Consider the following 144,179-nt stretch of genomic DNA (forward strand, 5'->3'; position numbering starts at 1 on the left):
ATATTTTTTAGAAATTTGGTCTCCAAATTTACTTCTGGGTCTCTAAAAATAGAGACCCTAATATCATTTTGGAGACTAAATCTCTAAAAAATATCACGAGTCCCTTCAAGATTCTCTCATAAAGTGTAAAAAAAAGAATAAATTACAAAATATTTCTTTAATATGTCACATCTATTCTTTATTTTTATGTTTTAGAGCTTAGTTGGAGATGCTTTAAGGAAGTATGCAGAGCAGTGGCATATTGGTTAGAAAGACAAAACACAAACTCCTGATCTATTTGCATTTGGAATCTTTTGTTGAAATATCTTTGGCCTATAGATTCCAATTAGGACTTGTCTGGGGTACTGTACTTTGATTCTTTTCAACTGTTTCTTCAGGGAGATTAGTGGGTCAGATCTTTTTTGTCCCGAAAATCTTTGCGCCTCTGTGTTTGAGAGTTTTTTCAGCCATTGGTATGTTTGGTGTTTTTTTTTTTAATGTTGTAAAACCAACGACTGGAAAATTCCTTGGCAGTCGGCACAGGAATTTTGAGCACAGAGCATCCTGCCTCGAGATTAGTAGTTCAAAACTTCAAAATTAATGGAGTAACATGTTTCTTGATTGGACTATACAATCTCTATATCCTCCTGATGGTTCCCATCAAAATTCGTAATCAAAATCTTTTTTTGACTTGTTTTATTTTTCTTCAACATGAAATTGAGTTATTCCAATTATTTTTTTTATAATTTGTCCCATTTTCAGCATTGGGTTCAAAACTTAATTTATCCTGGGCTAACCTGAGTATTTTTCATATGGTAATTTGAACTTCAAACCACACATTATACGGAGTTGTAGTGCACTACAGTGGAATTTGTCGACGTTTCTTCAACATTATCGAAACCATTCATTTCATAAAGTTCCCATAGCACTTTACATGTTCTAAGTATTAAGATAATCAGACACTTATAGTCACCTGATTTTGAGACAATTTTGTTGAGTAGTTCATTCTCACAATCGCACCGACCGTTCATTTGGTTATTTTCAAAAATATTGACTGATCATATATATGACCACTAATCCCCTATCAAATCTATTTTTTCGTGCAAATAAAGTAGTCGGTGAATTTTTTTAAAACAAAGTTTCATAGCATAATCTAAACTTGAAAGGGTCGTTAGATGTTAGTAGTAGTTTCGGAAGTAACAAAAATACAATCTCAATGTTACGAATATCTTGAAATTTTAGCATTTGAATCTTCCATTAGAAATGCTCTAATTTTAACTATTTTTAAAAAATAATTAGCACATATGTTTAGTACAAATACAGTGATAGCTATCAATAAGCAAAGTAAAAGACACACACACAAAAAAAAAAAAAACGCACACTTACACTTTGTCCAATACACTGTTTACATTTTTGAACATTAACAACAACCCAATGTGCTGTTTGTTGCATTTTTCTAGGGTTATTACTTCATCTATTTTAAATTATTGGTCTTTTATGGAAATTCCAAATAAAGCGACATGCAATAAATGCATTCACACTTATAAAGATATACTTTCTCAGTCCGGATTTAATAGTTTTCTTTTTTGGAGTTCGTGCCATTTTTCAATCGATTCTATCTTCCAATTTATAATGTTTTACGTGATTTCGAAAACATTGAATTATATAACTAATTGAGATCTATCAAACAAGATCCATATTCGATATGAAATTCATTATGGATTTAAAGATATAACCCATTTTTTAGCCGGCTAGAACAGAAATTGAGACAATTAAATCCGGAAGGAAGGAGTATTAATTTCCAACAATGCCGTTATATTGCACCCTTCGAATTAAATCAAAAAGAGTGATTCCTTCAATAAGTTATTGATGTTCGATTGACTTGATTTTTGCAAGGCCATAGTACGCGACGAAATCTTTCAAGTGAACGTTTCGGATAAAATTTTTGGACTTGGAAAGACGTCGTTTTGCCTCAGCAAAGCATGATGCTATCCCTTCCCCGGCCCCAACTCCTTTGCAGGAACAATATCCCCTATTCCCCCGAATAAAGGGGTGTTTCCGATAGTAAAAAAAATTGTAAATTTTTATTTATGGTTGAGAAGTTGTTAAGTGTTTTCAGTTGTGAATAAAAAGTTGATAGGTTTGTAAGTAGAGTTGATGTAGCAAAAAAGATTTCGGTCTTGCTATTGTCAGCTCAATGAGCTGACGATAAGTACACTATAAGACAAGAAAAATATATATTTCTATGTACTTTTTATACCCTTTAATACATATTCATACACTTATTATTGTTAACCCATTAAACTGATTTTTGAATTTTTCTTCAAAAAAATCGAAGAGCTATTAAGGGTTAGATTTGTCCCTATAAATTTTATTTTTTTCCCTGCACGGTATCTGAAGATTTGATGGATCCATTTTTTGTTTGAACGGTTTTTTTTTTTTTTTTTTTTTTGATTTGATTGATCCTGATAAATCAAAATCAATATCAAATCAGCTCCATCGGAGGTAGAAAATCCAACAGAATTACAACACGTGGTCTACTTAACACACCGCGGGAGTAGATTACATTTTTACCCCCGTTCCAACATCACCCGAGACATCCGGGCCCCACATGCCCTAATTCCTCGAGACAATTTTCTTCACATAAATAACCCCAGGTCCCCAACCCCCCCCCCCCCCCACCCTCTTCTTTTCCTTCAACCATCTCTCTCTCTCTCTCTCTCTCTCTCTCTACATATACAATGCTATATACGCATGAGTGCGCATGATATGGTAACGTAAGACCTGGAGCCAAGTATCCAAAATCTTTTCAGTTCTGGGCCCTGCGCTGCCGGAGACTCGCCGGGGTTTTATCCTGTGGAGATTCTGAAGATTGTTCTGCCGTTGTTCTCTCTGCCACTGATTATACACGTTCTCTATAAAGTTGAGCTCAAGGGTGGATATCCTAGCTTCTCATTTCTGCGAAGCTCAATTCAAGGGTTTTCTTTTGGGGGGATTTGACTGATTTTTCTGAAAGATCTAGGGCTTCTTTTTTGGTACTATGTTTGAAGATTGGAAGGATTGACAGAGGCGTGGAAAAGCTAATTTACTGGTTTTTGAAGTTGTTTCGGAGGCAATATACAGGTTGCTCGTAAGGTATGACATCAACTCTCTCTCTCTCTGACACTCTCCCTGTATGTATCTACATAGATACTTTTACAGGGCACATAGCTAGTACTGCATTTGCTGGTCTCTGTTTTTTCGTTTTGGTTTCCTATTGCTCGTTTGGAACATGTTGATTTCAATGCATTTTGCGATTCTATGAATAATCTGTCGTTAAATCGACCAATTTTTCTGCGAGCGTCTAGATTAGTGTAGGTTGGAGTGTCATTTATTTTGTGTTACGTGAATAATCTGTCGTTAGAGTTTTGTTTTGGAGTGTAGGAATCGAAATTTCTTGCTACTAAGATTTTGTCTCGGTGTGTATGTAGAGAGAGAGAGAGAGAGAGAGAGGAGGAATCGAAATTCGAAACAGAGTAGTGATGAGTGGGTTTGGTAACAGTAACAACAGGGACCACCAGTCAGTTTTTATTTCTCGGGACTTTTGTCTCCTTGTCGATTCACCATCCGCTTTCAGCACTCGACAGACACAAGCATTTTCTCGTTTTTCAGAAACATCTTCGATCTCTCTCTCTCTCTCTCTCTCTCTCTCTCTCTCTCTCCACTGGGAGGGGAATACATTTAGCAGAGCTGAGCTTAAATCCCATGGTTCTTTCCCCTGGGTTAAATCCCATGCATCTCTTTCTTCATCAGTTTGTAAAATGCGAGCTTTACTTTCGATCTAAATTCATTTTTAGACCCCCTTCATTTTTTACAACACCTTCACAATATTTCTCCTCCTTTTTTTCCTTCCCCCAAAAAATAAAAAAAATGTTTGTCTCTCATTCAGAGACATGTGGTGCCCTAGGCTTCTCATATCCAAACAATCAAGTGGTGCGCATTAATTAGTCTTGGATAGTATGAGGCACTAATATTTACTGGGTTTATAATTCTTGACCTTCAGTTTGTAAAATTCGGCGTTAGGTTGGGCCTAAATCAATTATCCAAATTTTTTATTTTACAAATATTTCCATGTTTGATAAAGTTGATTTTTTGTGAAGATATACTACTTTGTGAGCCCTACAAGATGAACGGTTCAGATTACTATAAAATATGCACGGTGGGGCCCCCAATTGATAGTTGTGGAAAACCCAAAAACTTGGGTTTTCCACCACAGGTGGATGGAATTTACACTCTTTTCAAAATGATGTATTAGTGCTCATTTGTTGAAACCAATAATGAGTTTTGATCGGGCAGTAGTTACTAATAATAAGTCGAGTTGTGTGTAAATCGGTCCGAACATCTAATTATTAAAAAAAAAAGAAAAAAGAAGAAAGAGTCATCCATATTTTTCACAAATAGTAATTATCATTACAATTGTTTTACTAAAGGAAAATGATTTTGCCATTCCCTTTTTTTTGTTAATGTCACCTTCCTGAAAGTATATTTTTGCATCAAAAATACATTTGTAGGTGAGTAACGTTAAAAAAAAGAAAGTGACAAAATTATTAACCTTGCTAAATAATGGGGGTGTTTGGCAACCTATTTTTTGGCTTTTGATTTTCAGCTTTTTGGCTTTTTGGCTTTTTAGATTATGGGCAGAATGTATTTTGGGTATGATAGGAGTGTTTGGGAGATTTGTATAGAATGTATTTTGAAACTGTAGTAGTGTTTGGTGATGATTGTTGAGAATGAATTATGGGTTGCATTTTTACCATATTGCCCTTTGTCTTCTTATAACAGTCACTTCCGTTTTTTTGTTTAATTTTTTTTAAACTTTATTGTTGAATAGTTTTTATGGGCCGTTTATTGAAGTCTATTATTATTCTAAAGTAATGTTTTGTTTTTGTCTTTTTTTTTGTTTTTTTTTTTTTCAAATCTGCTGTTTGCTTTTGGCCGTTATATTATTGTGTTAACATAATTATTTTTGATACGTAATTTTTTTCATTTTTTTTAATTTAAGAAAGACATTTGGTATTTTTAATTGGTATTTTGGATTTAAAATAATAAGACCAATGTTACAAGTAACACTTTAATTTAATGACAAACACATAACATAAATATAAAACAAATTAAAAAGTACAATCTGAAGCCAAAAAAAAACACACACACACACACAAACCACGCCTACAAGCATAATGGAAAAAAAAACACACGGCGAAAAAAACAAACACACATGTTTAACAACATCACACAACCTCGAAAGTGTCGAGGTGACCTAGCGTATATTGTTTTCCACAATGAAATCCCGCATAGATGCCCTTACAGCGTTCATGTTACGATCATCACGTTGGACCCTTCTTCCATGGTTGCTGTTAGGAAAGTGGATAAGGAAGGAGAGGCAATTTTAGTAAAATGACGGGAGTATTAGGGGTATTTTCGTAATAAAAATTCAGAATCCGAGAATGAGAATCCCAAAAGCTCCTCCAACCCAGATTTTGATTTTTGGCTCCTAAATCCATAATCCGAAAATCCATTCTCCCAAAATCCATTTTCAAAATCTGTCGACAAACACCCATAATCCGAAAATGGGAATCCAAAAATCCAATAATCTACTTGCCAAACACCCTCAAAATGGGGTATTCGGATAACTAATTTGGTCCCACATATTCTACTTTTTAAAATTTTATTTTTAGTCATAAACGATTGTCGTACAGTATTATTTCTGAGTAAAGCGATGGATCATCCGTGATTGGTTCCATTTACACCAGCCCTGAAAAGGACATGCGCATACTCTGCTTCCTTCTCTCTCTATCTCTCTTTATTACTTTCTCTCTCTTTACACGGATACATTTATGGTGAATCGATAATTGAAATATTTCTCGAAGAATGAGGATGGATATGATTCGAACAACAGGAGAGTCGATTATCAACATTCGAGTGTCAGAAAACTTGGGCCAACACGAATCCCATCTTCTCAATTCAATTCAATCAATAATGGGAAGGAAAAGTTCACTCTATTATGGAAGAAGTGGTCTCGAATGAGGCGTCAAGTGTTTGCTTTAACGCCGCAGAGGGGCGGAATCAATAAAGAACGAATTGATGATTCCTTCCCCCCATTAATGCCGTTTCTGCCCTCTGATTCATATCCCCTTTCCCTTTTCCTTTTTGTTTTCTCTCAAAATCCCGGAAAAAAACATGAGAGCATGGATTTTTGTTTGGTCTCCGTCCAGTGTCCACTACGCTCTGTTTTCCCGGGTACCAAACAGGAAGCCTGAATTTTTTATTCGGAACATTTCTCCCGCTGAAGAATGTTGGTGTTGGCTGTCTTCCGTCTCATTGTTGGATTTAATTTAGGAGTATTTGTACTTATACCCCCTATACTATCATCAATCTTGAAGATACAACCCATGTACTTTAAATTTAAGCACTTACATCTCTTATACGTAAAAATATAGGGGGCGTAAGTGCGAATTTCCCTACTTTCACTTCAAAGTACAGGGGTACAAATGCTTAAATTTGAAGTACAAGGGATGCATCTTCAAATCAGTGATAGTACAAGGGGTATAAGTGCAAATTAACCTTTAATTGAATTATCGGTTCTATTTATGTTTGGAATCTCGTCAAAACGCATAGTTGTTGTTTTCAATAGTTGTTAATTGGATACCAACTAATATGTGTGATTGATACACAAAAACAACTCCAGAATTGGTTTTTTTGGCAACTTCAGTTCAACACAATTTGTAACGAAACCAACGAAAATTCAATTCTTGGATGTTTTTGTGATTAGATTACTTATTAATACTTGTTATCCAATTTACATGATATGAAATTATAGTCAAGTATTATGACGTGGTTTACAATATAGAATGGAATTGATTACCGAATTAGGTCTGACAAACAACGGAAAAAAACTTAAGTGTACAGCGTGTAGTTTTCGGCAAAAGCCGCAAAACGACCGACGAACTAATTCCTTCTAATATCTACTGTTGGTTCCATTTGTCAAAACAAAGAGTTTCATGGGAATTCGGATAATCTTTAAAGAAGAAATGTTGTAGAGAGAATGTATTCATAATCATTTTAGTAACGTGTATGAATCTAATGTACACCATAATGATTCCAAATATATTGTTTCAACGTTGTTTATAGATAGTGATTTTCATACTCTTTTTACCTTCCGAGCTCCTATTTTTGTTTTCATTCACATAAAATTATCATTTTACTCTTTCATTAGTTCACTTTTTTACATATCAAAGGATAACGTAGTAAAAATTCACATGAATTAAAACGAAAAGAGGGGTGTTAATAGTAAAAAGAAAAGTGTGCAAAAATCAATTCCTTTGTTTTTTTATTTTTAAAGAAGAAATCATGGTCGGATGCGGGTATTTTAATTGTTCAATTTTGTCTCTTTGCGCAGATTTAAAAAAAAGAAAGGAAAAAAAATAAAAATAAAGGAGGAAATGCTGACGTGTATAACGTGTTCGAAACAAAGGGTGGAGGAGGAGAATGAAGGGGCGCGTGGGACGCCAAGTACAAAAGAAGCCGCCAAAAGCCTGACGGCGCAGGTTCCAATCCTATATTACTTTTATCAGTATTATTGAAGAAAATTGATTTTAACACTCTAAAAATTGATGGAAGAGCTTTAAAATGTTGTCATTTTGTGTATTAATACAATTCAGTTTTGGAGCTTTTTCATTAATTTTTGAAGTGCCAAAATTACAATCCTTATTCAACCATAAACACTTACACATACTCACATTTTTTAGTGGGAAATGATATTGGCACTCCAAAAATTGATGCAGGCACTCCAAAAAACAAAGGAAAGTAACTTTGGAGTTACACTGATTTTGGAGTGTCTGCATCAATTTTTGGAGTGCCAATATCATTTCCCTTTTTAGTGGGTCCACACACATTAGAGGTATAATATGTATGGACCCCAATACGAATGTGAATGAGTTTGTTTAAGTGTTCGTAGTTATAGAATGATTGATACTTTTATACTCCTTAACTACTTAGGCCCCGTTCCAGAAACCTTTTTAAAAAATAAGCAACTTATTTCACATTTTTAAATTCAAAAATAATGTAAATAAAAAATAATTTTTTAATTTTTTTTTGCACCGTATTAAAGATCTTGATGAGATCTATTAAACAAGATCTATATTAGTAGAAAAATTATTTGCGTATACACATTATTTTTGAGCTTGAAATTGTCTTCTTAAAAAATAAGTACTTATTTTACGTTCCGGAACGGGGCCGTAATTTTTTCCCCTGCTATGGGTACACCATTTGGTGTACACCGCTTTTTATTGCACCAACTTAGGGTCCACACAAAATACTGGATGTGCTCAACTTTTTAAAACATTTTTGTAAAAAATTAAGTCCGACGGATATCAGTAAATTCTTGATCGATTCTACGCCCAATTTCCTATTAGCAAATCGAGTGTATAATCGATCAAGCATTTATTGATATTCGATAGAGCTAATTTTTTACAAAAATACTTAAAATAACATTTTAAAAATTGAGCAACTCTGATTGTTTGTTTTGTGCGGTGTATCCATAGTTTTATTGTTCCTTGTTAGTGTAAAGAAACAAAAATACTTGCTCAAAAGGGCTTGTCACGAGCCCCCACGTCAATAAAGAAAGGAGAGTCCTACTGGGCTTTTACACGGTGGGGACCTTGGGGGCCCAAATTTTCCACTCGGCTTTTATATTGTGGGGATTTAGGGGCCCACTTCTCTGGGTAACCAATCTTCGTTAATCCACTAAACTCTATCGAATAACCGGGACAGTCGGTCCAACAGTAATTGTGTAGCTGCACTTAGTTGCAGTGACTAGTGAGATTATGGTTTCAGAAATAGGAAGCGATACTTTTGTTGATGGGTTGGAAAAGGATTTTTCATTTTTTATTTGCAAACATCACACTTTATTTATATCTGTCTTCAAAAGTTACAAGCCTAGGAGCTTTGAGAGAACCCATCCTAGACAGATATTGCCAAACCTCCTCATGACCTACAGGTTTCAATAAGTGTTGGAAAGGGATTTGAGTAGTAGCATAACATTACTCTTTATGTATGAGGAAAAGTAAAGAAAACTGAACTCTACTGAATGCTGCTTTTGTGTGAGACCCGCTTCGATAATCCGAATCGGTAATTGAAACCCTTTGGACCCGCATGATAATCTTAATCGGTTATGCTATATATTGAGTTGTCAATAAGGCAAGAAGAATACAAAAAAAAAAAAAAAAAAATTCCGATGCACTTTTTATAATTTTTCAAGATACGGTACGTTATCAATGGCTTGAATCATCGATGTGACTTCGATTATAGTATCTGTCATGGGTTTCCTAATTAATTTGGCCTAGGTACTAGTACAACACTTTTGAATCAACATCTTGCTCCGTTATAGAAACGTCCAAGGAGTAAAAAAAGGATTAGGGATAGAGACACACAAATGATGCCAACAAAAATCCAAGAGAACGTTTTCAACGTTATGATCAGCGAATACGATAGATGTTTTAAATTTTAATTCGAAAATACGGGGCAACAGATTAGTATGTATATCTGTAGACTGTGCAGACAAGTATTCTGTGCAATAATTCATTTTATCATAATAGGTGATGAGGGTCATGAAACTTACGTTACTGTCAATTAAGGTCTGTTTGAAAGCAAGTTGGGTAATGACAAAACTTGGCAGTTTTGTCTACCCAACTGATAGTGTTTTTGTTTTTCATGCGACCATTTCCATAAATAATGGGTAAATGCTGCACCAACTTCCCCACCACCCTCTTCAGTTATCAATATGAAATACTCCCAAGTTAGGCAAATAGTATCTGAATCTCATCTTTTCTCAAGACATAATCATTCTTTTAACCATCTTAAGTCAAGCTTTTTGCTAATTGGTGGAAAGGAAGTGAGAAAGGTGATGTGACAAGGTTCTTCCTATGATATCAACTCCAACTAACTAGTGGCTATCATATATATAAATAGTGTTTGGGTTGTAATAGTGGGAGTTCTGGGAAAAGAGAAGACAAGATATTGAGGAATGACACACCCTGTCCTTGCTTGTGACCCACCATGGAATATTTATCTACCAATTTTATATGTGAGTGACAGACGGAACAAAATTGTCCAAAAAAGGAGAAGAAAGTTTCAGCATAACATGCCCAGGGGAGTGAATTCATGACAAGACAATCGAGGGTATGAAGGATGTTTACATCATTGAATTTGTGCCAAAGTTTCATGTACCAAGTCAACCATTTCTAGGTAGTTATTAAACAGAAAGTTGCTCGGTAAGGAGGTAACAACCGTTCTCACAATTTTCAGATCCGATGGAGGTTTTCTGTGGAGAAATCTACTTCAATGTTTTCTGAAAGATTGAAAGCAAATAGCAAAAGAGAAGGTTCCAAATGACAGGTAGAAAAGTTGGAGCCTGGGGAGGAGGGGATATTTCGTATAATGGATATGTATCCCTTTCTCTCGCAACACAGGAGAGGGGATGTCCCCACAGCATTGTGAGAGGCGGGGAATATACACCAGTTACATAAAAAGACATGTAGCCAATCGTGGAAAATGATTACACATAAAACCTTCTCTACATAAATGATAACTCCAGTCATTAAGCCACTTGTTTACGTAGTCAGGCCTAGTTCAACCCTTAGACAGGTGAAATGCTTGCTTTACAGGTTGTTTGGCGCCAAATGGCTAATTTTTTTTTGTCCTTATTCAAATTTTTTTCGCATTTGTTGGTTTTCCGTGATTTTTTTGTGGTATTGCTTCGTCATGAGAGGAATCTAAAAAGTAAAAAATTACAATCGCAACCCAATTTTTTTTTAATAAAGACCAAAAAATTGGCTTATTGACTTATTTTTGTCTTTATTAAAAAAAAAATTTGGGGTTCGATCGTAATTTTTAACTTTTTAGATTCCTTTCGTTATTAAGAAGCAATAATCCTCAAAAAAATTCAAAAAATTAACAAATACGAAAAAAATTTGAATAAGGAAAAAAAAGAAAAATAAAAGCCATTTGGTTTATTAGTCCAAACATTAGTAGTATCTTTTTCCCCCAACTATACAGGAACAAACAATTTCTCCAACTGTCTACTCTAATCAAAGCTTTGCTCACCAACCAATTACGTTACAGCAATGAACAACGATGACTAACAAGAATGGTTTTTTTTTTTTTTGTAAACAGGATTGACAAAAATGGTTAATAACTGCTTGTTGAGCATTTGGCAAACTATTAACATTTGGGAAACTCATTTATATTGGCATTAGTAAGTTGAAATTTGCAAATCCTACTATCTATCTTTAGTAAACGTTTGAGCTTACTCCTAGCTCTTCTGATGCATCCTGGTTAGCGCAAATAACATTTTTGATTGACAAATAACAGTACACATAGGGAGGTTTGCTGTTCCAATTGCTAATATAAACTTCTTGAACCCGGTGCAAGCATACTAAATCCTGACTCCCTTATCCTGTTTAATTTCTTTTTCTTCAGATTCTTTCTTTCTTCTTATTACCCTCTATCAATGCACTAGCAATTTACACAAATGTATCTTTTTTTATAGTATGCCAAGTTAATGAAACTAGCCAGATTAACTGTTGAAAGTTTACAGAAGGCTTTTGTTGTTCTAGTCTATACTTGAAATAATTTTTTATATATCCCTTTGTTTTAATACAACCCGTTGTGATGGTCAACTAATGGTAGACCCCATAATACTCTGATGTTAAGTTAGAATTTGCCTCAACCAATTTGCAGATCAAGGACATGGCATTGAAAATGTCAGTTGCCTATAGACAATGCAAGCCATGTACAGGTTCCAGTACCTACAAGAGAGGACAGCGACCTTTCCCAGACTTTGATACCATTTCGGAAGGGCTTCCATACCCGTTCATGCAACCAGGAAGCTCGAGTTCAACACCCGCATGGGATTTTACTGCCAAAGGTCATCCAAATGGTGGATCAGCTTCAAGATTCAGGGCATTTGGTGGGGACCGGACCCCTGGAGCATTAGGATATATCTCTGCCCAATCTGGTGAAGTGGTGCTTGAGGATGAGGACGAGCCCAAGGAATGGATGGCACAGGTGGAGCCTGGTGTTCAAATTACCTTTGTGTCTCTTCCACATGGTGGGAATGATCTAAGGAGAATCCGCTTCAGGTATATTACTCCCCTATTCTGATAGACATTAGGCAAGTTTCCTATAGTAGTTAAAGCACCATAACTGGCTCTGAATATCTTCTTTGCACTTCTTAGAATTAGAAGCCTCACAAATAGACCTTGACTAACATGACTTAAGATTTTGAAGGCGCTATATCTTCAGTGGCCTTAAGTTGTCTTACAGTGAATAAATAGAAAATCAATATGTTGGTTGGCATCATCGTCCTGGAATTACTTTTGGGAGGCCTCAGATTGGTCTTAACTTTCATAAACTGAGTTCTTCTGTATTTGATGGAGGGGTTACAAGTTTGAAGGATTCAAGTTGAAGAGTTGCCAAGCCTGATAGTTGTAGCTTATACTGGTTGGTTAATTTGGCTGGAAATCTGTCAACGCCTAGATCTGCCCACAGACACAGATGAATAAAAGATATCCTCGTCGAAAGATGCCTGGATAGAGATACTAAACGAACTATTGAACTTTTGGACACCAAGTTGCTGACAGTTATCTTTAAGTCTTAGTTTGCCTTTGTTTTAAGATTCAACACTGACGTTGCTTGAATTTGTACGTTTTGAAGCCGGGAGATGTTTAATAAATGGCAAGCTCAACGGTGGTGGGGTGAAAACTACGATCGAATCATGGAGCTTTATAATGTTCAGAGATTCAATCAGCAAGCTCTTCATACTCCCCCAAGATCTGAGGATGAGGTAAACCACCTCAAACTTTATTTTCATGGCATGTTTATTAGGTATTGATTTATTTCACTGGTTTCTGCTTTTGCTACAAAAAAATGTACAATTTGTCCCGAATGACAACTTAGTCCACTATATGATTATTTTACTGAAATCAGAAACATAGCAGGTTGTGGGAAACTAAAGGTATTTATCTACTATTTTAGGAGGCTATATAGTCTTTAGTTTATGACATACAGAAATAGCTTAGCACTAGGCCACTTAGCTCAATATTGTCTAAACCCCATCAAAAAATTCATTCTTACCAAAGGCCCCAGTTATCCAGCGACCTAATAAAATAGGTGTCATTTTAGTTTTCAGACCGAGCCCTCAAAATATCTTTGGCATCTAATGATGACATCTCTCTGTATATCTATATCACCCAACCAATTCAGCTGAAAGAGGTACTACAAAAAAAAAGTTAAAAAATCATTTGACCATATGGTACATCTCAATCCTCAACTGTAAAAACCGGCACAATCTTAGTGAGTACTATCTATCTCCATCTTCAAATGAACTGATGCAGAACTCCAATAGCTTACAAAGAATATACTCTCTGCAGCAGAGAGATTCTTCTTACTCAAGACAAGAATACCCCACGACTCCATCACTAAACAAAGAATGGACGCCAAGAAACTACAATAAACCTTCTGGCAGTAACGGGTATTTCCCACCTGAGCCTTCAGATCAAGGTGGGGGCCACCACTACAATCCTGGATCAATCGATGCGTCACGGACAACAACATCTTCCAGAGACGAGGCTTCAGTTTCCATTAGCAATGCTAGTGACATTGAGTCAGAGTGGGTTGAGCAAGATGAGCCCGGAGTTTACATTACCATCAGACAACTAGCTGATGGAACTAGGGAGTTGCGGCGTGTCAGATTCAGGTAAGGAACAGATCTCTTAGTTTCTAATGTTTTCTTCAGTTTTTTTCTATACAGTGGCCAGTTTATAGTTCTAGAAAAAATTTCCAAACTTGATTAGTACATTTTTTCCTTAAAGATTTCAGATTGTGCTGATTTGACAAGCCGAGAAAATTGAATATTGAAAATTTGAAATAAGTTATTTTGCTTTCTAACTCATCAACCTTTTCAAATACGAGTTTTTTGCATGTATTTCAGCAATAATGATTTCAAACTCTCGATGCGGTTTGGTCACACCTACATTTTCTAGTCCCTCTTCATTTTCTCATTAGTTTGTTGAGGTAGTGACTGAGTTCCCTGAGGTTTTTGTGCTTCGGAATCAATTTAAAGCAAGATGGAGCATCTCCTTTTTTTGTGTGTGGGTACCACAACTAACCCTTAGACCGACCTCTCCTTCTAGCACCATACACCTTGACCACTGCCACACCAGCTTTATCAACAGAGTTTTTGCATCCATTACATGTCTGATCTATTCTTAGGGTTGCAACAAATCAAAATGGCTAATCGCTTGGACAAAACAACTTGACGCACTAGGCTGAAGTTCCAATACTGCTAATGTTGCGAAGATACGGATAACAATTTTCTGTTGTTTCTTCTTTGATAAGCCTAGTGACGATTGATCTGATTTTCAAGCATATCCTGAGTGTTCCTTGTTCATTAGATACGATCCCTAACACAAGGAGTGTAAGCAATTGTATTGCAACCTTAATGCTTCCTATCCGCAAGTGATAATGGTCGTCTTTCTTTTTCTTTTTCTTTTTTCCTTCTCTTTGCAGCCGCGAAAGGTTTGGAGAGATGAATGCAAAAACATGGTGGGAAGAAAATAGGGAGAGAATACAAGCACAATATCTTTAGGAATTTGCAAGTCTTGTTTTATGCAGTTAGAGCTACCCTTTCTCTGATAATGGAAATATTTTGCATTTTGCTGCTCACTGTTCAGCATATGATGTGGAATCTAGCCACTAAATCCGAGTCACCAGTTGGGGATGGAAATATGCTCTAATTTTATCTAGAGATCATCTACAGCATTTGTGATGAATGAATACGACGGACGGACAAATACGACGGACGGACAAACCGATGGTATAGTTTCTAGAGGTGTTTTTTTGTTCTTTGGTTTTAGGAAAAGAAAGTATCTAATCTGTACTTTTTGGCCTTTGTGGTTTCTCACATATCATACCTAAATCTTGTAATATTCTTCCTTGTCTTTGCTTCTCTTGTGAAGAATTTGTGTTTCGGATGCGGAGCTTCTTTGGATTATTTCTCGTAATTTACATGTCCAGAGACTCTCTCTCTCTCTCTCACACACACACACACACACACACACACACAGAGGCACATTCTCTTTTTTGGTATTGGCAGAAAATGGACCATTGTACCATGGTATTCTGGTTAAAACACTCGAATAGATCCTTTTCACTCTCTCTCTCTCTCTCTCAGGCGCACACATGCGCATTCATTTTTCCGTTGCTGGCAGAAAATGGTCTAGTGTATTTTGGATTTCTAGTTGCAACACTTCAACAGATGTCCCAGGAAGCTGTGTATGTACAATGGCTGCATCTGCAAAAGCTATTCCCGTCAATTGATTAAGACAAAAGCCAATATCACAAGTCATAACCGCATAAGCGGCACAACTAGTTTAAATAAATTGCACGACAAATGTTCCCCAATCATTGGACTTTCTATTTCCATTTGACCCTTCATCTTAAAGACTGAATCAATCAGTCCAACAAAATGAACAGTTATGTATACCATCGGGTTAGCCCCAATTAGCCCACACCACGGTGCTGCCCCGGTCCCAACCGAAAGAGTCTGTAAGCAGTTAACGTTCTTCCGTGGAAGCAAAGCCATCCTTAGGACATGGGATAAGGTATAGTTTGTCATCCATCTAAAAGCACCAGAAGCAGTCCAAATATTATAAGCATCAAAATCAAAGGCGCAATTTTTAGACAAAAGAGGATTCAATCGAAACACTCTAAGAAATTCCCATAGCAATGACAATAAAAGCATCTCATAAGAGGTCTTGCCTTCAACTTATTTTCTGGAAGGTAAAACGGAACTTCAAAACAGTAGTCCCACGCATAAAGTGGACTTATTTGTAACTGGCATTGAAACAAAGTTCATGTTCACCAGGCCACCACACAAGAAATATCTATAAGCAGAGGACCTATTTATTGAACAGTTTGACCACATCTACTTTAAGGCAGAGCAGAGACAGTCTTCATCCCACAACTTTCCTGGTGAATGTTCTTCTGGCATGAAACTCTTCAGAGGCAGCCATGCTAGGTTGGCCGGCGTGCCATCCCCCCGCCTTCATTGGTGCTGGAAATGACTGCCTTGCAGGCACTCCACCAGAAGCAAGATTCATATTTGCCAGCTTCTCAGCTGTCACCGAAACTCCAAATGCAGTCTTGCCATTGCAAATGGAAGCTGCCAAGAATGTAATTTATAACCAAAGTGTAAGATATGAAATTATGACTATAGTTAATAAACAAAATGCTAAAAAGGTTTCGGATTCACAAATTCAACCCAATGGGCATGTGTCAATTGTAATCTTGATTTTTTTCCCTTTGGGTCGAGCGCTATACAATAATACCAAAGCAAAGCCGAAAGGCATCAAAGAGGGCAGGGCTAGAGACCCAAATCAATTTCTGTGCACATTACCATCCTTCCTTTGATTACAAAAACTACTACACACGAGAGCAAAAAATTATAGGATATTCTACATGCAAAAGGGCTCCTCCTTACGCTAGATTTGAGAATTGTTAGGGAACTGAACATATATAAGGCAGGCAGTACTGTACTTTTTACGGAGACGTAACTATAGAAACTATCAAACTGGGGTATATGGATAAGCATCAACATCTAGGGGGGCACGGACCTCCCAGTCCCTTCATCTTCCCCCGGGCTCAACTCTTATGTGCCTCACATCTGTTACAAAATACAATCCCCATCCATGGAGAGAGTACAAAAATACCATGCAAGAAGTACTTGTTACTCCCTCTGTCCCTTTTTAAGTGTCTTGCTTCGTAACTCCAATTTATTAAAAAGGCATCATACCTTTCACATCAACTTTTTCCTCCACTTTCCCTACTTACCCATCATCATTATACTTTTATTCACTAACTTTTTAAAATGAAATTTACTTTTAGGGACAAAATAGACAATGCACCAACTTTTACCCACTAACTTTACAAAATAGACACTAAGGGATAGCCCAAAACGGAATATTGGACTCTAAATAAGGGACGGAGGGAGTACTTTTTTGTCTCTCTTCTCTCCTTTCTTCCTCGAACTACTTCTTCCACCCTTTTTCTCCTTCTTCTTCCTTTCTTTTACTTAGTGTCCCTTTGACGGTAGGGATACTACTAGTTTGGGATAAGGTCAAACAATAACATCCAAATATGCACCACACAATACATAAATGAAAATTTGCGTTGTTCGATGACCAAAACCAACAACTACTCCAGCATCAAGAAAGCAAAACATATGAGCATCTTATGACAAACTTGTGAGACAAAAAAGGACAGACTAAGGAAGATGGGATTACAGTTATTGGAAACTGCATCAAACAAATAAAATCTTAAGAGGTTAGTTAACAAACACTTACATGGACTGTTTCTTGCAGGTGGTCGGTATCTTGGTTGTTGATTGGCAGCAATCTTAGAAAATCTATGGTTCTTTATTTCATCCTAAGCACCACGGAGAAAGGGGGAAAATAAAAAGAAAGAGAAACAATAGATAAAAAATCAATGAAGTGCAAGCATCCTTAGTTTACATGAAGAATTTATGCCCCTTACCTGGTTATTCATCTCCAATTTGCGTTGCACCCCTGTAACAACCATTAAAAATAATTATGATCCCAAGAATAACCAAGTTCGCGAATTTATGAGTGTATAATCCAAAACAGTGGTGCTATGGAGACTGAAAAATCTACTTCATGCTCGATACAGAAGTAGGTCCCACTGTTGCGAGTATGGAGTAGATTTTTGGTAATCAGTATATACTTATTTGGCAAACGTAACTTTTCTCAATCCAATAACATCTGCCAATAGGGCACAGCTTAAATTGTTTTCTGAACTGAAACAAAAGAAATGAGAGAAAGAAGAAGACATGGGAATCCATGATGAAAGCAGCACTTGCCCATTAGTTCTCAATTACTCACTAGTATTCTGATTCTAAATTACAACTCTTGAACTCCTTTTTCCAGACAACAGATTGAAGTTCTTACTTTCTCCAGTCCCTTAGCAGTACACCAATCATTCTAGTCCTAGGTATCAATCATATGCAGAATACAGATCACATGATAAGAAGGAAGATAGCAACTACACATGGTCCACATGAACAAGAAGAGGCACTTTATTTTTTTCCTTTTTAAAGATTTTCATAAGTATCTCCGAGTCGCAATCGATAACGTTCATGATTACAGCCTAATATCACAAGCAGGCTAGCAGCAACAACGATTCAGATTCACCGGCCCAGTGCAAAGGCAAGAACTAAGAAAATTTGAAATGGATCCTCTCAGTAGAGAATGCATCTATCATTACAAAATGAAACAAAAATTTCATAGAACCTGAAGTTACTTGCATCTGAAAAAAAAGTTACTTATGAGATAGCACAACTATATTCTGACTATCTGAATTATCACTGGTATATCACCTGTTGTAAGATACTCGTGAGATTTGGCAGGTGAAAATTCGCTTGCTCGCTTTGAAATAGACAGGGTCCCAGAATATCCCTTGACAGACTTCTGCTCTAACATGCTCCTTGTTCCTGCTGCACGATATGAAAGAAATTAGGGTCCACCAATCGTTCGTCCATCATTTAAGGAACACAAATTAGAATGAGCAAATCTAACCGGATGGAGGAGTTCTAGATACAGCTGTTTTCAAGCGAAGTGAAGGCGGAACATACAAGCAACCCTGCCAAATCGAAGAATGCAAATATTTACAATTTCACCAAAGGAACAACAAAATAAGTGAAGTAGCAAAACTACTCGCTTCCATTCAGCACAATTGATATAGTAAATATAATGTAAAAGAAGGAAAAAGATATGCCACCTGGAAGAACGAATGCTGAAGTGCCTTTGTGGCTGTTAGCCTTTTGCAAGGATCCCATGAACAAAGTGTCTAGACAGTGACAAAGAAACAGGGAAATACCCATTAGTATTACATGATAAGATGATGGTTAACAAAAAAAAATCTTCATAAACCAACTAAAGTTCTTTAAAGAGCCAATGGTTTTTCCACTTCAGAAAAGCATATTTTCCATGAAAATATGGGAGGAGGAATGACAAGTAGAAAGTTAGAAAATTACTAAACACTTACTGTAATAAGATCGATCGCGTCCTTGCTGGCAGATGGTATCAATACAGAAAGATGGACACCAGTTACCTGTCAAATAAAACATCATCTTTTAACCCCTCGGCCATATTTTGCTTAAATTATGAAACTAAAAAAAACAATTATATGCAAAATCTTCTATTGGGATGACATTGAAAGTGAACAAATATAGAAGGATCTACTCAAGCAGCAAAATAATAAACTGTTACACAAGTACAACCACGTAAGAATCCTCACTTCTATAGATTGGCCCACAGAAGGAACATATGCAAAGATACAAGCAATCACAAAAATGACTCACAAAAATGACTAACATTTTCTTTTCATGGCTCTCAAATAACACATTTCCCAAGAAAAGCAGCAAAGAAATCTGAAAACCATGATCTAAACCCATACCAACGAAATGAACGTAAACCACATATTCTTGGCATTGATACAAAGGCTCAAGTATTTCACCACACTCTCTCTTTACAAACTATGACGTACACTGAAAGAAATCTAACATTCATATAAACTAGTGCTTCAAAACACGCGCATGGATAGAAGAGAGTTTAAGATGGATGATAACCAAGACCGACTGACCTGTGGAAACTGGTAGTTAATAGCACTAGCAAGTTTAATTCCTTCCGCCCACTCTGTCTCAGTTGGGGTGCCTATTATGCTGCATATTTTGTAGATCTCATCTGCTTCACTGCAACAAGTGTTAGAACAAGAAGCTTAATCGAAAACACAAGCAGGAAGAAGGAGACAGGGAGGAGGACGAACGGAAAGGAGTTGTGTGTGGGGGGGTGGCCGATGGGGACTCTAGACAGGAGATTCAGTTTATATTGAATGCATATAAACAAACGTCATAAAGTTCTATTGGAAGCATCAGTTAAGTCTTTAGTCATCCATATTAATAACAAATCACGCCTAGATTCACCGCCAAAGAGAGATGTAAAGGGATCCCATAACTCCACTAACTGTGGTATTAAAACTCAAGTATCAATCAATTGCAAGTGATTAAAGAAAACATTAAATACGCACTTTGAGCCAGGAAAAAGGGGACGGAGTGTAAACAGTTCAGCCATGATTGCACCCATCGCCCACATATCTGGTTGAAGGAAGGAATAAAACCAACATCAAAGTTAGGTCACAGTCATTTAGATGTTTCTAAGCAAGCTTTCTTTTCATCTGACTCACCAATTGCAGAATTATACATTGGAGACTGAAGCAGGACTTCAGGGGCACGATACCTGTGAAGTCCATAGTTTAGCTTCAAATAGCCACACATAACAGGAGTACGTATCCAAGACCTAGCATATCGAAATGGGAGACAAAAAGTGGGTAAACAACCACATACCAGCGTGTTGAGACATATTCTGTATATGGCGGTTGAGAACTTATCTCGCGAGCAAGACCAAAATCAGCAACTTTTATTACATCTTTTGAAACCAGCAAGTTCTCTGCATGATGAGCAGGTGTTTTTTCTTTTAAATAAGAAAAACAAAAGAAACTTCGAACATAAACCACAGATACACATGAATATTGAATAGGAAGAAATTCGCAAGGAGCGTTGTGAGCCAGCTTATAGGGTGGGGGTGTATGAAGCACAAGGAGCATCTGAACATATATTACCAAACCAAAACCCCAAAACAAAAATGTATTATCTAGTACGAGCGCACTACACAAACATGAACTCACTTAGAAGTTAGAAGCAAAACCATACATCTAAAGATGACCTTCATCGTAGCAACAAGCATGTGTTCATCAATTCCATCGGAGAAGTGTATAGATTTAGAGCGAGAAAAAAGAAGGGGGGTGGTCACCCTCAAAAGAGTGCGCGCAATAGCTCAAAAACCAAATAACAAGCTTCTAATACAAAACGAGCAGTTGATATCTTTATTCTGGAATATGACCAGAGTTATCCTTCTTCATGATTGGTTACGCAACAATTACCAGGGGCAAAGAAGGATGACATTTTCTTTGTCTTGCTTGGGCAGAAAACAATTCTAGAGAGAAGGAATGTAAAGCAGCTGAGGAGGTAGTGCTTGAAAAAGAATAAGGTACAAGCATCAGTAGCAAGAGTGTGTCCAAGCGCCAGATCATTTTACAGATAAATCTCAGGATATTGAGATGAGTGTCAACACGCCTTCAATAATTATTGGTATCGTATTTGATGTAGTATTCATAGAATGTCTTGGAAATCAATTACAAATGTACATGTAATCAAATGACGTGAAGGAAAAATATGGAATATCAGATTGTCATCCACGCAAAATGTGAGAAATATTCTTCTAGCCAATGTGAGCTTTTTCTTCAGCTATCATAAAATTAGATCATCTACGTGAATGAACTGGGTAAAAGTTAAGTGTCAGGTGTGCGTACTTGTATACATTTAAGGACTCATCTTAAAAAATATTTCCAATAACCACTTCACTTCCCTTCATTCGCACACAATTTTGGAGGGATGGTAAAAAAAATGGGGGCCCCATCTTCGCTCATAATCCTTCTATAAACTCCAAAGCATGACAGATATTTACCTATTTTCTTGATATCCTTCACCCCCACCCCAAAAATAAAACAACCAAAACCAAAAAGAAAGAAAAAATCAATTGAAATGGTGTTAGAAAGAAATGATAGTATAGGATGTACAGACTGACTGAAAATCTACGCGAGGGAATAATCAATCACGTTCCAGAATTTATATCTACTAGTTCAACGTTTCTAGTTCTTGCCCATCAACTAGCACTGTAGTCCAAGAAAATGAACCAGATACAACATTACAACGTCGTCACAGATACCTGGCTTTAGGTCACGATGGAAATATCCTTGCTGATGCATGTATGCAAGCCCCTGAAACACTTGGAAACACCAATTTCTGATTTCAGCTTCCGAGAAAAGCTTTCCCCTATCTTTGATAAGATGATATAGGTTGCATTCCTGGAACAGGAAAGTATGAGAATTTCACAAGATCAGTTCTGAGTAATCAAATATCGAGGAGATTGACGGGATAAGAGGAAGGCCTCGTACCATGTATTCAAACACAAAATACAAGATATCATGTTCCCTAATGACTTCCTTCAGCTTCACAATATTAGGATGGTTCATTTTTCGCAATGACTGCCAAGAAAACAATCACAATCACAAGGAATCACAGAAACAGAGAATAAAGCCAAATGACAGGGGTTAAAACCATAATTACACTACCTTAACTTCTCTCAAATTTATGCATTCCTCCCACGAATAATATTTTCTCTTCATTTTCTTTATTGCAACCTGTTAAAAAAAATGATTAATTTGAGGATTGTAATCAAGACCTTACTAACTTCATCTTTTAGGTCAATAAGAAACCAACTTACAATTTCACCAGTCTGCTTATTTATGGCTCGCCAGACACTTCCGAACGTCCCATCACCAACTTCTTTGATTATATTATACCTGTACCACCGAGAACTGTTGTAGTGATTCCACTTAATATATATATTACCAAACAAGATTTGCATAAACAACGCACCTCTCCATTCTCTTTATTTCAACACCCCAGGATGCTTTATTCATTCAACAAAATACCGGCACATAGTGGAAATCTATGATTTCAATCTTCAGTGGATCACTTGTGACAAAAACAACAAAATATAAACTAACTGCCAGGCCGATCTAGCCAAGTCCACTATCAATATTCTGTTGCACCATCTGCGAGCAAAGAACCAAAATATTTGTGATGGGTAGGCTTCACCATTTTATTAATATAATGTACCAGAAAAAGGGCTCCGAGACAACAGTATGGCATGTATAGAAGGGAAGATCGGGTGGTGAGAAACATCTTGTCACCAATCCAAGAGCTGACCAAGCCAGAATATTGCTTTAGTAAATAGATCGGATCCTTCCCTCAGTACTGCATTACCCGTATCCCAACTTGATAACAGCTAACTCATCAATACTACGTAAGAGCTCTTTCAGATCTTAAGTTACGGATGCTGTCATCAATCTACTTTGTAGCCATCAGGAGGAAGTACAGAAATGTAGCTACTAACTCAAAACTCTGCACAAATTTGGTGCAACAGGCTTCTATTGAAAACTACATAACCAAACATCATCTTTTGTTTGCAGACTCCTAACCTGTGATCCATAAAAAGGAAAAAAGAAACAAAGACAAAGGTTAGGGCCATCTCGCAAAAATCATAGACAAACAAATCAACTGCATACGGAGGAAACGACACATAACTAAACCAAAATCGTCATGAACGGTTTTCCTAAGGATCGGGACAAGAAGGCTAATTTAAGCAAGAAATTATGAGAAAATGCCAACATATTCTATCTTTATTGCGAATACGTGAATATGGAGCTTACTTGTAGATGCGCACTAAAGATCCAACGCCTATCTCAGAAAAATTTTGCAGTAGGACTCCTGAAGTGTTCATTCAAGACAAGCTGCCCAAAGGAAACAATAATGGAATCTCCAAGAACAAAACACCTCCAGTCTTGCACTTGCTGGAATGTGCAAACCCGAAACTTGTAGCAATCTGCCCAAAGGCACACTTTCTCCATGATTTAATACAGAAAATAAAGACCTTGAAATCGAAGTCCAATGCAACCTGACAGCAGAGATAAAGAATACAAGTTCACCCATCAAAAACACTATTCTAGAAGGTTAAGCTGTTCCAATCATGATAAGCAGTACAACTTAACGGAGCTCTTTAGTTAAAACATCAAATTCTTCTAATGCTGAATACCCGAACAATATAATCCCAGATTCCCAGTTTCACTCTCAACAATAGTAAACGCAACTTCTAAAAGCTAAAGCGAAGACAATCTCTTCTGCAGATATTATAGCAAAAACAAAATAGTATAAACAATCTTATTCCAATACTGAGACCAATATGATATGATACAAAGACAATTTAATTTGTAGAAATCTATCAGCATTATGAACAATTTTGCACAGCCATCCTCTCAACAAAGTCTATAACATTTTTGTAGACATGAATCACTCCCTTTCTTCTCTCATCACATGCACACAAAGTTCATTCAGAATTATTAGCTTCCGTTTTTTTTTTCCGGGTGGATCAAAGAAAAAAAAATATAAACCTACAAACGCAGGCAAAATTTCTTTTTTTTTTTTTTTGAGTCACAGACTCACAGTGGAAATTTCAAGTGAGGAAAGTGATTATTTTCAGGTCTCATGGTGATCGAGATGTCACTAAGCTTTACTCTGGAATACATAATATGCAGTTATGCACGCACAAATTTAAAATCTTGTAGGCTTTAATGCTTTTGTTTTTCAGTTCAAAGACTAAAGATGACATATAAGTTCCATTATTTTCGTGACTGACTGATGATGCTGTTAGATCAAATCCGTAGGGCATAAGATTTTTGGGAACCGGAAAAAATCAAGGCTTCAGACTTGGGGAACAAGAAGCTGTTGTTTTCCTCTAGCTTCTCAGTGCTATGCATCACCAAAACAAAACTCCATCAGATCTGACCAACACTGAATTACTGCTAGCTAACATCACGAATTTGCTTCAATAAAACGGGTAACGAACTCTGTTCGACAAAATAGGTTAACCAATTATTAAGTGATGTATTCTAACGGTTAAAAAAACCTAGTAGACTAGCAACAACAGAGATTACTACTATCCCCCGTGCACTTCGAGACACTCAAATAGATCTTTCAAGCCCATCAAGCACATAAGGCATAGCCTTTCAAATCCATCATGATAATGCTCCCAAGCTTAATCTCAAAATTCATATGCAAGCCATCAAATCTCAATTTGAGCTATTTTAGCAGATAATGATATCCAATCCGCTATTCTGAATCAATGTGAATCCAACTGGAGTCTTCGGTGATGTTTATTGCATTTTCTTCTTTATTTACTTTGCAATGTTGTGTTGCAGTACTTTTGTAATCACAAAATAATATGTTGAGGCTCTTATGCTTTGAAGGTTGTTGGAGATGGGTTTGAGGCCTGAGATTTGTACACATGTTCGAGCTTCGTGAGGGTGTGCATTGTTGGGGGATTTGAGTATTGGAGGTTCGATTCATAGATACTTAATAGATGCTGATACGGGAATAAATATTTTTGAAGCTTAAGTGGATATGTACGTTTACACCAAGGTTGCATAGATGGATAGAGCTTGCAATGTCCTTGACGAAATGCTGGAGAAGGATATAGTTTCTTGGAGCGACACAATTCAAGGCAAGGGCAGCTGTAGCAGGGTTTTAGGTGGATCGTTATTCAAGAAATGCACTAAAAGTATACAATTTTTTTTTTAAATACAATTTGATTGCTCAAACACTGTCTGCACTAGATCATTCATACAAAGCCAATGTGAATGAAAACTCACTTAAATTTGTTAGTAATTAGATCATTTAACTCAACAAAACAAAACAAACTAGGCCCAATAAGTTTTCAATCATAACAAATACTTATCTTTATTTCACGGAGTGTTTTGTATACAAAAAAAGAGAGTACATTTTTGTCACCGTTAAGCTAAAATCCTGCAACCGCCCCAGATTCAAGGTTATATATCAAATGAGCTCCCGATAAGAAGCCCTCAGAATCACCTCCACGCCAATATGATGCATGTCAAATAATAGTGAGCTGTCAAGATAGCAGTGACGAATTGTACAACGGTGGTCATTCTTGGGAAAGGGGTAGTATGGCATAACCCCCTTGTTCCCATCTTATAGGATAGTTTTAATTCCATCTTTGTAAAGCTAACTCTGGTTATTTTTTATTTGGCTACACTCGCATTGGCCCCCAAAAGTACGATCCATTGATTCGTCCCTCGGACATGTTACCAAAAAATATGAAGATTGAGATATTGTTCTACCAAACTTCCAGCTAATGGATTCAACAGTTGTTTGAACTGGTAGTAAAACATATATAAGAGCCGCATCCCGAATATTGGAATACAAATTACGAATCACTTCGACACAGCTTGAAATTTAAGGAACACCAAATATCAATAGATTACAACAAAACTTAAAAATGAACCAAACCCTAGATTCCTATTTAACATGAAATCCACACAGAAGATCACGGAATCCCAAACATCAAGCAGCCTAAAATAACACCAAAATCCAAGATTTCGAATTCACCGGGCAAACCCCCTAACCCAAGATCTCATCAAATTAATTCAAAATCAAACATAACTCTGAAACACTATTAATTCGCTTATTGGATCCGATTCGTATCCAAAACAAGCCAATAATAAACACCTTCGCACCAATAAATACGCACATACATCTAAATCCATCCGCATGCGCACACATGCATATATATATATATATAACAGATGGGGGGAGATCAAGCGTACCTGTGGTTTTACCGGCAAAGGTCGACTCCAGAGCGCCTCTCTCTCTTGTCTCTCTCTCTCTCTCTCTCTCTCTCTCTACAAATCTCCACAGAAACCAAATATCTTGACGGGAAACATAATCATATGCGCGCGCTCTCTCTCTCTCTCTCTCTCTCTCTCTCTCTCTGATATGAATGAATGATGGGAGATGGGGGATGTGACAGAATGAGCAACGAGCAAATGATATTCGGGCTGGGCTGCGATACGGTGCGTCGGTGTTATATCTATGAATAGGGCTGGTATCGGGTACACTCGGAGCTGTTATTTGAAGAAGTTACGACGCTTTACGTCAGGCAGTTGATGGGCCGGTTATTCCCTCAACGGTCCAAAATCAATCAAGTATGGCGAGCGGCAGATAATCTCGGGCGACACCCTACCAATTTCTTGTAAATTTCTTCTAAAATGCTGCTGCTGCTGCTACTACTACTAGTTTTTTTATTATCTAAAAAAAAATACCGAAATTAAATATGTGTCGCCTAACATTATTTTGAATAATTCAACGCTCAATCAATCAAGAGTTTTGGAAAAGTTAATGTCATTTTTATTAATAATTTGATCGAATATATATATTATACTAGCTCCATTAGTTTTTGTAGCATATTTTTACAACTTACGTTGGCAAAAGTAAATGATTTTTTTTCAATATTAGTTCACCCAACCTCGAAATCCTGCATTTGTCCATCGCTTTAAATATTGTATTGTGTGCAGAAATTCTAAATTCTAAAATATGAAATTTTTAAAAGAAAATGAGTTTAAATAATATTTTTATTTCTCGAGGGAGTAGTTTTCATGTCTTTTTCAAAAATACACTCTATAAAATTAAATTGTCCGTATGTGAAAGAGAAAAGTTTATTATGGTCTAATGAATGAAGGGACATGTTTTTATTTTCAAACAATGACAAAAAGGTTCTCCATTTAAAACAAAATTTGCATGCAAAGTTTGGAAATCGAGTTATTGAACCCACAAATGCCTATATGAATTGTACTGTAGTTAATTAGCTTTCCTAATGTGTCCCTTTGGAGACGGAGGCTATGATAATTATAGAGGGATACTCAGTCGGTTCCCAATGATTCGTCTCATTGGATCTTCATGTTTATATTCGGACAAAAAAAAACATATTCTCGTGAATATGTTTTTAATTTTTTTACGATGTAAAATTATTTTGAATGTTCTTCATGAATGCGCATTATTTTATATGAATGTCGACATGAGTATCTAAGAAAACCAATAATTGGTGACATAGAGATTAATTCATAAAATAAAAAATCACACTGTATTTTTAATGCGCATTCACGTGATAGTCATACTATTTCAACCCAAAATGCACATCAAGTCTTGGCCTATAACGCCAAAATTACTATTTTCGAATATAACGCTTGTTAATTTTGTATACGAAAGTGTAAAAAAAAATAGATTTTTTAAATATTGGTGAAAGGGTCCAAAAATTTTTTAATTTTTTTTAGTAACTAGGGTCCAAAAAGTTGTTTCTACGAAATTTGTTAAAGTATTGGACATGCTCTGCTTTGCCTCTACACCAAGTTAAAAACATAACTTTCAAAATGTGCAATTTTAAGAGATTACATCACATGTCATTTGGATGAGAAAATTATGTGGGCAATCATTATACAGCTTGCTTATGAATCAAGCTATTATTCTTAATACACTATACAGCATCAAAGTGGGGACCTTATCCCTCATGGTATGCAATGGGAAAACATTATTACTTGCTCTTGCATGTAGCACCACCACATCGTGCTTCAAGGGCCTTTAATATCGCACATTTACGTGAGACTCAGGATTAGGGCTGTAAATGAATCGAGTAGTTCGTGAGCTCGGCTCGGCTCGGCTCGTTTAGTAAACGAGCCGAGCTCAAGCTCGAGTTTTCTGCTCGTTTAACAAAAACTTGGCTCGTTAAGGGAGACTCGGCTCGATTAAAGAGGCTCGTTTTGGTAAATGACTAAACTAAGCTCGTTAAGGGCTCGGCTTGATAAGGCGCTCAAGTTTTTGGCTCGTTTAATAAACGAGCCGAGCTCAAGCTCGACAAAGTTCAGCTCGGCTCGTTTACAGCCCTACTCAGAATTAAGTGTATGAATATGAACTTTACGTGAATGTGTGTTAGCAGAGACCAATAGAAAACCATGCGGCGGAGAAGCACTGAATAATCACTTGCATTGAGGACAAATAAAATGGTATGGGGGTGCGATTTAGTTGGGTCATAAAAGGTGGGTGGCTTGATATTCTATCTTATCCTTTTACTATATGTTAGGATAGATGTTGTTTTCTATGTTTTCTCATTAGGTTTTTATTAGGCTTTTGGTACGAAACAAAACAAAAGTGTAAGGTTTTCGTGGGTGCTGAAGTATGCAGATTTGGTACAACAATGCCAATTAGTGTAAATATGTCACTAAAGGAGATTGGACCATCTTGTTAATCATTTTGTGCATTCCTTTTTGGCCTACTTCAATATTGGGAATCGTGTGTTCAGTGTCGGCCCCGATATTTGAATTTTCCAAGTCCGGCTCTAAGCTTGGTTGCCCACTCACTATTAAGTTTTTAAAAACAATGAGACATACAAGTCAAAATTTTCTTCTTGGGTACACAATTCTTTTTTTTTTTTTTGGATGCCCAGGCCTGAGGTCCTGTGAGGCTTACCTCAAGGCCGGCTCTAATCAAGTTTTTAAGAGTGTATCAAGAATATTAGTTATGTCAAAAATTATGTTAATCAAATACTGTACATACTAATATATTTTCGGAATGCGTCCATATTGATAAATGAGTTCTGATTCTCGTGTTGAAATCTTCGACTCTCTTTATAGATGAGTTCTGAAAATAAATAAAACAACATTCAATTATCATAAAATTTTGCGTGACTAATAGTTTCGATGAACTCTTTGAAAGTAAACTGTTTCGATTATTAATACGGGCCTTGGAAAATGCCCATAAAAGGTTGAACTGGACCCACACTCTTAATGGACCAAACCAATCGCTAACTTTTGTCCAGTCTCAGTGGACAATCCAGTTGGACCTCAAATTTGAATTTGAATCCATTTCTAGATCCAATTCCAAAGAGTCATCTTGATCATAGTTCTGAATACCGTTTCGGACAGGGTACCGGTTTTTCTACTGGTACGGTACGTATCGGTACCGGTCAAGTACCGGGTACCGTTTCGGATTTACCGCAATTACAATATATATAATAATTATAATTCAAAAAATTCCCCCATACCATGCAATTCATCATAAAACACATATGTATTTGCCTTTTGTCCCACATTGCCTTGTTACAAAACTCTTTTCCATCTTAAATGACTTTGCACACTAGTGAAATTGTGAATGAAGATCCAAGAAAAGGTCTCGCGCGCTCAGGAAAATGGGCCGTGGCCAAAGGCAATTTGGAAAAACTGATTACCGGGTGCGCGTCATGGGTTATTCGCGCGCAGGGGGGTGCAAATCCGGAATTTGAGCCTTGTGCACGTACTATGGTTAAGCCCACGTTTTGCTAAAATTAATTCTGAAACCGGCAACTTTTTTTTATTATACGTTCCAGAAAAAACAATATTATAAAATATAAGCGTTCCAAAAAAAAAAAAACAAAATTTTTTTTTAAAGCGTTCCAGAAAACAGAAAAAAAAAAAAAATATCCGGACGGAATTTCCGGTATCTGTTTTCCGGCCGGTATTTCCCGAAACGGCCGGTACCGACCGGTATTTGGTCCGGAACGGTATTGGGGTGTTAGGGTACCGGTTTTCTTCAAATCCGGTACGTACCGGCCGGTACGGAACGGGATTGACAACTATGATCTTGATCGAATGGATTCCACCCCCCCCTTACCAAAAATTCTTATCTCAGTTATGGTACAAACACCCCCTCACCCCCTCCCTTTTTTTGTTGTTGTACGCATGAGTGTCGAACGGTTAGGCAACCCCGAGAAATTTTTGAGTGCCGAGTGGGTATCACGTGGTGCCCGCTCGGCACATCTGAGTCGTCCATTTCGGTTATAGACGGCTCGGATTTGGAGAGAGAGTGGTGGGGTGAGAGGAAAGAGATGATTTTAATCAAAGCTGTCTAACACACTTTTGGACGGTCCGAATGGGCTGCTCGGGAACCACATGGGCACGGCTACGTGGTATCTACCTGGCACCCAAAAATTTCTTGGCAACCCCCCCAAATAGACCATCTCTAGTCCCAATTAGTAGCTAAAGATAAGTCTAACCTCTGTGTCTAGGCTTATTAACCTTTTTGGTACCCAAAGTATCATTTTGGTCCTCAATAAACGAATTAGAGATATTTATTAGTCCCCCACATTTCAAAATGTGTACCAATGTAGTCCCCCATCACTCACACCGTTAGCCCTAACGTTAAAACAAGGGGCACTCTTGTCTTTTCCCACTCCCAACCCTTATATCCCGCCAAAACCATACACCAACCCCACCCCCACCCCCAACCCCTTTATCCCGCCAAAACCACACACTTATTATATATACATAACTTGTGAAAAACAGCATAGTACACCAACCCCTCTCTCTCTCTCTCTCTCTTCCATGGCTTCTTCTTCCTCTGCAACTACCCAATATGAGTACCCCACTTACATGTGTGGGAATCCAGCCCCCCTTCGAAGTTCGAAGACCATTGCTAATCCAGGAAGACGATTCTTAGGGTGCACCAATTACGAGGTATGAAATAAACCCACAATGTAACGACCTAAATTTTTGACCCTATTTTTATTTATTTAATAATAGTGTTAATATTATTAATAACATTGATAATATTATTATTAGAATTACTTTCTTAATACTTTTTTTTTTCTAAAATACATATATGCATGCATTTATACCACATGCATTTTTTTTCCTCCTACGCACATGCATGTACGCATGCATGTCTCGTACCTCCCTCCCTCCCTCCCTCCTACAGCCTCTCTTCCTCCCACAGCTATCTCTCTCTCTCTAGCCATAACTCCCCATTTTCCTTCCTCTCCAAGAAAAACCAAATTCATTCCCACCTTGTCCAAACTGAAAAATTTCTTCACCACTAAGAAAAATCCGTGTTTAATTCCTTCCTATTCTCTTCATACTCTCTTCTTGACCTTAAACTCAATCCAAATTCGTCCATTCCAAATCCAAAGAACCCAACTTCCATTAATGTAATCTTATCCTTTCTATCCAAAATTTGCCTATAAAAACCCCTCTCCATTGACCACGAACATACCACCATTCCACCCACACTCCTCCAAGTCAGAAATGAGAGAAAACCGTGGGCAAATTGGAGCTCCTATCAATGGAGTTCTAGAGAGAGAAAAGTGGGTTTGTGTTCAAAAACCAACCGAAACCCAAATTGACCGTCCCAATCACTTCCCCCCAACCCCAAACATCAACCAATTCGGTCCCAAGGTTCCCCGATCAAAGAAACCGAGGTCTTCTTCCCCAAAATTCAAGTTTCGTTTTTGAATCAATTCGATCCAATTCAAGGTACTATAATCCTATCCAACTCCTCTCAAGTATACATAAGCATTTTTAGGCCTAACCTGTAACACCCATCCCGGGATATTTAGAGTTTCAATTTAATTTTGAGGTTTGGGGTTTAATTTGTATTTGTTGGATTCTATGAGGGGCCTTGGTGTGATTTACATGGAGAATTGTTATTGGTTTGGAGTATAAGTTGAGAGGAGAGGTGACCACATAGGATTTCTTCCTAAGTGACTAAATAGCCATCAGATTCTTCCCAATTCTGCCGACATAGCGAGAGAGAGAGGGGGAGAGAAAGGGAGGAGGAGGTCACGGCTAAGGGGAGGGAGGAAGGAGAGGTCCGGTTTCGACGATCCAACTCGGTGACAAGTAAGTTCTTGTACTCTAGAAGTGTAATCCATGTTTAATTTCATGTTTGTGTGGCTAGATTCTCCATGGATTGAGTTTTGAAAGGAAATCGACAAAGTTCATGTTTTGGGTCAAATTCGTGGGTTTTGGTAATCTGTCTTTTGGGGGCCCTTCTGCTAGGAATCAATTTTTGGTGTCTTCATAACTGTCAAAGTACGTTTCAATACGAAGATTTCGGTACCAAGATCATGCAAAACCGATAATCACACAATTAGTTATGAATCTTTGAATACTGGCTGTTTGCTGGATGTGCGATTCTGTGCTTGGCTGTCTTCTTTTAACTTTCTGGGCATTGATGAACATTTTGGGTGGCTTTGGGTCTTTTATAGGAGCTGCATATTTAAGTTAAGAAGAGATTGGCGTTGGAATCAAGTAATTTGGTTTAGTATACAATTTTTGGTGAATTTCTAAAGCAGGGTTGGTTGACTGGGGCGAAAATGGTTGCAAATCGGTTTTTCTTTTGATTGTTGGGTTAACCTCCTCTCGTTTCTGAACCTGGGATTTTAACTGAGTGCAGGGCTTGTAGTGGTGCAACTTTTGGTGTTGGTTTCAATATTTTTGGGTTTAAGATGAAAGAGTTATGATTTTTCAATCAATTTTACTTATTCCCGCGTAGAATCTGACAGCACCGACGGACTTTGGTATAATGGCCATAACTCCTAGCTCGGGACTCGAAATGACACACCGTTTGTTTTGTTAGAAACTAGACACATAGAGCTTTCCAACGATACGTCCCATGCGTCATGGGTATGTCCGAGCGATAACAGATTTGCATTTAAAGTTGACCTAAATTCTGCCTTTGCACCAGTTTTTACTGTTATGTTGAAGCTATAATCGTAAGGCCGTAGTTAGGTTACCCGAACTCTGTTTTTGATGTATGACCTATGGATTCAAAGAAGAAGAAGTCTACTTTTCAATGGTTTAAGTGTCGCCCTGGAATTCATGTTGTTTAATTAGATATGGCCAAAATAAGACAGGCTGGTTGTGGTTGTCGTTCCTGTTTTGGGAGTTTTGTTGCGTTGGTCTGTTTGGTTGAGATTGTACACTTGTGGGTCTTTATATTTGATATTTTTGGGTGTGTTGGAGTACCTTGGAGTATGGAAAAGATGTGTGAGGTCTCCCGGGTACGTGGGTACTCCCGGACACCTCTAGAGATTTTGGTGACTTTGTGTAATGTTTGCCCCATTAGCTAGTGTAGAAGGCATGTTATGATTTGTTAGTCTAGCTTTTGGTTTAACATTCCTAGATGTTCATATGCTAATATGGGTTAACTTGTGGCTAGGTAACGAGCCGGTCTTTTAGGAGGTGCCGAAACCGTAAGTTTGGCATACTCCAGTCGAATGAAAGGTGAGTGTGTCTGATATGGTTCTTCTCAATAAGATATTGCTATGGTGGTATGTATATATCTTGCTAATGGTATTTTAGCTTTCAATATGATTATCGATATGTAAATAATGCGGTGGAGGTGATTATATATCAATGATATCATGCTAATCGAGGTTTAGCTATTGATATGGATATATGTGGTCGAAATTGTATATCATGCTATATATTGTTTAGCTAATGGTATGCATGCTTGTTGTATGTTGATTGTACCCGCGAAAGGATTGTGGAGTGAGTCACACCATATCGTGGGCCATGCCGTCTAATTAACGGTGAATGGGAGTGTGGTGTGCGGGACACAATTCCTTGGGTACATGGGATGTGGCAGACGTGCCACTGTATGTTGGTGTTTATACATGTGGTTATACGATTGAGTACTTATGTTGAGTTTCGTGTGATTTACATTCATGCCGTTATTGTTATGTGGTTGTTTATTGAATAATATTGCTATGTTTGGAGAATGTGGTGGTTATGATTATTGATATTCTTTTGGGTATTGTGACATTTTATTGAGCATTTCTATATCTCACACACTCTGGTTTTCCTTTTTGGACTGCCAGGTAGCAGGTGGCTTAGAGTGGGTCCACTACTGGTCAACGCTTTGGAGAGTGCTAGACTAGCGTCGGGTGATGTCTTTGGTTAGATTGTTGCGTAGCTGATTCGTCTAGAAGCTAACCTAAATGTTATGTAATTAATTGGAGAGAGAGATATTTATTATAACTTGAGAGTTGAGGTTTTGGGCGTTGACTTGGTTGTATTTTAAGTGAGAAGTCTTTCGCTAATTTGTATTCTGATTGGTTGTAGAGTGTGGTGTGGTCTATTGTGTGGAATGCCACGTGGCCGCGCTGACTCGGGCCCACTCTGGGTGCCGTTTGCGGGGCGGGGCGTGACATAACCCATAACTCCATGGGGTCCCATGCATCAAAACATGGAAGAAAACAAAAAAAATTCGAAAACTGTGTTCAACCTCACGGCCGGAAGGTTCGGGCTGCAAGGTCTAGAGGAAAGCAGTGGTGGAGGCTTCCACCGCAAGGTTGATCGGGTCAGACATTGTGGCCAGGACCCCAACCGCAAACTCCATTCGGTTTTGATGAAAAAAACATTCGAAACCATTTTGCGACCTTCCAAACCTCATTTTTGACACCCAAACTATTTATCCTAGACTTCTCACACCTCAAGGATCATACCTTGTTAATATCATATTTTTTTAATCTATTTATTAATTATTTAATTATTTTCATTCAAAAGTTTACATACGAAAAATCTTTATGACCTTATAAATCATGTTATTAATATCTGAATAATTTTTTTAGACTCTTTACACTCCTAGGATAAAACCTTGTTAACCTCAATGTATTTTAATTATTATCTAATTATTCTACTTTCGGTAATTCTCGATAGTACCTTTATTTAATATTAATCTCGCGACCATCCGAACTCAATTTTCGACACTCGATCATGTTGCGTAGGACCGTAGGACTCTTATTAAGGTCATGATAATTATTCTAATTTTTTTTATTGTTCGTAATTAGTTGTTAATCTAATTTCTTAAAATACTTATGCAAGCCTATATGTGTTTGTGTGTGTGCGCGCGTGTGTATATAATTTTTTTTTTTATCAAAACTTTTGTTGATAAAAGTTTATTGCTTTATTAATAACATCTTGGCCATACAGGACTAATGGCAACGGCCCATTTATAAAAAGTTATGTGATTGCGTTGCTCGTTATTGTTTTAATTATTATTTTGATTAATTATATATTGTTTCAATACTTGATTTGAATGCTAGATTGAACCCTAAAGACATGGAGTGGTATACGAATAGATTTCATCTAGACGATACTAAGTTAATGGGAAAAATAGTAAAGTGTTGAAGTTGTGAGATTGTGGATTATGATTTGGCCCTGGCTAAGGGTGACCTGCGGGGTCCGCTGATGTTATTGTGGTGACCCTAACGTATGGTACGCCATGGGAAGTTCCAAATGGTAATCGTGCCCTTGCAAGGCCAGCAAGGGGGATTGTCCCATGACACGATCATAGTTAGTGGCTTAGGAATGGTAGCGACCCTAACGTATGGTACGTCATGGGAAGTTCCAAAGGGTAATCGTGCCCCCTGCTATGGTCTTAAATGAATTCATGCTAAGTACATAATTTAGGTGTATTCATTTAGGACCCCGTGTGCAGGACAAGCAAGGGGGGGATTTTCCATGACACGGTCATAGTTAGTGGATATGGGAGGAAAGATCTCGCGGTTGAGATCTTAGATCACACATTAGGCTAATGGATAGTATTAAATCGGTTATGTGTGAAATTTCTGTTCAATTCTTCTGCATCAATATTATTTTGTTTGCTTCCTAGCTGTAAAATAAGAGGGGTAGTTGGGTTGGATTATTCTACTAGGTGATTTATCACTCACGGATACGTCTGTATCTTGGTAAATCAGTTGCTTTGGCGATCAATTTGCCAGAGGGTGCAGGATTCAATGGAGGAGCAGTCGGACATAAGAGAAATACCAGGGATAGAGATCGAGTTCGCTTGGTATATGTATCAAGACTAGAGTCGCTCTGGAGTTGCTTCAATAAAATTTTATTATTTTTATTGCCTCCAAAATTCCTTAGAAAATCGGGGCGTTACAAAATGGTATCAAAGCATAGGTTCAACACTCAGACTTGGGTAGATTGGGTAGACCACATTCTGATAGCGTAGATTCGAGTAGCTAAACGTTTACCGTATGTATTACTTTTCTAAACCACGAGATATCCTACCTAAGTATATCATATAATATTTATTTACCTGTTGCAACGCAGACTCCGAGGAGTTATGAAATCAACGTTGACTTCGATTAGAAGGAAGCGATAAAAGAGCCGTTTCTTTTATAATTGGCTAGCTGATCAAACGAGACAAAGAATCCCAGTACGAAGAAGACAAAGAGACAAATCTCGACAATATAGGAAGAGTACTGTTGAAAGGCTACTCAATAGAGTACCTGTCAAAGAAGAATTTCCTTTCTCTAGGCGGATAATGATCGAAAATAGGATAGGATCAGTGTGAGAATGTTGTTGCATGCACTTCCTTTTGAGAACCAGATATTTAGAAACCCTCAAGACCCTAAACCTAACCTCGTGGAGCAGTCGTTACAAGATTGGCACAAAAGGTCGACGACATCATCCTCTACGGTCATTTTGTCGACCCCACCAGCAAGGACAATACGCATAGTCCTGATTCCAACAACAACGTTGCCTACTTCAACGACAATGCTCACGTGAATCCCAAGTTCAATGCCAACTCAAACCTCAACGCAATATGGAGTATCAACAAGGATGTGCAACTCATACGAGCGACTACCGCTACGACTACACCTACATTCCAACCTCAAGTTCCGTATGCCTCTCGATGGATAGATTATAGTAGAAGGAGTCTTAGGCCTACGTTTGGCTTGTGATTCTAAGGTCACAAAAAGAATTGACTTTGACGTCAATGGTCGGCTAATAGCCACAGTGCTATTGTCAATTGTCATAAGAGAAGAGAAAAATCGTGTTCAGCAAGGGAGGCCTTACTCATTTAAGGGGGGTAGGCAAGACCTTTCTGTACCCAACGCGTACAAAGCAAGGTGGCGTGATAAGCTCTCTGGATGGTTAGTGAGCCTCAAGTTGAAAGAAACGAATCGTATGAAGTTAGGCCTTCCTCGTATCATCTACGAATATAAGGACATGTTCCCTGAGAAATTGCCGAGATTACTGCCACTAAGAGAAATCGATTTCACCATCGAGCTACAACCCGGTACGACCCCAATTTCCATGGCCCCATATCGGATGACTCTAACAGAGCTACGCAAGTTGAAAACGCAACTGCAGGAATTTTTAGGAAATGGTTTTATCCGACCCAGTACCTCACTATGGGGAGCCCCTGCCCTATTTGTCAAGAAGAAAGAAGAGACGCTCCGACTTTGTATCGACTACCGCCAACTCAACAAAAACCACAATAAAAAATCGATACCCTCTACCAAGAATAGACGACTTGTTCGACCAATTGAGACGGTCGACTTGTTTCTCGAAGATTGATCTAAGGTCTGGATATCACTAATTGCGAATTTGAGATTGTAATATACCTAAGACGACGTTCTGCACACGTTACGGACACTACGAGTTCGTAGTCATGCCGTTCGTTCTAACCAATGCTCCTGCAGTTTTCATGTGTCTGATGAACCAGATTTTCGCGCCGTACTTGGACAAATTTGTGGTAGTGTTCATCGATGACATCCTCGTATACTCTCCAACGAAGAAAGAACACAAAGACCACTTGAGAATTGTCCTACAAGTACTTCGAGACAATCATTTGTATGCAAAGGCCAACAATAGCGAATTTTGGATGAAGGAAGTCAAATTCCTAGGGCACGTGGTGTCAGAGAATGGAATCTCAATCGACAAAGACAAGGTAAAAGCAGTCATGGACTGGAAAAGACCTTCAACAGTGTTCGAGATAAGAAGTTTCTTGGGATTAGCCGGTTACTACAGAAGATTCATTCAAGATTTCTCTATCTTGGGAAAACCAATAAATCGACTAACCCAAAAAGGGCGTTAGGTTCGAATGGAATGAAGCAAAATAGAAAGATTGTCGCTTACGGATCTTGCCAATTGAGGCCGCAAAAAAGGAACTATCCAACTCGCAATTTGGAACTGACTGCAGTAATGTTTGCCCTAAAGTCTTGACAGCATTAATTGGGAACATCACCTTCGAGGAACAACCAATGGAGATCAAGGATCATAGCAAGAAGTGTGCCCAAGGACAAAACCATCCAACTTGTCTGAATTCTTTAGCGACATTGAGAAATCGAGAAATCAACTTAGGAACGGGCAGGGCACACCAACTAACCGTGTCTGTTTCCACCAGAAGGTACACCCAATTTCAAGGACGAAATTATTTTTAAGGGGGTAAGGTTGTAACAACCCCGATTTTCAACCCTATTTTTTTTAATAATAGAGTTAATATTATTAATAGCATTGATAATATTATTATTAGAATTACTTTCTTAATAATATTTTTTTCTAAAATACATATATGCATGCATTTATACCACATGCATTTTTTATCCTCCTACGCACATGCATGTACGCATGCATGTCCCGTACCTCCCTCCCTCCCTCCCTCCTATAGCCTCTCTTCCTCCCACAACTCTCTCTTTCTCTCTAGCCATAACTCCCCATTTTCCTTCCTCTCCAAGAAAAACCAAATTCATTCCCCCTTGTCCAAACCGAAAAATTTCTTCACCGCCAAGAAAAATCCGTGTTTAATTCCTTCCTATCCTCTTCATATTCTCTCCCTGACCTTAAACTCAATCCAAATTCGTCCATTCCAAATCCAAAGAACCCAACTTCCATTAATGTGATCTTATCCTTTCTATCCAAAATTTGCCTATAAAAACCCCTCCCCATTGACCACGAACATACCACCATTCCACCCACGCTCCTCCGAGTCAGAAATGAGAGAAAACCATGGGCAAATTGGAGCTCTAATCAATGGAGTTAGAGAGAGAGAAAGTGAAGAGAAAAAAGTGGGTTTGTGTTTAAAAACCAACCGAAACCCAAATTGACCGTCCCAATCACTTCCCCCAACCCCAAGCATCCCCAAACATCATCCAATTCCATCCCAAGGTTCCCCGATCAAAGAAAACCGAGGTCTTCTTCTCCAAAATTCAAGTTTCGTTTTTGAACCAATTCGATCCAATTCGAGGTACTATAATCCTATCCAACTCCTCTCTAAGTATACTTAAGCATTCTTGTTACATCTACCTTTAATTCTTTCATCACTCTGTCTTTGAATGTAGGAATGGTAGTCTTGGATTGGCCCTCAAATCATCCTGGCACTTCCTTGCAATCATGGTTGAAGTTACATTCATATTTGAATATGTTTTAATGCAATTATGCTTGCTAGTATATGTCATCACCTGGTATGTACTCTTTGCCAATACCTTTGTTGCATACACCTCCCACTTACACTCCTCACCTTGACACCTAGCCCTCACCCTTCTTTTGTCATTTTTAACAAGCTTTAAAGGCCTTTGGTTTTTGATTGCATGCTGCTTCACAGCTGCCTTAAAGTCTTATGCTGTGCTAAATAGCTGGCCAACCTTGAATCGAGGATCTTCCATGTCTGTTTCAGGCCTAAAATTCTTGAAGTCATACTTTCTAGTGTGCCCATTTTCCTCATCAGATGAGTTGGAAAAACTGTTGTTTGAATCATACTTGGAATCCCCATCACTTAAGATCCCATCTTGACACACCTTTGGCCCTTTGGAGATCTCATTAGGTACACCAACAAATTCTTCCTTATCAATGGAGGCCTCATACAATTCATCATCATTAGTTTCTATGTATGAGTGGTCACTATAGTACATAACATTAGATGAGTCATTGTCTGATGAAATAACCCTATCTTCCTCAAATTCCAATATATCTGTGGCATGAAACCCTAAATCCCAAAATGCAACATGTTCTGGCCCATTGCCAATGTCCTCATTTAAGTTAACATAATCTGATTCAATCCCAAAGTCAATGTCAACCCCAACACTAGGGTCCATAAGCAGAAGCTCCTAAAACCCAAGCTCAGTCTCTACATCAATAGGCCCACACCCAGTCTCTACATTAATAGGCCCAACATTATGCTCTATTTCTAAGGTTAGGTCACATACTTCAACTTCAGACAGCTTTTTCAGATTTGGGTCACTCTGATGGGCTGCAATTACATTGGAACTACCCACCTAACTCTCAAGTAAAGTCTCTCCTCCTTCACGGTCCAAGTAAACTTTAGCAACCATATACTTATGCAAAAAATTCGTCATTTCCAATACCTATTTATCAGTACTAAAAGGCACAAGCCCTTTGTCTAAACTAAAACCAGATTTCTTATAGTAAAAGGCCACATGGCCAGAATACCCAAGCTCCTGGGCCAAGGCCTCCATTTCCAACATTGATATGTAATTTGGGTTTAGTTTATGAAATCTGTCAATCTTACCCCCGGTGTAAAGTTTCATGGGTCTAACACTAAACCTACCCCCATAATGCACTTCCAGTGAATATAGAGAAGGGTCTGAATTACCCTGTGCAAAAAAGTCAAGGGATATATGCATAGTCAAAAGACACAGCTTTTAGGACCACATCCAGTGAAAAAAGTAAAGAAAAATGGCCACAATGCAATAAAAAAAAACCCTTCTTTTACTCTACACTACATAGATTCTCTGAAAGCAAAAAATTCGAAAACTCACATGGTTATCCAAACACATTTTAATACTTGTATGATATCTATTATACACACACACACACACACACACGAAATCAACACAAATGGAGCCAAAACCCATGCAAACGAACCAAACCTTTCAAAATAAGAGAGAAAAGACCAATTTTTGTACCTTTGCCAACTCCATTGTCCATGATCAATCTCGGATTGTTCATCTCTTAGTCGATTTTGGGTTGAGACCTATTTTCGATGCTTTTCTAAAATGGGGGAGTTGAATAGGATTTTGATTTGATAAAGTGCCTCCTCCGTTTGGTTCACAAAAAGGATTAAGGGTTGGGTGATTAAAAAAGAAAAAAGGGTTGGGAGTGGGAAAAGACAAGAGTGCCCCCTGTTTTAATGTTAGGGCTAATGGTGTGAGTGGTAGGGGACTACATTGGTACACATTTTGAAACGTGGGGGACTAAATGTCTCTAATTCGTTTATTGGAGACCAAAATGAGATGAAATTGATACTTTGAGGACCAAAAAGGTTAATAAGCATCTGTGTCTAAATAAAGGTTACGTGTTGTACACAAATTTCTTCCCAATATTACAAGAGTATGTTAGTGTTCAATAAAAGCATATGTTAGTGCTTGATTCATAATGTAATTGTTAGGACTATGGGCCACGGTCTCTCTGTGTTGACAAATCCCAAGACAAAAATACATATTTAATTGTATCCCTATTAATTGAGTTGTAATTTCTTTTTCATTTTAATTCTAGAGTATCTATTTAGGAAGTGGAAGGAAATCAAATCTTTTGTATTTGATAGGTTGAGTCTTTAGGTAATGAGAGTGGAAGACTATCGAGAAGACCAAGGCAAGAGGATTTCAGCAATGATAAGCACCCAAGATTGTATAATCTTGGTGCTTAAAGTCCTCTAATTTGTAGCGTTTCAATCCTTAAGTTATCGTTTTTAGTCCATTTTGCACGTAAGGTTATTTTTTTTAGTTTCAGGTTAAACGTTGAATTAAGGCAATTTTTTATCGTCAAAGATCGCTTTCGGAAACATCCGAGCACTGAAGGCTGTGTGGCGTCTTCCCACCAAGTCCTGTCGGGTGATTAATTGAGTGGCGAGAGGGCGTCGGGTCATTGTCGGGTTGTTCAGACCAAGGCAAGGCCAAAAGCAAAGTTCTGCCAACCTTGAACCGGTACTGGGAGTTGGCCAATACTGGTTCAACCTGCAGAAAAATTCACGTTTTTGCTACTTTTTCAACCTTCCACTTTTGGGATATTTTCTACTTTTGGCTACTTTTAGGATATTTTTGAGATACTTTGTGGGAGAGAAGAGGCCACCTTGTATAAATAGGGTCACCCTCTCTTTTCTTTATCTCTATCATTCAATACAACTTTAAGTTTTTTAAGTTTTTAGAACTCCATTAAAAGCTACCAAGCTTTTGTGTTAATTCCGTCAAGAACTCCTTAAGGAATTTGTTGTTTGTTAATTTCTCATTTATTAAAGTTGCTTGTACGAATTAGATCCTTACTAATATCAAATTTATTTTCATTTTCATCGGTTAAATATGTTCATCATTTCTAGCATGAATTCTAGTCTTTTCAATATGTGTGAGTAGTTGTTTGGCTAAGTCTCGGGGTAATCTTTCCCGAGGATTTAGGTGGTTATTTGGTTCTCAAAACTTTGGGCTTAAAAGCATGGTTTTTGGAATAGGGCTTAACTTGCATTTTTGGTCTAAACTAGGGGTGCTAACTCCTTGGTAAGGAGCTCAGTCAAGCGGTCTTGGCAAGCAGCTTACCAAGGGCTCGTGGCCTCCTATGTGTTCAATTAATTTGTTAAACAAGTTGGTTCACCTCTGTTTAATCACATCTTTCAATAACCGTAGTCATTAAAGTTAAATCCTCCAGGCGTGAGCACGCGGTCGTGGCTCTCGTTTGAGTTATATTTGAGAACCGGTAACGGCCTTTGTCAAGGGATAAACGATCCCTAGACTTGCCTCTTTTAGTTCATAAAGCGCAATTCTAGTCTTTTTATTAGCATTTCTACTGTTTAAAGCAAAACCTAGTTGGCCGTCTTAAACGCCGAATTCACCATATAAAACCTACAATCCGATTAAGCTATCTCTGAATCCCTGTGGTATGATCCCGGTCTTACCGGTTTATTATGCTACCGACGATCTAGCCCTACGCTTGGGGTTTTCCAACCTTATTTGAAGGCGAGGTTTACGGAGCGAAGCATGCATATAGGAGCCATATTTGGAAAGGCAATTACAAGGATAAAGTCGGTCCATATAAATACATGTTTTCATTTATTATTTCTTTGACCTATATACGTGAGAGCAGTTGAAATACATGTTTCTGTGAGGAGAAACATTTTCATTATTGAATCTTGGAGTTTCAAATCAATTGTTCAAGCTACCATAAAACTCCAAGAGGTGTTCTCAATTTTATCTCAACAAACTTATAGTTGTTTTTCGGTAGATTTCGAGAGGCAAACGGAAGACTTGTGAATTCAAGGCAGCGGCAGTCAAGCACTGGGTGTGGTGAACGTGGATTCGACATGTAGGTCTTAGGCTCGATTGTGAGGATTTAAATCGTATGGTAAGATTACTTGTAACTACACAATGTTTATAGCGTTTGATTCCTTCCCGTGGTTTTTTCTCGTTTAGGGCTTTCCATGTATATCTGGTGTTATTCTGTTTATTTCTTTCATTTGTGTGATTTGTTTAGTTATTGATTGGTGAATCATTGATCGAGATTTAAAAATAGCAAATCTATAAACCTAGGCGAGCTAGAATTTTTCAATTAGTATCAGAACGGGTCGCTCGTAATATTAGGGTTTATTCCTAGAGTGGATCCTTAATTTTATTTTTTAAAAAAATTTGCTATTATGGATTCACCAAGAGAAGGCAATTTTAAAATCAAACCTCCGATTTCTGATAGCTCTTAATATGTAGCATGTGCTTCTTCTATATTTTTCTATGCGAATAGCGTTAAATCTGGTAGTGAGAGTACAAGTAATATTTTTTTGTGAGGTTGAGACTAACCAAACTAGTGATGGAGAGGACAAATACGATATGGAAGCTATGACTTTATTTACAAAAAAATTTAAACGTTCTTTTAAAAAAATACTAATATAAGTTTAGCCACAGAGCTAAAACAATGTGAGAAAGAAAAAATTGATGTGTTCAATGAATTTGATGTGCTTAACATATAAACCGTGAAAATGATATGCATAACCTTTTTGAGACTAACAAGCTTCTTGAATCAAAGGTAGCAAAATTGCAAGTTGAACTTGACAAGGCCAATACTACTTTTAAGAAATTGAATACAAGTTCACAAAATTTAGATGAAGTTTTGTCATCTCAAAAAGTGGCATCGGATAGAGGTGGACTTGGATATGAAGTAGAAGGATCTTTAAAGTCAAAGGCGGGAGGAAAAATGATATTTGTCAAGTCGAATAGCAGTGCACTGGCTTCTCTTGTGGCCAATAAAACCAAGTCGCCTGTCAAAGAGAACAAAGTGAAATATGCTCGCATAAAGCCAAATTCTCCAAAAGTAAACACGAAAAGTGCAGCTGTTGAACATACCATCACCAAGCGTGGTGAGGTAAATTTATCTTAAGTTTATGCCAACTTGCCATTCTTGTGGTGTTAAAGGTCACATTAGACCTCATTGTAGGAAGTTACAGGCGCCAAGCACTTCACATGTGCACTTAGTGTATTATCATGATCATAACAAGTTTATTCCTGCATGTTATTTTTGTGGGGTAAAGGGTCACATTCGACCTAATTGCTTTGAACTCTATGGGTACCCCGATGCTCTACCTCAATATCAAGATGTTAGTAAAAATGGGGGTAAGTATCATCGTTTTGGTTATGGTTTTGATAGAATGCAAAGGCTTAGATATATGACGACTTCACATGAAAAGAATACGAATGTAAGCCCTATTCATTTGTTTAAAATTGTTGAAAGAGTTAAAAAGGTCAAGACTATACCTATATGGGTGAGGAAGTCAGACTTGAGACATCGAGAGAATTTATCTACCAACACTCTAGATGACACTGAATCATCCAGAGGAATTAACCTTGCATTGTAAAGGTTTGTTTTTGCATCCATAGTATATGTTGGTTTTCTTGTCTATCCAATACCTAGAGCTATGGTTTGTATTTATTAGTATGTGTTGCTTAGTTTCCTATGTACCGCAGTTGATTTATATTGTTTTTTCTTTTTGTTTCTTAATCTGTCATTATTTAGTTAGAACTCAAAAAGATTTTGTTTTTGGCATATGACAAAAAATCCAAAAACATTCATATATTAAAAAATAAAAATAAAAATTCTTTTGGGTGTTGCATATTTTTTCAAGTATGAGTAGTCAACCATGGGTCACATAAATGCACATTTAAAAAAAAAATGCATGCACATTTCTTGTCAATTTCACTCATGAGATACATTCTGACATTAGTTGCACCATGCCTTAAGACTCTATGATCGCCACCTTTAAATGTCAAATTTAGAGAGATTACTTAAAGAGGCAAGTTGACTCTCATGTACTTGGATATGTCTCATATTTTTTCCTTGGCGATTGACCATTTTTTTGGCATCATCTTGTGAATACGGTGTTCCTTGGGTACAGTTGAAGAAAAAGTTATATGTGTTATTCGCATCATGAGACTTTAATGCTTATCCAGGCGTCCATTGAGTATCGGGCAATTGGGGTGAGGTACTCTCCCTCTGAGCATTCGTGTCACAAAATGGATAAACCTTGTGAAGGCTTCCGTGTTTGGACCACTTGCTAGTAACCGGAAATTGGGTATGAGGTACTCTTACTCTCAACATCCGCGTCAAACAGCAGTGGGGTAAAAGAGAATACATTTTTGGGGTCGTTAAAAAAAAGTATTGAAAAAAAAAATGAGAAGGAGGAGTGTTCCTTAGTTGAGGGGGAGTTGTGCTTAATTCTTAGCACATAATTCGTGTCGATGAGTGCTTGGTTTGACTTCGTGAGGGGTAGAGTGTTTGACAGTCCAATCGTACATGAGAGTTCTCAAATCCTTGATTGGTGATCTTGATATCTTATGACGTGTCACACACTCACTTTGTCATGGTCTCATATCGCATGTTGCACTTAATTCCAGATTCATTAATATTTGGGATACATACAAGTTTACTCATGCATCTGTTTAAAAAATGTAGTGACAGTTATTGAACCTCGTCGTTGAGCACTCACATCTTGAATTAATGTGTTCGTCTCCTATGGAAACGCAATTTATTTTGTGTGGATAGTTGCCTGGTGTGGTAGTTGGTTTTGATTTTTGCAGTTGTTTTCGGGCTCGATGGAGCGTAGCTAGTATTTTGCTCTACTTTGGTGCTTGGCTTATGCTACTATATGGTACTGCTTGGTGCTTGGCTTATGCTACTATGGTACTGCTTTCTAAACTTCCATTTGGTATATGGTTATCATGGAATGTGGTCATACTAGCTAGTTAGCTTTTAGTTTGTTTATCGATGTTATGATCTGTTGGACCTCTAATCTCCTTTTAATCCTTATTGATCTAGGTGCTTATTCATGTGTGCTCTACCTTTGTCTTTCTGTGACAAAAAGGGGAGTAATTTGTTGACTAACAGATTGTGCATCTTTAGTGTTTTTGCAACTTTACAGGCCGTGACCACAATCTATTAAGGGATAGTTTTTTTTTTTTGTCGAGTGTGTTTTGTCATGGAAGTGCCAAAGGAGGAGATTGTTAGGACTACGGGCCACAGTCTCTTTGTGTTGGCAAATTTCAAGACAAAAACACATTTAATTGTATCCCTATTTATCGAGTTGTAATTTATTTTTCATTTTAATTCTAGAGTGTTTGTTTAGGGAGTGGAAGAAAATTAAATCTTTTGTATTTAATAGGTTGAGTCTTTAGGTAATGAGAGTGGAAGACTATCGAGAAGATCAAGGCAAAAGGATTTCGGCATATAGGAGCCATATTTGGAAAGGCAATTACAAGGATAAAGTCGGTCCATCCACTGGGTAAAAATTAAGCTGGGGTTATAAATACATGCTTTCATTTATTATTTCTTTGACCTATATACGTGAGGGCAGCTGAAATACATGTTTCTGTGAGGTGAAACATTCAAGGGGTTTCATTATTGAATCTTGGAGTTCCTAATCAATTGTTCAAGCTACCATGAAACTCCAGAAGGTGTTCTAAATTTTATCTCAACAAATTTAGATCGAGTTGTTTTTCGGTGGATTCCGAGAGACAAACGGAAAGCTTGTGGATTCAAGGCAGCGGCGGTCAAGTACTGGGTGTGGTGAACGTGGATTCGGCAAGTAGGTCTTAGGCTCGATTGTGAGGATTCAAATCATAGGGTAAGATTACTTGTACGTAACTACACAATGTTTATAGTGTTTGATTCATTCCTGTGGTTTTTTCCCGTTTAGGGTTTTCCACGTATATCTGGTATTATTCTGTTTATTGCTTTCGTTTGTGTGAATTGTTTAGTTATTGATTGGTGAATCGTTGATTGAGATTTAAAAATAGCAAATCTATAAACTTAGGCAAGCTAGGATTTTTCAGTAATTAACTGCAATGATGAATTGATGAAAATAATATGAGCTAGCAAAATGAAACTTAAAGCGGAGGAACATAAATAAATATCTCCTTTAGTACAGTAATGTACGAATCAATAATGCTCGCTGGTCACCGCGCGCTTGCAACCAAAACTGTAAATTACAAAAAGTTTTTAGGTGTTGGGTGGGTACCATGTACACACGTGGTATTACCACGTTCCCAGCCGTCCAAACCCGCATATGATAAAAGTACTAAAGTACACACAACCACAATAAACACAAAGTTCATTATAGCTAGTTCAAGGAGATATCTTTGACAAGTACTACTTCTGTTATGGCAGCTGCTGCCTCCAATTGCCAGCACTGACTTGGGTAAGAAGAATTTCCTGAGGAAGAAGGTTATACTTGATGCCAACTTCTCCGAGTATCTTCTTCAGCTCGAGTATAAGATCTGTCATCCGGACACTCCGTTCGCCGAAGTTTTGATGGTTAATGGTGTGCTGCACGCACAGGCACATCTTCAACTTGTTCATGTCCTCGATCGCCGTCACTATCACGTCGTGATTCGGGTTCCAGTGCTTCGGCTTGCTCTCTAGGTATCTGCAGCAACCCGAAATGCGCAACGCAAAAAGATCATGAAAAGGAAGATAAAACCATAAAACAATGCCAGGTGTCTTGGCCAACTTATTCGTGCATTGACTAATTTTGGCAGAGTATTATTTGAAATGGATTATTGTGAAAATCATCTAACCAGCAAGTGATATAGGAACCATAGAACTATATGTTATAGAGATGGATACAGGAGCTTACATTTGAATGGCCTTTTTGAGGGCGTTTATGGATTCCATGGAGGTGTTGAAATCGATCGTGAAATCAATTCCATCACCCATCTCTGGACTCCTATAAAAATTGCTAATCGGCTTTGTGATCAGGACTGAATTCGGGTAGTAAATCTTCTCATTATCGTACCGAAGAAACACCGTGGTCAATATATTCATCTCTTCCACAACCACCTGCGTATGAAAAAACCCGACAACAACGACGAAAATTCTAGTGGTATTAGCACTACTAGAAATCCAGAATCTCTGAAAAGACTGTCCAGAGGGGATCATATGTACCTGAACGCCGTCGATTACGCAACGATCGCCAATGTCGAAAGGATGCATGACGAAGACAAAGATGATGGACTCGAAAATAGTCTTGCAGGTGTTGTGGAACATGACTCCCACGAGAACCACCTGTGTCACGACGAAGAATATGAGTTTGGTCGTCGCCAACCCCATCACCAAAAGGGATATCACGATTACGATCACGCTAACGACCGCGCTCGCCAGCTTGTGGAGTTGCTGCACCGCCGATTTCGTGTCGTTCAATGAGTGCGCTAGGCCTTTTCGTTCGAAGTAAGCGCGGACCTGCATGTGGCGAATACGTAGTGTTGTTTGATACAATTGAAAACTGGAATATATTGTGAGGAGAAGATAAGGAGGAGTTGGAAATATAGTACTTACCACCCAATTCTTGAAGGCAGACTTAGCAATTGTTCCAGTCTCAAGGGCTCCTTCAAAGAGAGGGAAAATGGTATGAATTTCAACTCTGTTTAGGAATCTCATTAGATCTTCCTCTTCAATGTACCTTCATCCATAGATACACAACATAAATATAATGAGCTTGTTAAAACCTTCGTTTTTTTTTTTTTTTTTATATTTTAAACTCTAGTGGTAATGCGCGATTGGTAGGACATTTATTTATTTATTTTATCAGCGGTAGGAAACCTTTTGAAATTTGAACCATTAATTATAGAAATTCACGACTCAAATCGCGCACTACACCCATGTAGTGCATTACTATAGTGCCCCCAACCCCCAACTCAAGACAACATTAACTGTATTCAATGTTTTTTTTTGATAAGTAACTGTATTCAATGTTTCTCAAGAATTACTCTGCCAAAATTCTTCACCATATATTTAGGGATGTCGAGTTTAGGAAATATTATTCAGTGTTCTTGAGGCACCACGTGCTTTTCCACCACATGTTTTTGTGGGGCCAGTACGAAGTGTATAAAACCCACAAAAATGTAGTATTAGGGATGCCATGTGGCGATGCTCCAAGACTAAATACTCGGAGTTTTTTGGGCCGGGGGGAGGGGGGGCCACCGCCTCCTCCTTTCCCCTCCTCCCCCTCCCAGCTCTCCCCCCCCATTCCCTCCTATCCGTCTCCTCCCCTCTCCCCTCCTTTCTGTTTTTTTGTTTCGAACCCTCTCCGTTTTTGGGTTGTGCCTCGTATTATGCTTCGACAGATGAGTCTCTGGCCGGCGGCCGTGTACCCAGTCTATTCTGGCTCCTCCTTGGTTCCTTGATTTGGTAGTAGTGGCCGGGGGGCTGAAGGTTTAGCGGGCGGCGGTATGGGACGATAATAAAGGTGTGATGGGTTTGGTTTTTTTTTTTTTTTTTTTTTCTGTTTTCCTTTTCTGTTTTTCTGGCGTATCCGGTTCTTCTCCGATTGGTTTCCCTAGTTCGGTTGTGTTCCAGTTTGGGTTTTCCCCGGATCTGGAGGGTAGGGGAGATGGGCGAATAACATCGCCGGGGTTCGGTGTCCTCAAAGCACTGTTGGTCTAAGGCTCCCTCAGATCCGCCGATGTGCAGCGGTGGGAATAAGTTCGTGGTGTGTTCAACTTCAGCGGCTCGATCCAACAGAGGAGCGTGTAGATCTTTAGGCGCCATGGGTGAATAAACCTGTTGGTTTTGCTTCGGCAGGAGAGCTGTACTTCACCTTTTTGTTGTTTCTTAGTTGTTGTTGCATTTTCAGATTTCAGTTGTGCTTTATGTTTACTGCGGGTTTGAGCTGGGGGTCGTAAAGACTCTCTACTATCTGGACCTAGATTGGTTCCTAATCTAGGCGTTTCGTCGGTCCTGCTTGCAGGGGGTGCCTGTGTCGAAGTCTTGGTTCTTTCTTGTATCATTTGATGGAATCTGTATTGCCTTCAGACTTTGGATTGAAATTTACAGTTTCAAAAAAAACTACTCGGAGTTTAGGCACTTTGGGGTTCTCGGTCCAACCAGTGGGCGCAATTTGATGACGATTGTCCTGAAATCAAAATTCTTTTTAAACTCACTTAGGTTTTTTTTTTTTTTTTTTAAGCATGCTTGTGTAACAATGTCGTCAGTCGTGACGAACAAATTTGGTGGTCCAACCTCCACTAATTTATGGGGTAGCTATAGTCACTAGAAGTAGTCAAAAATGCATAAAATTACCATTTTTGAAAGAGAATAGGTTAACAATTCAGCTTTAAAACATTGGGGGCATGCTTCTCTCTCTCTCTCATAGCAAGCTCCAAATAGTTTTGCCCCTCGAGCGCCGAATATGTTACATGGACTTAGACTAAGAGCAAAGAATGTAAGTGTATGGGTGTTTGTGTCGAAGACTAATCTGAACTTTTTAAGGTGTGTTAGTATATGAACTGTTAGAATAATAAAAATATTCTGATTGATTATAGTTGATAGAATCAATTGTAATTGATTAGGATCAAGGATTTGATTATCTTTCCATAGTATATGATTTGATTTTGTTTTCATATTTTAGGATTCCCCTCTTGCAAAAATACAAGAGCCTATGTACATGTTATTAATCGAATTCAATATTTCTTCTCTCATATTTAAATGATATCAGAGCTAGGTCTTGGGTGGCCTCACCTCTCGTGGGAAAGTCTTTGTCATTTCTGTCGCCCGAGTCAGTCAGTCAGTTCCTGGTCTGTTCCCTCCACGTGCATCTGGGCTGCACGTAAGGGGGACTGTTATACTTGTCTCACATCGCTCATCTAAGCCACCAAAACTTGCTTAATAAATTCTAGAGGCTACTCCACCTATTGCCAATTGGTTTTAGGTTGGAACCCTTCAAAAAATCTAACATGATATTAGAGCTATAAGATCTAGGCCCTGTGGATATTCGCTCCTGGCTGGCAGCCTAAGCCTCGCTGCCGTCCATCGGGCACTTAGTTACTTTATCAATCTTCTCCACGCTTTTCGGTTGCCTACACCCACCAACGCTTATGGCTTTTCAATTACTGGCTTCTTCTTTTTTCGATTTTTCTAGGTTTCTCCTGGTTTTCTTCCTAGTTGTTCTCCTGGCTCCTGGCTCCTGGCTCCCCTGATCGTTTCCCTCTCCTGGCTTCTCTTGGCTTGACTTGGCTTGGCTGTTCTTGGTTTCTCTAGTTTTATTCAAACTCAAGTTGGTTGACCTACTTGAGTTTGAGGGGGATGTTAGAATAATAAAAATATTCTGATTGATTATAGTTGATAGAATCGATTGTAATTGATTAGAATCAATGATTTGATTATCTTTCCATAGAATAGGATTTGATTTTGTTTCCATATTTTAGGATTCCACTCTTGTATAAATACAAGAGCCTATGTACATGTTAAATTGAATTCAATAAAATAATTATTCTATCATATTTAACATGGTATCAGAGCTATAAGATCTAGGCCCTGTGGATATTCGCTCTTGGAGGGCGGTCTAAGCCTCGTTGTCATTCGCCAAGCACTTAGTTACTTTGTCAATCTCCTTCACGCTTTCCAGTTGCCTGCACCCACCATGCCTCTTCACTACTGGCGCTCGTGGCTTCTTCATTTTCTGGCTTTTGTTGGTTTCTCTTGGTTTTCTTCCTGGCAGTTCTCCTGGCTCCTAGCTCTCGGCTTTTGGCTATCCTGACCGTTTATTTCTCTGGCTTCTCTTGGCTTGGTTTGGCTTGGCTGTTGGCTTCTCTTGGTTGTTTTTCAAACTCAAGTTGGTATACCTACTTGAGTTTGAGGGGGGATGTTAGAAATTCATAGAATCAATTGTAATTGATTAGGATCAAGGATTTGATAATCTTTCCATAGTATATGATTTGATTTTGTTTCCATATTTTAGGATTCCACTCTTGTATAAATAGAAGAGCCTATGTACATGTTATTAATCGAATTCAATAAAATTTCTCTTCATATTCTACATGGTATCAGAGCTATAAGATCTAGGTCCTGTGGATATTCGCCCTTGGCGGGCAGCCTAAGCCTCGTTGCCGTCCGCCAAGCACTTAGATACTTTGTCAATCTCCTTCACGCTTTCCAGTTGCCTGCACCCACTATGCCTCTTCACCACCGGCGCTTGTGGCTTTTTCGTTTTTTGGCTTTTGTTGGTTTCTCTTGGTTTTCTTCCTGGCAGTTCTCTTGGCTCCTGGCTCTCAACTTTTAGCTCTCCTAGCCATTTCTTTCTCCTGGCTTCTCTTGGCTTGGCTGCTAGCTTCTCTTGGTTGTTTTTCAAACTCAAGTTGGTATACCTACTTGAGTTTGAGGGGGTATGTTAGAATAATGAAAATATTCTGATTGATTATAGTTGATGGAATCAATTGTAATTGATTAGGATCAAGGATTTGATTATCTTTCCATAGTATATGATTTGATTTTGTTTCCATATTTTAGGATTCCACTCTTGTATAAATACAAGAGCCTATGTGCATGTTATTAATCGAATTCAATATTTCTTCTCTCATATTTAACATGGTATCAAAGTTAGGTCTTGGGTGGTCTCATCTCTCGTGGGGAAGTCTCTGTCGCCCGAGTCAGTCAGTCAGCTCCTGGTCTGTCACCTCCACGTGCATCCGGGCTACACGTGAGGGGGAGTGTTAGACTTATCCTACATCGCTCATCTAAGCCACCTAAACTTGGTTAATAAATTCTAGAGGTTACTCCACCTATTGTCAATTGATTTTAGGTTGAAATCCTCCAAAAAATCTAACATGAACAATGCCCGTATTTTAGGCTTGAGACAATGCCCGTATTTTGGACACCTCAGGGTGGCACAGCAGGCGCCCCCTTTCCCACATAGTGGTGCTAGAGAATATTTCGACAATAGTTGTCATCATCAAGTATGAGACAACCAAATCCTTCCATTTGTGAATGTACGTGAGAGAGAGAGAGAGAGAGAGAGAGAGAGCGAGACTTACGAGGACCATTTAATTTGGTTATGTATGGCAAACATTATCAGAAGGGATGAGTGGTGGTCTCAAGTCCGAACTCATTTTCAGAGCATTGGTGAATGCCACTCGGCTTCCGCAGTGTTCGACAGGACAATATAAGATAAATTTTTCAGTGCCGAGCGGGTAACACGTTGTACTCCCTCGGCACATCCAGGCCGTCCGTTTTAATTTTGGACGGCTCGAATTTGGAGAGAGAAAAATGAGAGAGAAAGAGGAGAGAGTGGTGGGGTGAGAGGAGAAAGAGTATTGTAATCTAAACTGTCTAACACACTTTTAGACGGCTCGAATGTGAGTGCTCAGCATCACGTCAGCTAGGTGACGTGGTACCCATCCGACACCCAAAAATTTCTCAATAACTAGGGCCCAAGGCCTTAATTGCTCACAAAAGGCCAATTTGCAGCTCACTTTATATCTATCCAAGTCTTATAAAGGGAAAAAATAACCCTCGATTATTGAACTGTTGAGGTTGTGATGATGGTAAGGCCCCCACTGAAGTTGGACCTGGGAACTCTGTGGTGACTTTTGCTCACTACAGGATATAGAGAGCAATTTTAGCCATCGATCTAAGCAATTAACGGTTCGAATTTAAGAAAAAAACCCTCTTCCTTGAATATTCTTCTGTGGAATTTTTTTTTAATTGAATCGTTGAAAACAATTTTGCACGGCGGAAATTATTCTATATATAGTGCCTTTGCTCACTACGGAATCCTGAATCCCACCAAAATCAACCCCACAGTACCATGAGAGGATGAGGTTTTCTTCACCACTTGCTCAATTAACCGACACAAGCGCTTTTACTTCAATGATAAGAGTATCACACTACTATTTTTTTTTCACCTACGATACAAAATGGATACGCAGATACGAGTAGTTTATTCGACAAATTCTCTAACAAAATACTACTACGTACCCTCGATACCATATAATCATCTGCAAAGCATCCAAAGCACCTATATATATCTGATTCGAAAAACGAAATCTCACGGCATTCTACATGTGCTAGAGAGTTCTGTCTAGCCCCACTTTAATACCCATAGAGGATTAATTGGACCCAAACATAGAGCAAGAAATCGTTATTTTTCTTTTTCGTAAAGAAGTTTGAAATTAAAAGAGGATAACTGAATGCACACGTTTACAGGCATACCCGTGGCAAAAAGAAAAGAAAAGTCGGTATTACTTACTCATTAAATCAACCACACATATTATATATATCATTTCTTCGTTATGTACATAAGTGATCATTTTCTAGGAGTGACGTTTGAGTTTTTTTTTTTTTTTTTCCTTTTTTTTTTTTAAATCTTTTCTTTTGAGTTTGACATTTGGGAAAATCTTTATTTATAGAGGTCCGTAAATAAATTTTACGGAGACCAATCTCGACCGTTCAAAAGTGTTTTGAATATTCCGGATTAAAGATAAACTATTAACAGTAAGAAATGTTTATTAGCGGTCAGAAATTAAAAATATATCTCAACCGTTGCTTGCCGAAAGGGACGGCTGAGATCATGGGTTTTTCGTGAAGGGCTTGTTCACGGAACCTCCGTGAATAAGACAACCTCTTGAGATTTACTATTGTGCTCCGCTTCTGATATCTATTCAAATACAAAGAGTCTGTCCACATAGATATTTCATGCACAGATTGTGTACAGATTTTTTTGTGGGCCCACTACGGGTCTCACACAAATGATTCGAACCGTTCATTAATGTAAAACACTTTCGCAAGGGTTCATGGGAAAAATTATCTCAATCCGATACTTATAGGTGCTTGATTCAATCATTTAACTTTTTATTATCCTGAAATCTTAATGAAAAGTTAGATGATTGGATTAAGAACTTATATCGGTGTCGGATTGAGTTGATTTTTTATGCGAACTCTTGAAAAAAGTGTTTTGCATTTAATGAACGACTCGGATTGTATGTGTGGAACCCGTAGTGGGCCCAACAATTTTTTTTTGTACAATTTATGCACTTTTATCTGTGTGGATAGCAACTTTCATTCAAATAATCGTGTTTGGCTCATGAACGGCTTCAACGTAATTGTGGGTCGTAGAAATATATGTTTAACACGTGGCAACAGTTAGTGTGCCACAAAGCCCACTACAACTTTGTTAATAATTAATATATCACTATGATTAAGGTTAATCAACAAGCATGATTAAAGTAAAGGAAAAAGTTAAATTGGGATTAGACCCATAATTTCATTTGATACATTTCACGTGTTAATATTTGGGGTGGACCAATCATGGTCCGTCACTACGTGCCACATCTCACACGTCCACGCGGGCGATTACGGTACCACACAGGTTGTAGATGCACATAGAATTTTAGAGGTAGGATCCTATGTGTCGAAAGTCTCTATGCTGTTGTATTGAGAGATTTTTCGGCTTTTAAATTTAAAACATAAAAAAAATTACACAATTCAACGGTCAAAAATCTCTCGGCATAGAGAGGAGATAGAACACTGAATTTTAACATAGTTGAATTAATAATTGGAATTAATTGATTTCGAGTAGGCTTAATTTCTTTAGACATTATATATATACGTAGAAAGAATCCAGAATGAGAAAAAGTTCTTTTCGGATCAACTAGACAAGGGGCTGTCCGGACAGCTCTGTGTGGGCTCCCTTCACGCATTTTTTTTGAAAAATCTGAACCGTGCATTTTGTAGTGCCCGCAAAATAATGTATCTACACAAAAAAATCAGCTTGTTCGGACAATAATAGATATGCCAAAAGTTGAGTTTATACATAGAAAAATGGACGACCGTGATCTGTCAACTATTTTTAAAATTAAACTGTTTACAGTCGTCCATTGTTCTGTGTAAAAACTCAACTTTTGATATAAGTTAATTTTTTCATAAATACATTATTTTGCGGGCCCTACAAAATGTACGATTCAAATTTTTCAAAAAAATCCGCAAGGGGCCCGACACGGAGCTGTACGGACAGCCTATTGTCGGGTTGATCCGAACAGAACTTATTCTCATCGAGCATTAACCCGGAGAGAGAGAGAAGCTTACCTGGCACCGGGTTTGGCGACATTTTTAAAGATCCTTTTGGCAGTGGTTCTGGCCTCCCACTCACTAGTAATCTCCGACTCAGCCCTCCCGAACTCATCCACCGTCGTCGATATAGTCGACAACCCAAACGACCTAACGTAACTCACGAGCCGCTTCACGTTCCAAGCCGAAGCCGACCTTTGCAGGCTCAGCTTCCTCAGCTTCTCCATATCAAGCCGCCTCGACCCGAACCTCTTCGATTTTGAATTTATCAGAACGTTACTCTTTTTCATCTTCATGAGCTTAGCCGGGAGCGACTTGGAAGCCGTTAGTAAGTGGTGGTTCTGGCGCTGAGCCATCATGTCGTCGTCCACGGGCGGGCCGGAAAGCGTGTCGAGAATGTAGTGGTGGAACACGCTTTCTTTCATCCGGTCGAAGTATGTTGCCACGTGGAAGGAGGACGCTAGGACTTTCACCAGGATGATTTTGATTAGCCAAATGGTTGCGCCAACTAGGACTGCCACTAGGGCTTGGAATACCTGGTTAATTGGAGTTGAGAAATTTGGAAAGATGAGAAATATGATTTTTATTTTTTGAAAAAAAAACAGAAAAGGGAAATAATTAATTTACGGGCTAAATCATTACTATCTGAAAAATAATTAATTTTTTGAAATGCATATCATTTTTTTATTATTTATATTCTAATTAACTAATACTCACTCCGTCCCCGTTCGGCTAAATAAGTATTTTTTGTCCTTATTCAAATTTTTTTCGCATTTGTTAGTTTTTTGTAATTTTTTTGGGATTTATTGCATCCATGACAAGAAGAATCTAAAAAGTAAAAAATTACGATAGAAACCTAATTTTTTTGAATAAAGACAAAAATAAGCCAATAAGCCAATTTTTTCGTCTTTATTCAAAAAAAATTGATTTCGATCATAATTTTTTACTTTTTAAATTTCACTCGTCATGACGATGCAATAATTTCCAAAAAATTGACAAAAAAGTAACAAATATGAAAAAAAATTGAATAAGGACAAAAAAATAAGCCAGTTAACTTATTTAGCCGAACGGAGCCTAAAAATTAGATGACAATTTTTGACATTTGTGCATTTTTAATTCCTTATATCTTTCAATAAGAATCTCAAAAAATATACAATATAAATTTTGTTTGATAGTTCTCGATTAGTTTTTTTATATAAAGTTTTTAAACTCGTGAAAAATATTATAAATTAAAAAATATAAGTCATTAAAAATGACATAAATTTCAAAAATTATCATTATTTTTGGGACAAATAAAGTAATATTTTTCATGAATTTGAAAATCAATCATTCTACAATCAGAAACACTTACACAATCTCACTCACATTCACATTTGGGCACATACACACTACATCTCTAGTGTGTGTGATGTTAGAATATAATATTGGTATTAGTTTCACATTGGTTAATGTAGTCTTATGTTATGATTTTTCATTATATAAATAAGAGTTGATTGTGTTTAGGGTTAGTTAATACAATACCTTATACACTTTTCCTTATTTTTCTCACAACATGTGGGACCCACCAAAAATGATGGGTGTGTGTATAAAATGTTTGTGTAAGTGTGTGAGGTTATGAATACAGGGGTGCTGTAGCGCACCCCCTTGTAGTGCATGTATAGGACGGCACACAACTGTCGATTTCATTAATCAACGGTTCAGATCAAAAATCAATTATGACTGGTAATTATCGGTCATAATTAAAAATCATATCTCAACCATTTATTGTTAAGATCGATGGCCTATGTGCGCTTTACAGGGTGCCTTCCACTACAGGATTTCCCAATCCATGAGGTTATATAATAATTGTTTGAAAATTTTGTACAATAGAATTAATTGAAAACTATTAAACAAAATCTATACAGTATTACATATTTTTTTAAAGATTCGTATTAAAAGATATAAAAAATTAAAATTAGCACGAATGTGAGCATCAAATTTAGGACGGAGGGTGTAATTCAGAATCTTTTGATTTTTCGTTTGCTTGCCGAGCAAAAAAAAATCAAAAGATTGTGCGGTATAACAGAGCTCTGGGGCATCACGTAATGGTGTTCTAGGTGGACTGAACAAAAGATAGAAACAAGAAATACGTGAAATACTAAGGCTTTATAATAGAAAATTAACAGATACACACATAGAGATGCGATAAGGGATCTTTGACGATGAGTTCACCTTTTTGAGCATTTTGTTCTTCTTGTGAATCTTGGAGTTGAACATGATAGTCCAAGCCAGCAGAACAAGGCCCAGCCAAACACAGCTCTGGAAGCTCTTCCTCAGCCCATACACGAAATACAGCACTCTCTCTCTCAGCATGAAGTTCCGCTCGATGACGAACACCAGAAAGCCGATGACCCAGCCCGATATGAGCCGGCCGCTGAAGGTGACCATCACCATCAAGCACCATTTCCATGTCTCCAGCCCCCAGGTGACGTGGTTTAGTTTGAGAGAGCAGATTAAGCATGCTAATATTACGATAAATAAAGCCCACTCGATTATGGCGAGACAGTTGATTTTCTTCCTCTTCTTCTTCCGGTACTGTTTCTCTTTTCCGGTTCCTCCTATTGGAATTTACGCATCAAATTAGTAATCCACAAAATGAACATGAGTTTGTGGCATGAAAATAGATGAATTATTAGAACAGCCAAGAGGCCTTTGGCCCTATGTCATCAAAGGTGCATTAAGGTGTCAGAAGAAAGAAGGTCAGTGGTTCAACTCGGTAATAATCTAACTATTCTAACAATTCGCGAACAAAAGAGAAAAGAATTAGAGCAAGAAATGTATATCAGTAATAACCATGAAAATTAAATAGTAGGATAGTTGAAGATGACAAGTAATTAGATATCGTAACGTTCTATTCGTCTCTCTATTCTTTATGGATTTTTCGAAGCTATCTTTAATAATTCAAAGTATCCAAACCAACTTATTCACATTTTAACCTAATTTTTTGGGACCAATCCTGGCCTTCATCCACTAGCAGAACTAAAAGTCCTATACGAATTGACCCCACAAAAATTGATACAGCTTACAATGTTTCATATATATAATTCTAGATATGCAACAAAAATAAAAGGAAAAATAAAGATTCGGCACCAAAATAAAGAATGTAAAAATAGAGAAAAAGTTAGAGAGAGAGAGAGAGAGAGAGAGAGAGAGCGCAATACTTTGCAATAGGAGAAATTAAATTAAAACAAAAAAAAGGATAAAAATGAAAAAAAAATTTCTCAGCAAACGAAACAATTTATATTACTCGAAAGGTTACATCGAAGGAGAACAACCTAGCTCATAAAGCATAGGAGCACCACAAAAATATAACGCATCCAACCAATAGTTGAATAACACATCTCAAAAAAAAAAAAAAAAAATTATAGGAGAGTGTATATTTGCAAATGGGAAGTTCTTTGTTTTCTAAAATCTATAACAAAAGTTACAACCTTGGGTGATAAAAAGACATTTTGAGTTTATAAGAATCTCAAGAAAAATGATTAAGCATTGAAATATTTTGGAGCCTAATTAATTAAGTTGCTCTTCTCCTTACAGGAAGTACTACTGCATTGTAAGAGGAGAAAAATGAAACATTGTGTACACCTTCATCCACATCGAGATCTTCGTCGTCGTCTTCGTCATCGTCGCTGCTGCTGTCGTCGTCGTCACTTGTTGTGTAGCTCGGGTTAAGAGGTTGGAGCTCCTCGGATTCATGTATGCGTAGGCGCGTGGCGGACGGGAGACTGAACTCGACGTTGCGAGACTTGGGTTTGGAGAAGCTGAGACGGCGGAGAGTTTGTTTCCTTGTTAGTGCGTGTAGTAACTGGGGAGTGGAAGTTGGGTCCTTGGGTTGTGATCGATCCGGGGATTGGTTTTTGGTGGTTTCTTGGTCTATGGTCACAACTACTTGATCGGGATTTTCCATCTCTCTCTCTCTCTCTCTCTCTCTCTCTGACTAATGCTGCTAAGCTTGTGTGGGTTTGCGTCTGGTTCTTCTTCTCCTTGAGGTTCTCTGCATTTATATATATAATGGAGGTGATGATCATGAGATTGGTGGTGTGTGTCCCCTTGAAACCACTAAAATGTTGGAGCAATGATTGATGCATGTGTGGCGCTTTTTTTCTGCTCCAGAAGAATTTGAGGGACCCGCATGCAGTAACGTACAGGCTGTACAGCTCCTTTTCATTTTCTCCTCGTTCATTTGAGGCTGAGCCCCGCTAAGGATTTTTTTTTTTTTTTTTAGAATTTTTGCATTTTTTTCGTTTTATTTTATTCATTTTGGGCCAAATGTTTTTATCCCTTCTGATTCTTCTCGACAAGAAAAATCGAAAAAATAAAAAATTATAATTTTTATTCAAATATTTTTAAAAATATTTAAGATAAAGCCTAAAAAGCTAGCTTCCTCCCTACTTGTTATGTGCACAAATATTGGTTCTCATACAGTAAAGTTAAACAGACAGCTGATAAGTATGAACGAACGCTGTCAAGGAGCAAACTTCGGAAAGCAAACTACTGCAATTAGCACGAAGGAATAATTTTCCATCTCTCTCTCTCGAGAGAGAGTAGTGCTAATTAGCTTACGTGGTTTGGGTCTGCAATCTTAGATTACATTTGGTGCGTGTACACCGCCCATATATAGTGCATGCGTGTGTCCTTGAAGCCCACTGAAATGTTGGAGCAATTATAGAAAGCACTAAAGATAGGTACATTATCTTTTTACATTACATAATTACATTATGTCTTATGTGGAGTCTATTTCGGGTCTCAGAAAAATTTAAAAAAATACTGATAAATTTTAAAATATTATTTTATGGGGTCTTGTAAAAAATCAGTTTTAATGGATATCGGTAAGTATCATTTCTACATTTGTAGTGAAGAAACTGCGCAGATGAACAATTTTATCCCTACAAATCAAAAAGTAATACTTACCGATATCCATTGGAGCTAATTTTTTACAGGACCCCATAAAACAATATTTTAGAATTTATGGATATTTTTCTGAATTTTTGTGAGACCCAAAATGAGCCCCACATAAAATGTAATGTAACATATAGTGTAACTATATAGTGTATGTAGCATCAATGAACATTAATGTTAGGGACAAAAAAAATTTAATCTGAGAATCAAATCCACTAATGTTGTGACAATTCTTGTTTTGTTTTCTTTTAGAGTTATCATGGTCACAGCTCAACACTCCATTGTGACAGGTGAAACGAAAGCATCTCATATGGTGCCCGTCTTCCGCCGTGTAGTCTGGCAACTATTGAACGTAGTGCTTTGTAGATCGTGGTGGCCAGAGGCATTCTCTCCCGCCGGAGAGGGAGATCTAGGTTGGTGAATGAAGTTTACTCCGGTACGGCATACTCCGTTTGGTTCCATTACCAATTTTTCTCTCTTTTTTTCCTTGGCTCTCTTTTTTGGTGTCCCTTGTGTGGAATTTCTCACCGTTTGTGCGGCTTCTATCACCCTTGTGTGGGTGGTTTTTGTTGTTTTCTGCAATGCTCCGTCTGTTTGGAGCGGTAGGTTTAGTTAGAGTTACGTGTAGTCTTTGGACTGAGTTCTCTCCTGTTTGGTTTCTTAATTCCTTATTAGGGATGGAGTTTGATAGGCGCATAAATGTTCATATTAGCGCCCCCTTATATATCTTTGTTACGTTCTATTTATATTATTATGCAGAGTTTAATGCTTAATTGTTGTGTTGTAGGTATTTGGAGAGTTTGATATAAAAATATACAAAATTAAAATATTAAACGGTGTTCGACGTTGGCTTCGTTCGAATTCAATCAAGTGAAAGATTTGAACTACAATCGGAGTAATTATTCGCAAGTTAAATCGGCGGAATTAATGTTCACAGGAAGTAAAAGAATTAGACTTAGACTTATGTCTACGGTGGGCCCAATGATTCACAGTTAGAAAAATGGTGGGCCAAGCTTAATATGGAGTACGGCCAGGAAAAGAAAAAAAAGGCTTTGTCAAGTGGTACACGGCTGGGAAACTATTATAAAACAGTAATGCTACACACACAGTATTTGTGCACAGATTTTGTGTACAGATTTGTTGTGGGGTCCATTATGGATCCCACACAAATAATTCGAGCTGTTCATTAAATGTAAAATATTTTTTCAAGGGCCTCCGCTAAAAATCAGCTCAATCCGATACCTATAAGTGCTTGATTTAATCATCTAACTTTTCATTATCCTGAAATTCGAATGAAAAGTTAAATGATTGAATCGAGCATCTGTAAGTATCGGATTGAGTTGATTTTTTGCGGAGGCCCTTGAAAAAATGTTTTATATTTAATGAACGGCTCGGATTATTTGTGTGAAATCCGTAGTGAGCTCCACAACAAATTTGTGCATAAAATCTGTGCACAAATGCTGTGTGTGTAGCATTTCTGATTATAAAAAAAGGAGGAAAAAGGGTTTCAGGAAGATATTCGGACGGTAGAAACGAAGAACGGGGCTGACGCGAGATTCAATTATTGTTTATTTTTCAAGTTTTGTTCAATTACTTGTACTTTGGTAATTTATTTTAACTTCAATTCTTTATAAAAGTTATTCGTTGATATTTGATTAGTTGATATTTCTTGTTTTTTTTTTTCATTTCGCATAATATATAGAAGCATGTCTCAAATTATGATTTCATTTGCTTCTTATTTAATAATGAGTAAGTAATCATCAGGGTAGGGTCGCGGGGTCATTAGCACACCGTGGCCAGGTCGGACACGTTCTGCTCCTGTTTTCTGAAATAAAAATTGAAAGGGCAATTTTAGGTTAATTAAGATTATTCGTGAGACGAACCTGGGCATTGTCGGAGCCCATGTGAATGGGGGAATGGGGTCCAAAACTCATTCTCCTCTACGCATGGGTAAACGGCAACCTTAAGGTTTCGCATCTTGCGGGGTATCTTTTTTAATCTAAAATTGAGCTTTTTTAAAAACACCGAATGAAGCAGGTTAATCCAGACTGGTTACGAAAGATATGAACCCTGCGACTGTACCTTCTTTTTAATCATTTGAAAAGTATAATTAATTTATAGGTTTTAGTTAGTCTTAATCAATCGACAAGAGGTGGCTACCTATGAGCCAGTTTAATCAATAACAACTTGAGTTTTTAGTCAGCACACATCACTGTCTCTGTGGATTCGACTCCGGACTTACCGGATATTAGGCTACATCGGTCTCCGCCCTACGCTTGGGGCAACCCATTATTTTAGGACTAAGAAATCGGTCAAGTAGAGTTTTCTCTTGATATATTGATTCTTGAATCTATAATATCTGTTATCATTTTGACAAAAATTAAAGAATTACCACAAGTTGTACAAAATACTACTACTCTGCCAATGTTTTTTTTTTTTTTTGAAACTGTCAATACCATAAATAAAAGCCATAAGGCATCACAGAAATCATCATAAGATAAAGGAATGAACCAAAACTACCTAAACCTAGACACAGGCACCTACTGCAAGTGCAGTGTAACATCCGTTAATTTCGGGTTCAGTAATTTATTGTGCTTTTACCGTTTGAAAAAAAAAGGAAAGAAAAAGAAAATAGAGGTGGCAATATGCATGGATATGTACAAGTGGCAATACATGGAACTATTGAGGTGTCAAGTTTTGGGCATGAGGTGGAGGAATTTAAGGACCGGAGCTACTATATTGTTTTGGACGTGTGGCTGGAAGAGGTGACTAAGCAAAATTGCCTTGACTTCATTTTGACACCTAGCTAATATCCATCATTGACACATCATGCTTTAGGATCCCAAGCCAATTATATAAATCAACATAATTTCTTGTTCAATTTAGTGGTGGTTGCACCGAGAGAGCCGTGGGAGAGATGCTAGTAAATATATATCAGCTAATTAGTGTGAGAAGTGAGAGAAAACAGTGGACTCTTGGAGTTAGGAAAAAAACATATAGAAGTTTTGAACATATGCGGTTTTTAGCCGAATGAGGTTTCTGGCCTTGGGTGGTGGTGGCACAGTGAGCTTTGGCCGTGATTTTTTTTGCGTCACATATTCGACGGTCGCGATCATAATTTGAGGTACCGGAAGTATACAATATGCATCATTTTCTCCGAAGTATTTTTTTCATATCTCAATTTCGTACTCTTTAATTGATTTCTTGCCACCTTTGAATTATGTGTATTCTATTGGAATCGAGAATTGTTGTCATTATTTATTGACCAAAAAGATTGCCGCTAAATGCGGCATAAGATATCTTGGTTTAATGCCATGGAATGAATTGGTACATGAACGAGTGAGCTTGGCCAACAGTCCTCACATGCAGGCCCGGTGAAACGTTGTTATATAAGAACCAGTCATGAAAAAGATAATAGAGAATCCACAAGGACACCCAGCTCAAACCCTATAAAGCACATATGAAATCTGGAGCTCGGATTTGCCATCTCATAGGGCCATGCCGGCATGTTCAAGACCCGTCGACCTGATACACACAGCTTGCAATCACAAACACAGGATGCTACTCCAAGGTAAGCCCTCGCTGACATGACGGGCTCTGGCCGCGAGACGCAAAACACCAACAAGCAACAGCCCCACTGACAAATCCTCGCAACCACGACGGGTAAGATAACAGTCCAAAAAGCACACACCATTGAAAACAACACATAACAGCTAAAAGCTACTAAACATTACTAATTTATATACCCATCACCATCACCCACAGGATCTGAGGAAGCCAGACCGATATTGTCGCCAGACTGGGAAACCAGCTGAGAGGAAACCGAGAAGACTCAAAGCAAAACAGAAATAAAAACGAAAAACTCTTAACCCCATCTCACCAACCAGCCAGGAGAAAACCGAGAAGACTCGGAGCAAAACAGAAATGAAAACGGAAAACTCTAACCCCATCTCACCATTATTAATCCACCGCCGCGATCGCCGCTCACTAAACCAGTCGCCTCCACTACCTAATTTGGGAGACCAATTAAGGAGCCGGTTAAGACCAGAAACACGAGCTATCACATCTCGCTATCCCTAGACCCCTTAATAGGGAATTGTGGCACGTGACCAGCCAACAAGGCCTTCAAACATAACCAAATAGGCTCAAAACAAAGTACTCTAAATAAAAATAATTAAACATTTGCGGAAGCGATTAAAAAAAAACTTCAATTAAACTTATGGGGTCTCATAGTAAAAGTAACCATAAACAAGGTTGAGTAAAATGAGCACAATCCATTTGGTCCAAAACATCCATACATTGATAATTTACATGATATCATAATTATATTAGCATGAGCATCCATAACCTTTCCCTAACATGCATAGCTTATGTACATCACTTTGCAAAAATATATACATCCTTGTTCATAAGAGAAAAAAAAGTACAAAACATGTCCAAAAATACAAGTCTTCTTTCTATTGTCATTCTATATGCAAAACACTTCATGGAGTCCAACTTGCACAAAACATTGCACCTATAAGCTATCATACTTCATCACCTGAAATTGGTAAATAACCGTCAGCTGAAAGCTCAGTGAGTAAAGCTCATACTCTAATTTGGGTTTTGAATATTCAACATACATATAGTACACTAGTTGCAAACATTTAAAAGAAATCAAAAGACATTTTACATAAAAGCATGAAGTACTCGAACATATTTACATAGCCATTACCACAATGCTTACCACATACATACATGACACATATCGGGATCCTGGCCGGTTATTGGTACCCATCGGCAATGTCACATACCTGGATATTATGGAATCCTCCAGGAAGGTGCATACCTGGATATTATAGAATCCTTCAGGGAGGCACATAATGCTAGCTATTATGGAACCCACTAACGGGCACATACGGTATAAAACAAGGGCATGGCGTATAGACTTCATAGACTAAGACTCGTAGCATACATGGACTTGTAACATCTTAGAAAGCACATAGAGAACCATTTCACATTATAACATAACACTCAAATCATGTAGATATTTACTTCATAGCATATGAAAACCAAACCACACTTCATAGAAAAAGTTCATAAAAATTTTCATTTCAAAGTATGAGGTTACTCACATTCCTTAATTTGCACTTCAAGTAAACATCAACTTGTGTCTCTTATATCCTTCTCTTGTTCACCAAATCTTACATATTTTATATGAACACACATCATTTACACAAAGAACTCATAAAATGATGCACATGCATGATCCCCTAAAAAAATGACAAGTTAACCATGACTTGCTCCAACAATTCTTAAGAATAAACCACAATAAACTAGGTCTAGAAAATTTTAACACATAAAGAAGACTCATATGCACATGGTATCAAAATTTCTTGAGAATTTACGTGGCCAAGAACTTTCCTTACAAATTTACATGGGCAAGAACTTCCCTTACAAATTAGAAGAATAAGGAACAAAACTACAGATTTCAGGATCATCACTTACAGAACACAGATAAGTGTATGAATTGTTTAAAATTATTCTCTTTGAATTTTACTTCGATTTTTGGACACAATCTACTAGACACATATGGGTACCTCACATAAAAGTTACAGAAAATAACAAGATGGGAAACTAGGTCAAACACACCAAAAATCTAAGGCTAAAACAGAGATTCTGCAGCAGCAGTAAACATAGTGCAGTCTAATGCGAGATTTTTCTAGACTTCGTTTTATGGAATTTTAATCCCAAATGTTTATACAACATGGTAGACTCATAGAGGAACATCCCATAAAAATTTTGTAAAATTTGAAGATAATTGGCTATGTCTAAAAATTCGTGGTTTAGGGTACAAAATTCAGTAAATTTCTGGACAGATTTCTCTTCAAACTCACTACAAGAAAACTTACATTTTTCAGGTTTAAACCATGAATTGAGAGAGCTTCAAACACTTGGGTGAGAGGTGGATTTGAGATTGAATCATGGTTCAAGAACTTGATTGAACCCTAGAAGCAAAACCCTAGAAGTAGAAAATGAGGGAGACTTCTTGATTTTTTTTCTTGAGAGGAGTGAGAGAGGGAGAGAACGCTGGAAGAATGAAAGGGTGGGGGTCGATATTTTTTCTTCCTTCTAAGTCTGGAATTGTCTAGAAGATGGATGGTCTAATTATCAAATGAACCCTCACATAACATTCTCTTCAAATAAGGATCCAATAATGTTTTCACATTGACCCATAACCTTATTTTATGAATCTCTATGTTTTGTCTTAGGAAATTTTACTCATAACACATAAATCATATACATGGCATATAATTCAAACATAATTCATGCGTGTCACATAGCACATAAAGAACACGTAAGCACTTAAAACCACATAATTTAACATCTATGATTAACTTACACCTAAACTAGCATGATTAGCATAATTAAATACCTTGGGTATTACAAGAGCCACCGGCTAGAGCCTGGACGCCGGATGTCAGCACCCATGGAGTATATGGTTTCACACATTTATGTGAGTGTTTGTGCATTTAAGTGTGGTTTTAGACTTGTCGTTACTTAAAGATCCCTATATTTCCTCCATGTATTTAAGATTTAATATTTATATCATTCCTGTTAGTGGTAAATGTGCAATTCTATTTCCTTATACAAAAGCATAATAGGACCCAAGCGCCACGGTTTGACCCGTATAGACTGGGCAGAATGTTAGCCCGTGATCAACAGTTCCAATTTTATCAGATGTTCCGAACATATTACTTGTACAAAATTATGTATATTTTAGAGTTTGAAAACTTTTGATATAATAGAGTACAAACATATATATATATACACACACACACACACACAGAGAGTCCGAATCTTTTAAGGGATTTTAGACAGTTTTATGGTGCAAACCTCACCTTTTCGATTGAATTTCGATGGTTTGAGCCGCTCAAAGTGATCAGAACGTGATTTTAAGGGTACCCGCAATAAATCAACAAAAAAAAAAGAGATCAAGAAGGGCTTGATCGGGGCAGTTTTTATTGAATGCTCAGTAAAAAACTGCTCAAATCAAGCCCTTCGCGGTCTTTTTTTTTGCTGAATTCTCATAGGTACCTTTAAAATCATATTCTGCACACTTTGAGCGGCTTGGATCATTGAAATGTGCTCAAAAAATGGGAGGTCCGCACGATAGAATGGTAAGGAATCTCTCACTAGATAATTTTTGGGTGTGTGTGTGTGTGTATATATATATATAGACTACTCAGCTATCTATTCGCGTGAATAGATTGTCCGCGAATCCTAACCATTCAAAACACAATCCAACGGCCAGAATGGCAGTCCGCATTTTAAGCTTAAAATGCGGTGGTTCTCATGTGAAACGCTCCATATATATATACTCGTGCATGCCCATACCTGAAGGCACGGCGCAACGCTTTCTAAACACAATCTAAATGAAGTATCGAACACCGGTTGTTTTTTGATATAAAAAAACTACTTTTTCGAAAGTTTTTGGATACAACGGTTGTTTTTAACTCCATCTCGTATGGGATGAATTCCGTATATATGTATGTCCTGCCCCATATGAAAGGACGTAATAAATAACTATTAAATGAAAACCTTTGATCTGATTTCTCGATCTCTTTGTAACGTTCAAAATTTAAAAATAGCATAGAGAATATGGAAGGTTGGTCTTCTCTTCTTTTTTTTTTGAAATTGTGTAATTACCATTGTTTGAGAGATAGCGGGAGAGGGAGAGCCGTAGGATTTATGGGGCAAGTACAACGCATTTTGAACACAACTAAAATAAATTACCAAACTATTGACCACATCTGCCTACGAAACGAATTTATACGTGAATATATATATTTTTAAATTAGGTTCAAACAGAGTTCTTTTAGCGCATGCTCGTGCCCGAAGACGAAGATCGAACAATCAGCACACATGTAAATCAACACTGTAACCGTGAATAAAGTATCAACCTGCTTATGTAACACTAAGAGGTCATTCAAAATTTTAAAATGGCACACAGAGAGAGAATTTGGAACGTTATTATTATTATTTATTTATTTATTTATTTTTTTTTTTTGGGGGGGGGGGGGGGGGGAGAGAGAATCATTACAAAATCAAACCTCGATCCAAAGGTAGACAATTCTGTTACAGATTCGACAATGGTGAGAATTTTTTAATCGAAATAGCTATTTAAACTGAGAAAAAAAATGGAGTAGTCAATCTGGTTTTGAATCGTTCGTCATTGGGAATGTGCATTCAAGAGAGAGAGAGAGAGAGCCTGAAATAGACTTGCTTCGTGATTGAAATGATAGATAGATATATATATATATATATATATATATATATATATATATATATATATATATATATATATATATATATATATATATGAATTGAGGGAGAGCCATATGATTTATGGAGCAAATCAATAGTTAGAATTTATAGAGAGATAAAATTCAAAAACCATTCACCCTTATTATATAGAATATATATATATAGTACCCCTTCCAATGAGGGATCTCTTATTGAGTTAAGTTAAGAACCTTCCTTTTTTCGATCGAATTTTGATGATTCGAACCGCTTTTGTGATCAGAACGTGATTTTAAGGGTCTCCATGAGAAATCAGCAAAAAATATGACCGAGAATGGCTTGATCCGAACAATTTTTCATAAAAATGCATTTATAGAGTTTTTATAAAAAGTTGATCGGATCAAGCCATTTTTTGTCAATTTTTTTTGTCAATTTCTAGCAGGTATCCATAAAATCATTTTTTAAACACATTGAACGGTTCAGATCATCAAAATATGATCGATAACATTGTCAAACTCATGAGGTCCTTAACTTAGCAAGTTAAGAGATCAAATAATGGAAGTTCACTGTGTGTGTGCATATACATATATACATATATACATATATATATATATACATATATACATATATATATATATATATCGGGGCGATTTCGGAGACCCTTAAAAAGCCCCCCAAGTTTTCGATCGAATTTTGAAGATCTGAGCCGCTCAATGTAATCAGAATGTGATTTAAGGGTGCTTGAGAGAAATCAGCAAAAACAATGATCGGGAAGGGTTTCATCTGAACAGTTTTTTATTGAACTTTATTAAACAGTTCAATAAAAAACTACTCAAATCAAGCCCTTCCTGGTTAGTTTTTTTGCCAGTTTCTCGCGGGCACCCTTAAAATCACGTTCTGAACACATTGAGCAGCTCGGATCATCAAAATTTGATCGGGAACTATGAGATTAAGATTTGGAGGATTTTTTTAAAGGTTTTTTTTACGTGACCCTGGAACCGCCCCGTATACACACACACACACACACACACACAAAACTTCTTATAAGGGCGCCCTTACCGTATTACTGTAAGGACGTCCCTTTCCCGACCAATTTACGATGATCCGAGCCGCTCAATGTGTTCAGAATGTGATTTTAAGGCTACTCATGAGAAATCAGCAAAAAAAAGACCAGAAAGGGCTTGATCCGAGCAGTTTTTGTTTGTATTTTATCGAACGGTTCAAATAAAAACTGCTTAAATCAAGCCCTTCCCAGTCTTTTTTTTTTTGTTGACTTCTTGTGGGTACCCTTAAAATCACGTTCTGAACACATTGAGCGGCTCGAATTATCGAAATTTGGTCGGAAAATGGGAAGCCCTTATAAGAAGTAGTATATATATAACACCCAAAATCTCAATCTCATAATTTTTGATCAAATTTTTATGATCCGAACCGTTCAATGTATGCAGAATGTGATTTTAACGGTGCTCGCGAGAAATTAGCAAAAAAAATGACCAGAAAAGGCTTGATTTGAGTAGTTTTTATTTGAACCGTTCAATAAAAAACTGTTCGAAACTGTTCGGATCAAGCCCATCCAAGTCTTTTTTTTTTTTTTTGCTGATTTCTCGTGAGTACCCTTAAAATCACATTTTGATCACATTGAGCGGATTGGATTATTAAAATTTGATCGGGAACTATGAGGTGTTTTTTTAGATATTTTTTTGGGTGTTCTCGGAACCGCCCCGATATATACACATACTGCACACACTCTCTAGAGATTTCTGGGGATAGCATGTAAATATTTATTGGACAGCTAAATGAACCTGAAAATCATGTCTTGTCTATGCTAAGTTGCACATCTAGGTTATTAAACAAAAATGCTACTGGTACAGCAGCTGCTGTACCAGTAGCACTACTCGTTATTAAATGACCCCATGTACAAATATTTGAGTCGCCATTGACACTAACCATGGTCACAGTTCAACACTTCACTGTGACAGGTGAAAGCATCTCATATGGTAAATTAACCATGGTCACAGTTCAACACTTCACTGTGGCAGGTGAAAGCATCTCATATGGTAAATTAGCTGGATACTTGTCAGTTTTGTAAAAAACCTTCGATACAATTATAATTTCCTTATTGTAATGGCTAAGATATGGACGTATCACCGATACAATTACGTTTCCCGATAATGCGATTTAAAATCCCTGGTATGTATTTTGCTTAAAGTTTTTTTTCCGACAAACCAGAAATGCAGATAATATATATAAGAAAACATTACAACAAAAATGGACACTACCGGTCCAAAAAAATTGAGAAAACAAACAAAACAAAATAACCCAAAAGCCGTTTGGAGCCAAGACTCTGGAATCGGATCCATTAATCACACTAGTGAAGAGGGGTTGGAATGGCCAAAACTAGAGTGGTCAAGTATGGACACAGAGCAGACTCTCCTGGATGGACCTGCTGCACCAACTTGAGCTCGTTCCCACCGCAGACTGATGGCTGAAGTCACTACAGACGCCACTACCATCGTCGATGAATTGGTTCCAAGAAACCAGATCTAGAACCATAGATCTGGCTCCTGACTCTAAAAATGATGGGGAGAGTGAATGTCCCATCTCCCTAAGAAGAGAGTCTTAACCACCTCACAACTATGGGCCTAGAAAAAGAGAGAGGAGGAAATGAGAATGCTAGAGATGGGGGATTGAGAGAAGAAGATAAAATGGTGGGGGAGGACTCTCGGCTCCAAATCATTGATAAGTGCCAAAATGTACACATTTAGGCCACCTAATTTATATTTGTTATGTCCTTTACTATTATTATTTACTATCTTTTATGTTATTTTTGTGATTGTAGGCGATGGGATTATTTGTACCAAAATTGACTGTAAATTGAAAGTTGGAGATCAATATGAAGACCTTGCATTATTGGATCACCCACTGGCTATGCCATGCCTTTTCATTTACTTTCTTTCATTACTCTTTCCCACCTTCCATATCTTGCCCTATTATATTCCAATGGACAAATTATTTATATGTCACGCCCCGCCTTGCAAACGACACCCAAAGTGGGCCCGAGTCGGCGCGGCCACGTGGCATTCCGCACAAAAGACCACACCACACTCTACAACCAATCAGAATACAACTTAGCGGAAGACTTCTCACATAAAATAGAAATGAGTCAACGCCAAAATCTCAACTCACAAGTCATAATGAATATCCCTCTCTTCAATTAATTACAAAACATGTAGGTTAACTTCTAGACGAATCAGCTACACAACAATCTAACCAAAGACATCACCCAACACGAGTCCCAGCACTCTCCAAGGCGTTGACCAGTAGTGGACCCACGCTAAGCCACCTGCTATCTGGCAATCCAAAAAGGACAACCAGAGTGTGTGAGACATAGAAGTGCTCGATAAGATATCACAATACCCGAAGGAATATCAATAAGAATATTCACCACCAACATAACTGCAATACCCATATGAGTATATTAGTTATAACCACCACATCCGCCAAACATAGCAATCTTATCAAATAAACAACCACATAACAATAACTGAATTAATGACAGCATGAATATAAATCACACAAGCATGCAGTGACACGTCTGCCACATTCCCATGTACCTAAGGCATTGTGTCCCGCAAACCATGCTCCCAACCTCCGTTAATTAGACGGAATGGCATACGACATGGCGTGACTCACTCCACAATCCTTCCGTGGGTACAATCAACATACAACAAGCATGCATACCATTAGCTAAGACAACATATAGCATGATATACAAATTTCCACCACATATATCCATATCAATAGCTAAACCTCGATTAGCATGATATCATTGATATATAATCACCTCCACCGCATTATTTACATATCGATAATCATATTGAAAGCTAAAATACCATAGCAAGATATATACGTACCACCATAGCAATATCTTATTGAGAAGAACTATATCAGACACACTCACCTTCGATTCGACTGGAGTATGCCAAACTTACGGTTTCGACACCTCCCATCAGACCACCCTGCTACCTAGTCACAGGCTAACTCATATTAGCATACTTCTCCATTGGAATGATCAAACAAAATGTATGATAACACTCCAAAACATTTTACTAAGCTAACACATGCCAAAAAGTTAACCAAGTCATCAAACATCCCTAAGGCATTCAAACGAATGTTTAATATCAAGTTGTAGAGCTAACTAGGTATTAAACATTGCCCAACAAATACAAACATGTCCATCTATCTTAAGTACTGAAAAGCTGTTTGATAAATATATTAAGTACTGAATTAAAAAAATGATGAATTAATTTTGTTCCAATTCTATCTTAATTTACTAATGGTCACAATATACTTTTGATAATGGTGGTGGAGTGGTGGTGAGGGAGTGGTGGAGGTAGTAGGAGTGCTGGTAGTGGTGGTGGTGGAGTGATGGTAGTGGTGGTGGAGTGGCGATGGTGGTGATGGTGGTGGAGTGGTGGAGGTGGTGGTAGGAGCGGTGGTGTGTGGTGGTGTAATGGTGGTAGTGTGGAGTGGTGGTGGTGGTGGAGTGGTGGTGGTGGTGGGGGAGTGGCGGTGGTGGTGATGGTGGTGGAGTGGTGGAGCAGTGGTGGTGGTGGTAGGAGCGGTAGTGGTGGTGGTGTAGTGATGGTAGTGGTGGTGGTTGTGGTTGTGGTGGTGGTGGAGTGGTGGAGCTGGTGGTGGTGGTGGTGGTGGTGGAGCTGGTGGTGGTGGTGGTAGTGGAGGAAGTGGTGGTGGTGGAGTTGGTGGTGGTGATGTGGTGGTGGTGATGTGGTGGAGGAGGAGTGGTAGTAGTGGAGGCGGTGGTGGTGGAGTGATGGAGGTGGTGGTAGTGGTGGCGGTGGTGGAGTGGTGGAGGTGTTGGTGGAAGTGGTTGTGGTGGTGGTATGACGGTTGAATGTAAGTACACAAAAATTCAGCCAGAATTAAGTAGCTCAAAGCTACTTAATTTTTTTCAACTTTTTAGCCTATATTTTAAGTGGTACTTAATTTGTTAAGTAATATGAAATGTGGTTATCAAACCTACTGAATCACTTATTACTTAATTGATTCAGTATTAAGTGCTGAATTTAGGTTATCAAACAAGCCCTTAGAGTAGCACTTAATCTCCAAAATCTATATGGAAACTTATAACCATTTCACCATATTTTGACCATAACTTCTTTTAGGATTAGAATTGGATTTTGAAACCTCCACCATTAGAAAGTACGTTTCGAGTACATCAATTTCGGTATATAATTTGCCCAAAAAGGAGTTCGGATGAAAAAGATATGATCGTCCGAAGTTCCACAACAAATGCTGAAAAGTTACCCGAGAGGTACGGGTACCACAAAACTCAGTACCGGTACCCACCCCAAAATCGACCCAAATGTTTCAGCTCTGATTCGTCGGTACAGGTACCACCAAAAAGTGGTACGGGTACCGACTGGGTTTTCAGCGAAAATTCAGCTTGTTCATCCTCCGATTCCCAATATTTTCTCAACTTAAATTTCATCTAAAACTCACCAAAACTTCACAAAATCATGCTCAAACTCATACATAACAAAGAGCTACTCAAGAACATCAAAACCCACGAATCAAATCAAGTTCTAAACACCAAATTCAAGAGATTTAAGACTCGATTCCTAATCTTTCCAAAAACTCCAACTCACATCCAAATTAACCCAAGCCCATCTATTCTAGGCACAAATTCAATCCTCAAACATATGATCTCAACAAATTAAATATGAAATCAAATACAAGAAAACATGAATTACCATATAGAGTTTCGATCAAAGACGATCAAGACCAGTCCTCGAGTTTTTCCCTTCTCTTCTTCTTCTTCTTCCAGCCGTTCTCTCTCTCTCTCTCTCTCTCTCTCTCTCTCTCTCTCTCTCTCTACGTTAATGCCAGGAAAGAAAGAGTGAGGGGATATTTACAAAATATCTCCTCTAGGGTAATTATATGGTGTAGCCACCATACCCCTAACTTATGCAATCGACTAATAGCATTTTTACTAAATACTCACAAAATATGAATTAACTCCATAAACACATAATTCAATTAAAATATGAGTTTAAAATATTAAATATCCGGGACGGGTATTACATTATATTTGAAATGGGGGGGTGAACTGGGCAGAAGGCCAAGAGAAGGAAAGGAGCTAAGTTCCACGCCAAGAGCAGAGGCTCTACCTTTGTTCCACAAATCTGTATGCTCTTCCATTTTATCTTTGGAGTGTAGAGGAAATCCTAGCCAAATAACTTTAATTATTGTATTTGATTTCTGGTTTATTCAATTTAATTGTATGGCTATTTATCTTTCATTTTGTTAAATGATTTTCTCAAGTATTCAAGATCGGGTGTATGATTTCTGTGATTTCAAACACTACGCCATGCAATAGTTTTCACAGAAAGAATAATTACGAAATGAGATAGTCTATCCTGAGAAGACGGATCGTGCCGAGACAAATTTAGTGTAGTGTAATATCGAAGGCGATTAGTGACAGATCATCCTTAGATTACCTAGTAGTCGAAGTCGATTAGTGACAGGTTGGCTGAGATTATTAGTTAGAGTCAGAGACGGTCCGTTCCTAATCAAGCTAGACTGTGTCGATGGTGAATTATATTTATCCTCTTGACGATACTTGTGGGGCTTGTAGCTGCCACGGATCACAATTGAACTAATTGATTTAGACCTTAAACTAATGCAATGATACTGTTACAAAGCCAGGATTGAATCGAAATTCCAGGAGCTTCTCTATTTTATCATTATCCTCCATTTTATTCTATGTTATTTCAATTTATGCATTTCGTATTCTAAAATCCAAAATCTTCTTATCTTTTTCTCGGACTAAAGTAGAAGTTAATTTTGGCAATTGACACACTTATTTCCCTATGGATCGACCCGGACTTCGTCACTATGTTATGTAAATCTCTAGTTGTGGTTCTGTTAACGTAAGTAAATAATCTAATTTAACGGCCGTTTGGTAAGCACAAAATGACATTTTCAACGACTAACAAATGGCCGCATCAAATTTTGGCGCCGTTACTTAGGAAATAAATGTTGTGTCATTCTCAAGATTAATCTCTATTTTATTTTTGAGTTATCTTTTTTTTTTTTTTAAACATTTTCTTTCTAGTGCAGATTATTTGATTTACTGGAAGATACAGGTTTATAGTGAAATGGAGCATTGGATATTACCACTCTTATCTTATGTACAGTTAAAGGACTTCATGCGCGCATCACTATGAATTTTTCGTCATTCATGCATTTAGTCAATTAGTCACTTCACATGTAACTGGTCCTTTATCAATTATTTGGACTAACGACCTCACGTGCCTTTTTGTCTTTATTAGCCGATCAGACTGCATGGATCAATGACTTCCCATATCATTGGTCCATATCGTCGTTCACCATACTGCCCGGCGATAAGTCCTATCATACTTACCATGTGCTCCCAAATATCACGTGTTCGGCAACTAAAAGTATCTGTTCGGGAATACCTCCCTACAATTGCTCCCCAGCTTTTCCTATTTTCCACTGTTCGGGGGTAATGGGAGAAGCTTCTAGAGACAAACATTTAGACCTGAATTTCCTCTGATACCGAGCAGTCATAGTATTTAATACTTATTGATGCTCTTTGGCGCCTTTGTCATTATACCTATTTCGAGGTATAAACTCTACGTGGCACGTTTCGTATGCCTATCATTAATTTCGAACTGACGTTCTATGAAACGGCGTCAGAACGGCGCTTGCTTTCCGTTACTTTTTTAAGTAACGATGTGAGACGAGACGTTTCGTCTCCGTCCCTGGCACTTAAACCCCAAAGAGTATACTTTTGGATCTTTTCACCAAAACTTAAACTCCCTCCTTCTCTCTCTAAAACTAGGCGAAAATATCCCGCCATCCGCCATCGCCGTCATCTGCGAATTCGATTGCGTTCCAGGATATCGTCAAAGTATCTTTGTAAGATTCTCGTTCTTACTCCATTTTTAGTCGATTCTGAGATCTTAGAACCGCTGGTTTTTAGGGCTAGTTCATACCCCTTTCTGACTTCATAGTTTTCTTTTGGTTATCTCTATGGCGGATGATAATGATAACCCTCATAAACCAAGTAAGTTTAGGAAATTATGTGAAACCCCTACTGCCATGGCGGCATTTAGGACGGAATACAATATTCCAGACAACGTTGGTCTCGAGCTCGCACCCTTAGGTGCAGATAGAGACGGAGGTTCATGGGATAGAATGTGTATCCCAATAGTTGCCATTGTTGAGGGAGGAGTTCGATTTCCTCTTCACCCATTACTCTGTCAAGTCCTCAACTGGTATCGACTCACGCACATGCAGGTTTCGACCAATTTCTTTAGGTTAGTGATGGGAGTAGTGGCCCTGAATAGGATCTTGGGGACCCAACTGGGAATTTGGGACATCCAGTGGTGGTATAGCATCGTGCTAAACCCCGAGTACAACACATATTATTTCAAAGTTAGGAAAGCAGACAAGCGTTTCGTGCTCAACTTGCCAGACTTTGCTCATGACCACGAGGTTGATTTCCTCTATGTAACGGGAGCGTTTGAGCCAATAGGGGAGGACGGCCAAGTGGTGGGTTTGCATTGCCCCCACATATGGGGTTACCCACGTACGCTCCTAATTTTGCTATGTAATTCTCGTTTACCGTCTTCTCATAGCTTTTCTATGTGTCTAATTGTAACTTTGAATTTCGATCTTGCAGCTGAAAATGCTAACAGGCGTCCTAGATGAGAGCTGAGCTACGTCCGGACAGAGGACATCAACAGGATATTAAAATACACAGGTGAACCTGGTACCCGAACAGCAGGTTGGGGTCATGACGCTGATGAACTACTGGGATACGACCCTGCGTACAGAGGGGTTATTGATAGGAGACTTGCCAATCCGAGCACTAGTGCTGCCTCGACTTCGACCGCTCCTCAGTCAAGGATTTTAAGATCCAACACTGGAGTGACAGTTGCTGGTGAGCCAGGTTCAATTCCTATATCAGAAGGCGTCCCATTACCCCGCTTGAGACTCCGAAGACCCTCTCTAAGACAGGTCGTTTCTTATCATTAACCCGAACAGCCAGTGTTGAATCGTGACACCAGCCAATCATCTTCTTCGGGATATTCTCCTTCTCCAAACTCAACAAGTATGTCTCGTCAACCCTTGAATTTAAGTTCTCTGCTTACCGTCTCAACCAGAGGGCGTGGTGTTGGCCGGGTGGCTTCAACTGGCACCCCTCCCCCACGATCACGTCGGAATAGGGGGGGATCTGCACGGTCATCATCTTCTCCTCGGGAACAAGATAGTTCCTTTGAGGCTGTTAACGCTCATCGGGACAAACGTCCCAGGAGCGAAGATGCCGAAAATGCTGAAGCTCCAATTACTTCAGCTCCCCTGGAAACCCCGGCGCCGAGCATCCAAGTTCATACGGATGTCTGGGCCCTTCAACTCATGAGGGGGGACCGGCTTGTAAACATTGGGGACAGTGCCAGCTCCTCGGAAGCTGCACTAGCCTTGGCACAGGGCCTATTGTTGCCTGTCGACATGCAGAAGGAAACGGCAGCCTCTCCTGATCGGCTTGTTTCCACTAGACTCGTCAGTGGTATCTAGGTAGTGTGACTTGATCTTTCCTTCTAGCTACATATAAGTTCTTATGTATATTTCGTATACTATATATCATGTATTGCTACACCCGTTACTTACTGTTTGGTGTTTTGCCATTCAAAAGATGGTTTCTTTAGGCAAGAAGTACCAAGAAGCTGAGACCGAAAGGATCAAACTGCTGAACGACAACACACGACTACTTCGGACAGTTTCATGTTTAGAAAGAGAGAGAGATAAAGCCAAATCTGATTTTAATGGAGCTAAGGGCAAACTCGAGATTGCCGAGGAGAGCCTAAATCAAGCTTTGTTGGAGATTGATAGCCCCAAAAAAGTCGCTTATGAAGATGGGTACCAGAAGGGTTTTGATGCTACAACTGCTAGCTATGTCGAACAGATGCCTGCTATTCAAGACCAGATCTGGGCTGCTTGCTGGGAGACATGTTTAACAAAAGTTGGCGTTGCAGATGACTCCCCTCTCTGGATTGAGAACGAATTGCCGAGCAGCCGGGCTGCAGCTCCCCAAGAGCATGAGGTGCCCTTGGAAGATGATGTTGAGCAGCAAATTGAAGATTTTGCTGGTACAGAGGAAGATATTCCATCTGGATCTCAACCCGTCCAATCTCCTATTCGTGATTCAGTTAACGAACCTTTCAACCTTGAAGAGAATCCAACTGGCAGTGTTGCTACCGCTGAAGTTCATGCAGAGATCCCAGATTGAACTGCTCCTGAGGTTCAGAATCTGGACTAACAGGTAAGTATTTGGTATAAAAAAGTTTTGACTGGTCCTGCGTGACCTTAAGCATTGGCCCTGCGTGGCACTTGTACTTTCAATACTTTTGTTTGATACAGGTATTCGGCCCTTTGTGGCATAACTTTATAATTTGCTCGGCGCCTCTTGTTTTTTGCTTTGGATGCAAACAGATGTTATCTAAGTATTTCGTACTTTGATCATATGTTTTGCTCGTTCTGTACTCTAGCAAATCCTGTGAACATCTTTTCTTGTACCATTTCACGTACTTAGAACAAACCTTCTAATACTCGTATTTGTATGTACTGCAAGTGTTCAAGCATGTTATTGTACTTGAATGTTTCTAAGTTTCTCGTACTTAAATGCTTCTAATTTTCTCGTATTTGAATTGCAAACCATACAAGTATTTCATACTTGTACTCGCTAAGTACTCAACTATTTAAAGTTTTTCGTACTTGAATAATTGTGGTTATCATACACTCGTTATGTTTTAAGCCAAGCCAATTGTTTTACAAGTGTCTCGTACTTTAAATTCCATACAAGTGTTTTCATACTTGTATTCGTTAAGTTTCACGTACTTAGAAAATCATACAAGTGTTTCATACTTGCGTAAATTCTATACAAGTGTTTTCATACTTGCGTTTAAGTTTCACGTACTTATACAAGGCATACAAGTGTTTCATACTTGCGTTTAAGTTTCACGTACTTAAACAAGGCATACAAGTGTTCTCGTACTTGTTAAAGTTTAAAAATCACACAAGTGTTTTCATACTTGTGTTTAAGTTTCACGTACTTTAATGTATAAGTGTCTGTCCCCTGCTCCCCAATACGAATGAGGGAAACTAATCTCGTAGTTCGTATTTTTTAAAACAAATACCAAGAACACAACATTTATATTGAAAAAAGTAACGTTATTCATAATTTGTAAAACTCAAGAGGGCGTTATTCGTACCCCTTGCAACTAGAATAACAAAACTAGAACAAGGAAATTCTATTCGTAATTCCCACACAAGTACGTAGTGCAATCTAAAACAGAACTCAATGCTTCTAAACGAAGAATTTTCGTAGATTATGGACATTCCAAGGCCTCGGAATTGAATTTCCATCCAAATCTGCCAATTTATAGGCCCATATGCCTACAATCTCGGTTACCCGATACGGGCCTTCCCAGTTGGCCCCCAGCTTGCCTTCGTTGGCAACCTTGGTGTTGCCGAGCACCTTCCGTAGTACTAGGTCTCCAACACCAAATTCTTGAGGATGAACATGCTTATTATAGCTCTTCATCAACTGTTCCTGGTAGGAAGCCAGATGGACTAAGACCCTTTCTCTCCTCTCCTCGGTGAGGTCAAGCGCAATTTCAAGGGCCTTGTCATTGCCCCCACTTTTGACTAATGCGGTCCTATTGGTCGGAAGACCAACTTCCAGAGGTATAACAGCCTCTGTTCCATATGCCAACGAATAGGGGGTCTCTCCCGTAGACCTCCTAGGTGTTGTTCGGTGAGCCCACAACACTAATGGTAATTCGTCGGGCCACTTCCCTTTGGCTTTGTCCTGCCTTTTCTTGATCCCGTCAAGGATAGTTTTATTAGATGCCTCTGCCTACCCATTACTCTGAGGGTAGGCTGGGGTGGAATAATAATTTCGAATTTCATACTGGACACAAAAAGCCTTGAATTTCTTCTGAAATTGGGATCTATTGTTTGTTACCAATGAGTAAGGGACCCCAAAGCGAGTGATAATGCTCTTCCATACGAACCTTTCTATCATGGGTTCAGTGATTTTGGCCAATGGTTCTGCCTCAATCCACTTAGTAAAATAGTTTGTTGCAACTAGCAGGAATTTTCGATTCCCAGTTGCTTTGTGTAGTGGACCCACGATGTCCATTCCCCATTGAGCAAACGGCCAGGGACTTGTTAAAGGCACCAAATCCTCGGCGGGTGTTCGAATCATTGGTGAGAATTTTTGACACTTCTCACAGATCTTTACATACACCTTTGCATCTTCCTGCATGTGTGGCCACCAGTAGCCTTGGGTAATTGCTCGGTGGGCAATGGATCTGCCTTCAGCATGGCTCCCACATGTTCCCTCGTGGATTTCATGAAGAAATTTCTGCACCATTTCAGGATGTACGCATAGCAAATACGATCTTGTAAAAGATTTTCTGTATAACTTACCCTCTGGGGACAGCCAAAATCTAGCAGATTTAATCCTTATCTTATGAGCCTCCTTTTTGTCAGAAGGGAGTATCTCATCTCGTAAGAACTCCATGATTGGGTCCATCCAACTTGGTCCTTGGTTCACGTCCAAGACCAAGTCTATACTTCTCCCAATGCTCGGCTCATTCAGATATTCTACTGCCACCTTCCTTTTGAACTCAGTTGGTACTGCTGCAGCCAACCAAGCTAACGAATCTGCATGAGCATTCTATCCAGAACTTATCTGTTCAATGTATACCCTTTCGAAGGTATCAAGCAGGTCCTTGGCTGCCTGTACGTAGGCTACCAACTTTTCACTTCGGGTTTCATATTCCCCGGACAGCTGATTAACCACAAGCTGTGAATCACAATACACCCTAATCCGTTCTGCTTTTAGGGTCTTTGCACTTCTCAAGCCAGCTAAAAGTGCCTCGTACTCCGCCACATTGTTTGACGCACTAAACCCTAGCCAAACATACAGCTCCAACATCACTCCATCAGGGGGAAAAAGCACAATCCCAATCCCTGACCCTGTGTTACATGCTGATCCGTCAACAAACAGCTTCCATTCCAAGGGATCTTGTTCGGCTGGGGCTTGGTTCTTCTTTGCCGGTGGCCCTGTTACCTGCTCCTTTCTCATAGAAGGCAAAGGTGCTATTCTTGGCGAGAATTCTGCCACAAAATCAGCCAACACTTGGCCTTTGATTGCCGTGCGCGGCTGATAATCGAGTTCGTACTGACTTAACTCGACGGACCACGTCGAGATCCTTTCCGAGAAGTCTGCTTTTCGTAGCAGTGATTTTAATGGAAACTCTGTGTAAACCACAACCCTATGGCTTTGGAAGTAGTGTGGCAGTTTCCTTGTGGCTGTCCTAAGTGCCAGGACAAGCTTTTCTAAGGGCAGATATCTCGTCTCTGCATCCAGTAGCGTCTTGCTAACATAATAAATAGGGATTTGTCCGATCCCTAAATTCCTCAACAGGACTGCACTTACTGCATGCTCGGAAACAGCTAAGTACAAAATTAAAGACTCACCTGGCTGTGGGGTTGACAAAAGTGGGGGCTCGGCCAGATACTTCTTCAGGTCTTGGAAAGCTTGTTCACACTCTGCTCCCCATTCAAATCCCTCCCTCTTTTTCAATAACTGAAAGAAGGGTCTGCACTTGTCACTTGACCTGCTAATAAATCTATTAAGTGCTGCAGCCATTCCAGTCAACCTCTGGACTTCTTTAGTGTTTTTGGGACTCTGAAGCCTTTGTAGGGCAGTAATTTGATCGGGGTTAGCCTCAATCCCTCTCATGGTTACCAAATGGCCCAGGAACTTTCCTGAACCAACTCTAAACGCACATTTCGAGGCGTTGAGTTTCAGTTTGTATTTCTTCAGGATTTCAAAAGCTTCTTTTAAATCTGCTATATGCCCCCGTTTATCTTGACTTTTCACTACTATATCGTCTATGTAAACTTCCATAGTCTTTCCAAGGAGCTTTTTGAACATGATGGTTGCAAGCCTTTGGTAAGTTGCCCCAGCATTCTTTAGCCCAAACGGCATAACACTATAGCAGTACAACCCTCGTGGTGTGATAAATGAGGTCTTCTCTTGATCAGGTCCAAACATAGCAATTTGATGATATCCTCGATATGAATCGAGAAAACTCATTCGCTTGTAACCAGCAGTTGCGTCAACCAACTGGTCAATCCTTGAAAGAGGAAAGCTATCCTTTAGACAGGCTTTGTTCAGGTCTGTGAAGTCTACGCAGACTCGCCACTTTCCATTCTTTTTCTTCACCACAACGGTGTTGGATAACCACTCTGGGTAGTAGACTTCACGTATTGCTTTGGCCTCCAGCAAACGATTGACCTCTTCGATAACTGCATCCACATGCTGCACGGCTGCCCTCTGTTTTTTCTGAATAATTGACTTATGCTGAGGATCAACATTTAAATGGTGACAGATCACACCTGCATCCACTCCGGGCATCTCCTCTGGTACCCATGCAAATACATCAACATATTCCTTCATAAATCTTATTGATTCGGCCTTTTCATCCGCTGGTAATGACTCTCCGATTAAGAAATATCTTTCAGGATCATTCTCGATGATCTGAATTTTCTCCAAGCCCTCAACCACCTTTTCATCCGGACTTCTTCCAACATCCTCGATAGTTGGTCGATTTGGTACTTCTAATGTATGTACATGGTGGGCCTTTGGGGCTCTTTTAATGATGGAAATCAAACATTATTGTGCCACTTTCTGATTGCCTCTTAGTACTTCAACCCCATTCGATCCTGGAAATTTCACCATCTGGTGATAAGTCGAGGAGACTGCTCTCATCTTGTGCAGCCATGTCCTCCCTATAATGGCGTTATAGGAAGAAGGAACATCGACAACCAAAAAATCTGTCCTCAACACCACTGATCCAGCCCGAACAGGTAGTGTTACCTTTCCAAGAGGCCAGACTGCTCCTGCACCAAACCCAATCAGAGGTGTTGTAGATTGCTCTAAGTCTGTTTGGGTCAGCCCCAGCTTTTTGAACGCATCGTAGTACATCACCTCTGTACAACTTCCTGAGTCCACTAAAATCCTCTCAATGTCATACTCCCCAACTCGTAGGGTTATGACCAAAGCATCGTTGTGAGGTATTTGGACTTCTCCCAAGTCATCATCTGTGAATGTTATGCGTTCATCGCACACATCATTCTCTCGCCCTCTCTTGTTTCCCAGTCGCATCACATGCTGATCGTGCTTGACTTGTCTTTGTAACAGCCTAACCTCATTTCTCGTATAAGGTGTGGCCAACCCATGTATCATATGGATTACTCCTTTAGGATTTTGCTCATAACCCAATTCCATAGCTTTCCCTTTCTCCTTTGGATCCTCCTAAATGAATTCCTTAAGATAGCCTCGAGAGACCAAATCATCGAGGTGTCTCTTGTACATCTCACAATCCTCAGTCATATGGCTCCAATCTTTATGGTAACTGCAGTGCTGATTCGTAGCACGTTTTGCATCCTTGTCTCCACCTAGACTCGGGAGCCATTTAAAATATGGCTGATTCTTTATTCGATTAAGAATCCTATAAATTAGTTCCTTCCAAACCGTAGTGATAGAAAAGAAAGATTTGGGGTCAGGAACTTGCTTATCCTTATATGGCTCTTTCTTAGCCTGCCCATATTCCTTTCTTTCTCTATAAGTTTTGGGCTATGACTTATCCACCTTTTTGACAGGTGCCTTCGGCTGCTCGGCAACAATCCTGCCATCCTCACAGAGTATGTCATCTTCCATTCTGGCATGTTGCTCTATCCGTTCCATCAGTTTAGCCAACGTGGCTACTGGATGTTTATTCAATGAGTGTCGCAGCTCTCCCCGAACAGGCAAACCAGCTTTGAAGGTGGCAATTGCATACTCCTCACTGCAACTTTCAATCTCGTTGAAAGTTTCGCAGTACTTCTTTGCATAATCCCTGATCTGCTCGTTCTCCTCCTGTTTCATGGTGGAAAGACTTTCAAAAGTTTTTGGGGCCTTTCTGCTTGTTAAGAACCGAGCAGTGAATTCCTCAGCCAATTGCCTCCATCTTCGTATGGATCGTGGGGCCAGTTTATGAAATCAAGCCAAAGCCACTTTGCCAAGACTGGAGGGGAACATCTTGCATAAGATGGCATCGTCCCCCTCGTGCATAAACATAGCCTGTTGATAATGCTGTATGTGAGCCACAGGATTCGTATTTGTCTCGTAAAGTATGAATGTACTGTGCTTCACTCTGCTCGGCAACCTAGCCTCTTGTAACCTCTTTGCAAAGGGGGAGGCTGCAATATTACTTAGGGCCTTGCATGCTACTTCTCGTGCAGTCACTGTCCCATCCTCGATCTCCTTAGATTTGTGAGCTGTAGCTTTGGCCCAATCAGCATCTGGTCTTTCGTACCTATCTCGATGATGTTTCCTTGTTTCCTCCTCCTCTGGGGTGAAACTTCGATCTCTGCTCCTTCTTTTTCGTGAAGAAGCCCTTCTCTCCGGTGTTCTGCTTTTACTTCTGCTTCTCCTCTTTCGTGGAGAAGCTTCATACCGCCCTTTATTAGGACTCCTGCTCGTTCTCCTTCGTGAATGAGTCTGCTTATGGACTACCAGAGTCCGTCCGTCCTTCGAGAAAGTCCAGAATCTTCTGGGTGCTCTCGTACCCGCTACAATTCCTGTATCTCGTACTCTCATTTTTTAATCAAACGAGCATACTCCTCGATTTCCCTTCTCTTTTTATCGAGGACATCGTTATCATTATGTATGCTTCTTGAATGGGTGACTGACTCTTCTCTGCGATGAGACTTACTCCTTCTCGTGGAGCCAGTTGCGGTTTTACCTCCTTTTTCTTTGGAGTTATCTCTGTCATGTCTACCAGTGGGCTTTCTCGGAGCACCTGGTGGGGATTTATCTCTTCCCCCACCCAACTGGTCCTTTGGACTAAACGGAGTAACTGGATCTTCTTCCATCATGATTTCTTTTTTCTGAAAAATTGTTCGATTCCCACAGACGGCGCCAATTGTAGGGGGATGAAAACAATTGATGCTTCGGATCACCTTGGATTGCAACGGCTTATTCGTGCCTCTTCACCGGAACCCTAATTCGTCGTCGGAACCCTAATCTGCAAAATAGACAGGGGGTGAGTGCACATCTGCCTCTCGTGGCAAGGGCCCTCCGATGGCAAAGTTAGTATCACGTACTTAGTCAATAAACCCTAATTATCGGTAGGAGAATATGAGAATGCAACAAATTGCGTACCTCTTTCCTCTAGATTTGCCTCATATTTATAGATTTGCGGATGCTTGCTGCCCAAGCATCCCTGTTGCCCTAGGATTCCCAACTCGTATAGGAAATCTCCGAATATCAAGGATTCTCGTTTCCTTTATCAGTTTATTAGAAAAGAGTCCTTTTTAGGACTCTTTTCCATTACTGGCCGAACATCCCATTCTCATTGGGTATCTTTACCAGATCCTATATTCTCGGGATCTTATTCCTTTACGGGACATGACTATTCTGGAATCTTCCGGAGTATTCCCTCTGCTCCTACTCTTGATTGGAGCTCTTTCTTTGTTCGGCCATCTCATGGCCGAACAGACGGCTTGGATCAGTCACTTCACATGTAACTGGTCATTTATCAATTATTTGGACTAACGACCTCACATGCCTTTTTGTCTTTATTAGCCGATCAGACTGCATGGATCAATGACTTCCCATATCATTGGTCCATATCGTCGTTCACCATACTGCCCGGCGATAAGTCCTATCATACTTACCACGTGCTCCCAAATATCATGTGTTCGGCAACTAAAAGTATCTATTCGAAAATACCTCCCTACAAAACATACTCTTTGCACACACAACAAAAAAAGAAGAAGAAGATATTGGCCGACATAGTAGTACCATCATACTTATTTTATAATATCTACACTATAATATCTACTTATTTCTAAACTAAAGTATACAGCACTATAATATTTATAATTTTAATTTATATTATAATAGCCATTAATTATTCCTCCTGTTTGTTTGCTGGCGGCGCACTGCGGCACTGGGAGTGCGAGTTGCTCCGACTGGGACAAGAAGGAAAACAAAAATAGAGTGTACCTTTGTTTTGTTTACTATTGTTTTTTTAATATGTAATAATAGTGTTCGTTTTCATTTCTAACACTTGCAGGTGTCCCGATTCCTATAGTGTGAGCATACCTCGTCCCCGTGTTTCTCTCTTTTTGGTAATTCAAACCCGAGTTGATATCTATGCTCCCCGTGTTTCTCTCTTTTTGGACATTGTTTAGTCTAAGTTGGGGGTAAGAAGACCTTTATGAAATTTACTTTTGTGTGCATTTTTAAATTTTTTTTTTTTGGTGTGGTTTACAAAAAAAAAAAAAATAATAATAATAATGCAAATTCTTAACACACACCTTTTAAAAGAAATAGCGGATGATGCTACTCTGTATCATTTTTTTTTTGGTCATGTCTTGGACTCTGACTTTAAACGACCATTAATTGGTCCTCCCCTTTGTGCTTTTGCCGTATACATGTTCTATCACATTCATGTCATTGAGGACAATGCCATTTAAGTTCGGGGGACAAATTATAAAAATATATATATATTAAAAATAAAAAAGAGAACGTATTCTCCATTTGAATTGAAAGATATTAAATTTTACTATTTTGAATACTTTGAGGGCATCTTAATTCATCCTACTAGCCTCTTGTAAAATGTTTTATGGTCGGCATCCTTTACTCGGCACTTTGCACTTCACGTCTAGTTGCATGATTGTGAATTTGATTGACAAGTGTGGATAGTTCGGAAATCTTGATAAACACTTGTGGAGGCTAATAACCCTGTGAGTTTTGGGCCATTCTATTCTTTGGAGGGCTGTTTTACATTTACTCTTGAATTTTCCTTTGAAAACACAATTATTTGTTGTATGGTCTCATTATTCGATCTTCATATTTGGTTGAATGCCGGAAATGCATTACTTGTGGCACACTGCTTTTCGCCTTGAGATTGTACAAACTTGGTGAACCATGTAGGACTTGGGAAAGGATCTTAGGCTGCCTTTGTTGTATTTTGCCTGTTCGTTTCGTTCAAGTATAAAATTTCCCATAGTTCGCCATTTTGAGCCTTCTACATGTAAGCCATTCTTTGTTCAACTCCGGAATCCAAATATTCCGAGAAATGGGTTTGGTGGAAGTGAATGATTAAATAGGGTAGTTGGATAATTTGGTTAAAAGAAAGACGACAACAAAAGAAAGTCTACAATACACATCTCTTAAAAGTGTGTACCATATACACCTATTATATGGTTCATTTGTAAAATTTTAGTGTGTTTCGTAACTTTCGTTCTACAATTCATAACTTTTCAACAATACAATTTATAACATTTTCATTATGATTCATAACATTTTGGTGCATTCATAACTTTAAACTAAAATCGTACCCCCTCTGCCCCTTTTTTAGAATCCAGTATTTCATTTTGGGTTATCCCTTAATAAGTGTCCATCTTGTAAAGTTAGTGGATAAAAGTTGGTGCATTTTCTATTTTGCCCCTAAAAGTATATTCCATTTTGAAAAGTTAGTGAGTAAAAGTATAATGATAATATCTCCATAGAGGGTAAGTCGGGAAAGTGGAAATAAAAATTGATATGAAATGTGTAATGATGATGTCTCCTTAATAAATTGGAGTTACAAAGTAGGACACTTAAAAAGGGACAGAGGAAGTAACTTTTTAGCAATACCATTCATAACATTTTCTCTATAAATCATAATAACATTTTGGGATGCATATGATACACAGCCAAATAAGAAATAAAAAGAAAAAGGGCATTGAAGGGCTTATGGTAGTGACGTGTGGATTAACAAGGCAATTATACAGCTGGCCATTAGATCCAAATCAATTCTTATTTGTCCAAAAAAAGAAAGAAAAGAGAGAGCCTGAAATGAGCATGGGTCAGCAGCCTCGGCCGTGGGCATTATTTGAGGTGCATAATTTTCGTTGTAAGATATTTATGATCTCTTAAGATCAAGAATTGGTGGTCGTTAAAAGGTGCTAGCTGCTATTTATGGATCCGAGGGTCTTGATCATCAATTTACGAGTATCAAATATACAGCCCATTCTCGGACATATATTTGCCTTTAACCTTGCCTACACACTTTTCCTCGCCTAACGCTACAACCCAATTTGAAGTCCTAATTGATCCCAAGGACGGCATGGTTTGACTTGTTGATATGGTTGATTGTGTGGTGTGAATTTTATAAAATTTTCGGACATTCCATTTATGAGGCTACGAGTCTTTATTGATTAAGCGTTGAGTCATATTATGCGAAGAATTTTGATTTGTGTACATGAATTCCACTCGTATACATTGAGAGTATACAAGCACTCGTTTCTGAGTGATTTATTTGTTGAGTGCATACCCAGCGAGCCTTGAGTTGAAGCTTAGTTTTGATGGAGAAGCTTAGTTTTGATGGAAATCTGGGCTCTCTCACTTTGAAGTTAGGATCATGTACATGCTAACTAATTTTTCACACTCTGAGTTTTGGTGCCATGAAATTTCTTTACAAACTGATAGTATTTTGAATTCTGTCCGCCCATCATATTTTTTGTGAGATTTATGAATATTCCTGACTCTTGAATTTGGTTAAAATGAAGATGTTAAGTTGATATTTGAATGGGGAATAAATTCACCGTGTTAGAATAAATTCATAGTGTTTGTAGGTATCATTGCTGGAAACCCTCATGACACTTCACTTGTCTGACTAGGTCGACTAGGAGTTTAAAAGACTTGTTGCATATGCTAATTGCAATCGTTGATATTACGACACAAGATATTAGTTTACTTTGTTTTCTTGTTCTTTTGTTTTGCTCGAGGACTAGCAAAATGTAATTTGGGGGCGTGATAAGTGCCAAACTGTACACATTTAGGCCACCTAATTTATATTTGTTATGTCCTTTACTATTATTATTTAATGTCTTTTATGCTATTTCTGTGGGTGTAGGCCACGGGATTATTTGTACCAAAATTGACTGTAAATTGGAAGTTGGAGATCAAAATGAAGACCTTGCATTATTGGACCACCCAATGGACATGCCACGCCTTTCATTTACTTCTTTCATTACTCTTTCCCACCTTCCATATTTTGCCCTATTATATTCCAATGGACAAATTATTTGTATATGAGATTGAAGTTGATAGAACGAGGGGGGGAACTGGGCAGAATGCCAAGAGAAGGAAAGGAGCTGAGCTTCACGCCAGGGGCAGAGGCTCTGCTTGTAACGATCTTGAATTTTGGTAAATAAAAATTTTGTTAAATATTTGAATTTTTAATTTTTATTACTTGGATTTCCGTTAAAATTCCTTTTTAACTTTAATAATCCGTCATAATTAGATTTTAGCCCTTTAAAAATTCATTTCTTGATTAAAAGCCCTACTTGGCTAATATAGTTAGATTCCAACCGATTAGTTGGAGGAACCGAACTATCAATTCACCTAGTTATAATTTCCTAACCCTAGATGAACCTTTACCCGGTGGACAATAAAAGTTAGGGAAAATTTTATCCATTGGACAATAGAAAATCTAAATTTTATATCAAAGATATTTTGTGCTAGATTTGATAAAGTACTCATATATAGTTGTATATAGGCTTATATACACATGCTTAAAGGACATTTGGTTATTTTAAATATTTTTCAAATATATATTACCTTATTCATTTTATCCATTGGTCAATAAATGCAAGGGAAAATATTATCCATTGGATAATAAGTTAGTCTTACTAGCTAGTACTAGGATTTATTAAATAAATCACATCCTAGATTTTCCATGTGATTATATCTTTAAAGATATGTATATATGTACCTTATAATATATTACCCTCAGATACACTAAGTACATAATCTAGTTTTATACTGGAACATGTGCCAATTTGGACTATTTTAATAAAGAATTTTGATCTTATAATTTTTTATTGAATACTTGGAAATCTTACTAGATTTCATGGTACTATTATATATATACTTGGACGTGTGTGTGTGTGTGCGCATATATATATATATATATATATATATATATATATATATATATATATGTATATATATATGTATATATATATATATATATATATATATATATATATATATATATATATATGTATGTATGTATAATAAGAACATGTGTTTAATAGATTTATTTATTAGGAAAATCTTGACCTAGGAAATCTTAAAGATTATATAGTACCTTAAGTACAATCTTATATATATATTACTTGGATATGGAACTACATATATATATATATATATATATATATATATATATATGTATGTATATATATGTATATATATATATATATATATATATATATATATATGTATGTATATATATGTATGTATGTATGTAAGAGAGAGAGAGAGAGAGGGGGGGAGGGCCGAGAGAGAGAGGGAGATGGAGAGGGAGAGAGAAAGAGAAAGGAAGAGAGAGGGAGATTGGATTGTACCTTGATTTTCCATGATTTTCTTACATCCTTTCAATCTATGGTTATATATATTTCCAAGCAAAATCTATCTTCTAATGTCCTTTTATGTTCTTTTAATCACCAAATCTTGTACAACCCCTCCTTCTTTCCACCAATATTGCCAAAATCAAATCCAAAGTACTAAATCTAGCCATGCAAGCCTAGAACTAGGTAGAAAAGTGCAAGCAAACCCTTGATCTTTCAATCAAAGTATGACAAAAATCCAAGAGAGAGAGAGAGAGAGAGAGAGAGAGAGAGAGAGAGAGAGAGATTCGGGTGAGAGGAAGAGAGAGGGCATGCTTGGCCTATAAATAGCAAGCTCATTCAAGCTTAAACTCACACCTTCACTCTTTGCTCCAACTTCTCTCTAGAATTTCTAAGCTTTTCAAGTTCCAAAGTTCAAGTTTCTTGAGAACTACCACCAAATCACCTCCAAAAATCGCCCCTAGATCTTTAAAGTAGCCTAGTTTAGTTAGCAAAGTTGTTTCTAGGAAGAGAAAATCCATCTTTCGAAGCAAACCGAAGCCGTTACGTCGCCGATTCGCAAAACCGACGACCAACTCTCAAAACCGACCAACCGCCAAGAAGTAAGGTAGAGTCTCATATACGCTATCTCTAAGTATATGTAGAGTCCATTGTCCACTAAACTTAACGTATAACATAGAACCATATGTTGGAAAGTATAACGTAGAATCTTCTTATACCCTAACTTTAAGTATATAAGATTATCTATCGCCTATAAGGTTTGAAATGTATAATAGTTAGTAAACTAATTCTCACTAATGGAAGTATGAGCATGTTGGAATAATCGACTTCTACTCTAATAAACATGTATTTTTTGAATTTCCCACAAAGGAAGAAAGAACGGTTTTTCAAAAGACAGGACTTTATCATTGATAGAAGTATTCATATTTTGATCTTTAGATGGTTATGTGCATGTGTTATGAATTTTTTGTATTACTTGTCTTGTTGTAAAGCATGAGTGATTTTCACTCCAAGAGCGTCCGTACATATGGTATTATGCTTTAAGTTGTGATTTAAGCATGATAAATAACATAGAGTTGGATGATCTTGCTAGTTTAGTTTCAAGATTTCAATAAATGATTTATATATACGTGAAAAGTCCTACTGCGGAGTCTATGCATGTGATGAGACACAAAAATCGAGAAAGTAGAAACATGACACCTAGGGTGTGTTAATGACAAGGTGTGTTTTGAAATCGCAATGTGGTCGGACTTGCCCATTGTGGGAATGTGTGTGTGTGTGTTCCAATGGAGATCCGGATTAGCGGAACCATTGTGAGGTTGTGTGCATTCCCATAGGAACCCGGAGCGGCGGAACCATGGTAAGGAATGGCTTGGTTATCCGTGGAGGGGAGCCAATGCAAATTTTGTGTGCCAATGGGAACCCGGTGCAGCGGAACCATTGTGAGGATACTCGGGAGACCGGAACGGCGGAACCGAGGTTGGTTGTGTTAAAACGATTTTGGAAATGTTGATTTGGTAAGTGATAAATGGAGACACGGTCCATGATGAGTCGCGTAGGAGAAACTCAGAAAATCATGGACACTAACGTTAGTTTGAATAGTAAATGCGGATGTGTTATTGTTAACTGTTAATGTTATGATTTAATATTTGTAATTTAAGGGTTAGTGGGTATGGATTTTTTATTGAGCCTTCGTAATTCACGGTGTTACCTTTTGGTGACCCTGACATATTATATTGGTGGCAACGCTAGTATAATGTGTCAGATCTTATAGATGAACAATGTGAACTCTACACATTGGAGGCCTTTGGAGCTGAAGAGCTGGCTAGGATGGAGGTAGAGACGGAGAGAGGTGTAGGCATACGCGGTCTTGGGTTTTTTTTTTTTTTAAATATTAATATTATTTATTTTTGTTTGTTGAGAATATCTAAGTATTATATTTTGTATAGAGTGTTATTTAGACATAAAATGTGTTCGTTTTCTGTCCCAAAACCTAATTTCTCTCTCTGTGCACGATTTTTCTTAAGTTTTTCTTTCAATTATTGATCTCATTTCTTTTTCTATCTCTCTCTACTTACTACCCAAAAAAATCCCCCTCCTAAACCAAACAAACTATTAGATTTCCGAACCTTCCAATTTCAAAATCTTGTTCATAGGTCGGTCCCCGTGTTTACAAAATCCTGGTTCCGTCTCTGGATAGAGGAACAGGCGGAGTTGTAGTTAGGAACCCTAGTTTCCCTCCCTTTTGTAATGAAAGTAATCTTATGGAGGTTATGATGTAATAATGAGCCAGACTCTATTTAGATATTCAATAAAATTGTCTATTTAACGTTCTCAAAATTCGGGGCGTTACAGCTTGGTATCAAAGTTTTAGGTTCAAAACCTCGGCCATGGGTAGAATGAGTGGACCATAAGATAGTTTGACCGTTGCACAAACGAGAATTGAGTTTAAGTTTACCGTCCCAAATTGGGTGGAATTCTGACAAAACAATCTTCAGATTGAAGCAAGATGTAAGAAATTGGTAGTACCGCCGAGCTGGGAATTCCCGAACAATTGGATGATGACTTAAATCAAGAATCAATTGTGGAACCTAGAAAGCCTTCCTTAGTGTTAATAAAACTTTGTGCTTATCGATAACCACCTAGCCGACCTGTTAGCTCGAACTACGTGAAGTGGTTGGGAAAGATTATAGGAATTGTTCTACCCTAGAGTGGAGTAGCAGCGGTGTAGGTTAAAACCTGATAACCTATAAAACCACGGAGTAGGAGTATGTAGGATCATTTTGTTTTAACTTATATTAGGAAAAATCTTATCTTAGGTCCCTACTTGCCATTATAGTGGAACTCTATGCTTATAATTGTATCTTCCTGCTTATCTATGAAAATTTTGCTTATATTAAAGAGTACTGTTACATACTATTCGATACACTACTTTCGACTTTTGAAAGAAACACCATTTGCAAAAAGAAAAATTGTTTTTAGTAGACTAAAACCCCCTTTCGATTTTCCCTCGTAGATGGTTAATACGCGCCACGGATTAGGAAACGATAACGGGGAACCCTCAAACGCAAACCCTGACCTAGCCAAATCATGCAAGTGTTCATAACCGCCTTGAACGCTAACCGTCAAAACCAAAACCATAATGACGGACCCATGACCCGAACTCAAGCAATGAACGAGTTCTGTAAACGCCGACCCCCGACCTTTCACGGAGACATCAATCCCGTCGTGGCCGAAACATGGCTAAACAAAGTCAAAATGATCCTTAGAACCCTAGGGATTACCCAGGACGGAAACCGTGTGGCCTTGGCCACATACCAATTGAAGGGAGAAGCCCGCTATTGGTGGGACCTGATGGAAGCAACCTATACCATAGCCACCATGACTTTTGTCGAGTTCGAAGCTTTGTTTCTCGACAAGTACTTTTCCACGCCTATTCGCCTAGCCAAAGAGCAGGAATTTCTGAACCTAAAACAAGGGACAATGACGGTTACCCAGTACGAAGCCAAATTTGAGGAACTATCCCGTTACGCCTTAACCTCCATACCAACAGAGGACAAGAAAGCAAAAGGTTTGAATGGGGGCTGACAACCGCTCGAAGGGCGGTGGTGGCTCAAGCTTTTACCACCTATGCCGAAGTCGTGAAGTGTGCACTCTGGCTAGAGAGTGAAGAGGCTGACTTCAAAACCCAATGGAAGAAGGCAATAGGCAATACTGGCAGACCGATCCGAACCCAACCACCCAACAACAAGCGTGGACCCTACCCCCATAAACCTTCTAACTCGACTCAAAGCAATCAACCATGGGAGACTGCTATACCGGGACATGGCGAACCGCAGATGGTAGGTCAAGACATAGCCACAGTTCAGTGCTACAACTGTCAGGCTATGGGCCACATTAGGCGCAACTGCCCGCAGCCTCAAAGGAAGAGGGATGGGAGCTTTGGAAACTAGAGAACTCAACCACCAGAACAGGCTAGTTTTGGGAAGCAAAACCTTGGAGGCCCATCGCAGCAAAAAAATGGGCCAAACAAAGGAAAATAGCCCATGGGAACCCAACAAGGCACTGGAGGGCGCATATTTGCACTACAGACTGAGAAACAAGAACCGGATCCCTCAGTGATCCAACGTACGCTACTATTATATAGTACCTACGTATAATCCTTGTTTGACTCTGGTGCATCTCATTCGTTTATGTCTACTGCCTACGTAATTGCTCTAGCACTAAAAACAGAACCCCTAAGTACGTGTACGAAAGTATCATCACCGTTAAGGGGAAGGATAGCTGTTAGTCTAGTGTGTAGAGGGTGCGAACTAGAAATAGCCAACCTACATTTGACCTGCGATCTTAAAGTAATCAACATGGCAGATTTCAATGTAATCCCAGGGATAGACTAGCTATCAGCACATCGAGCGGTCATAGACTGCCATCAGAAGATGGTGACCGCGTATACCCCCGAATGGACTCGTTTCCAATTAAGGGGGATAGACAGACAATGAGCCCGACGACGAAAAGATCTAGGTGGCAGAATCAACTGTTTGGATGGCTAGCTAGCCTCCAGTTGGGAGAAGCCGATAGGATGGAAGTAGGATTACCACACATCGTGTGCGAGTGCGCCGATGTTTTCCCTGAAGAACTTCCTGGCTTACCACCCAAAAGAGAGATAGACTTCTCTATAGAATTCCAACCGGGAAATGGCACCAATCTCTATAGCGCCGCATCGAATGGCCCCAGCTAAGCTAAAGGAGCTCAAGACCCCAATTGCAAGAGCTGTTGGACAAAGGGTTTATCAGGCCGAGTACGAGCACCTGCACTGTTCCCGAAAAAGAAGGGACGCTTCGACTATGCATCAACTACAGGGAGCTAAATCAAGAACCGGTATCCATTGCCAATGATCGATGACCTGTTTGATCAATTAAGAGGAGCACGAAGGACACCTCCGGATAGTACTACAAGTACTCCGAGATAGCCAACTTCATGCCAATACAGGTAAATGTGAGTTTTGGCTAGAAGTGGTTAAGTTCTTGGGGCATGTAGTATCCAAGGACGGAATCGAGGTGAATGAAAGTAAGGTTGAAGCAGTACTGGATCGGAGGCAGCCGTACATTTGAAATTACCGCCAGAAGTTGACGCTGCCAAAGGCTTATTTTCCCGTAACTACATAGGTTCTTTCAGTGCCTTTGCTAATAATATCCGAGATTGTAGAGTATCGTAGGGATTGCTTGCTGATGTTCAATTTTCCCCGAAACGAGGATGGAGTACTTACGCCTTACGATTTTGGAGTGATTCTGCTCAAGTTGATCCGTTATTTAGTTTTAGAAACGGGTTTAATACCGTTAAGAGGGGAAGCATGCTGATTCGACAGGGACGTGCTAAGGAACGTTTATAGGGTACGAGTCCGCATGATGATTTGGTAGAAGTTTTGCATTTGACGTTGGCATTTCCGATGGAAACTTCATCAAAGGAGAACAAGGAGGCAAATTGTTCGACGGCGGAAGCAACTTCAACCCCGTTTTGTTAAGCAGGTGATGAGGCTTAATTTGATTAACAAAACATGCAAAGGATAGTGATGGATGCCTGAAACGCTATCGTCTTACTCCGAGATACTTCTAAAACCTACCGGAGTCTTAGACAGTGGCCATGTGATGCCAAAGCATTTGAGAGCGTAACGACTATGTCTAATCCGTAGTCACGCACCAATTTCGAGGACGAAATTATTTTAAAGGGGATAGATTGTAACGACTCTGAATTTTGGTAAATAAAAATTTTGTTAAAAATTTTAATTTTTAATTTTTATTACTTGGATTTCCTTTAAAATTCCTTTTTAACTTTAATAATCCGTCATAATTAGATTTTAGCCCTTTAAAAATTCATTTCTTGATTAAAAGCCCTACTTGGCTAATATAGTTAGATTCCAACCGATTAGTTGGAGGAACCGAACTACCAATTCACATAGTTATAATTTCCTAACCCTAGATGAACCTTTATCCGGTGGACAATAAAAGTTAGAGAAAATTTTATCCATTGGACAATAGAAAACCTAGATTTTCAATCAAATATATTTTGTGCTAGATTTAATAAAATACTCATATATAGTTGTACATAGACTTATATACACATGCTTAAAGGACATTTGGTTATTTTAAATATTTTTCAAATATATATTACCTTATTCATTTTATCTATTGGTCAATAAATGTTAGGATCGACACACACACATGCACATGATTTACGAGTATAAACAGTAAAGAATCAACACAGAGATATATGTGATTCCCCAAAATCGAGTACGTCCACGGGAGCGAGAGCGGCTGCTGTTCTTTATTATCACAGTATGAATTAGGGTCTACAACATAAAGTATTTATATTGACTCTATTCTAACCCTAATCTAGTATTTGATCTGTATCCCAAAAATAACCTAGTACGAATCCTACCGTACAACGCCCCTCGCACCCCCCAATAACATGAGCCATAGTTCTAACAATCTCCACCTTGGCAAATTCACTCTCACCCCTTCAGAAGATAACCATCACTATCCAGTAAGTTGGAGGGATGCTTCCCTTTTCCTAGCACCGGGAGACATTAACCAAGTCCAAGCAATGCTCGAACTTGTCTGCAGTAACCGTCTTTGTCAACATATTAGCTGCATTCTTAGAAGTGTGCACCTTTTCCAGTATCAAATCTCCTGCATCAATCAACTCTCTCACCTTGTGAAACCTCACGTCGATATGCTTGGTTCGAGCATGATACACCTGATGCTTTGCCAAATAAATGACACTCTGACTGTCACAATGCAACTGAACTCCACCTTGATCTATGCCAAGCTCCTTAACAAACCCTTTCAACCACAATGCTTCCTTGGCTGCCTCAGTCACCGCCATATACTCAGACTCAGTAGTGGATAAAGCCACCAGAGATTGTACCATGGATCTCCAACAAATAGGCCCACTCATAAGTGTAAACACATAACCAGTTGTAGACCTTCTGTCATCCAAACCCCCAGCATAATCCGCATCCACATACCCAACAACTGAAATCTGACCTCGTTGCCTACCAAACATAATCCCGTGATCTGGAGTACCTTTCAAGTATCTGAACATCCACTTGACTGCCTTCCAATGCTCTCTGCTTGGTTTGGTCATGTACTTACTGACTGTGCGAACTGCATGTGCCAAATCAGGCCTCGTACAAACCATTGCATACATTAAGCAACCCACTGCACTTGCATAAGGCACCCTTGACATATCCTCAATTTCTTCATCTGACACCGGACACTGAGCTGAAGATAATCTGAAATGACTTGCCAATGGAGTGCTTATCGGTTTGGCACTATTCATACTAAACCTCTCCAACACTTTCACCACATAATTCTTTTGAGATAACCACAACTTACCAGCTGACCTATCTCTACGAATCTCTATCCCAAGTATCTTCCTAGCTGCTCCTAAATCCTTCATGTCAAACTCTTTACACAATAAAGACTTCAACCTGTTTACCTCAACCGTACTCTTTGCAGCAATCAGCATATCATCCACATAAAGAAGTACGAAAATATAGGAACCATCATCAAGACTCTTAACATAAATGCAACAATCATACTCACAGCGTGTGTACCCAATCCGTATCATGAAAGAGTCAAATCTCTTGTACCATTGCCTTGGAGACTGTTTCAGCCCATAAAGGGACTTCTTCAACTTACAAACAAAATGCTCAGTCTCTGGCTGCTTGAACCCCTCAGGTTGTTCTATGTATATGACTTCCTCCAAATCACCATGAAGGAATGCCATTTTCACATCCATCTGCTCTAACTCCAGATCATAGCTAGCCATCAATGCCAAGATAATCCTGATTGACGTATGCCTCACCATTGGAGAAAAGACCTCATTAAAAACAATCTCCTTCCTCTGTGAATACCCATTTGCCATTAACCAAACCTTGAACTTTTCCCTCTCCTTTTCTGTTGCTGCCTCTTTCCGCTTGTATACCCACTTACAACCCACTGGCTTCTTTTCCTTGGGCAGTTCTTTCAACTCCCAAGTCTTATTCTTATGCAAAGACTCAATTTCCTCTACCATGGCTTCCATCCATTGGTCCCTTTCAGAACTCGTAATAGCATCCTGAAAAGTAGATGGATCCCCACTCGTAGTAGTCAATGCATAAGAAACCAAGTCATCAAACCCATACCTCATTGGTGGCTTGATAGTGCGCTTGGTTCTCCCAGCGGCCAAGCTTTGCTGCTGCTCCTACTGCTGCTGTTGATCAAGCCGTTCATCTGGCTGAGTATCACCTATATCAAAACTCTCCAGCTCAATCTGTACGCCCTGCTGTTTGTTGTTCACTTCCTCTGACTCAGAATTTTGAACCCTCTAATGTGCCTTGATCATAAAGTCCTCATCAAATACCACATCTCTACTGATCACCACCTTCTTTGTCTCTGAATCCTAAAGCTTGTACCCTTTGACCCCTTTTTCATAACCAAGAAAGATACACTGTCTAGACTTCGTATCAAGCTTTGACCTCTCATCACTGGGAACATGAACATAGGCCGGACACCCAAAAATTCTCAACCCTGTGTAGTCAATCTCTTTCTCTGTCCACATCTCCTCAGCTACCTTCCCATCCAAAGCAGCACTCGGTGACTTGTTTATAACAAAGCATGCCATACTCACTGCTTCTGCCCAAAAAACCTTCGGAAGTCCCGCATTCAATCTCAAACACCGTGCCCTTTCTGCAATGGTTCTGTTCATTTTTTTTGCCACCCCATTCTACTGTGGTGGCTTCCGAACTGTAAAGTGTCGCTGAATCCCATGTTCCTCACAAAACTTCAGAAAATGCTCATTCTTGAATTCTTTCCCATTATCTGTCCTGAGGCACTTAATCTTTTTCCCAATCTGGTTTTCCACTTCAGCTTTCCACACTTTGAACTTAGCAAAGACTTCAAACTTGTGCTTCATGAAGTACACCCAAACTTTCCTTGAAAAATCATCAATAAAGGTCAAGAAATACAGAGATCCTCCTTTCGAAGCTACCCTCACTGGCCCCCAAACATCTGAATGAACGTAGTTAAGAATTTCCTTCGTTCTGTGAGTTGCATTCCTAAATTGCACCTTACATTGTTTTTCCAGAACACAAAACTTGCAGAAATCCAATTTACACGATTTAACCTCTTTCGGCAGATTCCTCTTATGCAGTTCTAACATCCCACGTCTCCCATATGTCCCAACCGCATATGCCAAAGCATAGTATCATCAGTATCGTCTGTTGTAGTGGCAGCAGCTCCACCTACAACTGTACTCCCTACCAACTTGTAAATATTACTAGGAACTTTACAAGTCTTCATCATCACCATAGCACCCTTCGTTACCTTCATGACTCCACTCTCTGTTTTATACCCACAGCCATTGGAGTCTAAAGTTTCCAATGAAATTAAATTCTTTCTCAATTCTGAAACATGTCTAACATCCCCCAAAGTCCTCACAACACCATCATACATTCTGATTTTAATTGTGCCTATTCCTATGACTTTACACGATGCATCGTTACCCATAAGAACATTACCACAATCCACTGACCTGTATGTGTTGAACCATTCCTTGATAGGAGATATGTGAAAAGAACATGTTGAATCCATAATTCACGAATCTGCCATGTGATCTGAACTTGTTGAGACCGAAAGCATATCACCATCATCTGACTCCTGCTCCACAACGTTTGCAGAAGTTGATCCATCTTTCCTCTCCCCTGCCTTTCCCTTCTTTTTCCGCGGACAGTCTTTCTTCATGTGCCCCGGTTCATGACACCTGTAACACTTGAACTCAAACGTGCCCTCGGACCTGTTCTTTGACTGAGACCTCCCACGCCCCGAAACTGATTTACCCCTCTCATTCTTCCTGCCACGATCCCTGTACCCCTTAACCACCAGACCTTCACCTTGCAGCGATTCTGTTTGTTGCTTGCGTTGATTATACGCCAAAAGGGCTACAATGACTTCCTCTAGTTCTAGGGTTTATTTCCCCCAGAGTAAGGTTGTAACTAGGGTTTCGAGAGAAATCGGTAGTGAACACAGTAACATCAGCGCTTAGTCTTCCTCCTCAAACTTTACGTCAATCCGTTGCAGGTCGCTCACAACCTGATTAAACGTGTTGATATGCTAAATCAGATCAGCACCCTCGGCCATCTTCAACCCAAACAGTTTCTGCTTTAGAAACAGTTTGTTCGTCAACGATTTTGACATATACCTGCTCTCCAGTTTAGTCCAGACCCCAGCCGGCGATTCATCACCCAACACGTGATACATAACTTCGTCTGCAAGACACAGACGAATCGTACTCACCGCCTTCATCTGGAGTTCTTCCCAATCGTCATTAGACATGGCTTCTGGCTTCGCCTTCAATCCCTTATACAAGCCCTACTGCACCAACAGATCCTTTACCCGCTGTTGCCACAATCCGAAATTTGAAGTTCCATCGAACTTTGAAACAGACGAACTCGATGACATCGTTCTTCTGTGTGATCTAAAATAACTTGTAGCTCTGATACCACTTGTTAGGATCGACACACACGCACACACATGATTTACGAGTATAAACAGTAAAGAATCAACACAGAGATATACGTGGTTCCCCAAAATCGGGTACGTCCACGGGAGCGAGAGCGGCTGCTGTTCTGTATTATCACAGTATGAATTAGGGTTTACAACATAGAGTATTTATATTGACTCTATTCTAACCCTAATTTGGTATTTAGTCTGTATCCCAAAAATATCCCTGTACGAACCATACCGTACAACGCCCCCGCACCCCCCAATAACATATGACATAGTTATAACAATAAATGCAAGGAAAAATATTATCCATTGGATAATAAGTTAGTCTTACTAGCTAGTACTAGGATTTATTAAATAAATCACATCCTAAATTTTCCATGTGATTATATCTTTAAAGATATGTATATATGTACCTTATAATATATTACCCTAAGATACACTAAGTACATAATCTAGTTTTATAATAGAACATGTGCCAATTTGGACTATTTAATAAAGAATTTTGATCTTATAATTTTTTATTGGATACTTGGAAATCTTACTAGATTTCATGGTACTATTATTTATATACTTGGACGTGTGTGTGTGTGTGTGTGTGTGTGTGTGTGTATATAGATAATTGTATAATAAGAACATGTGTTTAATAGATTTGTTTATTAGGAAAATCTTGGCCTAGGAAATCTTAAAGATTATATAGTACCTTAAGTACATTCTTATATATATATATATTACTTGGATATGGAAGTACATATATATATGTAAGAGAGAGAGAGAGAGAGAGAGAGGAGGGCCGAGAGAGGGAGGGAGAGAGAGAGAGAGAGAGAGAGAGAGAGAGAGAGAGAGAGAGGGAGAGGGAGAGAGAAAGAGAAAGGAAGAGAGAGAGAGAGAGATTGGATTGTACCTTGATCTTCCATGATTTTCTTACATCCTTTCAATCTATGGTTATATATATCTCCAAGCAAAATCTATCTTCCAATGTCCTTTTATGTTCTTTTAATCACCAAATCTTGTACAACCCCTCCTTCTTTCCACCAATACTGCCAAAATCAAATCCAAAGTACTAAATCTAGCCATGCAAGCCTAGAACTAGGTAGAAAAGTGCAAGCAAACCCTTGATCTTTCAATCAAAGCATGACAAAAATCCAAAATAGGAGAGAGAGAGAGAGAGAGAGAGAGAGAGAGAGAAAGAGAGAGAGAGAGAGAGAGAGAGAGAGAGAGAGAGATATTCGGGTGAGAGGGAGAGAGAGGGCATGCTTGGCCTATAAATAGCAAGCTCATTCAAGCTTAAACTCACACCTTCGCTCTTTGCTCCAACTTCTCTCTAGAATTTCTAAGCTTTCCAAGTTCCAAAGTTCAAGTTTCTTGAGTTTCTTGAAATTCTTGAGAACTACCACCAAACCACCTCCAAAAACCACCCCTAGATATTTAAAGTAGCCTAGTTTAGTTAGCAAAGTTGTTTCTAGGAAGAGAAAATCTATCTCTCTTCCTTTCGAAGCAAACCAGAGCCGTTACGCCACCGATTCGCAAAACCGACCAACCGCTAAGAAGTAAGGTAGAGTCCCATATACGCTATCTCTAAGTATACGTAGAGTCCCATATATGTTATCTCTAAGTATATGTAGAGTCCCTTATCCACTAAACTCAACGTATAACATAGAACCGTATGTTGGAAAGTATAACGTAGAATCTTCTTATACCCTAACTTTAAGTATATAAGGTTATCTATCGCCTATAAGGTTTGAAATGCATGATAGTTAGTAAACTTATTATCGCTAATGGAAGTATGAGCATGTTGGAATAATCGACTTCTACTCTAATAAACATATGTTGTTTTGAATTTCCCACAAAGGAAAAAAGAACGGTTTTTCAAAAGACAGGACTTTATCATTGATAGAAGTATTCATATTTTGATATTTAGATGGTTATGTGCATGTGTTATGAATTGTTTGTATTACTTGTCTTGTTGTAAAGCATAAGTGATTTTCACTCCAAGGGCGTCCGTACATGTGGCGTTATGCTTTAAGTTGTGATTTGAGCATGATAAATAACATAGAGTTGGATGATCTTACTAGTTTAGTTTCAAGATTTCAATAAATGATTTATGTATACGTGAAAAGTCCTACCTCGGAGTCTATGCATGTGATGAGACACAAAAATCGAGAAAGTAGAAACATGACACCTAGGGTGTGTTAATGACAAGGTGTGTTTTGAAATCGCAATGTGGCCGGACTTGCCCATTGTGGGAATGTGTGTGTGTGTGTGTTCTAATGGAGATCCGGATTAGCAGAACCATTGCGAGGTTATGTGCGTTCCCATGGGAACCCGGAGCGGCGGAACCATGGTGAGGAATGGCTTAGTTATTCGTGGAGAGGAGTCAATGCAAATTTTGTGTGCCAATGGGAACCCGGTGCGGCGGAACCATTGTAAGGTTACTCGGGAGACTGAAACGGCGGAACCGAGATTGGATGTGTTAAAACGATTTTGAAAATGTTGATTTGGTAAGTGATAAATGGAGACACGATCCACGACGAGTCGCGTAGGAGAAACTCAGAAAATCATGGACAACAACGTTAGTTTGAATAGTAAATGCGAATGTGGCATTGTTAACTGTTAATGTTATGATTTAATGTTTGTAATTTAAGGGTTAGTGGGTATGGGTTTTTTATTGAGTCTTCGTAGCTTACGGTGTTACCTTTTGGTGATCCTGACATATTATATTGGTAGCAACGCTGGTATTATGTGTCAGATCTTATAGATGAACAGTGTGAACTCTACACCTTGGAGGCCTTTGGAGCTAAAGAGCTAGTTAGGATGGAGGAGCAGGCGGAGCTGTAGTTAGGAACCCTAGTTTTCCTCCCTTTTGTAATGAAAGTAATCTTATGGAGGTTATGATATAATAATGAGCCAGACTCTATTTAGATATTCAATAAAATTGTCTATTTAACGTTTCCAAAATTCGGGGCGTTACACTGCCTTTATTCCACGTGCTCTTCCATTTTATCTTTGGAGTATATAGGAAATCCTGGCAAAGTAACTTTAATTACTGTATTTGATTTTTGGTTTGTTTTGGTTTATTCAATTTAATTGTATGGCTATTTATCTTTCATTTTGTTAAATGATTTTCTCAAGTATTCAAGATCGGGTGTTTGGTTTCTATGATTTCAAACACTACGCCATGCAATAGTTTTTACAAAAAGTATAATTACGAAATGAGATAGTCTATCCTGAGAAGACAAATCGTGCCGAGACAAATTTAGTATAGTATAGAATCGAAGGCGATTAGTGACAGATCGTCCTTAGATTACCTAGTAGTCAGCCGATTAGTGACAGGTTGGCTGAGATTATTAATTAGAGTAAGAGACGGTCCGTGCCTAATCAACATAGACTGTGTCGATGATGAATTATATTTATCCTGCTGACAATACTTGTGGGGCTTGTAGCTACCATGGATCACAATTGAACTAATTGATTTAGACCTTAAACTAATGCAATACTATTGTTACAAAGCCATGATTGAATCGAAATTCCAGGACCTTCTCTATTTTATCTTAATCCTCCATTTTATTCTATGTTATTTCAATTTATGCATTTCGTATTCTAAAATCCAAAATCATCTTATCTTTTTCTCAGACAAAAGTAGAAGTTAATTTTGGCAATTGACAGACTTATTTCCCTGTGGATCAACCCGGACTCCGTCACTATGTTATGTAAATCTCTAGTTGTGGTTTCGTTAACGTAAATAAATAATCTAATTTGACGGCCGTTTGGTCATTTTCAACGACTGCCAAATGGCCGCATCAATCACCAGTCCCACTTCTTTTGTCCCACTCCCCCGTCGTCTCACTCCTCTCCGTCCGCCACGTTTCCACTCCTTGCTTCCCCTCTAATAGCGTTACGTACCCAGTTAAATCCTAACTCTTTTCCTATTTCCTTTTACGCATTGAGATTTTATATTGAAATTCTCTTCTATGGTTCTCATTGAAAGCTTTAAAGTCAAAAATTAATTATGACCCTTTAAAATAAATTAATTAGAAAAATAAGATCTTCATACCAGTTCAAATGGATTAAAAATTAGAACATTTAATTTTTTTTACTCTTATATATTATTAAAAAATTTGGTTAAAAAATTAAGTGTTCCAATTTTCACTACGTTCAGACCAGTGAAGATCTTATTTTTTTGGTCATTTTCTCCTAAAGGATCATAATTAATATTTGTCTCTAGAACTTTCATAATTAAATATTTGCTCTTCATTCCTATGATTCTCTTAGGGCTCTCATTGAAAACCCTAAAGTCAAAAATTAATTATAATTTGTTAGGATAAAATGACCAAAAAAAGAAGATCTTCGCACAGTTCCGAATGTACTGAAAATTGGAACACTTAATTTTTTTAACCATATTTTTTAATACTATATAAGAGTCTAAAACATTAAGTGTTCCAATTTTCAATCCGTTTGAATCGATACGAAAATCTTATTTTTTTATCAATTTATTCTAAATGATCATAATTAATTTTTAACTTTATTACTTTCCATGAGAACCCTAAGAGAACCATAGAATAAAATCCCAGTGCGTAAAAGAGAATAGAAAAGGAGTTAGAATTTAACTGGGTAAATAACGCTGTTAGAGGGGAAGCAAGAAGTGGATACGCGGCGGATGGCGAGGAGTGGGACAGAAGAAGTCAGACAGGTGATCCGGAGCCGGAGAAGAAAAGGAGGGGGGAGGACCCACCACAGAGCTTCTCTCTCTAGCTAGCTAGCTAGCTAGCTGCTTACTTCTTATTGCTCGTTAAAATGCTCAAAGTTTAATACAAAGAAGAAGAGCAATAAAATTCCCTCCCCACTCTAAGCCTCTGATCTTCTTCAGCTGTAGAGACATAAAGAAGGCCAAAAAAGCCTCTCTAAAATTGCGACTCCCAGTTTACTTTCGAGTGGGAACCCATTGTCTTACCGTTTTCACTGAATCGAAATGGATAGCACCTTCCAATTTTGTCTTCTGGGTAAAAGGTCTCCATTGTGACAGGTAAAAGCATCTCACATGGCAAATCGGTTTAGATAGTTGTCGGATTTGAAAAAATTTGTCATCTTTAGCCACATGTTTTAGAGTACTCTACAGTACAATAAAATTTTGGTCATTGATGTGTTTTGTCTATGCATTGCTAATTTAGCATGTATCGGAATTTTAAAAAAAGACCGTTATGTATCATATCAACCATTACGCAACAAAATTTTAGATCTCTGATTACCGTCATGTTTTTTACGCAATTCAAAAACCTGCTATGTATATTGCTCAACATTTAACAAAAAGAAGAGGAGAAAAATTTATTCTTCACTCTAAGCCTCTGATCTCACCTTCCAATTTTGATTTAGGAATTTGGTTTGTGTGTTTGCCCCTGATGCCATGATTCACCATTATGCAATCATAACAATAAGTGTAAAGAGGATAAAATTGATCACAAGAGCACTATTTTTCCATGGACGAGAAACCATCATGACGTAGATAAATGTTGCCAATCCCTTTGTACTCGCATTATCAATCCAACCAGTTAAACATCTCATTTACTTTAAGAGCGAGTCAGCGACGCGTAAAACATAGCAAATATCGACAAAACCAAAAATCAACAGCCAAAAAGTGTCATTTTAAGACCAAGTATTTTTTACACAAATTGCTATTCCTTTCACTCAAGACTTTTACCATTTCTTAAACTAATGATATCACATAGGATCATAACAAAGGCACTGAAGAACAGCAGCTGCAACAAGTCGGGAAAGCTAATTCCATTACATACACTAAAATCAAAAGCTGTGAAGTGCGAATTTTTCAACACATTCACATATTTCACACTAAGTTTTACAAAGAAAGAAAAGGGGGACACACAAACTAAAAGAAGAGCATAGCTCCCCTCGTTCATCTACACGTACTATGCTATACCCGAAGTACAAGAAATTAAGGGGAATAGATTATTGGGCACCTAATTTTAAAAAATAATACTTTGGATATTAAGAATACTTAAACGAATAAATTAATTTCCCTGTAAATGGTAACTTCTCTTTCTATGCCTGGTTGAATGAATATATCCAACCTCATAAAGTTTTATCACCAGAATTTGTATAGCCTTGTTTATCATCTGGAGTTCCGGTTAGAGGAATACCAGAGTTTCTTCTGACAAATTAGGATTTTCTCCTTTTCAAATCCTTTCTCGGCGTCTTCTTTACGGCATCCCCATCTCAGCCCTTTGGCAATGACAACGACCGCATCCACATAATAGTTGGATTCTCGGATTATCGCGTACCCTTTTGGCCTCAGGATCCTATCCATCTCCAAGAGCACATACTTCATCTCACACCTGCCAATATTCTCTAACCTCAGAACCAGAAGTCTTTGGCTTTCATAGCAAGAATCATTACAATAGTTCAGTTTGGAATTGTGAGTACAAAGAAACCCCAGTGACAAATGAGCTGCACCGTCTCCTAGATTATTGTGATCCACTTATCGGATATGCAAATGGAAAATGCAGAGGAAACTCGAGTATAAACTTTCTGCAGTAAACTTCATTGCCCTGAAAGACTAAATTTTGGCTATTAGCATCCAGTTTACTGTTTTGCTCTTTTGTTTCGGCTTTCCTGGAATTGTTTAGTCAACTAGATACTGTTACACTTGTTTTTTGGTGGGCGGGTAAGTATACATGTGTTGTTTCACAAACTAGATATCCTACTTGGTAACTACTATGTCTTCCTTTTTTACATTTTGATAAGCGGCAAATCTACTTCGGGTGTTAAGATTTTGCATCCAGAACATGTCATGTGCTAATGTTTCCCAAAAGGAACTTAGAGCATAAAGCAAGTAATCATGCATAACCTTAAATTCACTACTGGAACCGAGACAACTTGACATGTCATGTGCTAATGTTTCCCAAAAGGAACTTAGAGCATAAAGCAAGTAATCATGCATAACCTTAAATTCACTAATGGAACCAGGCAACATACTTGAACACAGAGAGACTTACCTATGGCTTTCAGCAGTAAAAAGACCATCAAGATGGAGGAGATCATATGTTCGAGGATACGTTGAGAAAGCCTCACACCTACCAACCAAGCAACAATATAATTAAAGAAGTGTCAGAATATTATGCAAAGACCGATAAAGTAAATGAAGCAGCCCAGAAGTTAAGAGTAATTAGCCAGTAGTCCAGGAACAACAACTCGGCATGCTGACAAAGTGCTCCCTGACCAATATGAGTATCAATCATGGAACGGTGGGTCTACTGAATGTATACTTTTACCCTTGCCCTTGTTGCTCAGAGTACCTAGTGCACATGCCATGGTGGTGCTTCAGGACTACTGCATAATTTCCCATCCGGATAGCCCCCTATATGAATGCATTGGAATTACCAGTCATGATAGGTTCCAATGAGTCCCCTGTCATACACAACAGCAAGTGTATTAGAAGCATAGGAAGATACGACATTCATCACCCAAAGGGGATCACCAATCAAAGCCGCAGCAAAACCACCGTAAAGTGTATTCATGTCCATCACATTTCTTATCTTATCGCTCCCAATTGCCTGTACCAATTTCTTATAGTGCTTCGCTCGCACCTTCCACATACTATTATCGCGCCTGAAGGAACCAACACTGCCACCACGGATATCAGCCACCCGTTCGGGCCCTACATGCAATCGTTCGGGCCATTTGGGAAGGGATTTCAGGTCTTTCTTGAGCTTAGGGTTTGGAATGACAACACAAGGACGGAGTGGAGTGTACCATGCCGAATCCGGCTCTGTGCCATCGTCACACTTGGGTGGGTAGGCATCTGGGATGGCGAGCTTAGAATAGCAAGTGTTGTCTTTTGATTTTTGCCACACGGCGATGTCATCCTTTTTGTTGTACAATGTGAAGCACATTGAAGTAAGCAAATCCTGCAACTTTTCGTAGTCGGATTTCTGGTCTTCAATGGTTGTGTTCCAGCCTCTCCAACGGTTTTCATAGTTCACAGGAGGACCGGATAGAATCCAGAAGCCTCCAGGACGGAGTATGCGGTGTATTTCTAGAAGGTAGATCCCACCTGAAAAAAATTATGATTTTGATCTGGTTATGAAAACTTGCTATAGCAAATCATGAAAGACAAGCAGCCTTTAACTATTTATACAGGGATAATTCAACAAGCACTCTGTCTACGTAATAAATCAAATTATCAAGTGGAAGAAAACTGAGAATGTGATGGGGATCACATAAGAGACCCAAGAACACCAGCACGTACATGAGGTGTGGACGAAAGCATTAATAGTTATTAGTCTTTGATTTATTTAATTTAAGGAAGCGAATATGTTATTTAGGAATTTATTGCTCATTTTATTTTGAAAACATGTTTATTTTAAGTTTGGCTAGCCTATAAATATGAGGCTTGTTACATTCATATGGTACTTTCGACATTGAGAATAAAGATTGAGTAAAGAATTAGGGTTTTCTTTTCTTTGGCTTCTTTTATTTTATTTTGTGGGTTCAATCTCGCCGCCCGTCCAGCATCACTATGTCATTCCTGTTGTTGAAGTGCAAACCAACAGTCTGGACAGATAATGAAGGTTATGATCGGTTATAAAAGTCACAAATAAGTGAAATATCAAAAATGCACCACTAAACAAAATAAATTCGGAAAGAAACAAGGAAGTTGATGCACAACAAAGCATAGATACGAAGGCTATATTTCCCCCTTTTTAACAAATAATTGACCTTTTGTCTTTTTGATAGAAACTCAAACTGAATTGGTGTTCTTTAGATTTTTTAGTTGATTGTGTTGCCAGGTCAAAACTAGAACTGCTAGTATGAGTTGAAAGAGATTGATACCAAATTCTGTCCATGGGATAAGACACCTTGAGCAATGAGCCATATCGAATGAGTTTGACGGGAACGGAAGCCTCTGAGTAGAAATGATGCCCAGAATTGCAGGAATTCCACGTTCCAGAGCAAATTGAACTTGAGCCTCGTGATTATCTCTTGGAGCAAGGGAGACTGTTAGAATTCCACGATCTAGTAGATCACCTCCCCAGCTAGCAACCTATTGATTGAACAATGTAAAGACGGATTGATTTAAATATTCAAGAAGTACTACGAATATGATAGTGGTGCGGTAGCCAAATGGTAGCCACAATGTACTCCCATGCATTTAACAGGTTTCAAATCTCACTAACTACATCTAACAATGCTGACTTTCGATGAGCCAAAAAAGTACTACATATATGACCTACTATATTGTCATCTTTGTTACTGCTTCAAAGCTCAATCACAATGTTCTACCCAGATTCAAGCACTTATCTACAGAGAGTTTTTTTTTGGGTACTTAAACGGAGGTGCAGGTATGGTACCCGTCACTTATACCTGGGAGTATTGCCCCGTAACAGCACCCCACTATCTGTCAGGACCTGCCGCATCTATGCGGGGACAGAAGCTAAAGTCCCTGTCCCACCACCTGTTGGTGGTTTTAGGAGAATGTTTAGTCCAATAAGGGGCTATGGAGTTTTGAACATGGGCCCTGTGGCCCCTGTCCAACCAGGTCCTGAGTTTCTGCCATTGAAACAACCTCTCATTGGTCATAGAACATCTAATTATCAGTTGATTGTGTACAGAATAAAAAACTGTAGACCCTTGTATTCATTCAATAAGATCCATCATTGATGTAAATTTGCTGAAGAAGAAGTGCTTCAGTCAAGGGCGGTGCCAGAAAGGTAGAAACCAATGTCAAAGGGTTCGGGTAGCAAGGTAACTCATGGTCCTCACCCCATCTCTTTAGCATCTGGACCAATGACCTTTAGGTATGACCCGAGAGGTTCTAGGACATGGGGTTATGGGGTTAGCAGTTAGCTACTTAGCTTACTAATGTAGGATCTCATAGGGTCTGGTTGAACCAGAAGTGGGTGAAAAGCTGCTTCTTTCATGTGTAAGAGGGTTGAATAAACAACCCAGAGGGTGCATGAGACTGACCAACTGCTTTGATCACTCAATTTCTTAACACGTATTAGGATATTCAGTCTTGCTAACCTCCGCCTAGTAGGCAGAGGATAATATGCCAATAATTTCAAACAAGTTTGGATATTAATGCATATCTCATGGATATTAATACATTTTCACGAATATCAATACACTTTTCTCGAATATCAATGCACTTTTTACCTATTATCCTATACCCTTTGGGCGGAGGTTAGAATAATCCTAGGATATTTTAGGAGTTAAGTGGGTCCAAGTGAACCCCCTGGTTGGAATATCACACTGCCCTTGGTTTCAGTGGGATCTAAACTTGGAGTGTACTTCCTAATTAACAACAGTAATCCCTCAAAACTAACAGAATCGCTAAAAGGATATTTCCTTGCATTAGCTTGTATTAAAAAAAAAATTACATTTCAAATGCATATTCCTAAAGCAAATAGAATACCAGCTAAGGTATCACGTGAGCAATAAAACTTGTTCGTGTCGTGCGGCCAACTGATTTTGAAAGAGAATAAAGAAGACTAAAATAAAACGAGACTCACCCCACATCCAGTATCGATGGCAGTTCGAATGGTCCCATCGTGCATTTCTGGGATCAGATCTCGCATCAAATCAACGTAGGCACTAACACCATTGGGGAACATAGTACCCCCACCAGGGAAACGGAATTTCTCCCCTTCTTTTCGCAGCCAGTGCTGGTTAGACTTCTGCTTGTTGATCCAATCATAAGGAACATTCCTACAATCAGACCCTACCGATTAGTTCCATAAGATTCATGCAAAGGCAAACCAGCTTACAAAGCCTGCACAACTCCTAAGCATAAAAATGCCAAACAATGAATGTTACCTGTACCAACATTCATCCCTACTCTTCGGCCATTTGATTGGCGTCTGGTACCCATCTGGTGGGGGAACCAAGCATTCCTTTTTCTCGAATACAGGAGGACAATGGCGTTCCAAGAAAGATAGCCGATGAACACTATACTTCTTCCACCTCTATAACAACATTATCATGTTATGTTTGTAACCACTATTTAGCAAAAAAGAGATCTGTAAGAGCATCTCAAATGCATAATGGGTAACAGTACACGACATGCTATTCGTCAAGTGCCAAATTCAGTTTAATTTGTTGGCCCTATTACAAGAGAGAACAAACTGTGGCATAGCCAAACCTTTTGTGGCAATATGGAACAAAATCGAACATTTCCAAAATTTGGCATATCATGTACCAGGTACATTGGAGCAACAAGAAGATAGAGAATTACCATTTTTAACCCTTTGCCAACCTGTTTGCAATGTGAATTAGAGATAATCTAAGAGCAATAGCCATCAGAAAATACCTTTGGATCAGTGCATGGAGTGTAATCTTGATAGTCAGAGCTGCACTCAGGGAAGGAAATAGGCTTAATTTGGATATGGCCAGAGCCAGCATTGATTTCAGATTGAGATTCAGCATCTTCAGCAATGTCTTTAGAAACATAGCCATCCTTCTCAGAACAGAATATGCCACCGAGATAGAATGAAAACCCGCATAGCAAAACAAGCAGAATCGCCATGGTGACTACCCTGGAACTTTTATCTGGGTGTGAAAATGGCTTTCCATCTTTGTGCTTCATTGTCTCAGAACCAAGCAACAATCTGCACATATGCAACACAAAGTATTGGAATAAGATTTCAACAAGAATAATTGGAGCCACATTTTAGTTTGAATTTCCCCCAATGGGCTGTTTGATTGCAAAAAGAGAGACAACAGAAAGCAGAAATCTTGGAAAGTGGAAACCTATGATACCCACTACAAACCCAATTCACCATAACATCCCAAGTTTTGATTATTTGCCTGCCCCATCACAATCAAGCAAATCTATAAGAGAAAGTAGTTGCACTGATTGTGCTGTGAGGTATTTTGTATATTTATTGTGCCCTCAAAATTACAGTGTAGGAAACATGTATATCTTGTGTTCTGTGTGATTGCTTGTCTTTCTTTGTTTGTCTTGATGAAAATCGTATTGTGGTTGAATAGCATATCGGAATAAGAGAGAAGCCAAAACCTTAAAGATAATCTAACAACAATGCAAGAACTTTAGATCATTATATAGCTGAACTGCTGAAGAACTGATTACTTTTTAATCAAAACCCCTCAGCAATTGATGGAAAACACAAGGATGCACAAATTGCAAAATCCCAGATCGGCATCACAACTAATGAAAAAGAGTGGTTTGTAGATGGATCAGTTGACAAAGAGTATATGATTCCACTAAACGCAAAGGAAAACAGAAGGGAAAGCAAATTAAGCCAGAAGCAACAATCAAAGTCAAAACAAAAACAACTTAAACAAGGGGTTTACTGCAGATCTAATGGTCAAAACCCACCAGTAAAATGACTTTGAAAAACTTGTAAAAACTAGAAAAAAATCTGAAAGCAACTGCCGACATGCTCCCCTTTCCATGTCACTTAAACCTTTATACCTTCCCACATGATAGTGGGCCCCACCCCAATGAACCAAGTCACCCCAATTGAGGAGGGGCCCTCACACCCACCAAATCAGGAAAAGTTGCAAGAAAAATGAACCAATCAACAGTCACCAAACCATGCAAAAGCCAAAAGCACATGGAGCAGAAAGCATTAGATATACATAAAAGTATATATACATCCAGGTAGACTCTCTATATTTCCAGTGTGAAGATAATATGATATTGAGAATCCAATAGAAAAAAGCAAAAAACAATCACACCAACACGAGGATACAAGATCTACACAGATTGGCAGCCTGCGTACACGGCACATCAACATTGAAGGAATTAAAAACTCATTATATCTTAAAACAATGCTTTTATGGCAACTTCAGTGTCACTTGACTAATTCCTGAGACCGCCCACTAGCGGCGCTTCTTAAAATCAGAACAAAGTCTCGTACGGACTACCATTTGTTCCTGTATGGACTATCCACAGAATCACCAGAATTGATAGCACCTAGAAAGTTTCAAACTTGAAATCCGTTAGGTGGTAAATTATTGGGAGAATTTACTCAGGGCCAATGACTTTGGTTTTGTGCATAATAAAGATTACAATGCTCAAGCTGCTCTCTATCCCCTACAGAACTCCTTCCGCTAAGGACATCATAATTTCATAAACCATTGTATTACTTGACAGTTGATTCCAACCGTTCAGTGTTTTCGTTTTTCTTCTGAAGAATCCACACCGAAACAATCCAACAGAAGCCAAAAGCACATAGCTCCAAAACATACCCACCAAATAATTGCATATAGTTCTGAGAAGGATGATGAAATCTAAGAAATTAAGCAAAGGATTCTCTTTATATGTATACACCATGTGGATGTATTAAAAGAAAATGACACCTTAGGAATTGGATACAGAAATGAAGGGGATTCAATTTTTCTTAGGAGAACCATTTGGGAACACCCAAATCTTGTGTTCAGTAACAACAATCAGCTGAAAATAAGATCACAAAACAGAAAAGAAAGGATCCCATTGTCCAAAAACAGATCTGCTGCACAAAATTAAAGAAAACCCAAATGGCGAAAAATAAAAACTTGGCAAAGAATGTTACAGCTCAGAAAACGAGAGAGAGAGAGAGAGAGAGAGAGAGAGAGAGAGAGACTAGTACCTTCTTTCTGGGTATGAACTTCGGGGTTGTGATATTTATTTATGTTCAGACAAATTGAAAACACTTAATGTGTTCTCCCCAAAATCTGTTCCAGCTGTTCCAGAATTGAAACTAGGTAGATGGGTTTGGGAGATCTGTCTCATGCAAGAGAGAGAGAGTGAGATCTGGCATAAAAAACTCTCACCCCACACAGGCATACAGAGATAGAGATATAGCCATTTATACAAAAAACTGGGCCTTTGCTTTTCTGCCTCGCTGTCTTCTACCTTGGTTTTTATCACTATTTTATCACTATTAAGTACGAAGACACCGTTCAAGATTATTTCGCATTGATTTCCTCTCTCTGTCTCTCTCTCTCTCTCTCTCAGCTGTACTTCTCCATTCCTTTTTGTTTCTTTTTATCTGTGAATTTCAGCTCTTCTGGTAGAAGGCAAGACCTGACATTTACTCCAACAATTTTTTTTTTCTTTTTTGACTGGGCTCCAACAATTATATTTGGAACTCCAATTTTATTTATTAGCATTTTATTTTATATCTCGATCATGTGAGAGTGCAAAACAAAAAATAAAGTGTCAGTAGCAAAATGACATCCCTAACATTTTTTAAGGAAAAAAATATAAATGAATAAAGATAACTACAAGAGATATGTCTATTCATGTTAAACAAATTGACATGACCAAACCAAAATGGTATGACAATTAGAGGGATTCGGGATATTATAGTGCACCTCCGCATTACACGTCTAGTACAGCCAATTCGGTCGTCCATCTCAGCAATAGACTGCTCGGATTTTCATCCGAACAATGGACGACTTGGATTTGTAAGAGCTCGGATTAAATCCGAGCCCTTCATATCAAGATGAACGGTCGGATCCGTCGCACTACACCATACAATGCGGCTGCAGCACTACAACAACTCTCAATCTCAATTAGAGACAAACATATAGACATAGTTATTATGAATGGATGGAATTTTTGGTTAACAATCATAATCCATGCCTATGTAGAGGCAGGGGTTCTACCAATTTCAAGACATAAGTAGGACAATTCTATTTATTCTTTAGAATTATCTCCTATATTTATTTTATACGGACTTGCAAAATTTGGAGGTGGTCTCTCTTCTTTAGGCTGTGTTCTTTTGCACTTAACTTAAATTTAAAAATTGTCTTTATTTGAATTTTTTTCACATTTGTTAGTTTTACGGCAAACTTTTGTGGATTATTGATTTGTCTCGACGAAAGGAATCGAAAAAGTAATTTTTTTTGTTACTTTTTCCGATTTCTTTCATCGAGATGAATCAATAACCCACAAAAATTTGCCGCAAAACTAAAAAAAGTGAAAAAAATTTAAATAAGAACAAAATTTTCAAATTTAAATTAAGTGCATGATGTAGTCCAATCCTTAAGAATGGACTTCATTATTTTTGGAGACGACTTTGCAATTAACACAGTGTGCACTAGATTCACACAAACTGGTGTCGGTGAATATTTTTAATGTGCCTTGAAGCAACCATTTATTTTCTCAATTTTATTCCCTTCTATCAAGTTTAGAGAATTTACACCAACAAAGAGGAATATCAAATGAACATGTCAGACTATATTTTAAGACTTGATTATATTTTAATTTATAGAGCACAGCACGATTGTGGTGTCCTAACCTAAGTCACGTAATTTGTATAGGTCTACTTGAGCGAGCTTTGTTCGTTTTAGAGTTTTAGAATCTTAAGCACGATTTTTAATAAATTTTTTCAATCTATTTCTCTATTCATTATGGGAAATGATTTTGCCACTCCCCTGCAAATGTATTTTTATACAAAAATACACTTGCAGGGAAGTGCCATTAATTTAAAAGAAGAAGGTAAAATCAGTACAAAAATATACTTGCAGGGAAATGCCGTTAATTGAAAAAAAGAAGAAGGCAAAATCAGTACAAAAATACACTTGCTGAGAAGTGCCGTTAACCAAAAAAAAAAGGGCAAAATCAGCAGCCTTCATTATTCTAAAAAATTTCTTAAAAAATCCAAACCGACAGTTAATGGTAAGGAAAGGACAGCATTTATCTTTCATTTTTTTCATGGCATTTCCCCTTGTCATTGGATAAAGTAATATCTCACCGACGACACATATGTGTGTCCATTTTTTTAATGTTTGCTTGGACTCCTGGACCGTTGTCGCATTTAATAATACGTATGATATTAAACAAAAAGTCGTGAATCTTTGTAATTCTTTGACTTATTTGTTAAAGACAATAAATAGAGGGCATTTGTGGAATCGAATCTGGAAATGAAGCTCTCAGTGTACTAAGTGAGGAGTGAGTTTATCATGGGCAAAATTCCTTTGGGATCCGGTTTCCAAGGATGTATAATCCAATCTGAATAGTTTATATTGACGATTAATAGTTTTGCGATCACTTAAATTGCACCTCTGCAGTCTGAACTTGAACCGCAGACAAGCCATATCCTTCCTTTACTATGAGTGTGCTATAATTTAAAATTTCAATTCTACCATCATTCTATTCAGGTTAATTCTAAATCAATACGATCGAGCATAACCTCCAGTGGTTGCAAGATTTGGGATGGTTGGCCTCGTGGGATTTGAATATGCGATTTCATAGACAAACACTTATTACTTTCTCGTGCCCACTTTGCCAACCCTAGGTTATATACCTATTCATGTTTTCTCTTGTTCTCCTGATCAACTAAACAAATGAAGGAAATTATTGGCTTCCTTTCTTTATTTCCTTTTCCTTATGATTTCTGTCCTTTTATTTCTCGAGATAGATGTAAGATTACCATTCTTAACAGTAAGGTAAATTTACTGGTCTAAAAATTACTTTTACAGAGAAATATATTGCTTCTTCCAAAATGGTCCACGATTTCCAAATACTAATAGGTATATTCATTCTTTTGGCAACTTAAGTGGCTGGGCATCTTACACGCACTTTAACTAATTTCGGAAAACGAATCTCACCACTTACTTGCTAGAGTTCCAATTAAAAACAAAATAAAACTCTATTCGGACCGACGGCATGTATAATGGTATCGAGAATACGGACATAGTGAAAGTTGGTCTACCTTTTTGAATATGGCACTTCCACAGATTGACCAGGACTTTTTAGATCACTAGAGTTGTAAACTGTGGACCCAAAATATTTGACAAAGTGGGGAGAAAGAATTGTGAGCTCTATAATATATGTACATGCTTGACTGATATATGTTATATGTGTACTGAAATTGTTTTTTTTTTTTTTGAAAACGATAGAAATGCATTGATGACGGAAATAAGGTTTATAGATTACAAGGGAAATGAAAACTCTCTCTCTCTCTCTCCTAAAACCCAAAAACTTACATAACCATGTAATGAACCACAATGAATTGGAATCGATTAATTTGTCTGTGTATGTATTTGGAGTCTGTAGAGAAAAAAGTATATACTCCAAGATATAAGAAGAAAGAGAAAAAAAAAAATTAAGCAAAGATTTTGGCTTCTCTGCTCAGATAGAAAAATGAAAAGAAAGGACAAACCCAGTCCACGAGGCTCTAGCCATTGTAGGGTCTGGGTACGGGTTGATGTTTTCGTGATGTTTCTTCTAGTATTATTCTTGCTCTTACGTACCCAGCGTACTATAAGTTACTCCATAATTAATCTAAGTTGCATAAATTGAGTGGGCGTGTACGAGTGAGAGTGAGAGTGTGAAAGCGTCTTTGAGATGAATCCCAAACTACTTAAATTTGCAAGAGTGAAAACTGAGAAACGCAAACGCAAAACATTTTGAAAGATTAGGCACAACCTATTTTGGCCTAATAAGCCAAATGACTTTTTTTTGCCCTTATTTAATTTTTTTTTGCATTTATTAGGTTTTCTTCAATTTTTTTTATGGATTATTGCTTTGTCATGACGAGAGGAACAAAAATAAAAAATTACGATTGAAACCCAATTTTTTTAATAAAGACAAACATAAGCCAATTTTTTTGTCATTATTCAAAAAAAAAAATTTGAGTTTCGATCTTATTTTTTTACTCTTATTATTTCTTTCGTCATGACGAAACAATAATTTACAAAAAATCGATAAAAAACGAACAAATGCAAAAAAAAATTTGAATAATGACAAAAAAAAAGAAGAAGCTATTTAACTTATTAGGCCAAAATAGGCGAATATATCCGAGTTATCATAGCAAATCATATATCACTGCGACTGCCGACCACTTTATTTTCCTAAAGTTCAAAATTAAACAAAATAAAAATAACAATAACAATATTATTTTTGTTAGTAATAATAGTGATGATGGGTCGTGGTCAATCCGGTGGAAAGACATTAATAAAAGTAGTTGGGAGATTAGAGCACTACTACAACATTTAATTAATGCTACAATTCCATGTTATCATCACCATTTACTAAATACCCATCTTAACCGGCACCCATAATAGCTGGGGACCTGGGAATCCTATACTGTAGGGGTATACTACTAGAGTGGTATTTTGCGATTTGAGTCGTCTATCTCTATAATTAATAGTTCGTTTGTACAATACATTTTGCAAATATGAATTATTAAAAATATTTTTGGAGGGCTTAAAATTGCGACTGCATTACAAGGTCCCCGAGTTCGGATAGGTGGAGCCTAGTATTATGACATGACGGAGAAAGCCGTGTCCTCTTACCATCACTTTTTAGGCCCGTTCCCCGAGTTCGGATGTGAATTGGCAGGATATATTTGAAGTAGCGAACACTATCAATTCGCAGCTCTTTGAATCTCAAATAAATCTATTAATATATTCTAGCTAGCTAGCTCTACAAATCAAGTACTAGTGAGTATGTTGAAATTGACATTTAGAAACGTGATTTTTCGGATCTAGTTTCAAAAATAAGTCTAATTTAGCGTGTGATTTTTTTGTTTAATGTACAGGCGGTTCAAACTTAAAAGAGAGACAACACTAAGCTAAAATAATGAACAACTTTTGCTTGCTTGGTTGATTTTTGATGACATTATTTTTTTTAAATGAGTTGTGAAATTTCTTTTTGTTAGCTACCCTTAGAGACGCTTTAACGCAACTCTCTCTCTCTCTCTCTCTCTCTCTCTCTCTCTCTCAAGTTTGAGGTAATGATATTGATGAAATTCATGCCCTTGTTGAAAGGGGGGGAAAAAAAAAGACATGGTGGCAATGATCAAGTGGTTACTGTACAAAGTTTGAGGTAATGGTATTGATGAAATTCATGCCCTTGTTGAAAGGGAAAAAAAGAAAAAAGAAACATGGTGATTGGTGACAATAAAGTGTGATGAGAGAGAGAGAGAGAGAGAGAGAGAGAGAGAGAGAGAGAGAGGAATTAAATGGGTTCACATGGGTAGGTGATCCTGAAAATGGTCCAAAAATCCAAGCGCAACGAACATGTTTCCTTATAGCCAAAAATAATGTGAAGAAAGAAAAAGGGATAAGAAGCCGACGGTGCCGAATTGCTCGTGATCGTTATTCAACGCGTTATGTGGATAGTACAGCATGGGTTATGTTAATCATTCTTCAACACACCGCAATTACGGGAGAATCACAAAATCATCGATTGGGAGCGGAGACGAGATTTATCGACAGTGGAATCAACGCTTCAAATTATCTATAATTTGCTATGATAGCAAATGAGCCTTTGCAGTTGAATCTAGCTCGTCCGTTTATCTAGATAATCAATGACTCAAATTTGTTAAAGCATCTTACTGATGAGGTAAATACTATTGACAAATTTGAACAATTCAAAATACTTTGAGCGATCACTTTTGAAACACTGCAGTTCAATTTTGAACCACAGACAAGCCATATTCCCCATGAAAATGACTGATATGATTCCCATGTGCCATGTTCATGCTTTCCCATTTCCCACTTTTTTGGGCTGTTTTTTTCTTGCTACTAGGAGTAGTACACTCGTAACCGGCCTGGGACCCTGCCAAGCAGGTCCCGCTTAGCAGCGGTGCCGAGTGCATCTGGACCGTCCATCTCTGCAATCAATAATTCATATTAAAAATAAACTTTTTCAGGAAAGAGTTTACGCTTAGGCAATCCCGATACGCTTGGCACCGCTACCAAGCACAGGCAGCATCTCCCAATAAACACATTAGGCAAGAATATTATTAATTTTTTTTTTATCCTGAATGTTTCTAGATACACAGTTATTATTTTTGTCTTTTTAACTCCACATATGTTAAATGCAACCCAACAGTCAAAGGAACACCAAGAGTTGAGTTTTGTTTGACTCATAAGGGTGTGTTTCACAAAATAAAATAATAAAGACTTATTTTTTAAATAAATATAAATGTGATGCATTGTAAGATAATGACCTGTTTCGTAAAACGAAAAATAAGTAGTTAAAAAAAATAAGAACTTTAACGGAGTGGGGTCTAAGTATGCTTTTTGGATAAAGTAGAACAGAAAACTAGAGTTGGGGACTCTGCTTTGAGTTGATTTCATTTGAGCATTTCGCGGCCGCTTATATAATTTTAACCGTACACGATTCAAAGGAGAAATGAGAGATATTTTGCTCACCCCATAAAAATTACTACTATTAATTCTTTTCTTTGCAAAGAATTTGCATGACACATCCGGAGGAGTGTCGGTAAGGGAAAATGTGGCTAATTTGGTTGTTTCCTCGATTTTGTTTTCCACACTACCACTGATATGATGTATTTCATAAACCTAGGGATAGATCCACGTTGAGCGCAAGATATGATATACGGGGTATTTCATTTAACTCCTCAAAAATTGCACTATTGGGCCATTGATATATGAAATTATCAAATCTATCGTTCTTGTAAGTCTCATAAAAATATAAAAACAACCCTTTAATCGATGTGTTTTAGAACTTTAATTCCTAATTAAATTCCTAGGCAAATATTTCTTTGCATGCTTTTGACATCTTCAAATTTATGCATTGCTTGCATGCGAGGTTTCACACCCAAACTAATTCACACCCATTTACAAACCCCCACACACTACATGCATGCAATAAGTTTAGAACTACATCCAAATTTACACTTATTTACATACCCACACACATAAGTAACCACACCCATGTGTGTAAATGCGTGTGTGATTGAGTGTGGTTCTAGCATTATTGTACAAGTGTGTGAGTGTGTAAATGCATGTGTGATTGGAGTGTTGTTCTAGCATTTTTGTTCAATATAAGAAGAAAAAACTACCCCAAACCTATAAAACTTGAACTCAAAATTATAGTAGTATTGTACTTGACAGGAAGAAAATATTTTCAAGTTTACGGTTGGTAAGTGTCCATCAACCACTGCATGAACAAAATATGTTTTCCTTGAACAAAAAGAGAAATTAATGTAGTGATTCTACATTAAACTTCAAGTCAAATGTATCTTGTTCACGTGGGTGTCTGTCATTGTCCAATCAAATCTCATTTTTGGCACAAGAGTGTGTCCTACTAATTAAAATAAATACTTATTTTTTAAATTAAAAGTGATGCATTACGATAAAATGACATGTCTCGTAAAACAAAAAATATGTATTTACTTAAAAAAAGAATCTCAGCAAAACAGAGCATAAATAAACTGGATAAGCTAAATAAATGAACAGGTCATATGGGCCCAAATGGAAATTCGGATTGGGAGATGCTGCCAAGCAGAGGTGCTTGGCAGCGGTGCCGAGCGCATCTCGGCCGTCCAAAAGTGTTTTGGATGGCCCGGATGTAAAGGTACCGAACGGATTTAAAAAAAAAGAAAAAGAAAAGGAAAAAGATGTTTCGATTCGGGCCGTTGATTCCGAGATGAACGGCCGGATTGGCCGCTCGGCACCCGCTCGGCAGGGGTGCCGCTCGGCAGGGTCCCCGGGTCCTGGAAATTCACAACACCCTGTTGTGCCCCCGAGTTCTTTGGGCCCAGAGAGAATAGAGAAGGGGTCTAAACTCTAAAGTTCTTGGGAAAATGACGGCCAAGAACATGTTTTGATAATTAATACCCGCCAAGAACATTTTCAGTATTAACAATTGTTCTTAACATATTCTTAGAGGGTATTAATTATCAAAACACGTCATGGGCTGTCATTTTCCCAAAGTTCTTTAGGTCTGACTGTTATTTGGAAAGTGCGAGGCTTCACACCCGATCAATTACATACAAAGAAGGCTCTGGATTGTCAAGGTGCTGTAAACTGATCCGGACGCCTAAAAAAAAAAAAAAAGGAGGTGGCTGCCATAAGAACAATGCATAAACTGCGACAAAATGGAAGCAAAATTCACCACTCAGAACTTTGCTCAAAACCTTACAATAAAAACCATGACGATAATTTACAGCAGTAACCAAGGAGGAAGGCCAAAACCCTCTCAGAAAATGCAAGTCCATAAAACCGAGCCACACAGCAAAACACAGTCACGACATTCGCTGCTGAAAGAGGAAAAATCTAAACACATTGCCAAACAGATGTTTCCCCTCAGCACAACCAAACCACGTAAACCTCCTCCACAAAAGATACACACATTTGTACGTATTTCTGATCTACAAAATTAATTCAAACTGAACTCAAAAGCCGCCAACCCTTTGCTTCGACCCACCCCCATATTGTCCAGGCGTAACATTGCCACTTCCATAGGCCGGAGGAACATTGCTCAAACCAGGACAATCTCTGGCCCGGTGCCCAAATTGTTGGCAGTTATAGCACTTATCGGAGGCACCACCTCCACCACCACCATCTGCCGCCCTATTAGCACCATAGCCACCTCCATATGATTGACCGGTCATGACGCTTGGGCAGTTTGCAGAGCTATGCCCAGTACCACCGCAGCTGTTGCAGCTCATGTACAAACCAGTAGATTCACTTGTGGTAACCCTGGAATTACTGTATTGGTTACCAAACTGACTCGCTTGATTTGCTGGCGGTGCACTAGAATTACTGTGTTGGTTACCAAGCTGACTAGCTTGATTTGCTGATGGCGCAACATTTCCGGAATTGATAGTACTTCCGGCATAATTAACCACAGGTGGTAAAGGTTTCCTTGCTTCAAAGCTTCCAGATATTGTACCAATTAATCCACTGTTTGGATAGGTGGTTTCCAGTTTTGGTCCTAGGGAACTTCCAATCTCCCCTTTACTAAGCTTATTCACCAAATCCAGTAGAAATCTTGATTCTGAGGAGAAATTAACTCTCTCTGCTTTGACGACAGTAGTCTTCACTCGCTGCTCATCGCTGAACATCTCCTCCTTAATTTTCAACTTGAACACAAACTTATTAAACAGCACTTTTCGCAATATTTCTCCGAATCTCTCATCTTCCTGCTCTTCATATTTCATAAAATACAATTCTTTCGCTGATAAACCCAAGATCTCCAGGCCAGATTCCTGAAACGCAGTTACCCAGGTTAAACCAGTGTGGTCCTGTATCTGAAACTGGAGAATATACCGGTAATCACACTCGTCAACAGACTGATCACACCTATCGCACCGCCATTTCCCATCCCCATTGTTCGTAACCTTTTTGTTGCATTGTCTATCTCCAATCATGATGGGACACGCCGTATAGCAAAAATTGTCAACTTTTATGAACGAGATAGTTGCGTTAACTGTAATCCAATCCGGCTTCTCAGAAGTCCCTAGTCTCTCATCTTTAATCTGGGATATGGTTTTTCGAACATCTGTTCTTCCTAAAGATGTCTCCCTTGATATAGAGATGGATGGAGTGTTTCTTCCCTCCTTCTCAAACCATTCCCTTAGCCTGCGAGCCTCTGGAAAATCTGGCTCTATGATCAACTGGCTTGTAGATATGGTCCCCACTGCCTTTCCATTGAATTCACTTACTCTACCCGCTTTCACCGCCAGAATAGGAAATGCACCAGAATCACACATCTTTTGCACCTCAAATCCTTCTGCATTGCAGAAATTCCCCCATAAAGTTAATTCAACGCTTCGTCCAGACATGTCCTTCAAATGGAGGGTTCTCTTTTGAGTTTCGGTACCATTTTTTCTCATTATTGAACTAGACGGACTGATATAAGCTACCATGCCAATCAAATCCACAATACTGTTGTTCTCCATGCTTTCAATTTCCATAATAGGACGGAAATGAAACTGCTGCTGCGGAATTGAGGTATCGTCCTCGTGGCAAGGCTGGACTATTGACGTACTTTCCAGCATTATCTCATGATCATTACGAAGATGATTGTAAGCCTTCTGAGCCGGTCTCAGGCTTCCTTTGGAAACCAAATAAACCTTCCCAACCTCAATTTGGTTGTAGAATTGATCAGCGACAGCATTAAAGCAGGTCACTCGAATTTCTCCTCCATCAGAATCCAGAAGATCGAAAGAGAATACTTTACCATCTCCTCTAGCATTATTATAGTGTCTAAGTTCCCCTTTCGCAGTCACTCTGGCCTTAATTGTCCACCTTCCCTGATATGGATTCAGAGCTGCAATTGGAATAATCCTGGGGGCAGCTTCATTCTTAACGACAGGCCCTCTGTTTGAGTACATTGGAGGGGGCTGTTGATATGCTGCCTGGGGAGTGCGTCCATAACTACTCAATGGGGACCGGGAAATCCCACCACCAACAAGATGGGCACTTGTCGCATTTGCATTGTATCGGCCCGTCTCAGGATTGCTGGCAATGGAACCACCATAGGACTGTGAATCTGGGCCACGCTCTACATTAGGTTGGTTTGGAAAAGTTCCCCCAATTACATTTGGTTTACAATCTAAGCCACCCACACCCAATGAACTACCAACATAAGATGGTGCATTACTGGTAATTGTCCCAGGTTGATCCCCAGTAGAGTGCACCTGTGCAGAGGATCTTGCCACCTGAGCAGAACTAGTATTGGTGCCAGGTCGCACAAACTGTCTTGGTTCGCCGATTGGATCACACTTGTCAACTATCACATTTAGGTCAATGATGATAATAATCCTGTTTAACACAAAGGGCTCAAAACTGTGAATGACACCTTTTAGAATGCATAATCTAATCTAAAATGCAACATAATACTAGGTCAAACAAAAGAGACTAACAGTCCATATCTTAAAAGACCAAGTAATAGAGTGAATTTAATGAAATATATGCCTTAGTGTCCAAAAAGTGCATGTAATGGGATGGTGCATTCAAAATCCACAAACCAGCCCTAAAATCAAGAGTTAAGTGCAATCGGTTCTAAAAGATAGAGATACAATAAGACGCCCTTGGATGGGTGTCCAACATGCCATTTGGAGAGTGTTAGTGTTCGACACGACACATAACCCCTCTTAGAAGTGTATGGGCTTCTTAGATCAGTTATCAGTACACTTAAAAGTTATAAGCTTGACCTATTATTTTCAACCACTAAAAGTCTAAAACACTAAGATAGTAGTTATTGGGATTAAAATCTTTGAATTTCACTTGATCGCATAAATGAGCCAAAATATCATGTAAGACTTTCGAAACCAAAAGCATATACATGATTAACTTGATCCCAAAGAACAAACACCAGGTAATTTACACTAAAGAAAACTATTCCTGACAACATGCTCAAACAATCTTCAACAAACCACTCGTGAGAAGAGGGCTCATAAGTTGAAGGCAGTATCCTCAAGGCAAACCCCAACTTTAAACGTGCAATCTCTTCTGTTTATACTGAAAACGGAACAGTTCAACTAATGCTAGTAACAAAAGACCAACTTTTTGACCTCTTTCTGTTGTCAATTTCCTTCTAGCCCATAAATCCCAACTTTCAATGAGCAATCTCTCCCATTTATACCCAAAGCCAAACAGTGAACTCATGCTGGTAACAAAAGACCAATTTTTAATCCTCTTTCTTTAGTCCATTTCCTTCTAGCCCGTAAAGCCCTAATCACCAAACAAACACCAAGAAACACATATCTACAGACACCGATAGACCAATTTTTAGACCTCTTCTAGCCCATTAAGCCCTAATCACCAAACAAACACGAAGAAACACATATCTCCATACAAGGACAGATAGACAAACAAAAATTTAAAAAAAAACACACAGAATACTGAAAACAGTTGGAGAGAAAAGACCTAAAACCCCTAATCAGGTTACTTTGAATCAGTAATCTCTCTACCTAATACCGAAACCGGAATTGTAAAATCATGCTGTAACAAAAAAAGAACCATTTTAAACCCTCTTTCTGGCTTCAATTAGTCCATAGTAAAGCCCTCATAATCAGCTAACAAATATAAAGACAAGCACATCTACGTACAATTGATTCACATACAAACTGAAAAGGACCGATATACATGATAAATGAGAGAGAGAGAGAGAGGAAAAAAAATACATGCAGCCTTGGATGACATTACAAACGAACTGAGACAAGTGAACAATCTTCAAACAAAACATTCGTGAGAAGACGGCACATAAGTGGAAGGCAGTAAATGAATCCTTGAGGCAAAACCCCAATTTTCATCGTGCAATCTCTTCCATGTATACTGAAAACCAAACGGTCGAACTAATGCCAGTAACAAAAGAACAATTTTTAGACCTCTTTCCGTTGTCAATTTCGTTCCCCTTTATACTGAAAACCAAACGGTTGAACTAATGCTAATAACAAAAGAACAATTTTTAGACCTCTTTCTGTTGTCAATTTCGTTCCCATTTATACTGAAAACCAAACGGTTGAACTAACGCTAGTAACAAAAGATCAATTATTAAAACTCTTTTTTCGGTCCATTTCCTTCTAGCTCATAAATCCCTAATCATCACCAAACAAACACAAAGACCCACATATCTACATACACCGATAGATACACATAAACACCGATAACCAAATACAAACAGAGAAGTCAAAAAAACTTACGTGCGGCCTTGGATGTCGTTACAGATGAACTGAGACAACTGAACGATAGAGCCTTTCTGGAGGCTGTGAGTACGGATGAGATCGTTCTTCTGAGTGGCGAGCATCCCCTGCTGTAGATGGACCCCGTCGGAGAGCAAGACGCGGTACCTCTCGCTGTTCTGGCTCTGGGTGTTGACCAGCCTCAGGTCCGCCACCTGGAGCACCGGCTTCACGTCCGCCGCCGCCGCGTCCCCGCTCGACAGCATCGCTATCACCCCTTCCGTCAAGTTGATCGCCATTCTAGAGAGAGAGAGAGAGAGAGAGAGAGTTTGAAACCCTAGTGGTAGAAAGGGAGGAGACCCAAGCGTCAAAAAGCGAGAGGGGGGAAAAGGGAGAGTTGTGATGTGGAAATGACGTTTGTGTCCCTGTTTGTGGGCTCGATCTTCTGAGAGACGCTATCGTTGGATTACTGCCACGTGGAGGAGATCGAGTGCACGTGTGTCAGCACGATGGTACATGTAATCTATGCAGGAGCCGTCAAAATCGGTTTATTTTTTGGGAGAGAGAGGGAGGCAGAACCGTTAGATTGAGATCTTTTTAGATTTTCTTGCAGACTTTATTTTGGTGATTAAAATTATTTATGTTAAAAAAAATAGGAGTATAATTTTTATGCTATTTTTTAATAAATGCAATGTATTTCCTCTATTGTGTTATTGGATATGAAAATGGATTAAATATTTACTTCATGTGAGTAAAGTAGTAAAATAGCTATTTGATTGCATCTCATTAAATTCACATAACATCCATCGATATCAGTCAGTTACGGAAAGTCTACACACACATATAATATATTTTATTGTGGAGTTCACTACGGGTTCCACACAAATTATCCAAGCTGTTCATTAAATGTAAAATATTTTTTCAAGGGTTCCCGTAAAAAATAATCTCAATCCGATACCTATAGGTGCTCGATCCAATCATATAACTTTTCATTATCCGAAAATCTGAATGAAAAATTAGATGGTTGGATGAAGTACCTATAGGTATTAGATTGAGCTTATTTTTTAGAGGGACCCTTGAAAAAATACTTTATATTTAATGAACGGCTCGAATGATTTGTGTGGGACCCGTGGTGGGTCCCATAACGAAATCTGTGCACAATCTGTGAACAAATTGCTGTGTGTGTAGCACAGTTATATCATTCAAGTTTATGCGGCACTGTATCATTCAAGTTTATCGCCCTCGATATCAGTTGTACCCTCCCTCGGTTGGATTTGTTTGATTGTTGCATGCACACTGTCCCGTTATGCAATTATGACATCATCATTATTGAAAAAAGTACTTCAAATAACAACTCGAAAATGAAAAGTTGATTGAAAATAATCTAACACGACCATTAAGTATAGAGTGGTGGATACCTGGCATGCTTCTTTGGATGTTTCAGTATCGGTGTGACATATATATATTTTTTTAACGGAAGAATGGATGATTTTATTAAGACAAAGAGCGATTCGAGGACCGAAAATCATCACGGGCAAGATTAGCGAGATGTTGGGAGACAGGACCCCCTCAACACTCCAATCTAGCACCTAATAGGGAACGCTTAGCCAATGAATGAGCTACCCTATTACAATAACGCTTAACATGAATAAAGGAACAAGATGAAAATAAAGGAAAAAGCTCTACACAATCAGCAATGATAGAACTACAATCAGATAGAGACTTTCCATTTTGAATCAAAGCTTGAACTACCTGCAACGAGTCACCTTCAACAATAATTTTAGAAAATCCTCTAATAGCCGCAGTGACAAGGGCTTCGCGAAATCCCCAAAGCCTCAGTAGAACGTGGCGATAAGAAACCCGCAAAAGGAATCGAGATTGATCCTAAAATTTCACCAAAATGGTTTCTAGCTACAATACCCACACCAGAAATGCCATTCTTTTTGTTAACTGCACCGTCAACATTAAGTTTAATAACATTAGGTGGAGGGGGAAGCCAGGACGAGGGGTGGGGTGGAGTGGAGAGTCTAGGGAGGGAATGAACCATTTCTGTAGCTGCCTTGAACTTCTCGCATAAGGTGATCGCTTTTTCAACTGTAGTAGAGCAAGTCCAGTACTTTTTATCAAAGTATGCAGTGTTCCTCCCCTTCCATAACATCCAGCACAAAGTTGCTAAAATAGCATGGAGATCTTCCACTCCACTAGAATTACGAACCGATTGGACCATACCAATCCACCATTCAGTAAATGAGAGAGAATCCCAGGAGGGTGAGACTGCATTAGCAAAGGGCGAATTTTTCCACGCCTCTTTGGATGATAACTAAATTTTTTGATTGCGTCGAGCAATGTTAAACTTTTCCTGTAAATTAATGAGAAAAAAATGTATGTAAAACCAACAACAAACGAAGAAAAATAATACTTAGAAATGGGCAATGGCAAAGATGATACAAATAATTAAGGAAATAGATATAAGAGACTATCAAACTTATTAGAGAATGCAAATATCGATCATACAAGTAATTAAGAAAATGCATAAGACTAATTATGTATATATGTATACCATTACGTATATGCTTTTGGTTTTAATTAAGGGATGTATGTGCATAGGTTGACATATATAGATGGTGTAGAAGTAAAAAGAGTATAACATATGTAGATCTTTTTTATTGAATCCCAGAAAAGATACAACATCAGGCACGGCATGTGCTAGGGATTGAAGGCGCTAAGAACAGTAACTTAATTAGATTGGAAAGACTGCAGATTATTGGAATTCAGGACATAGGGATTGAACAAAATGATAATAAATTTTCATAAATGTAGAGTGTGATGTTTGTAGTGTATTGTATTGTTTGTTTCATTTTCATTGGTGTTTTGAATCAGAAAAGGATTCTCCGATAACCCCGAATTTGATGAGCTTTGATGTGTTTGATTTTGTGCATGTAGAAATTAGGGATTGGTAAATTTTTAATTTGTTGATTCAAGTTAACCATGTCAATTGATATGCTGGGGATATTTTTTTTCCTGGTAAATAATATGCTTGAGATATTGCTTCTCAAATAGTTTTTTGGACAAAGTACGAATTATCTTCTTGTAGTTTGGCTCTTTGGCAAATGACCTTCCTATGATTTACTAATGACCAATTCGCCTCCCAATAGTTTCGGACTAAAGTGCAACTCTAACTCCGTTAACAGAAAATGTTAAATGACTTATGTACCCATGTACTTTATTTTGAGCAAGCTTGAACACCACCGGTCCACCACCATCACCGATGCCAACACCCGCATGCCACCACCGGTAAGATGCCACCTCCGTCTCACTTACCTCTCTCCTCATCGTTTTGCACAACTTCTCTCTCTCTCTAAATTTTGCCTTAACTTTGACGGGAAAACCCAAATTCCCAAACCGAATTCTGCCAATTTCTCTCTCAAACCCGTTTCTACTTTCTACTACACCACCAGAGAGAACCAAAATCATGTGGTTACATATTCTCTGTCCTTGGAAATCAATCCAACTTACAAATCAACAAAACCAGTTTCCTTAAGAAATTGCAACTTTCCATGTTTCCTCTTTAATGGAGTAATTGAAATGGTTCTTGAATTTAATGCAACAACTAGGACAAATTAATGTCTTTCTTTCCTAATCGTCATCCCCTCATGGATCAACTGAACCACTTGGTTTCACCCTACCTTGGTGGTGCCATGGCCCATGAACCTTGTCGATCAGCAGCCATGAATAACCTTCCGCTTCACTAAAGTAACCCAACTGCAAAGCTTATACACCCAAGATTGAATGCCAGTTTTCCTTAATTCAAGGTTGAACAATTTGGGTCTACTTTTTATGCCACATCAGATGTCTATGTTTTTTTTTTTAATCTGAGATATCTATGTTGGATATGTTTTTTATTTTATTTTATGTGTGTATAGACTTATTTGCTTATTGTGGGGAGAAGATGAAGAAGAAGGGTACTTTTGTCTTCTTGATTAGAAGTAAAATGCTTATCTAATTTTTTTTGCTAATCCACTCTCATAATAGGCATGTGTAGTACACCTTCCGTCAATTTGGAAGGAAAATGTAACGGTAGCGCGCACTTTAGTCCGAAACCATAGGGAGGCGAATTGGTCATGAACAAATGACAAGGAGGTCATTTGCTAAAGGGCCAAACCACAAGGAGGTAATCTGTACTTTGCCCTAGTTTTTTTTTTTTACCATCTTCTCACATAAGTGGAATCATTGATTTGCGTGTACTAATTGTTCGAGCACGGACATGCATTAGTAGAAAGATAGCGCATAGGTACAACATATGTAGGTATTTTCTAATGAATTCCGAAGTCATTCCTTTTTTTAGTTCGGTTTCAAAATCATTCCTTTATTTATTTGGTCTATGTTAGTGTATCAATAAAATTTCTACTCCCATAACAAAACAAAACAAAAAAATCACGCAAATAAACATTCCGTTTGCACAAAAAGATACCATGAAAGTATTTGCTAGAATTTATCTCAAATTAAACAAAACAAAATTTGTATTAATAAAGAGGGGCACTTGATGCGCTCACAAGATCACAGCCCTCCTCATGAAATGTCGTCCAACAATACTATAGTTTACCAATGGTGTTTTTTTTTTTTGTTGCTATTACTAAACCCACCCTTCAAATTCTCTCTCTCTCTTTCTCTCTCCAAATTTGACATATGATTAGCATTCCTCAAATACCAAATCTTACCAGAAAAGATGATTCGGTTTTTGAAAAATCTGTTGGAGTATACTTAAGCTCCGTTCCAGAAACCTTCTTAAAAAATAAGTACTTATTTTGCCACTTCTCATTAAAAAAAAGAAGGGTCATTCCACAAAACCCAAATAAAAAGTTTCTTTCACATTTTCAAACTCAAAAATAATGTAAATGAAAAAAAAATTTTAATTTTTTTTACACCGTATTAAAGATCTCAATAAGATTTATCAAACAAGATCCATAGTGGTAGGAAAATTATTTGCGTAAACACATAATTTTTGAGCTTGAAGTTACCTTATACAAAAAATAAGACTGTTGCTATGATAATGGGCGCCGACGGAGGGAAATCTTATCGGCGGCCGCGCCGGGCCGTTTCCGGCAACCGGACGGCCGATCCGAGCTGTCCAAAAATTTAAAAAAAAAAAAAACAAGGGGACTAGCGCGGGAATCAACGGCATCCGAGTTGTGTAGGGTGCTTGATCCGAGCACCCCTTTTCCCTGTATATATGATCAAGCACCTTACACGGAAAAGGGGTGCTCGGATCAAGTACCCTACACACATCGGATGCCGTTGATTCCCGCGTTAGCCCCCTCGGTTTTTTTTTTTAGAATTTTTGGACGGCTCAGATTGGCCGTCCGGTGGCCGGAGACGGCCCGGCGCGGCCGTCGGTACGATTTCCTTCCCCTGCGCCCATTGGTACCTATGTAAATTCTGAAAAAATAAGTACCATCTTCTTATTTTTTTGGAACAACCCTTATTATTGTACAAAAAATAAGTTCTTATTTGTTTTTTGGAACGGGCTCTAAGTAGCCCGACGCAGAAAATGTAGCCGAGTAAGCTTTTGATAACAAATTTCAAAGCTGCAATTGGAATATTCCTGGGGGGAGCTTCAGTCTTAGCGACAGGTCCTCTGTTTGAGTACATTAACATTGGAGGTGGTTGTCGATATGTTGCCTGAGGATTGCCTCCATAACTACTTGACGGAGATTGAGAAATCTCACCGCCAACAAGATGGGCATTTGGCGCATTCGCTTTTTATCCTCCCGTCTCAGGATTTCCAGTAGGGATGGCCATTTCGGCCGATCCGTCCGTATCCGATCCGTTATCCGTCCTGAACATATTGGATTTTTCGGATATCGAGGCGGATTCGGATTTATTTTCAAAAAAAAATCGGAGATCGGATCGGATTAGGAGGTAAGTCTGCCTCCGATATCCGATCCGCCCTGAATCCGATATCCGATCCGCCCCGAATCCAATATCCCATCCACCTCCGAATATCCGACTATATAAATACCTCTTTTTTTTGGTTAGTCAATAGTCAATCTCCTACCCTATTGACTTCACTTCACACAACCCTTCTCGCCCATGACTTCTCACCCTTCTCTCTCTCCTCCCCAACCCGCCTCCCTCTCTCTAAAAAAAAAACCCTCCGGCAATGGAGAGATGCGACAATCTCCCCTCAGGAACGCGGCAGCGAGACTCCCTCTCCATGTTACTTTTATTTTATTTTATTTTTTTTCAATCTGAGTTTTTTTTTTTATCGAGTTCTAATCTGTTTTTTTTTTTTTTCCAAATTCGGATTCGGATATCCGTTCCCCGTTCGGATCGGGGATGGAGGACAAAAATATAATCCGTTCGGAGTTCGGGGCGGATTCGGAGGGCGGGGGGAGGGTTCGGATTCGGATATTGCAATATCCACCTCCGATCCGCCCCGTTGCCATCCCAAATTTCTAGCAATGAAACCTCCACAGGAATGTGAATCTGGGCTACAATCCACTTTAGGTTGGTTTGGATACGTTCCCCTTGTAGGAAAATAGTACGAAAAACAATAAACGATTCACTAATTTCTGAAAATTACAAATTTAGGGATTTACAACTTGAACATAAAATTACAGTAAATAGAACATGAGCTGTAAAAGATCAAGAATTTGCAAACTGAGACTCGTTTTGTACAACAGTACCCTTAAGACAAATTCGCCGCCTCACCGGTGCTGGAGGTTGTGTCGGTGTTCGTTTCCCAGGGTTGACTCGGTTACCACTCAGCCACCAGAGCACCGTGTAGACTGTCCGTCGAACCAACTTGTGTCTGTACTCTCTCTCTCGAAAAGAACAATTGTATTGCAGAAGAAGTAGTAGGGATGCTTTGGATCGTTTTCGGTGTGTTGAAACCAAAGGTAGAGGTCCCCTTATATAGCTAAAGGAGGAGCCTCTGCCATCAATGCGACAATGAATACAAATATTTATGGATGAACCAATAATCAATAGGGGTATTGATTCCGCAATTCAATTCTAGAATAAAACTGATAAAGTTATTATTCCCGAAATTGAATACAAAATCGTAGGTAATAACTCTGGGTAATCAACCCAGCTTTGACCATCCAACCATGCAGTATTGTTGGTCCGAAACCCACTTTGAGAGACAATTTCTCATTCATCTCTCAATGGAATTTGTTTATTCTTTCACCGGTTTAAAACTCCTTAGCAAGGAGTATTTAAAACCCACTTGGGCCCACCTCGCGCGGTATGGGTCCCACCAAATTCTCTTTGGTTAAAACTCCATTTTTCCTACAATCCTCCACGTGAATGAAATTGGCTGAATCCGACTCGGGAGACAAAGTTGACACGAGCGAGAGTGCAATGGAAAAATTCCGCATAGGATAGGTAGCTTTTGGTCTTGAACCTTCCCTTGTGAATACCTATCAGATTTACTAGCTGACCAGTGAACATGTTGTCTTGAACTGTTTTGCCGTTTGTGTAAACCGAAATAACAAGCATCACACGGAACTCCTCCTAACACAGTTCAGTTCTCACTGTTGGATTCATTTTGTCCATGACACCCCTTCCTGGTTCTGCAAGTATTTTGACGAGAATTTCGCCTTCCTAAATTCTCAATGAAACGGCCCCACTTCATACTCACACAGGTGACCTTCTTATAAAGGGTATCTTGCTATACCTTGCTTGGCATTCTAGCGCATAAGAGTCATTAAAAGTAAAAGCTTAACCTGTTTCCATTTGCAGGTATCACTGTTTCCACCATAGGAATGAGCAAGAGAGCATGTCTCCACAGTGATCATTCTCCGTTACTCGCAAGTACGTTGTCCCATTGAACCTAGATCTTGGGATCTCCAGTCAGCTAAGTTGGGTTTTCTTCACGGTAACACGAGTGTAGTAGGCTTTAGCCCCATTCCCTTCGATGCTTTCTCAACTAGCTCTTTGTTTAATCCTTTGGTTAGCGGATCCGCAATGTTGTCCTTTGACTTCACGTAGTCAATAATAAGAATCCCAATTGAGAGTAATTGTCTAATCGTATTGTGTCTACAACGGATATGCCTAAATTTACCATTATACATATTACTTTGTGCCTTTCCTATTGCTGATTGACTATCGCAATGGATGCAAATTGCTGGCACATGTTTCAACCATTTTGGAATATCTTCTAGAAAACGGCATAGCCATTCTGCCTTTTCAGTTGCTTTATCTAAACCAATGAATTCAGATTCCATCGTAGAACGTGCTATACATATCTGTTTTGAAGATTTCCAAGAGACAGCTGCACCACCAAATGTAAAGACATATCCACTCATGGATTTCAAGTCTTTCATATCTGATATCCAGTTTGCATCACAATACCTTTCTAGTACTACTAGATATTTGGTGTAGTGCAATCCCAAATCATGAGTATGCCTTAAATAGCGTAGTACTCTCACTATCACCTTCCAGTGGTCATGCCTATTACTCGTATATCTACTCAGTCTGTTAACTGAATAGGCTATGTCGAGCCTTGTATAACTCACCAGGTACATTAGACTCCCAATTATCTGAGAATACTCTAATTGGGATACCCCTACCCCCACATTCTTGGATAAATGGAGATTCGCATCCACAAGAGTCCTTGTTATACTCGTATCAGACTTGCTGAACTTCTCAAGAATCTTATTGACATAATGAGACTGAGATAGTGCAAGTCCATCAGATGTTCTAGTGATTTTAACACCTAGTATTACATCTGCAAGACCCATATCTTTCATGTCAAAACTTCGAGTTCAGCATCTTCTTGGTAGATTGATAATCTTATCGTTACTACCAACAATGAGCATGTCATCAACGTAGAGACACAAAATGACGTACCCTTCGTCTGTGTCTTTAACATATACACATTTGTCACACTCGTTGATTGTGAAACCACTTGACATCATAGCATTGTCAAATTTCTCATGCCATTGTTTCAGTGCTTGTTTTAGACCATACAAAGATTTAACAAGTCTGCAGACTTTCCCTTGTTGACCTAGCGCGGAAAAACCCTTGGGTTGTTCCATGTAGATTTTCTCATCTAAATCGCCATTTAGGAAAGCTGTCTTCACATCCATTTGATGGAACTCAAGATTTCACAGAGCTGCAATTGCGATTATCATTCGAATGGATGTGATCTTGGTGACATGAGAATAAGTATCAAAGTAGTCTAGGCCTTCATTTTGTCTATAACTTATCTATTGACCCATCTGTCTTCATCTTCCTCTTGAAAATCCCCTTGTAGCCCAAAGGCTTACTACCAGGAGGAAGATCCACCAATTTCCATGTATGGTTTTGCAGAATGGAATCAATTCCACCAATTTCCATGTATGGTTTTGCAGAATGGAATCAATTTCACTCTTAATAGCCTCTTTCCATAAAGGACCCTAGAGAGCTCACAGCTTCCTTAAATGTTCGAGGTTCACTTTCTAACAGATACGTTAGGAAGTCTGGACCAAAGGATGTTGATGTTCTAGCCCATTTGCTACGTCTTGGTTCAACCTCAACTTCTTCCTCTTGGTCTTGACTGCTTCCATATGCAGTCTCCAAAGTTCGCTTCACGGAATTTGACTCTTTTATGGATCTATAAGAAAATATGTGTTCAAAGAATGTCACATTCCTAAATTCCATGATAGTGTTCTTGTGAATATCCAATATCTTAGCTTCATACACAAGAAACTGATAGGCAGTATTATTAGGTGCGTAACCAATAAACACACAATCAACAGTCCTTGGCCCTATCTTCTCCTTTTTAAGTGGAGGTACAGCTACTTTTGCGAGACACGCCCGCATTTGAAGGTAAACTGTAGGTAGGCTTCCTACCTTTCCACATCTCGTAAGGAGTCTTATTAATTTTCTTGCGAGGTACCTTGTTAAGTATGTAATTTGCGGAGAGGATAGCATCCCCCCACAAGTTCTATGGCCAGAACTTATCAACATAGCATTCATTATCTCTTTCAAGGTACGATTTTTCCGCTCAGCAATTTCGTTTTGCCGAGAGGAATAAGGTGCAGTGCTTTGGTAGATAATTCTGTGTTGTGCACAGAATTCTCCAAAAGGTGATTCATACTCATCACCTCGGTCACTTCTTACCACCTTAATCTTTTTGCTAAGTTGATTCTCAACTTCATTCTTATAAAGAATGAATTTGTCCAACGCTTCATCCTTGCTATTAACCAAGTATACATAACCATATATGGGTCTATCATCGATAAAAGTAATAAAATACTTTCCACCAGTTCGTGTTTGGACATACTTTTGATCACACACATCAGTGTGAACTAAATCCAATGGCTTAGTGCTTCTTTCAACCGTTTGAAAATGAGACCTGGTCAATTTGGCTTCAACACAAGTCTCACACTTGTGTTTTTTATTAATTTGGAAAGCTGGAATGTGGTCTAAGTTAATTAACCTTCGCAAAACATCATAATTAACATGACCTAGTCTACCATGCCACAAATTGGAAGACTCTAGCAAGTAAGCAACTAGGGATTTCATTTTATTAATATGTGGAATTACAGTCATTACATTGAGCTTAAAAAGACCACCAGTCATATAGCCCTTTCCCACATATACCCCTGCCTTGGTGACAGTCACCCTATCCGCTTCAAACACCATGCAGAAACTATGCTTGCTCAGCATAGAACCGGACACCCTTGCGAATGTCTCGCACGAATAGGACATTGTTGAGAGTCAACTCCTTGCCAGATGTCATCTTCAAGATCACCTTGCCGTAACCCTCCACTCAGAGGTTGCAGAGTTCCCCATGAACAGCTTCTCGCCGTTTATAACCGGCTCGAAGGAGGTGAACAGCTTCTTATCACAGCAAATGTGGCGGGTAGCTCCAGTATCAACCTACAACTTTTGAGGGTTTGACCCCACCAAGTTTACCTTAAAGACCACCGCTAACAGGTTGACATAAGAGCCATCCTCCAGTTCTGCCAAATGCGTGCGCGCCCTTAGGTTCGGAGGCTTGGTGCACTCTGAAGCACGGTGCCCAACCTTGTCACAATTGAAGTACTTGCCTTGAAATTGAAACTTTTTCTTGGCAACATCTCCTTTAGGTCCCAGCTTGAGCTCTTTGCCTTTCTGCTTGTCAGACTGCTTCCCAGAGTGATGCTTCTTCGTTCCCGAAGGCTGGCCATGTTCCACAAAGCCTTGGCGGCATAGGTGCTCCCTACCCCCATTTCAGCCATCTTATTGTCCTCCTCAATGTGGAGCCTAACAATAAGATCCTTCATCGTCATAGCCTTTCGCTTGTGCTTCAAGTACAACTTGAAGTCTTTCCAACCAAAGGGTAGCTTTTCTATCATGCATGCCACTTGAAAAAGGCTCACACAGCAACATCCCTTCATCCCTTCAGTAGCAATTTCGTGCAAGATCACTTGGAGTTCTTGGACTTTACTGATTATAGTCTTTGAGTCCACCATCTTGTAGTCCAAAAATCGGCCGACAACAAATTTCTTTGATCCGGCATCCTCGGTTTTGTACTTTCTATCTAGGGACTCCCACAGTTCCCTAGCTGCGCGACTTCTTCACACAGTACGCGCTGCAAAGTGCATCGTGCAAGCTATTCAGAACATAGTTCTTGCACAAATGGTCATTCTCTTTCCAAGTGATTTGGTCCGTAATGCCAGGTGCATCCTCACTCCAAAACCTCGCAAGGCTCAGAGTCGCGAGGTAAAACAGCATCTTCTGCTGCCACCTCTTGAAATCCACAATCCACACCAGTGAATTTCTCGGGTTTCTCCCCATGGTTCACAGGAACCGCACGCACCGCCGTTGGGATTGGAGGATTCTGAGCCAAAGTCATGGGAGGTTGCCCATTGTTGCCACTAGGGTTCCTGTTGTCACTTCCATTTCCAGTCGACATCTTTTCTGAAATTTAAGATCAAACACAAATTAGTATCAAGATCTTAATATCAGAAATGATAGCCAAATCTCTTGGTACTATAATGACTGGAAATATAAACTCAAAGCCGATAGTATCAAGTAATCTAGAACCAATTTTGATCACTGTTTAGCAAACAATAGCTTCAATATTCAGAAATATGCTATCGTGCTGATGAACAAAAAGGTTAGTCCACAGTCAAATATTATCAACAGTAGTATCTGAAACCGTAACAGTAAAGATGAAAACCCACAGTATCTATTTGTGAACAAAAGCTTTAAAGAATTCAATGCTCTTGATCAAAGAGAAATTTGTCTTTACTACGAAGACCCCTTTTTCCGTAACAAAGCTTTGAAGTTTGAAAAATCAAACACGTATAACTCCCCAGATAACAGTGAGATAGCTTTTAAAACCCAAATAAAACTGTAACAGTTTTTCCTTTTAAAACTAATCAAATCTTGCCGTTACAAAAAATTGAAGCACCCAATCAAAACAAAGCTTTGTACCCCACTGTCTGAGAATCAAAATATGAGTATATTTAGAAGGCAGCTACCAAATAATCACACGTTTATAAAGGTTACACAAAATCAATAGTGAACCAGTAGTATACAATAACTTGTAATAATGTCAGTAGGAAACAAGTAGTATAAGTCCAAACAAAGACTAACCTTGAAAAGTCAAACCAAATCAGTATTACACTCTACGGTTACGAAACTGTTAAACCGTGAGCACTAATTTTTTTTTTCCTTCTCCCTTTTCAAAAAAAAAAATAAAAAATAAAAAATACTACACTGAGACGTAAGCAATTAGATAGCATGCAAAACTGCACAAAATAGGAGCACTTTAAACTAAACCACTACTGTTTGAACAGATGCAAACACAGTTTCCTCCAATTTTAACCATGCAAGACAATAAAGTTAACAATCGCTATACTCCACTGAGATTTAGGAAACCAATTATTAAAACGTTAGTCACAATACTGTCCCCAAAAAAAAAAAAAACAAACAGATTATAACCTTTGGAAAGTCAAAACTTTTGAAGGGTTAAAAACTCGTAATCTGATCCTAGTGCTAAACTCTCATCTAGATTAAAAAAAAAAAACTCCGTGAGCAAAATGTTTTCCCAAAACGTGTTCGGAGATCCAGAAGCTGGTTTTCAATTCAGAACTGAAACTATTTTTCCACAAGAAGAAATTGTCTTAAGATTGTACGAAAATAGTGTGGAAAAACAATAAACGATTCACTAATTTCTGAAAATTATAAATTTAGGGGTTTACAACTTGAACATAAAAGCACAGTAAATAGAACATGAACCATAAAGGATCAAGAATTTGCAAACCGAGACCCGTTTTGTACAACGGTGCCCTTAAGACCAATTCGCTGCCTCACCGGTGCTAGAGGTTGTGTCGGTGTTCGTCTCCCAGAGTTGACTCAGTTACCACTCAGCCGCTAGAGCACCGCCATAGACTGCCCGTCGAACCAACTTGTATCTGTACTCTATATCTTGAAAAGAACAATTGTATTGCAGAAGAAGTAGTAGAGATGCTTTGGATCGTTTTCGGTGTGTTGAAACCAAAGGTAGAGGTCCCCTTATATAGCTGAAGGAGGAGTCTCTGCCATCAATAAGACAATGAATACAAATATTTATGGAGGAGCCAATAATCAATAGGGGTATTGATTCTTCAATTCAATTCTAAAATAAAACTGATACAGTTATTATTCCCGAAATTGAATACACAATCGTAGGTAGTAACTCTGGGTAATCAACCCAACTTTGACCATCCAATCGTGCAGTGTTGTTGGTACGAAACCCACTTTGAGAGACAATTTCTCATTCATCTCTCAATGAAATTTGTTCATTTTTTCACCGGTTTAAAACTCCTTAGCAAGGAGTATCTAAAATCCACTTGGGCCTACCTCGCGCGGTGTGGATCCCACCAAATTTTCTTTGGTTAAAATTCTATTTTTCCAACACCTCCAATTACATTTGGTTTAGCAACTGAGATTGCAGGTTGTCCACTCGGGAAGTCTCCCTCTGGTTGATCCCGACGGATTAAATGACTGCTGACTTCCGTCTGGCTGCCAGGTTGCCCAAACATTTTTGGTTTGCCTATTGTATCCCACTTGTCCAGTATCACATTTAGGTCGATAACAATAATAATCCTTTTCAAAGCAACGGGCTCAAAACTGTCACTGACGACTTTTATGATGCTTGATTGAAAATGCAACGTAATATTAGGAAAAACGAAAGAGACCAACAGTCCATAACTTAAAAGATCAAGTGATGGAATGAAATTGTTGACTTTTCCCTAAACTATTCTTGAGTTTTAGTGGAAGAATCAAGAGAAAATATGGAGGTAATGGATTGCCTATTCAGTCGGCAGAAAAATAGAGAAAACAGAGGAGGAGAGAGTTATCTCTCTGGAAAGCAGAGGAAAAAGAAAACGAAAAGTGAGGCTGCGCTCTTGCCTTTTTCTCATTCAACATCACTTTAAATACTAGGCATTACACATGAGCTTTACATAGCAGTTGGGCTCATAACAAAACAAATAAAACTAGCCCATCACAAATATAAAATATAGCCCAAATATAAAAGATAATAAAGCATTAATTTTAACACTCCCAACTAAACGGGACAAATATGCAATGTGTACCCCCCTAACATTAATTCAACTCCACTTTATCTCTCCTTCTAACCCTTCAACATCTTTCAATCATGAAGCAACCATTCCTCCTTTTTCCAACTTATCGGTGCCCCTTTTTCTCTCCCTTTTTTTTTTTTTTTTTTGTATTTTGTTGTGTTTTTTTTTAAGGGACACCACCAATTCAAGCGCAAAATTCAACAATTTACCCAAAAATTAACCTTCACATTCTCGCCTTTCTCCAAACACAATATGGAAGGTGGAGCTAACCAAGAAAATGCTAAATGTATAAGGCTCAATGTGGCTCGCAAGGGATAAATATGAACACAAAGGAACGAACTGACCCAAATATCAAGAAAGTGCCTATAATCCTCTCCTTGGGGTGTAACATCCAT

At 38.6% G+C, this 144,179-nt stretch overlaps 6 protein-coding genes across 11 annotated transcripts; 2 read left to right on the plus strand and 4 right to left on the minus strand.

Annotated features, from left to right (window-relative positions):
- The first annotated feature begins 2,660 nt into the window (after positions 1-2,660).
- Positions 2,661-15,105, plus strand: LOC131306637 (protein BREVIS RADIX-like). 2 transcript variants are annotated; one of them, XM_058333014.1, is made up of 6 exons: positions 2,661-3,114; positions 7,415-7,562; positions 11,755-12,155; positions 12,730-12,859; positions 13,446-13,771; positions 14,584-15,105. In XM_058333014.1, exons 2-6 carry the CDS (start codon positions 7,458-7,460, stop codon positions 14,660-14,662), a joined length of 1,041 nt encoding a protein of 346 aa, XP_058188997.1. In that variant the 5' UTR covers positions 2,661-3,114; positions 7,415-7,457; the 3' UTR covers positions 14,663-15,105. The 2 variants fall into 2 exon arrangements, with proteins under 2 accessions (XP_058188997.1, XP_058188998.1); XM_058333015.1 differs by having other exon boundaries at positions 13,449-13,771.
- A 644-nt stretch (positions 15,106-15,749) lies between these two features.
- LOC131306638 (cyclin-dependent kinase F-4-like) lies at positions 15,750-26,680 on the minus strand. Of its 4 annotated transcripts, none has more exons than XM_058333018.1 (18): positions 26,452-26,680; positions 23,482-23,726; positions 22,646-23,250; positions 22,491-22,569; positions 22,339-22,407; positions 22,162-22,251; positions 21,933-22,071; positions 20,492-20,594; positions 20,332-20,384; positions 20,176-20,242; positions 19,732-19,840; positions 19,135-19,200; positions 18,868-18,936; positions 18,666-18,729; positions 18,467-18,583; positions 17,608-17,639; positions 17,418-17,499; positions 15,750-16,237 (listed from the first exon to the last, which is right to left on the minus strand). In XM_058333018.1, exons 3-18 carry the CDS (start codon positions 22,687-22,689, stop codon positions 16,029-16,031), a joined length of 1,392 nt encoding a protein of 463 aa, XP_058189001.1. In that variant the 5' UTR covers positions 22,690-23,250; positions 23,482-23,726; positions 26,452-26,680; the 3' UTR covers positions 15,750-16,028. The 4 variants fall into 4 exon arrangements, with proteins under 4 accessions (XP_058189001.1, XP_058189002.1, XP_058189000.1 ...); XM_058333019.1 differs by having other exon boundaries at positions 18,467-18,580; positions 26,452-26,679; XM_058333017.1 differs by having other exon boundaries at positions 18,467-18,580; positions 22,491-23,250; positions 26,452-26,679.
- A 20,913-nt stretch (positions 26,681-47,593) lies between these two features.
- Positions 47,594-60,576, minus strand: LOC131306642 (mechanosensitive ion channel protein 10-like). Its single transcript, XM_058333024.1, has 7 exons — positions 60,172-60,576; positions 58,759-59,144; positions 56,566-57,083; positions 49,045-49,168; positions 48,655-48,948; positions 48,347-48,549; positions 47,594-48,136 (listed from the first exon to the last, which is right to left on the minus strand). Exons 1-7 carry the CDS (start codon positions 60,491-60,493, stop codon positions 47,869-47,871), a joined length of 2,115 nt encoding a protein of 704 aa, XP_058189007.1. The 5' UTR covers positions 60,494-60,576; the 3' UTR covers positions 47,594-47,868.
- Positions 60,577-95,496: 34,920 nt separating this feature from the next.
- Positions 95,497-96,296, plus strand: LOC131306918 (uncharacterized). The gene is made up of 2 exons (XM_058333350.1): positions 95,497-95,914; positions 96,007-96,296. The coding sequence occupies exons 1-2, from the start codon at positions 95,497-95,499 to the stop codon at positions 96,294-96,296; spliced, it is 708 nt and encodes a 235-aa protein (XP_058189333.1).
- Positions 96,297-108,641: 12,345 nt separating this feature from the next.
- LOC131306643 (probable methyltransferase PMT21) lies at positions 108,642-116,838 on the minus strand. 2 transcript variants are annotated; one of them, XM_058333026.1, is made up of 8 exons: positions 114,916-116,838; positions 114,208-114,505; positions 113,715-113,863; positions 113,411-113,606; positions 111,732-111,942; positions 110,280-110,952; positions 109,895-109,972; positions 108,642-109,234 (listed from the first exon to the last, which is right to left on the minus strand). In XM_058333026.1, the coding sequence occupies exons 2-8, from the start codon at positions 114,481-114,483 to the stop codon at positions 109,012-109,014; spliced, it is 1,806 nt and encodes a 601-aa protein (XP_058189009.1). In that variant the 5' UTR covers positions 114,484-114,505; positions 114,916-116,838; the 3' UTR covers positions 108,642-109,011. The 2 variants fall into 2 exon arrangements, with proteins under 2 accessions (XP_058189009.1, XP_058189008.1); XM_058333025.1 differs by having other exon boundaries at positions 116,028-116,143.
- Positions 116,839-124,696: 7,858 nt separating this feature from the next.
- On the minus strand, positions 124,697-129,625 carry LOC131306640 (replication protein A 70 kDa DNA-binding subunit A). Its single transcript, XM_058333022.1, has 2 exons — positions 129,260-129,625; positions 124,697-127,376 (listed from the first exon to the last, which is right to left on the minus strand). Exons 1-2 carry the CDS (start codon positions 129,535-129,537, stop codon positions 125,003-125,005), a joined length of 2,652 nt encoding a protein of 883 aa, XP_058189005.1. The 5' UTR covers positions 129,538-129,625; the 3' UTR covers positions 124,697-125,002.
- Positions 129,626-144,179: the final 14,554 nt, after the last annotated feature.

This window comes from Rhododendron vialii, chromosome 11a, assembly GCF_030253575.1.
Source record: "Rhododendron vialii isolate Sample 1 chromosome 11a, ASM3025357v1".
NCBI lineage: Eukaryota > Viridiplantae > Streptophyta > Magnoliopsida > Ericales > Ericaceae > Rhododendron > Rhododendron vialii.

Coding starts and splice junctions, on each gene's coding strand:
- LOC131306642 (XM_058333024.1), bottom strand. CDS start 60,493: ATGGAAAATCCCGATCAAGTAGTTGTGACCATAGACCAAGAAACCACC. Junction 57,084..58,758: donor AGAACAAAATGCTCAAAAAG/GTGAACTCATCG, acceptor CCAATTAACCAG/GTATTCCAAGCCCTAGTGGC. Junction 48,137..48,346: donor CTCAAAAAGGCCATTCAAAT/GTAAGCTCCTGT, acceptor GGGTTGCTGCAG/ATACCTAGAGAGCAAGCCGA.
- LOC131306643 (XM_058333025.1), bottom strand. CDS start 116,128: ATGCAATTATTTGGTGGGTATGTTTTGGAGCTATGTGCTTTTGGCTTC. Junction 113,864..114,207: donor CTCCATGCACTGATCCAAAG/GTATTTTCTGAT, acceptor ATGTTGTTATAG/AGGTGGAAGAAGTATAGTGT. Junction 110,953..111,731: donor TATCCCATGGACAGAATTTG/GTATCAATCTCT, acceptor AATTTTTTTCAG/GTGGGATCTACCTTCTAGAA.
- LOC131306640 (XM_058333022.1), bottom strand. CDS start 129,537: ATGGCGATCAACTTGACGGAAGGGGTGATAGCGATGCTGTCGAGCGGG. Junction 127,377..129,259: donor AACGACATCCAAGGCCGCAC/GTAAGTTTTTTT, acceptor TGTGTTAAACAG/GATTATTATCATCATTGACC.
- LOC131306637 (XM_058333014.1), top strand. CDS start 7,458: ATGCTGACGTGTATAACGTGTTCGAAACAAAGGGTGGAGGAGGAGAAT. Junction 12,156..12,729: donor CTAAGGAGAATCCGCTTCAG/GTATATTACTCC, acceptor TACGTTTTGAAG/CCGGGAGATGTTTAATAAAT. Junction 12,860..13,445: donor CCCCAAGATCTGAGGATGAG/GTAAACCACCTC, acceptor TACTCTCTGCAG/CAGAGAGATTCTTCTTACTC.
- LOC131306638 (XM_058333016.1), bottom strand. CDS start 22,634: ATGCAAATCTTGTTTGGTAATATATATATTAAGTGGAATCACTACAAC. Junction 20,243..20,331: donor AATGTATAATTCTGCAATTG/GTGAGTCAGATG, acceptor TCCTTCAACCAG/ATATGTGGGCGATGGGTGCA. Junction 18,937..19,134: donor ACGCGATCGATCTTATTACA/GTAAGTGTTTAG, acceptor GTCACTGTCTAG/ACACTTTGTTCATGGGATCC.
- LOC131306918 (XM_058333350.1), top strand. CDS start 95,497: ATGACCCGAACTCAAGCAATGAACGAGTTCTGTAAACGCCGACCCCCG. Junction 95,915..96,006: donor AGAGGACAAGAAAGCAAAAG/GTTTGAATGGGG, acceptor CACTCTGGCTAG/AGAGTGAAGAGGCTGACTTC.